The following is a 130,339-nucleotide window of genomic DNA, read 5'->3' on the forward strand; positions in this document are numbered from 1 at the left end:
GGTTAGAGATGAGAGACCATTGTTTTGGGTTGTCGTTGAGTACTATAATTCCTTCAGAATCAGGATTGTTGGTAGAATTGGAATTAGTAGTAATTTTGGTGATTCGGAATTTGAATTGAGTTCGCGAGATGTGTCTTATATACGTGGTTGATGTTGCTTGCATCATTTTGGAACGATACGTTACGATTCACAAGGAAAACTGGATTTGAAATTTATTCATTTGAACACCATGGGTTGATGACCTGACCGTGACTTGTGAATATAGTTTTGTTCAAGTGAATGAAATTGAATTTTGTGGCCTTTGTGTGGTGAACTAGTTTTCTTAAGTTTTGGATCATAGTATGGAGATGGACTGCAGTGAATTTGAATTGTTGTGTGTTTTAAGTTTAAGTAGGCGGGACACTTAAAGTTTTGCAATGGAGTTGATTTTGGTGTAATTAATTGGGAGAGTTAGAATCAGTTCTTGTGAATGATGTTGGATGAGAGTGTGTGCCTTTGGTGATTGATTTTAGGTGATATAGTTAAACGCAATTTCGGATATTGATTTTAGTGACTTTGTTAGGTATCCATAGTGGTTCAAGTGAATTACTATGTGATATGGAGTTTGATTCGATTTCTGAATCGCTAAATGTTAGGGATTGAATTGTGGTGAGTTTTTGTTGAAGCAATTGATAGATGGAATTATCGAGATTCTATAAGAGTTGTAAGAGTAACTCTAAAGACGTGGGTTTTTCCTAGCTAACTCAGGATGTGTTTAGCTTTATAAATCCCTAATCCTATCGATGAAATTGTTTGTGTTTGGTTTGACTCAGAGGATACTAGCTAGACCTCGATGCGACTTAATTGATTGTTGGATTCTTTTTGAGTGATTGTTTTTATTGCATCATTATGAAAGATGTGTGCAGTAGAGTTGTTTATGGTTTTGAAAATAGTATTGGGTGACCAAGGTTCGATCCTTGGTGTTGTTGTTGGTTAAACAAAAAGAAAAGAAAACATGCACACCATCTTATTGATTTAATATTACAAAAAGGAAATTGGAACTACGCTATACTAAGCCTAATCAGTAGCTCCGGATGGGTTGAGGCTGAGCTCAAGAGAAACGTGAGAGCCACCGTTGTAGCCGCCTGAGCCACCGGAATAGTAGCCATAGCCGCTACCTCCCTCGGAAGTAGTCTTCAGGCCACCAAGGACGTCCTCACCGTGCATGGGGAACAGAGGAAGAGTTTCAATCTCCTGGTGATCTTCCCTTCGCTGTTCCATGAAAGTTTGTCCTCCTTTTGTGCCAAAGGAGGAAGTACTAGTATTAGTGTTGAAGGGTGAGGAGGAATACCGGTCAACACTGCAGTCGACCCGTGGCCCAAAATTGATGTCGATGGATCCACCAGCTGGTCCAAAATTGATGTCGATGGATCCACCAGCACCAGTAGGACTAGTGGACCCAAAATTAATATCAATGGATCCACCAGTACCAGTAGAACTAGTTCCCACGGGCACTTGAGCAGCCTGATTGCACCTCTTCATCTGCTTCTCTCGAGCCCTGACGTTCTGGAACCAAAAGTAAATGTTCTTGCCCTCAACCTGTCCATACTGTTGCAGCTGGAGACAGATCTCGTGAATATGCTCTGTAGTTGGGGTCTTAACTCCCTTGTCGTAGTAAAGATCCTTGAGGATTCTTATTTGATCTGGAGTAGGAATCCACCTGGTACGGCTTCGCCAGAAATCCGTGTTGGCACTACTCCCGGCTTCTTGGTTGTTTCCTCCATCCTCGATCTGTTGCTGGGTTTGTAGCTCCATTAGTTGCAGAGTTCGTGGTTCCATGGTGATGAGTTGAGAGGAAGTGTAAATTGAAGAACGAAGTTGTTGAGTGTTTGTGGGAGATTGACCTTAGAAGGATTAAGGTTGATGAAGGGGTGTTGGAGATCTGAAAGTCCAGAGGAAAGAAGAGATTGAATCTACCAGATGGAAGAGAAGATCGGGAGGAGAAGGACTGAAATTGATGAAGAAAGGATTTGAGTTTCGAGAGGAAGGCTAAAGAGTTTGAGAGAGAATGGCTGGGGAAAATTTCTTTTCTTTGGTGTGAACAGTTTTTCTCCAGAATGCACCTATTTATAGAACAAGGTGAGCAGATCTCCACCGTTGGATGGACGATCTCTGAGATTCAATCTACGCGTTGGATTAAAGTCACCCGAAAACACGGAAAAGCTGTTGGCGCGTGGAGAGCGTGTAAGGGGACCGAGCGAATCTCGAGACGCTGTGGCAGACAGCTTTCGCCGAAAGTGATATGCTTTCCGTAAATCACGGAAGAGACGTGTCGTGGCACGTGGAGTGTACCGACAGTTTGTTTTTATTCTATCGCTTATGATAGAATAAATAAAAGGAGTTGCATGGATAGTAACGAGAGCAGCTGGTGCTCTAGTGGTTGAAGAGCAAAGCTCTTGTACAAGAGGTCAGAGGTTCGAACCTTGCCTCTCGTTTATTTTTATTATGTTCGCTTATGACATAATAAGTATAACATTTGTACACATGTTCGCTTGTGCTCCAGTGGTTGGAGACAAAGGTTTCGTGCAGCAGGTTGAGGTTTCGAACCTTGCCTCCCCCGTTATTTTATTTATGTCGCTTATGACATAATAAATATAACACGTGAGCATATATTAATGAAGGCAGCTCTTGCTTCAGTGGTTGGGAGCAAAACCTTCGTGTTCGAGGTCGGGAGTTCGAACCTTACCTCTTACAAATATTTTTGGATCCCGTATATGCTTGATATACGGACGTATATACGGTATGTACGGTACACATACGTATATATGGTCTGTACGGTATGCATACGTATATACAGTTGTACGATATGCATACGTATATACGGTCTGTACGGTATGCATACATATATACGGTATACCTACGGTATGTACAATTTCATACCGTAGCCGAGCTGGAAGTCGGTGGGCCGATTGGTAGGCCCAAATGGTAAGCCCAATTGTTCGGCCGATTGGTAGGCCCAAATAGTAAGCCCAATTGTTCGGCCCGAATGGTAGGCCCAAATGTTAAACCCAAATTGGTTCGGGCCGGTTCGAAATGTGGATGGTTCGGTTCCTTCGGCCCAATTGGCCAGCCCTAATGCTTAGCCCAAGGATTGAGCAAGCCCAAGTCATCATCACTGGGTGACATATTTTATTGGTGTACTTTTGGGGATGATTTGTTTTGAGTGATGCATCTCTATTGTTGTGTAGAATAGTGCATGCTTAAGTTTTACTATAGAGATTTACCGTGATGCTAATGGAGTAGCGAAACGCTTTGTGGGAGTCTTTACTGTGCTTGTATGCCAGTACAGGGTGATGATCTATGTGAGGATCTATGAGATAATCTCTGTGAAGATCTAAGTGATGATCTATGTGATGATCCACGTGATGATTTTGTGTAATTGATGTGGAGTGATGTTGAGCAGTTATTTTGTGAATTTACATCGTGATGAAAGGATTTAGTGGCCATAGGAATGTATTTTTATACAAAGGGCTGTGGCTTTGTAGATTACTACAACTTTGGGAATGATGGAGATTCGATGGTTAGGTCAACCTTAGTCAAGAGGAATTGACTTACGCTTAAATTTCGGGACGAAATTTCTTTAAGGAGGGTGGATTGTAATACCCCGAAAAATCTAAATTAAATTCCGTGGATTTTTAGAAATGATTTCACGATAGTGGGAGCGAGTACGAGGCTTGGAGAAGTTGTGGAATTAGTTCGAACGAATAATTTTCGAAAACGAACGTTATTTAGGGGCTCGCGAAAGTTGACTTTTTATACGTTCAAAATTTGGGAAAACTTCCTTCATGAAAGTTGTAGAGCTCGTCGATACGATCGCGGGCATATGCGGAACGCAAAAATCGGAGTTCGTATGAATTAGTTATGATTTTTTGAAAAAGTTTCCAATTTAGTATAAAGCTTCCATTTTCGGAAATTTCCGAAAATAGTTTCAGAATTTACAAAAATAGAAAAAAGCTGCTGCAGCCCTCGTCCCCGCCGGAAATCGCCTCCGATTTTCGTTTGGCCATATCTTCCTCCTCCGGCCACCGATCCTCACCAAACTTCTTCCATTGGCTTCGTATGGTCCTTGCGCACACGTCTGTGGAAGCCTTGCACGACGGCGCGGCCTGTAGCGGCGGCGGCAAGCTTGGTCCGATTTGAGTTCGATTTTGAGTCAACGCCGATATCTTGAGTTTCCGGCCACCTTTCTTTGTGATTCTTGGCTTGATGAACTCGCCTTGAGTTTCTGAACCAGTCTCCAGGAGGAATCGAAGCGAGTGGTGGACGTTTTCACGCTGATCGGAGCTCACGCCGGATTCTGGAAAAATTCCGGCCACCGTGACTGAGTTTGGTAATTTTCGACCTCTTCTTGACGTTTTCTGATAGCAAGCCTTTATAGTTTTTTGTTAAGCATGATAAGATGAAGAGGAGCAGCCCGGCCCCGACACCATTGGTGGTGGTCGGCGGCGGCTCTGCCACTAACTCCGGCGGCCCTTTCCGGCCACCTCCGGGGATCAAAAATATGGTTTCTGTACATTTTCAGATTCTATATTTCAATACGATCATTTTGATATATTATACGCAATTTTTGGATATCGTATGATTAAGTTATGAATTTTACGATTTCGATCGATTTCAATCGTTCGATTTGTGATCTGTGGAGATCGTACCGTCCGATGGATTTGTAGTTTTGATATGATGATCGTATGACTGTCCCAGTGACTTTGTGTGGTCATGGGCGAAGATCCGACCGTTGGATCTTCGTATATTTGTAAAAAGATGATTCGGAATGCGATTTGTGAGAATCCGACCGTCGGATTTTCGTATAAATTTGTGAAGATGTTAGTAAGGACGATTCAGGAAGATCCGACCGTTGGATTTTCGTGATGATTTTTGGAGGGTGATCCTAAGGGCGATCCGTGAGGATCCGACCGTTGGATCATCATTTAATTTCGATCCGACCGTTGGATTGTCGTTTGAATATGTTTTTGAGTTATTGGCTAAGTTAAGGTCATGTGTGATTAGGTGATTGACGGTCTCCCTTGGGTGAGCGATTTCGGTGTGTATTGTGTTGAATTGAAGACGCAGCGGGAATATCGAGGTGAGTAAAATCGCACATGGTTCATTTACGAACCGAAATTCAGTGATTGAATTCTATAGTGATTTTGTGGAAACTGTTTTAAGAAAATCAATATTTGTTTTAAATTATATGGACTTGATCGACTACGGTCCATAGGTAAGTAAAATGTATTTAAACTATAAAAATGAATTTCCTGATTTTAATGCATGTGAACTATAGTTGGTATTAGTGGTCATTCTTGTGTGGGTGACTACGTATATATATATTTACGTGGAATATATATTGGATGTGTGGTATTTGGTGAAGTGTGGAATTGATGCGATTGATTTACAATTCGAGCATTACTCTCTAGAAGATATAATTTATCTTATAGGTTGAGTTGAGTGTGATAAAGAGTAATTGAGTAAAGTGCTATAGTTGAGTCGTTGAGATGAGTTAAATGAGGAGTCGAGTGATTTGAGGCAAATATTTTCGTAAGGGTGAACCTTGGCCAAGGTGACACTCTACGATTCAGTTAGAGCTCTAGTCTGTCTGCCATCATACTGAATGGGGTGATTAATATATTTAATTATAAGCCTGTAAGTATGATATACGTACTGAATGGGGTGATTAATATATTTAATCATAAGCCTGTAAGTATGATATACGTACTGAATGGGGTGATTAATATATTTAATCATAAGCCTGTAAGTATGATATACTGAATGGGGTGATTAATATAATTAATCATAAGCCTGTAAGTATAATATACTGCATGGGATGATTTATATAAATAAATCATAAGCCTGTGAGTATATATTGAGTAAACAGTTGTTTGTTTTTGCGTAGTCATGTTGAGATGTGAGTATAATATACGGTATGGGATGATTAATATATTTAATCATAAGCCTGTAAGTATGATATACTGAATGGGGTGATTAATATAATTAATCATAAGCCTGTAAGTATAATATACTGCATGGGATGATTTATATAAATAAATCATAAGCCTGTGAGTATATATTGAGTAAACAGTTGTTTGTTTTTGAGTAGTCATGATGAGACGTGTGTTGATTGATGCTTGAAGTGACGTTGTGCACTTCAATTATTATGCTAAGAGATACTGAAATTGAATTGTTACTTTAAAATCGTGCAATTCCTTGTTTACTCATACGGGCTGTCAAAAGCTTACCGGGTTTGTGTTGTTGCAATCCCGGTACACTATTCAAATTGTGTAGCGGGTAATCCTACAGGTCAGGAGAATCAGGACGGTGATCGTGCGGGTTAGAGAATTTGTTTTAGTTTTACAGCAATTGTAATTGTGAGGTGAGTTATGCTCATTTGAGCCTTACAATATAATTTGGTGAGAGTGTGCTGTAATAAACAAATTTGAGATTTGGTTTATGTAATATCGAGCGATGTGAGGTGTGGTTGTTTTGAGAAAAAAATTCAGGTTGTATTTATGTGAGTTGTATTAATTCATGTTTCGGATTTGAATTTGTTATTCAAAATTCGGGGCGTGACAGTTTGGTATCAGAGCGTAAGGTACATATTTGGTGATAATCAGTACTCCCCGAGTGATGGCCCGTCTGCAGCGGATCCCCATCATATACTCTTCGGTACTGGTATAATCATTGGGTATGTCTTAGTATGGGGTCTAGACAGTGTGTAAGTCCGTAGGACGGTAGAATTGTCTTGTAGGTTCGTTTTAGAATAAGTTTTGCTTCCGAGAGTTGCAATCTTCGAGGAATGGAAACCTCCGGATTTAACTCTGATGAGTCGGTGAGGATTGTTTATGGAAATGAGTTTCTTTTGTACGTAGAAGTGAAGGCATGATGTTGACCTATGCATGTACCCAGGTTGGATACGAGTATAAATTGATAGAGATTTTTCCTTCTTAAGTTGGATATACAGATGTTTTTGGATGGGATGTACGTATCAAGGATTAAATATCTTGTTTTGTAATGAGATGTCCTTGTGGAGTTTGTTAGTAGGGTTGAGGTTAGGGAAGAAATTATTGTGGTTACTTCTTCCTTGTGCTTGTAAGTTGTTAAGCAGGGTTTAAGGTGCGAGACAAGAATTTTATTTTGTGCTCGATGGTTAGAGATGAGAGACCATTGTTTTGGGTTGTCGTTGAGTACTATAATTCCTTCAGAATCAGGATTGTTGGTAGAATTGGAATTAGTAGTAATTTTGGTGATTCGGAATTTGAATTGAGTTCGCGAGATGTGTCTTATATACGTGGTTGATGTTGCTTGCATCATTTTGGAACGATACGTTACGATTCACAAGGAAAACTGGATTTGAAATTTATTCATTTGAACACCATGGGTTGATGACCTGACCGTGACTTGTGAATATAGTTTTGTTCAAGTGAATGAAATTGAATTTTGTGGCCTTTGTGTGGTGAACTAGTTTTCTTAAGTTTTGGATCATAGTATGGAGATGGACTGCAGTGAATTTGAATTGTTGTGTGTTTTAAGTTTAAGTAGGCGGGACACTTAAAGTTTTGCAATGGAGTTGATTTTGGTGTAATTAATTGGGAGAGTTAGAATCAGTTCTTGTGAATGATGTTGGATGAGAGTGTGTGCCTTTGGTGATTGATTTTAGGTGATATAGTTAAACGCAATTTCGGATATTGATTTTAGTGACTTTGTTAGGTATCCATAGTGGTTCAAGTGAATTACTATGTGATATGGAGTTTGATTCGATTTCTGAATCGCTAAATGTTAGGGATTGAATTGTGGTGAGTTTTTGTTGAAGCAATTGATAGATGGAATTATCGAGATTCTATAAGAGTTGTAAGAGTAACTCTAAAGACGTGGGTTTTTCCTAGCTAACTCAGGATGTGTTTAGCTTTATAAATCCCTAATCCTATCGATGAAATTGTTTGTGTTTGGTTTGACTCAGAGGATACTAGCTAGACCTCGATGCGACTTAATTGATTGTTGGATTCTTTTTGAGTGATTGTTTTTATTGCATCATTATGAAAGATGTGTGCAGTAGAGTTGTTTATGGTTTTGAAAATAGTATTGGGTGACCAAGGTTCGATCCTTGGTGTTGTTGTTGGTTAAACAAAAAGAAAAGAAAACATGCACACCATCTTATTGATTTAATATTACAAAAAGGAAATTGGAACTACGCTATACTAAGCCTAATCAGTAGCTCCGGATGGGTTGAGGCTGAGCTCAAGAGAAACGTGAGAGCCACCGTTGTAGCCGCCTGAGCCACCGGAATAGTAGCCATAGCCGCTACCTCCCTCGGAAGTAGTCTTCAGGCCACCAAGGACGTCCTCACCGTGCATGGGGAACAGAGGAAGAGTTTCAATCTCCTGGTGATCTTCCCTTCGCTGTTCCATGAAAGTTTGTCCTCCTTTTGTGCCAAAGGAGGAAGTACTAGTATTAGTGTTGAAGGGTGAGGAGGAATACCGGTCAACACTGCAGTCGACCCGTGGCCCAAAATTGATGTCGATGGATCCACCAGCTGGTCCAAAATTGATGTCGATGGATCCACCAGCACCAGTAGGACTAGTGGACCCAAAATTAATATCAATGGATCCACCAGTACCAGTAGAACTAGTTCCCACGGGCACTTGAGCAGCCTGATTGCACCTCTTCATCTGCTTCTCTCGAGCCCTGACGTTCTGGAACCAAAAGTAAATGTTCTTGCCCTCAACCTGTCCATACTGTTGCAGCTGGAGACAGATCTCGTGAATATGCTCTGTAGTTGGGGTCTTAACTCCCTTGTCGTAGTAAAGATCCTTGAGGATTCTTATTTGATCTGGAGTAGGAATCCACCTGGTACGGCTTCGCCAGAAATCCGTGTTGGCACTACTCCCGGCTTCTTGGTTGTTTCCTCCATCCTCGATCTGTTGCTGGGTTTGTAGCTCCATTAGTTGCAGAGTTCGTGGTTCCATGGTGATGAGTTGAGAGGAAGTGTAAATTGAAGAACGAAGTTGTTGAGTGTTTGTGGGAGATTGACCTTAGAAGGATTAAGGTTGATGAAGGGGTGTTGGAGATCTGAAAGTCCAGAGGAAAGAAGAGATTGAATCTACCAGATGGAAGAGAAGATCGGGAGGAGAAGGACTGAAATTGATGAAGAAAGGATTTGAGTTTCGAGAGGAAGGCTAAAGAGTTTGAGAGAGAATGGCTGGGGAAAATTTCTTTTCTTTGGTGTGAACAGTTTTTCTCCAGAATGCACCTATTTATAGAACAAGGTGAGCAGATCTCCACCGTTGGATGGACGATCTCTGAGATTCAATCTACGCGTTGGATTAAAGTCACCCGAAAACACGGAAAAGCTGTTGGCGCGTGGAGAGCGTGTAAGGGGACCGAGCGAATCTCGAGACGCTGTGGCAGACAGCTTTCGCCGAAAGTGATATGCTTTCCGTAAATCACGGAAGAGACGTGTCGTGGCACGTGGAGTGTACCGACAGTTTGTTTTTATTCTATCGCTTATGATAGAATAAATAAAAGGAGTTGCATGGATAGTAACGAGAGCAGCTGGTGCTCTAGTGGTTGAAGAGCAAAGCTCTTGTACAAGAGGTCAGAGGTTCGAACCTTGCCTCTCGTTTATTTTTATTATGTTCGCTTATGACATAATAAGTATAACATTTGTACACATGTTCGCTTGTGCTCCAGTGGTTGGAGACAAAGGTTTCGTGCAGCAGGTTGAGGTTTCGAACCTTGCCTCCCCCGTTATTTTATTTATGTCGCTTATGACATAATAAATATAACACGTGAGCATATATTAATGAAGGCAGCTCTTGCTTCAGTGGTTGGGAGCAAAACCTTCGTGTTCGAGGTCGGGAGTTCGAACCTTACCTCTTACAAATATTTTTGGATCCCGTATATGCTTGATATACGGACGTATATACGGTATGTACGGTACACATACGTATATATGGTCTGTACGGTATGCATACGTATATACAGTTGTACGATATGCATACGTATATACGGTCTGTACGGTATGCATACATATATACGGTATACCTACGGTATGTACAATTTCATACCGTAGCCGAGCTGGAAGTCGGTGGGCCGATTGGTAGGCCCAAATGGTAAGCCCAATTGTTCGGCCGATTGGTAGGCCCAAATAGTAAGCCCAATTGTTCGGCCCGAATGGTAGGCCCAAATGTTAAACCCAAATTGGTTCGGGCCGGTTCGAAATGTGGATGGTTCGGTTCCTTCGGCCCAATTGGCCAGCCCTAATGCTTAGCCCAAGGATTGAGCAAGCCCAAGTCATCATCACTGGGTGACATATTTTATTGGTGTACTTTTGGGGATGATTTGTTTTGAGTGATGCATCTCTATTGTTGTGTAGAATAGTGCATGCTTAAGTTTTACTATAGAGATTTACCGTGATGCTAATGGAGTAGCGAAACGCTTTGTGGGAGTCTTTACTGTGCTTGTATGCCAGTACAGGGTGATGATCTATGTGAGGATCTATGAGATAATCTCTGTGAAGATCTAAGTGATGATCTATGTGATGATCCACGTGATGATTTTGTGTAATTGATGTGGAGTGATGTTGAGCAGTTATTTTGTGAATTTACATCGTGATGAAAGGATTTAGTGGCCATAGGAATGTATTTTTATACAAAGGGCTGTGGCTTTGTAGATTACTACAACTTTGGGAATGATGGAGATTCGATGGTTAGGTCAACCTTAGTCAAGAGGAATTGACTTACGCTTAAATTTCGGGACGAAATTTCTTTAAGGAGGGTGGATTGTAATACCCCGAAAAATCTAAATTAAATTCCGTGGATTTTTAGAAATGATTTCACGATAGTGGGAGCGAGTACGAGGCTTGGAGAAGTTGTGGAATTAGTTCGAACGAATAATTTTCGAAAACGAACGTTATTTAGGGGCTCGCGAAAGTTGACTTTTTATACGTTCAAAATTTGGGAAAACTTCCTTCATGAAAGTTGTAGAGCTCGTCGATACGATCGCGGGCATATGCGGAACGCAAAAATCGGAGTTCGTATGAATTAGTTATGATTTTTTGAAAAAGTTTCCAATTTAGTATAAAGCTTCCATTTTCGGAAATTTCCGAAAATAGTTTCAGAATTTACAAAAATAGAAAAAAGCTGCTGCAGCCCTCGTCCCCGCCGGAAATCGCCTCCGATTTTCGTTTGGCCATATCTTCCTCCTCCGGCCACCGATCCTCACCAAACTTCTTCCATTGGCTTCGTATGGTCCTTGCGCACACGTCTGTGGAAGCCTTGCACGACGGCGCGGCCTGTAGCGGCGGCGGCAAGCTTGGTCCGATTTGAGTTCGATTTTGAGTCAACGCCGATATCTTGAGTTTCCGGCCACCTTTCTTTGTGATTCTTGGCTTGATGAACTCGCCTTGAGTTTCTGAACCAGTCTCCAGGAGGAATCGAAGCGAGTGGTGGACGTTTTCACGCTGATCGGAGCTCACGCCGGATTCTGGAAAAATTCCGGCCACCGTGACTGAGTTTGGTAATTTTCGACCTCTTCTTGACGTTTTCTGATAGCAAGCCTTTATAGTTTTTTGTTAAGCATGATAAGATGAAGAGGAGCAGCCCGGCCCCGACACCATTGGTGGTGGTCGGCGGCGGCTCTGCCACTAACTCCGGCGGCCCTTTCCGGCCACCTCCGGGGATCAAAAATATGGTTTCTGTACATTTTCAGATTCTATATTTCAATACGATCATTTTGATATATTATACGCAATTTTTGGATATCGTATGATTAAGTTATGAATTTTACGATTTCGATCGATTTCAATCGTTCGATTTGTGATCTGTGGAGATCGTACCGTCCGATGGATTTGTAGTTTTGATATGATGATCGTATGACTGTCCCAGTGACTTTGTGTGGTCATGGGCGAAGATCCGACCGTTGGATCTTCGTATATTTGTAAAAAGATGATTCGGAATGCGATTTGTGAGAATCCGACCGTCGGATTTTCGTATAAATTTGTGAAGATGTTAGTAAGGACGATTCAGGAAGATCCGACCGTTGGATTTTCGTGATGATTTTTGGAGGGTGATCCTAAGGGCGATCCGTGAGGATCCGACCGTTGGATCATCATTTAATTTCGATCCGACCGTTGGATTGTCGTTTGAATATGTTTTTGAGTTATTGGCTAAGTTAAGGTCATGTGTGATTAGGTGATTGACGGTCTCCCTTGGGTGAGCGATTTCGGTGTGTATTGTGTTGAATTGAAGACGCAGCGGGAATATCGAGGTGAGTAAAATCGCACATGGTTCATTTACGAACCGAAATTCAGTGATTGAATTCTATAGTGATTTTGTGGAAACTGTTTTAAGAAAATCAATATTTGTTTTAAATTATATGGACTTGATCGACTACGGTCCATAGGTAAGTAAAATGTATTTAAACTATAAAAATGAATTTCCTGATTTTAATGCATGTGAACTATAGTTGGTATTAGTGGTCATTCTTGTGTGGGTGACTACGTATATATATATTTACGTGGAATATATATTGGATGTGTGGTATTTGGTGAAGTGTGGAATTGATGCGATTGATTTACAATTCGAGCATTACTCTCTAGAAGATATAATTTATCTTATAGGTTGAGTTGAGTGTGATAAAGAGTAATTGAGTAAAGTGCTATAGTTGAGTCGTTGAGATGAGTTAAATGAGGAGTCGAGTGATTTGAGGCAAATATTTTCGTAAGGGTGAACCTTGGCCAAGGTGACACTCTACGATTCAGTTAGAGCTCTAGTCTGTCTGCCATCATACTGAATGGGGTGATTAATATATTTAATTATAAGCCTGTAAGTATGATATACGTACTGAATGGGGTGATTAATATATTTAATCATAAGCCTGTAAGTATGATATACGTACTGAATGGGGTGATTAATATATTTAATCATAAGCCTGTAAGTATGATATACTGAATGGGGTGATTAATATAATTAATCATAAGCCTGTAAGTATAATATACTGCATGGGATGATTTATATAAATAAATCATAAGCCTGTGAGTATATATTGAGTAAACAGTTGTTTGTTTTTGCGTAGTCATGTTGAGACGTGAGTATAATATACGGTATGGGATGATTAATATATTTAATCATAAGCCTGTAAGTATGATATACTGAATGGGGTGATTAATATAATTAATCATAAGCCTGTAAGTATAATATACTGCATGGGATGATTTATATAAATAAATCATAAGCCTGTGAGTATATATTGAGTAAACAGTTGTTTGTTTTTGAGTAGTCATGATGAGACGTGTGTTGATTGATGCTTGAAGTGACGTTGTGCACTTCAATTATTATGCTAAGAGATACTGAAATTGAATTGTTACTTTAAAATCGTGCAATTCCTTGTTTACTCATACGGGCTGTCAAAAGCTTACCGGGTTTGTGTTGTTGCAATCCCGGTACACTATTCAAATTGTGTAGCGGGTAATCCTACAGGTCAGGAGAATCAGGACGGTGATCGTGCGGGTTAGAGAATTTGTTTTAGTTTTACAGCAATTGTAATTGTGAGGTGAGTTATGCTCATTTGAGCCTTACAATATAATTTGGTGAGAGTGTGCTGTAATAAACAAATTTGAGATTTGGTTTATGTAATATCGAGCGATGTGAGGTGTGGTTGTTTTGAGAAAAAAATTCAGGTTGTATTTATGTGAGTTGTATTAATTCATGTTTCGGATTTGAATTTGTTATTCAAAATTCGGGGCGTGACAGTTTGGTATCAGAGCGTAAGGTACATATTTGGTGATAATCAGTACTCCCCGAGTGATGGCCCGTCTGCAGCGGATCCCCATCATATACTCTTCGGTACTGGTATAATCATTGGGTATGTCTTAGTATGGGGTCTAGACAGTGTGTAAGTCCGTAGGACGGTAGAATTGTCTTGTAGGTTCGTTTTAGAATAAGTTTTGCTTCCGAGAGTTGCAATCTTCGAGGAATGGAAACCTCCGGATTTAACTCTGATGAGTCGGTGAGGATTGTTTATGGAAATGAGTTTCTTTTGTACGTAGAAGTGAAGGCATGATGTTGACCTATGCATGTACCCAGGTTGGATACGAGTATAAATTGATAGAGATTTTTCCTTCTTAAGTTGGATATACAGATGTTTTTGGATGGGATGTACGTATCAAGGATTAAATATCTTGTTTTGTAATGAGATGTCCTTGTGGAGTTTGTTAGTAGGGTTGAGGTTAGGGAAGAAATTATTGTGGTTACTTCTTCCTTGTGCTTGTAAGTTGTTAAGCAGGGTTTAAGGTGCGAGACAAGAATTTTATTTTGTGCTCGATGGTTAGAGATGAGAGACCATTGTTTTGGGTTGTCGTTGAGTACTATAATTCCTTCAGAATCAGGATTGTTGGTAGAATTGGAATTAGTAGTAGTTTTGGTCATAGTCTGCTTTGTGTTGTTGTTTTCTGATCTTGGTTTGTTATACATGTTATTTTTTAAATAATTGTTGGAATTGCTGTAAAATTAGAACACAAAATAATATCGTAATATTGTAGAAAATAACAATAATATAATAGAGATAAGAAATAAAAGAAAAGTAATTAATATGTAGATTTTTATATGGGAGAAACTTATTCAGTCGAGGCGTGCAAATGCACTGTTTTGAGAAATCATCTCCTACTGCACGGGGTTGAATGATGAACTTCTCTTAAGATACAACAACTCTTCGAGCTCCATCGTGTAGGTAAAAAGCCTTATTGAATCTTAATCACCTGTACACTTTAAATGGTGTGCGGTGTACACGTAAAATTTATAGGTTGTATAAGTATTTACTAGAGGCATTTGGCTAGAGTAATAGTATTTGGTGGATTGCACTATATTGCATACATATTGTCCAATAATCTAAAATTAATTACGGCTTCTCCTTTACATGGTACAAAATTAAATTGGACAATATTACATACAAAAATGATGAATTTTTCATTCTATCGTGCAACCTCTACTGCTATACGTCCATGTCAACAGTTAATGAAATTTTTTAACTGCGAGATACAAATTAATTGTTAACGGTACGTAGCAAACTTGGGGTATCGAAACGACAAAACTTAATAGTTAGGTGTAAATTGAAAATGACCGCATAGGTTCAACGATCTTTTGTACTTTTTTTTTAAAGATAAAAAAATCTTTTGTAATTGAAAAAAAAAAGAAGGAAAAAAAAAAAAAAAGCCCCAAACCAATCCCAACTAGGAAAGAGAGCAAACCTAATCCTAATTCCTCTAGGTATTACGAGAGAGCATACCCGCGCTTTGCTGCGGGATTTAGCAGATTGTTGAAGAAAGTAATTGCTTGTGTAGACAATATTATTGCTGATTTTATAATATTACATAGCAGAACATTTATGTAAACCAAGCAGCACAGAACTGAATAGCAATGGTACCCCCTCTTTGTTGCAGGACAGTTTACAATAATGACTGATATGAATTAAAAGGGCTTGATTGTGATAAAATAAGAGTTTCCTGCCTATAAAATTGTTTTGAGTTTACAAAGCAAAGAAGATCAGTCATATATAATGCAGTGATATTGGCATTTTGTTTTTTGTTGATTACTCCTGCCTATAAAATTGTTGAGTTTACAAAGCACTACCAATCCGTCTACATTTTCATATTCAAAACTGTACAACCCGATATAGGTGTTTGGTAATTGATCACTATACGTGGAACCTTGGACAGACTGAGCAAGATGATGTTAATACGTGTACAAAGCAATGGCAGCCTGAGATTGTGGGTGAAAAGCAAGGGCAAAAACGTCATTTCGACACTCAATGAACAGGTGTGAACAGTTAGTTTGTCTTTCGCGAGCCTATATATACGCGTCCAAGTTCTTCTTATTCTGGTGGGTTTCCCACGTAGAGATATATCCCCACTTGTCAACGGATTCGGCTTCTCTACTATAATTGCCTTTTGCTATGATCTGCTATAATTTGCTATTAGGCTGCCACATCAGCATCAGCCAATCCAATGGCTAATAATAAAGAGTTAACAAAATCACATTGGTGGACTTGAAGCACCATATCGTGTCCTCTTCTCCTTCTTCCCTTCCCTCTCCCCTTCTCTGTAACTAGAGACAGAGAGAGATGGATCTGCCATTGCTTTGTGAAAGTTGGTAGCTTATGAAATGACAACGAAATAGGTTGGAACAAAACCCAGAAAACAAAAGAATGAAAACAAACAAATTTGTAGTTTATATATTGATTTCGTTTTTGATTTTGCATTTTCTTTTCCGATCTTCCAAATAGAAATGGAAAATCCCAATCAGATGAGAGAGAGAGACAGTGGATCAGGTCAGAGAGAGGGAGGGAGAGAGAGAGAGAGAGAGAGAGAGAGAGAGAGAGATCAAATCCAAAACTCCACAAAAGGAGTAGAACAATACTGAAGATCCTATCTTTTCCTCACTGCACAAAATTCCCAGATTGAAGAAGTCTCAGTTATGGATTTGAAACCCATAAAGAAAGTTGATCGATCAGGCCTCTCTTTCTTCATAATCTTCTTCTCCAAAATGCTATCTCTTCCACCTCTCCACCCATTCCCTCCAAAACTCATTCTTACTCGTTGTAGACTCGCTCTCTCTTCTTCAACCCCCAAAGCCTCAACCTTTACACCCAAAGCCCCACCTTTCCCCAACCCTAATTCACCGTTGTTCCCTCAAAATCAATTACTAACGACGCTCTGCCTCGTCGTTTCGTTCTTCTCCGACCCACATGAGCTCTACGAGCAACACTCCCAAGACTCTCCTCCACCTCTGCACCTCCATCATCTCCTCCGATCCTCCTCTGGTTTCAATTAGTTATGGTAAAGATAATATGAGGATGCCTGGAATTTTTTATTCTCCAGTTTCAGGCACAGAAAAAATGGAGGGTGATAGGTGATAGAATTTGGTGTATGTGAGGCATAACTAGACTCATGTGAACACTAATGTTTAACCCTTAGATTGAGTTGTGATGATGTGGCAGCACCTTATGCGAATTATAGCAGATCATAGCAACTAGAATTATAGCAGAGAATCCGGATCCCTTGTCAACCCCCATAATCCAAACCCCTCAAAAAGCTTTCTTCTTTTCTGGTCCGGTCCCAAAAAAGTCTAACGATTACTCTCCGCTACTTTTTTTCTTTTATTAAACAAAAATAATAACTGTATTAAAAAGATAAAAGCAAAGAAAAAGGAAAAACTTTTTCTCTCCCCAAGCCTATATATTAAAGAAGTCTATACTCTATATCTACACCACGCCGGGGGGGTTGGGGGGATTTTGTTTTGAATTAAAAAAAAAAATTCAGTATTTTGTGAAAGAAAAAAGAAAAAAAGTTTATTGTGTAAATTCAAATTCAAATTAAATATCTAAGTTCTAATTTAAATATTTGATCAAAAAAAAAAAAAAAAAGTTCTAATTTAAATTTGAATTTTAGTGTTTTTTAATGGGTCGGTGCCCAAGTAATATTACCGTTATCGGGATTCCAATCAAGAGAAGGATAGACGGAATCCTTATATAATCCCCCTTGTATATATTCGTGCTCCACTTTCCATTCTTTGTTATCAATCTCTGCTCTTAGGAAAATTTCCCAATTACATTTCGTTCTTTGTTATCAATATTCTTTGTTACCGTTTGTTCGTTACTTTCGATTCTATGGCGGCGGCGATCCAGAAAACAGAGTCGATGGTGGCCTCCTCGTCTTCATACCTAACGCTGCCGTTAGGTATGAAGATCTCATTCATCCCCACCGATTCACAACTCATCAGGTTTATTCTTCACGATTCTGCCCCGAATTTTATTATTACTGATTGTGATCTATTTGGCCAGGAAGAGCCCTGGGAAATCTGGGACAGATATCTAGGGTTTCTAAACCAATACAACCCAGATGAACTCTACTTCTTCATGCCTTCACTGAAGAAATTGAGCCGGTCTAATGGTGGTTCAAGGATCAGCCGAACAATTGGCGGTGGTAGTTGGACTCAGAAGGAGCCAATCAAGTTTGTGTGCGACGAGGGCAGATCAATTGGGGTGAAGAGAAAGCTTAGATATCACAACCAAGGGTCAGATCAACATTTGCAGTGGTGTTTGGATGAGTATACTAGTGTTGAGGTTGCTAATTCATGTGCAATTTTCCGGCTCCGGAAAAACGAGCGACAATACAAATCACTGTGTGGTATTTGTGTGGAAGACTTCTTTCAGCCTCTACCATTAGGTATGAAGGTTTTATTCCGCCCCACGGACTCACAATTGATTAGGTACTTTCTTGGTTTTGATATTGCCCCAGATTTTATTGTTTATGATTGTGATTTGTTTGGACAGGAAGAGCCTTGGGAAATTTGGGACAGGTATTCATCGGTTAAAAACCACCCAGATCTCCTCTACTTTTTCACATCGTCACTGGGCTCCAAGGGGAGGGTTTGTAATTTTGGTCGAAGAGTTGGGTCTGGTACATGGAACCAAAAGGAGGCTGCCAAATTGGTGTATGATGATGAAGGCGAAAGAAAGCCGATTGGGAGAAAGAGGAAACTCAGATATGTTAACCAAGGCTCTGTGCATCATGGGGAGTGGTATTTGGAAGAGTACACAAGCCTTGTTGATGAGGGGGCAATTTTGCTTCTTCGAAAAAACGAGCGGTACAAAGCACCGGCTTCATCAATGTCGTCAGGAATTCCAAGTGAAAAGAAGAGGAAACACAGAGAAATTGATCGATTGGAGGAGAAGAAGCCTAGAAAGAAAAAAGAAGCTTACAGACAACTAGTAATGCATGACTCGGATTTACTTGATAGGCAAAGCCAAACTGCTACCAGTCCCACAGTGCCTATTCAACAACAAGAACCTGACAGTGGTGGTGATGATAATTTCGTGTTCTTCAAGGATATTGATATTGAAACATGGGAGTTTCCTTCTCTGGATGATTTTGTCATGGCTTGTCCTCCTCCACTTACAGAATGTGATCAAGAAGCATTAGCAACCATTGAGTTTCCTTCTCTGGATGAATTTGTCATGGATTGCGATCAAGAAGCATTAGCAGCCCTTGAGTTTCCTTCTCCAGATGACTTGGCTTCTCCTTCTCCTCCTCTTGAGGACTGTGATCAAGAAGTAATAGCAGCAGCCAACATTGATGATAATCATAATCTCACGGGATCCTGTAATGATGATGATATTGCAACATGGAGTTTTCCTATTGTGGACTATTCATTGACTTCTCTTCTTCAAGGAAAATGTGATGATCAAGCATTAGCATTAGTCAACAGCGATGATGATCTACATTTCATGAAAGAGGATACTGGAGCATGGTGTCCTGCTTTTTTGGATGATTTCTGGATGAAAGAGGATACTGGAGCATGGTGTCCTGCTTTTTTGGATGATTTCTGGATGGCTCTTCTTGTGGACTGTGATGAACAAGCATAGCATCGCTAGACGAAGTCATCATTCTCACAACTGTTACTACCATCTAGTAGTCTATATATAGTTGAACAAGTCTGCTAATCTAATCTTCAGTGGTTGTTTTCTAATATTGTTCCGTTATACATGGTAAAGTTTGTAATTGAGTTTTGATGATAACAGAAATGTATATTTAGTTGCCACTATTGTTTACTGAATGCATGTTTCTTGAAATTGTTATAAATTTGTATGGCATTATTATATTACTCATCAGAATCAATTTGTCTCTTTTGTTTGCTCAAATAAACCTCTCCCTCAGTAGTACTTGATCTGTGATTTGCTGCATCATCGTTTCTCCTAGTGGCAAATAAACAGAAGTGTGCTCTGATCATATAACTCGTAGTGACTGATTATAGGCATTCAGTTAGAGCTAATATCCTCATTCCATTATTCAAGCTCTTCCCACTTGGGTTTGCTTAGGCTGATTACAGTCATTGCCTTTGTGGTCTTACTTTGGAAAACTATTTTGATCTCATGCATTTCGTCTTTATATATTTACCAAGTAAGACCACAAAGGCAATAAGATGAAACAGTGGAAACTGGTGCTAGTTAAAAAAGAAATCACATTTTAGAGTTTATAGGAATATATACAGAACAGCTCATCAATTAATATATATAGATCCTCAAGCACATGATGATGACCGTAAACAACACCAAAGTGGGGACTTAAAGTTTCGTTCTCATGAGCAGAGGGTTCTTGTCTGGCATCGATACCCTCTAAAGTCTTTGTCATTTTCTTTTCACCCGAAAAATCTTGTGTACCTAGACATGCCTTGTAGTCAAACTGAACAACTTTGGGAAGGAACAAAGGTATAATCATCAGTTTGCATTTTACCTTTTACATATCTGTTTTAAACTCTCATATTTCTTACTCCTTAACCATTAAGCCTTGGTTGTCTTGGCAGCCTCTGAAAAACTTGATATTCATCAATCTAAGTTACTCTCGATACCTTAGGAGGTCTAAGTTACTCTCGATACCTTAGGAAGATCTCCGACTTCACTGAGGCAACAAAACTCAAGGAACTACATCTTGCTGGTTGTATTTGTTTAAGGACAAGCAAAATTGACAGAGAGAGAGAGGGAATAGAGATTCAAGTGTGTTTCATTTCATTCAATAGGAGGTATTTATAGGGATACATTTGAAGTAAATAATGATACAACTTGATGGCATCTTCATTTGTAGCCTTCCATTGTGGCATCTCCATTTGCAGCTCCACATTGTGGTTTGTGATGATGATTGCCACACTTGTTCCCCATTGGCATAAAGCTTGACTCACAAGTCACTATACCTATGCTATTCACTCAAATACTTATCTTATACATGACATAGACATTTTATATAATGAACAATACAACATGTTTCATATATACTACAACACTCCCCCTTGGATATTTCATGTCGATAGTATTTGTCTAAGCCGTGCGCTTCGAAATTGCCTCGTTAAAAACCTTGCCAAGTAATAAAACCCTGTGGGAAAAAACAACCTTGGTCGAAGGAGAAAAAGAGTGCAACGCGCATTAAGTGTGGAGTATGTTTCTAGATACTCCCCCTGATTTATTCTCCCCCTGAAGATCATGGGAGTTCGGATAACCTTCTTAATCCGATGCTCTTCACATGCTTCTCGAAAGGGCTTTTTGGTAGCGACTTAGTAAATAAGTCCGCTACATTATCCTCTGATCGGATTTGATTTACTTCAATGTTTAGAAGTGTTTGCTGTTGCTGATTGTAGAAGAATTTCGGTGATATATGTTTAGTATTGTCACCCTTGATGAAACCTAATTTCATTTGCTCAATACAAGCTGCATTATCTTCATAAATGCATGTAGGTTTATCTGTGGTAAACTTCAAACCACAAGTTCCTCGAATGTGTCTATTTATAGACCTTAGCCATATGCATTCACGCACAGCTTCATGTAGAGCAATAATCTCTGCATGATTTGAGGAAGTAGCGACAAGGGTCTGTTTTGTAGATCTCCAAGATATCGCCGTGCTTCCCATGGTAAAGACATAACCTGTTTGGGAGCGACCTTTATGGGGGTCAGAGAGATACCCCGCATCAGCAAATCCCATCAAAACATTATTTTTATTTTGATGGAGGGGAGGAGGAGAACGTCGGTCACCATTGATGGTGTCGCCGGCGTCTACATTACGGAAGGTGGCTTTTTGCCTCATGGGGTCTGATCTCATGCTTCCGTCTTTTCTTTTCTCTTTGTAGGGATAAAACAAGCCCATATCAATCGTACCCTTTAAGTATCGAAAGATTGTCTTTATGCCAATCCAATGGCGGCGTGTTGGCGCAGAACTATGTCGAGCTAACAAGTTCACTGCGAATGAGATATCCGGTCTTGTGCATTGAGCTAAATACAATAATGCGCCTATCGCACTTAGATAGGGTACTTCAGCCTCTAATAATTCTTCGTCCTCATCCCTTGGACGAAACGGATCTTTTGTGGGCTCAAGACTTCGGCCGATCATGGGAGTACTTACAGGCTTTGCTTTATCTTCATTAAAGCGCCTTAGTAATTTTTGAGTATATGCTGACTGATGGATCATAATCCCATCACTACGGTGCTCGAGTTCTATTCCGAGGCAAAACCGTGTTTTCCCAAGATCTTTCATCTCAAACTCGGATTCCAAATATTTAGCAGTTTCTTTTAACTCATCTAGAGTTCCAATTAGGTTCATGTCATCGACATAAACTGCTACAATTGCAAATCCGGAACTTGTTCTTTTAATGAACACGCAAGGGCATATTTCATTGTTAACATATCCCTTTCCAATCAAGTAGTCACTTAGACGGTTATACCACATCCGTCCGGATTGTTTCAATCCATATAGTGAGCGTCTTAATTTTATTGAAAACGCGCTCCGTGGTTTAGAACCACTTGATTTTGGTAATTGAAGTCCATCAGGAACCTTCATATATATCTCTGAATCTAGATCCCCATAGAGATATGCTGTAACCACATCCATAAGCTGCATGTCAAGTTTTTCGGAAACTACCAAACTGATAAGGTAGCGGAACGTTATAACGTCCATTACGGGTATGTCTCCTCGTAGTCGATTCCAGGGCGTTGTGAGAAACCTTGTGCCACAAGGCGGGCTTTATATCTCATCACCTCATTTTTCTCATTACGCTTTCTAACAAAGACCCATTTATGGCCAACAGGCTTTATATTTGGTGGTGTCAGCATTATAGACCCAAATACCTGTCTCTTTGTTAGTGAATCCAATTCAGTCTGGATCGCATTTTTCCATTTAGGCCAATCCGCTCTTCGTTGACATTCTTCAACAGAGCGAGGCTCGATATCATCATATTCTATGATTCCTTTTGCAACATGATATGCAAACGCATCATCAATTGCCATAGAATTTCTATCCATCATCTCATGTACACTATTGTAATTTATGGAGATTTCTCTATTCTCTGGAGTTGGTTCTGACATTGGAGCGTCCCCCAATGATGTCTCTTGGACATAACCATAATCCGGAGTATTCTCGTGAGATGGATTATTCATATCTATGATTAATGGATTATTTTGTGCCAAACTCGCTTTCTTTCTTGGGCGAGAATCCATCGAACCTATAGGTCTCCCGCGCTTCCTGGCAGGAGCCATGGGCCTAGCCAATGTGTCACCCATAGAGGGAACGTTGGCGCCATTCTCATGTATTTTTGAGATGGCATTATGTCTTTTAGGGACATCAATCCTTGCAGGTATATTTGCAGCAGGTATGTGTGATCTCGTCACTTTAGCGATATCAGAAAACGCATCAGGCATCGATTCTGCTACGTTCTGAAGATCGAGAATTCTCTGCACTTCTTTTTCAGATTGTGCGGTTCGGGGATCAAGATGGGACAAAGTGGGGACAAACCACGACAATTCCTGTCCTTTTTGATGAACATTAGTGTTCATGTCTCCCCCTAAAGGCGGGAAGACTGTCTCATCAAAGTGACAATCCGCAAATCTAGCGGTAAATAGATCACCTGTCAAGGGTTCTATGTAGCGGATTATGGTTGGAGAGTCATAGCCAACATAAAGGCCTAATCGTCTTTGAGGACCCATTTTAGTGCGCTGTGGTGGCGCAATTGGCACATAGACTGCACACCCAAATATGCGTAAATGTGAGATATTAGGCTCATACCCAGTTACCATCTGGGACGCAGAAAAAGGTTGGGTGGCAGTGGGCCTTAGACGAATAAGCACAGCTGCGTGTAATATTGCATAGCCCCAAGCAGAAATAGGGAGATTGGTGCGCATAACCAATGCCCTAGCAATCATTTGAAGTCTTTTAATGGCAGCTTCTGCGAGACCATTTTGGGTATGTACATGAGGGACAGGATGTTCAACCTCGATCCCAATGGACATGCAATAATCATCAAAAGTTTTTGATGTAAATTCCCCAGCATTGTCAAGACGAATTGACTTAATAGGATGATCAGGGTGGTGAGCCCTTAACTTAATGATTTGTGCTAGGAGTTTAGCAAATGCAGCATTTCTTGTGGATAAGAGCATGACATGTGACCAACGTGTCGATGCATCAACCAACACCATAAAATATCTAAATGGTCCGCAAGTTGGATGTATAGGTCCACAGATATCACCTTGTATTCTTTGCAAGAATGGTATATTTTCTTTAATGTCTTTTGCATAGGATGGTCTCGATCCTACTTTTGCTAAAGAGCAAGCTTTGCAAAACGAATGATATGCTTCAGAAGTAATTCTTTGAACCTTTCTTTGGTTTGTACTTCCTTTTGTTTTAAAGAATGGATGTCCGTGTGAAGTTTTTAATATACGGAGCATCATATCTCGACCTGGGTGTCCCAAACGGTCGTGCCAAAGTTTGTATGTGTCGGAATCCCATAAATTTTCATTCATGACATGGTTGGATTCAATGACTCTAATAGTGGTTGCGTACAATCCACTAGAGCGACACATGAGTTTCTCTAATACTCGTGTATTTCCGTAGTTATTAGAGGTGATGTAAAGGAACTCTTGTCCATTCTCACAATGTGTTTTCACATGAAAATCATTGGCTCTTATATCTTTAAAACTTAATAGGGTTCTTCCAGCCCTTGGAGCATATAAAGCTTTGGCGACATTAATATTTGTGCCATTCGGCAATAGAAATTGAGCTGGTCCACGACCATGAATCAATTGAGATGGTCCTGCCATCGTGGTCACTGAAGATTGACTAGGAGTCATCCATAAGAATAATTGCCTATGTCGTAATATAGTATGTGTGGTGCCACTATCAAGAAGGCATTCCAATTCTCCCGAAGACATACTGAAAAAATAAAGTTCGGAATATTAACACATGTCAATGACATTGATAATGCGATACTTTATTAATAGGGAAAATAGTCAATGATTACATCAAAGTTTCCAAAGTTTATTCCAATATAAAATTAAACTTTATACAAATTGTAATTGCTCAATCCGTTTGGTAATTCCAATAAAATATGACCAGGTAAGTAAAGAGATGTTGGTGGAGCGAGGCTCGCTTAAATACCCCGATCTCAATTACTTGCCTAGACATCATACTTCATTGGGTACGCCACATGAGAAAGAGTCAATTCAATTGTTATTTGACTAAGGCACATTTGCTGTTTTATTGGAAAATAGAAAAGACTATTTTAATCAAAGTCTGCGGCATCCTCGTGCTTTTCATTTTCAGCTTTGAAGTCTTTTATGGTGAGAATAACATCTTCACCATCTTCTTCTTCAGCAAGGTGAGCTTCTTGCTCCCTCATTTCCCTGTACTCCTTGTAGCGTGCAGCTAGTTGAGTACTTGCTTGGCATTGCTTAAACCAATGCTCGATTGATCCACACCTATGACACACGTCATTGTGGTTGACTTTCTTTATTTGAGGTGCACGTTGTGGATATTCCCTAGGCGGGTTGTTGCTGCTACTACCACGGCGTATTATGCGACCTCCACGGCCCACAGTGTTACGGCCCATGGTGTTGTTATATTCTCTTTTCCCACGTGTGGAATTGCCACCACGTGTGCCCGCTCCAAAGTTGCGGTTTCCTTCCTTATTGGGGCGGTTGTATGGACCCATTCGTCCGTCATGTCCCCTGTTATTAGGGTATACATGCCCCTTATTAGTAGGGTACCGCTCCTTGCGCCCTTTCTTGGGTGCATTATAATTTGCCTCATGAACGCTTTTGGTTCCTACGGGCCTTGAATTATAATTCTTCACAAGGATATTGTCGTGCTTCTCAGACACCGACAAAATATTGATAAGCTCATTGAACTTCGTAAGTCGTCCAGCATTAAATTCAGTGCGATATTGCTTTGATAGTATAATTGCTGCGACGGGGAAGGTGGAGAGAGTCTTCTCAATTACCTCTTCTTCTGTGAGAGGTTTTCCACAGAACTTCAGCATGGCTTTTAGCCGAAGAGCTTCTGAATTGTATTCAGCAACAGACTTGAAGTCGGAGAAGCGTATATTGTTCCATTGAACCTTCAAGTCAGGGAGGAGGGAATCTTGGATATTATCAAAGCGTTCTTCTAGCGCTACCCATAGGTCCCTTGCATCTTTGATGGACATATACTCTAATCTGAGTGCTCTGTCCATATGGCGTCGCATCAAGATAATTGCTTGTGCATGCTTTATGGGTGTTCGTTGGAACACAAGGCCTGCGTTTGGTGCCTGGATTATGGGCAATATCCCTTTTGATGTGAGATGGTTCTCAACGTCAGTTTTCCAACTATGGTAATCCGAACCAGTTGAGTCAAGGATTTGAAATTCGAGTCTAGGTTCATTCGACATCCTTGAAATATAAGAAGAAAAAGATGTATTAGTTTCGGAGTTTAAAACTTCCACGAAAAACTAAAACAATAAGATTTCCGAGCTATGCTACCAAGAAATCAATTTCCAAGAATATTTGGATTAGATCGAAACAATGATGTTTAATAGGGTCATAAGTCGATGCTTGCGGACGCTCTTAGTCCGAATATTATGAACACTCTTAGTTCATTGACTACGAACGCTCTTAGTTCGTTTAGCGTGAATTTCTATAATTCCGCTTTTTAATTGTAAGTTCCCAAAAAGAAAAAAGGAGGAGAAAAATAAAGAAAAACTCAAAAGCGGGAACTTTTAGTAAAGAATACATTGAAATAGTGTTGTCGGAAATGACCGAAAAAGTTGCCCAAAAGTTGCCGGAAAAGTCACCGGAAAATGGCCGGAAAAGTCACCGGAAAAGTTGTAGAAAAGTCGCCGGAAAAGTTGTTGAAAAGTCGCCGGAAAAGTGTCCGGAGAGTGGCCGGAAAGTTGCCGGAGAAGTGGCCGGAAAGTGGCCGGAGAGTTGCCGGAAAGTTACTCGACAGATCTGTCGACAGCTGCTCGGCAGATGGCTCGGCAGCTGCTGCGCAGGTCCTCGGCGGGTGCTCGGCAGCTGCTGCGCAGGTCCTCGGCAGGTGCTCGGCAGCTGCTGCGCAGGGGCTTCGGCAGGTGCTGTCGGCAGGTGCTGCGCAGGGGTCTCGGCAGGTCTCGGCAGCTGCTCGGCAGCACTTCGGCAGGGGCTCGGCAGCACTTCGGCAGGTCTCGGCAGCACTTCGGCAGGGGCTCGGCAGGACTCGGCAGCTGCTCGGCAGCACTTCGGCAGGGGCTCGGCAGGTCTCGGCAGCACTTCGGCAGGGGCTCGGCAGGACTCGGCAGTTCTCGGCAGCTGCTCGGCAGGGGCTCGGCAGGACTCGGCAGGTCTCGGCAGCTGCTCGGCAGCACTTCGGCAGGTCTCGACAGCGGTCTGGCAGCGGTTCAATTTTTCCGGTGGCCGGTTCAGGCGGTTTCCGGCCGGTTCTGGAGGTTCTAAAACCGGTTCTGGGCTTCTTGGATCAAGGGCTAGGGTTTGGAGGTTTTTTGTTGGTTTGGAAAAATGACTTCGATCGGATTTTGAACTCCTCTACTCTTTTCAATTTCGATTCTAATTCTAGAGCAATTTCGTGCTGATAACGTGTTTAAGGACAAGCAAAATTGACAGAGAGAGAGAGGGAATAGAGATTCAAGTGTGTTTCATTTCATTCAATAGGAGGTATTTATAGGGATACATTTGAAGTAAATAATGATACAACTTGATGGCATCTTCATTTGTAGCCTTCCATTGTGGCATCTCCATTTGCAGCTCCACATTGTGGTTTGTGATGATGATTGCCACACTTGTTCCCCATTGGCATAAAGCTTGACTCACAAGTCACTATACCTATGCTATTCACTCAAATACTTATCTTATACATGACATAGACATTTTATATAATGAACAATACAATATGTTTCATATATACTACAACAGTATTAGTTTAGTGGAGGTTCACCCATCCATTTCAGCTCTTAAAGGCCTTGTTTACTGGAATCTAAAAGGGTGCAAAGAACTTAAGATGCTTCCACGAAGCATTCACATGAAATCTCTTAAACTTCTTGATCTTTCTGGCTGCCCAAATATTGAGAATTTTCCAGAAACTTCAGAAGTTATGAAGGAGCTATCATGGCTTTATTTGGATGGGACTGCAATTAAAGAACTGCCCTCATCAATTAACAATCTCTTCTCAGAGGTTGTGGAGTACTCAAAAGTCTTCCAACCAGTATTCATATGAAATCTCTTGAGTTCCTCGATCTTTCTGACTGCTCGAATCTTAAGAAGTTTCCAGAGATTGCCAAAGATATGAAGGAGCTATCACAACTTTATTTGGATGGGACTACAATTAGAGAACTGCCCTCATCAATTGAACGGCTTCAGGGGCTGCAATTATTAAGTATGAGAAACTGCACAAGCCTTGTCTTTCTTGCTGACAGTATCTGTAATTTGGCATGCCTTGAAGAGCTGTCTCTGACTGGGTGCTCAAAACTTTCTAATATTCCCCAGCACTTGGTGAATTTAGAATCCTTGCGCAACCTTGAAGTAGAGGGAAGTGGTATTAAACCCCTCAGTTTCACTTTCTTTAAACATCTTAAAACTTGTTATCCGAGCATGCCCTGGCCCAGAATTCATGACAACCATGGCTCCTTTTTTGTGGACCTAGGCGCAACGAGAAGTAAGAGAAAGAGAGACAAACAGACGGAGGTCAGAGTCTCAGGATAAGAAGAGTGGTCAGACTCAGGGCAAGGGAGAGACACATGCCAGCAACTATGGCCTGTGTGGGAAAGACTGAGAGAGAAACAAAACGAGAAAGAGATGATGGAGGAGGTGGAGGGGTGCTCGGAAGGGCTTATATGCTTCTGCTTCTCATTGGCTGGGTGCACTATGTCATTGAGAATGAAACAAAGAAAAAGAGAAAGGAAGCCGGGAGTGGTGTCATCGGATTCACAGTGTCGGGATTGTCAGTCACAGGAATTAGTAGACTTTTCGGGTGCAGGGAGACTTCTCACTCTCTCTAGGTGTAGAGATGTCCCATATTCTGGTATGCGGCCTATTTGACACATAACAGAATGTCCCAATAACCAGCTGGTTAAGTAGACTTACCAGGCCTTTTCGCAATTATCTCGTGCCACCTGCATGATAATTGATGACCAGCCAGTGCCAGACCTGTTCAAAGTAATAGGCAGTAACCAAGAATCAGAGAGATGGAACACATACAAACATTGTTTGGGGCAGCAAACAGAGCTTTGGCATATCTTACCAGTCTCGGTGTAAGGCTTCTCTCATGTATCTGCAGTTAGCTTTATTCACTATTCAAAGCACCAATTTGAGCTCATTAACAAGGACAACTTACATATACAATATCTAAAATTGGTTAGTAGTAGTTGGTTTGACTGCATTTCTAACTCATTTTTCATTGTTACATTGGACCTGCATCCCTTGATGAAGAACTTACCGTATAGGTTAATGTTTCAATTATTGTTTGGGGGGTTGCATATTCTTTTTGTTGATAACAGTTCTATTTTTCTTTGCTGATGCTACTTTGTGCCATCTGTTGGTATAATTACTAAGAACTAAAAGTATATTACTCATGTATACGTGACGGGGTTTGCAAAACAAGATCTTTATATCTTGAGAGGTGATGGTGCATATCTTGAATTCTGTTTTAAAAGACAGGACAGAAGCAGTGCCAGATACAACACTTGGAGGGGCTACACAACATGGTAGATGGACAAAGTCAGCCTCATATGGAGGAATTAAATTTGATCAACATCAGGTAATCAATTTGTTAACCTTTGTTGTACCAAGGTTTCTCTGGAGGAGACCACAAATCATTGATTTGTAGCTTTTTAAGTGCTTTTACATAATATTATTATTATTATATCAGAGAGAAGATTTATCAGTGGGAACTTCCAACAATCTGAAGAGTCGGATTGCTATGGGCATGTGAATGAAATGCAAAGAACGAAACAGGAAGTACCAGTGAGAGGTTGAGGAAATTTAAATTTCTCATTCCTATTCTCAGGGTAGTATACCTACAATGCTTAATTAAGCGGCTGGAATGTAAGCTGTTGCTGTAGTTTTTAACATGCTGAGTTTAATATTCCGATTCTTCATTGTTGGAACATTTCTTCATGAAGATGAAGTATCATATTATGAGATATCTGTATGACGATAAGGGAACCTCCTATATCCTTTTAAGCACTGTAAGATTTATTTTTATTCCTGTAGCTTCTTTCATTGCATTTTTTCGTACACTCTTGCTAAAGAGGGAAATTGTTTAAGGATAATCAAAATTGACAGAGAGAGAGAGAGAGTTTCGATTCAGAGAGAATGAGAATTCATGTGTATTATTCTTCTCACAAAGGAATGTATTTATAGGAATACATAGCTAGTGTGAAAGCTCTATGAGAAACTCAATTTGGTAACAATCTTCTCTTGTTGATTGAGGGCTGCAGCTCCACATACTTGCATTCAATGATGAAATCTGTCATGCTTGTTGCCTCTTGGTATAAAGCATGTCACACAAGTCTTCATACACTCAAGTACCTATGTTTATACACTCAAGTACCTATCTATACACTCAAGTACTTATTACATGATATAGACATTTATACTATGACTCATACATACTACAACATGAGTCATATATACTACAACACTCCCCCTTGGATATTTCATGTCAATAGTATTGTCTATGCCGTGCGCTTCGAAGTTGCCTCGTTAAAAACCTTGTCAAGTAATAAAACCCTGTGGGAAAAACAACCTTGGTCGAAGGAGAAAAAGAGCACAACGCGCGTTGAGTGTGGAGTATGCAATATCATAGCTTCAGAGATAAGTGGAGTCTTCTTATCAGCATCATAAGTAGGTAGTATATATGTCTACGAGAGGGATGCATTTAGAGTTGCTGCAACAAAACCTTGCCCGGAAAACCCAGTGGGAAAAAACCGTGGTCGAAGGGAAAAGATGAGCAAAAGCATATATGTTGAATCAAAACATCTTCAGGATGTAGTATAAGTGGGGCGACCATGCTAAAGATGTGCCTCGTTAAAACCTTGCCAGGTAACAAAACCCAGTGGGACAAAATAACCCTGGACGAAGGACAAAAAGAGTACACGATGGTCAAGTGGGTATACTTCTGGATACTCCCCCTGATTTCAACATCTCCTTTGTGTCTCCCAAACGTGGTGTTTCTCTCGTTGCCTCATTAAAAACCTTTGCCGAGTAGTAAAAAACCCTGTGGGATAAAAATAACCTCGGTCGAAAGGGAAAAAGAGCACAACACACTCTTCACGTTTCGAGACCATATATGTAGACATCTCCCCCTCTGATTGATCTTTGAGGAGAGTCTTTTATTGCTGATTTTATGCTTGATGTTGTCGCTTTTGATGCAGCCTTGCTTCATTTGTTTCAAAATAAGCAGCATTATCTTAAATGCTTGTAGGCTCATCTGTGGTAGACTTCAAACTACAACTGTTCGAACATGCGTAACTATGGATCCAGTCCATATACATTCACGAACTACTTCGTGAAGAGCAATACTCTCTGCATTGTTCGAAGATATAGTGACTAAGGTCTATTCTGTAAACCTTCAAGATATCGCGGTCTTACCCATGGTGAACACTTTACCAGTCTGGGAAGGCCTTTGTATGGGTCAACAGATACCCAATATCAGCAAAACCTTCCAAAAACACTTATGTCATTTTGGGGTAGGGATAGAAAACGCAGGCCAGCGTTTGGTGGCGTTTCTGGTGTGTGATGGGTCTGATTCCATCATCTCTTTGTAGGGATAGAATAAGCCCATATCGATCGTACATCTCAAGTATCGAAAGATATCTTTTACACCAATCCAATGGCGTCGCGTTGGCGCAGAGCTATACCTTTTAGCTAACAAGTTTATGTCAAAACGAGATGTCCAGTCTTGTGCATTGAGCTAAGTACAATAATGCGCTTATTCGCACTTCTGCCTCTTGCACATCTTTGTCTGATCATCCTTCAGACAAAAGATGATCCTTTTTAGGATCAAGACTACGAACGATCATGGGGTGCTTGAAGGCTTGACCTTTTGTTAAAATGACTAAGCATCTATCAACACGGTGCTCAAGTTCCAAACTGAGGCATAATCGTGTTCCCCCAAAATCCTTCATCTCAAACTCGGATTTCAAGTGTTCAGCGGTTTCCCTTAACTCTTTAAGGGCTTCTAATGAAGATCATGTCCAACATGAAAACCGCGATAGAATCCGAAACTTGTTATGGAAACGCGCGGGCATATCCCTTCCCAATCAAGTAGTCACTTTTAGCGAGCGTTTCAACTCTATTGCAAACGCGCTCCGTGGTCTAGAGCCACTTGATTTGGGTAACTAAAGTTTCACTATGAACTTTCATGTATATTCCATATCTAGATCCCCATAGAGATACATAGTGACCACATTTATAAGCTGCATGTTCAGTTATTTGGAAACTACCAAACTGACAGGGTAGTGGAGTGCAATGACATCCATTACGAGAGAATATGTCTTATCGTAGTCAATTCCAGGGCGTTTTGTGAGAAGCTTTGCGCCATAAGGCGAGATTGCCATCTCTTTTTCTCAACACGCTTTCTAACGAAGACCCATTAGTCAATAGGTTTTTATGTAAGAAGGTGTTGGCATCACTGGCTCAACGACCTTCCTCTTCGTTAGAGAATCTTACTTAACCTGGATCGCATCTTTCCATTTAGGCCAAATTTCTCTACGTTGGTATTCATGCTTCAACGGAGCGTGGTTCGATATCATCGATCTCAACAAACTCATGTGCATCAAAATGCGCAAATACATCATCAATTATGATGGAGTTTCTATTCCACGTCTTATGTACACTAGTGTGATTTTCATAGAGCTCTATATTCTCGGAAATAGGTTCTGACGTTGAGGCGTCCCCCAACGATAACCATAATCCGGAAGATACTCATAAGACGGATGTTGAGTGTCGATGATCCAAGGATTGTGCCAAAGTATCCTTCGAATCCACAGGCTTCCCAAGCATCTTAGCTGGGGCCATGGCCTGTAACACCAGAGTGCCACTTTCTATGGTGTTGGCGCCTTGCCTACCTCTGTGTAGGGTGGTGCTATGTCCTCTTATTGGGACGTCCTTCCTTGCAGGCATTTTTGCAGCAAATGTGTGTGATCTCATCACTTTTAATAGGGATCGAGATGAGACATAGTGGGGACAGACCACGACAATTCCTGTCGTTCCTGCTGAACATTCGAGTTCTTATCTCCCCCTAACGATGGGAAGACTGTCTCATCAAAGTGACATCCGTAAATCAAACGGAAAGGAGATCGCCTTGCAAGGGCATTAAGTGGCGAACGATTGTTGGAGTCTCAAATCCAACTAAGTTGCTCACTTATTGGTAAGGACCTACCATAGGCGCTGTGGCAGCGCAATTGGCACATAAATGGCTCACTCGAATGTGTGTAAGTACAAAATATTTGTACCCAGTCACTAGCTGTAACGCAGATATACATTGAGTGGCGGTAGGTCATAGAGAAATTAGCATAGTTGTATGCGATATTGCATCTCCCCAAGCGGATATAAGAAGATTGGTGCGTATCACCAATATCTGAACTACCATCGTAGTTATGTCCGCGAGACCTTTTGGGCGTGTATATGGGAATGTGATGTCTAACATCAGTCCCTTTGCAATAACCATCGAAAGTCTTCGATGTAAACTCTCTAGCATAGTCAAATCTATTTGACTGAATGATGAATCTGGGGGGTGAGCCCATTGTCATATGATTTGTGCTAGGAGTATAGCATACGTAGCTTTTATAGATGGACAATGGCACAACACGTGATTAGTGTGTTTGCGTGTCAACTAACATCATGAGATATTCAAACGTCCGCAAGTTGGTTGAATAGGTCCATAAATATCACCTTGGATTAATTGTAAGAATGGTATATTTTCTTTAGTGTCCTTTGCATAGGATGGTCTCGATCCTATCTTTGCTAAAGAGCAAGCTTTGCAAAACGAAGTAACTCTTTGGACCAATCTTTGGTTCATACTTCTTTTCGTTTTGAGGAATGGATGTCCGTGAAGTCTTTAATATATGGAACATCATATCACGACCTGGATATCCCAAACGGTCTTGCCAAAGCCTATATGTGTCAGAATCCCATAAGTCATCTCTTATGACATGGTTTGATTCAATGACTCGAATAGTGGTTGCATGCAACCCACTAGAGCGACACATAAGTTTCTCTAATACTCGTTTATGTCCGTAGTCATTAGAGGCGATGCAAAGGAACTCTTGTCCATTCTTACAATGTGTTTTCACATGAAAATCATTGGCTCTTATATCTTTCAAGTAATAAAGTTCGGAAATTAACACATGTCCATGATATTGAATAATAATGCGACACTTTATTAATAGCCAATGATTACATCAAAGTTTCCAAAATCTATTCCAAAATAAAATCAAACTTATACAAATTGTAATTGCCAATCCGTTTGGTAATTCCAATGAAATATGACCAGGGAAGTAGAGAGATGTTGGTGGAGCGAGGCTCGCTTAAATACCCCGATCTCAATTACTTTCCTAGACATCATACTTCATTGGGTACGCCACATGAGAAAGAGTCAATACAATTGTCATTTGTTGACTAAGGCACATTTGCCGTTTTATTGGAAAATAGAAAAGGACTATTCTAATCAAAGTCTGCGGCATCCTCGTGCTCTTTACAACTTTGAAGTCCTCAGTGGTGAGAGTGATATCTTCACCATCTTCATCTTCAGCAAGATTGATATCTTCATCTTCAGCAAGATTGATTTCTTGCTCTCTCAATTGCCTATACTCCTTGTAGCTTGCAGCTAGTTGGGTACTTGCATGGCATTGCTTGAACCAATGCTTCAATTGATCCATATGGTATCACATCAAGATAATTACTTGAGCAGCATGCTTTGTGGGTGTTCGTTGGAACACAAGGCCCTGGTTAGGTGCCTGTATTATGGGCAATATCCCTCTCGTAGTGAGATGGTTCTCAACGTTGGTTACCCAGCCATGGTATTCCGAGCCTGTTGAGTCAAGCATTGGAAAATCGAGTCTAGGTTCATTCGACATCCTGAACAATAGGAAGATAAGATATATTAGTTTCGGAGTTTAAACTTCCACGAAAACTAAAATAATAAGATTTCTGAGCTATGCTACCAAGAAATCAATTTCCAAGAATATTTGGATTTAGATGAAAACAATGATGTTTGCGGATGCTCTTAGTCCGATTATTATGAACACTCTTAGTTCATTGATTTACGAACACTCTTAGTTCGTTTAGAGTGAATCCCCACGATTCCACTTTTAGTCCATAAATTGATGTTTTCCGGACGCTCTTAGTCCGATTATTATGAACACTCTTAGTTCATTGATTTACGAACACTCTTAGTTCGTTTAGAGTGAATCCCACAATTCCTGCTTTTTGATTACAAGTCCCTGAAAAGAAGAGAAAAAGGAATACAAACTCAAAACAGGAACTTTAATCTTTAAAACTTACTTGTTGAAATTCGGAGCAAATTTGCTTCTGAACAGATCGCACTTCAAATGTTATACAGGTCTCAAAACTGCTCCAACAGGGCTGAAATTTTGAGATAAGATATAAGAGACAGAGATTAACAACTTTGATGAAGAAATGATTTTGATTAGATGTCCTGAAAAGGACGTTTATCGGCGTGCAAGCAGGTTGATCTGCACAGGAACGATCATACTGAATAGCTCCCACTTTGAATGGTGTACATGTCTTAAAACGACTTCAACAGGGCTGAAATTTTGAAGTCAGATAGAAAAGACATATATGAAGAACTTTGATGAAGAAAGTATTTTGATTAAAGGTTCTGAACAAGATGTTTCAGGGTGTGCAAACAGGCTGATCTGCACAGGAACGAGCGTGCTGAACAGCTCCCACTTCGAATGGTGTACAGGTCTCAAAACTACTCCAACAGGGCTACAATTTGGAGGTCAGATAGAAGAGACATAGACGAACAACTTTGATGAAGGAAGGATTTTGATCTGAGGTCCCTATCAAGATGTTTCGGGGCGTGCAAACAGGCTGATCTGCACAGGAAAATCACTTAAAAGTGTTTGGCAGGTGACTCGGCAGCTGCTGCGCAGCTTCTCGGCAGCTGCTGCGCAGCTTCTCGGCATCTGCTGCGCAGGGTCTCGACAGCTGCTGCGCAGCTGCTCGGCAGCACTTGGCAGCGGTCTGGTTCTGTTCAAAAATTCCGGCGGCCGGTTCAGGCCTTTTCCGGCCGGTTCCGGCGATTCTGAGGCCGGTTCTGGGCTTCTGGGATCAATGGCGTTGATATGAGCTAGGTTTTGGAGGTTTTTTGTAGGTTTGGAAAAATGACTTCAATTGATGATGAACTCTACTCTTGTCAATTTTCGATTCTAATTCTAGAGCAACTTCGTGCTGATAACGTGTTTAAGGATAATCAAAATTGACAGAGAGAGAGAGAGAGTTTCGATTCAGAGAGAATGAGAATTCATGTGTATTATTCTTCTCACAAAGGAATGTATTTATAGGAATACATAGCTAGTGTGAAAGCTCTATGAGAAACTCAATTTGGTAACAATCTTCTCTTGTTGATTGAGGGCTGCAGCTCCACATACTTGCATTCAATGATGAAATCTGTCATGCTTGTTGCCTCTTGGTATAAAGCATGTCACACAAGTCTTCATACACTCAAGTACCTATGTTTATACACTCAAGTACCTATCTATACACTCAAGTACTTATTACATGATATAGACATTTATACTATGACTCATACATACTACAACATGAGTCATATATACTACAACAGAAATTTGTTTTTAACAAATGAAAGAAAATGCCTGTAGACCTGTAGTTTGTGGATGCATCGTGTTTCAAAAGAATTAACGGAAAGACCAGCTATATTTATACCACGCCTGGCAAATTTTGAACTCACTTGAATGACATGTATTACATGGATTCATAGAAAGTAATATGACCTCTTATCTCCCGCTTGCAGTCACAATTTCACAGCAACAAATTTACAGCAGTAAGACTTAAGTTCCATTGATGCAGGTATATTTTAAGTGGGCTCGTTGATCTTGAGTTTGTATGTTCTTTAGTATTAGAAATTTATTTAGGCTGCTTTTTAATTGTTTCCACAGAAGCTTTAGCATTGTTCTGACAACTGTTTATGATAAAATGGCTTTCATTTACACGTTTATACCTGATTGTAGTTATTACAAGGAATGTAATGGGGCTGTTAGAGTCTTAAGGGAATAAAATATAATAGAATTTTTAACTTTTCAGCCCCTAAAGTAGAGATTATTTAGAGAAAGTATTGCAGTTGCTTATATAAAGACATACAAAGAGATACATCATATATATGAGATGGAAGTGGATTTTCATAGCATTTCATAGTTAAAGGGAATATCAAATATCTCTTATCCTAACAACCAGATAAGGGCCACAACCAGCAGGTAGCCTAAGTTCAAGATCAATGAGAAAAATTACCACTCGAGTTAAATGAACCACCCAACCAAACATCAGTGCCTAAACATTTGGTTGTCTAAAGGGCATTGTAAATGACTAACAATAGAAATAAAGCCATTGCAGAAGATCATAGACAATATATGACTCTGAGTCTCTGAGGATCTTTGCATATGTATCATTTATAAAACTTGGCCATATTCTTGCAATAGTGTTGTGACTCATCATAACAGCTATAAACCACACTGGCCTTTAACATACCTCAATTAAAGCAAGACTGGTTGAACCTATGTAATAAACAAAGAATAGTACATAGAGTACATACCATAAGAAATAAGGTTATGAACCTTATCCAGTCCCATCTCTTATTTTTTTTTCTTCAAATTTTGCTTCAAATTCCTAAAACAGTCATGTGAGTTAATACATGGGATACAGGTTAGGTCACTTGGCTGAGCAATCTGGTTTTACAATATCTAAATTAAATAGCAAAGGGACCAAACGAGAATGCATTGCAAAACATATTGTCTTTTATGTCATCCCAGATCTATAACACTGGTTCATCTCTCCAACAGAACTGTCTCAAAAGAAGCCATTGATCCGACTCTTGGGGAAGCTTGAAATGGTATCCAGTTCTATAAGGTTGGGTTGAAGTCGATTGGTTTCAAGGTTCATACAGATTGAACTCAATTTCAAACAGAAGAGAACTGCTACGTAAACAATAGGAAAAATGGTTTGTCTTCAACCTCTAGGATGCTTCCCCGGTTTATTCTCTTCTTTTTGTAGATCTTATGGTCTGTGTCTCTTGCTTCTTGTTTTTCACATTTGAGTTGTTCTGATTGTGGAAACTGGATATGAAAAAATGGTTTTGTTTTGTAGTTATATATTAGGGGTTGGTCATTTTCTGTGGAACTATCTTGATGCACCGGTGTGAATGACTGTTGGAGAAGTGAAACACTAATTAACAGCTAGTTGTTTCGTTTCCTCCTTTGTATTCTTTTGGATTTAGCTATTCAGGGTCATTGATTTAGAAGGGAATTTACCATCAGTTAGAACTATTGACCCTTTGTACAGCCTAGTAATTAAGACTTGAAACAGCAATTATCTGCACATATTTGAGTTTGAACTTAATAAAAGATGTCTATTTACGGGGAAGACTGGATATAAGTTTTACCATCTGACGATTTCTTTCTTAGAAGGATTGATGGTGGTTTGGAACCCCTATTATAAATGTCACCAACAGCCAAGCAAGTTATATCTTTCTAGAACACTAGAAGGGGCTAATTGCTAGCTCTAACATTTTAGAGATTTCCATGCTTCTACAAATTAAAGTTCTCTAAGTTCTACATAACCCAGAATCGATAGTCACAAAAGGTAGTGTCACTAGCTATATATACAAGCTGTTCTTGCCTTCTAATTGGCATGAAAATGATACCTGAACCCTCAAAGTAGGTGACCATAATAGAAAACTAGCTGCTTCTTGGTGTTCATGACATAGACCAAGATATACACCATTAGACGTGAATCGTAGCTTAAAACTCTTCAGAGATATGGTCGAGAAGGATCATAGTTAGAGAAAGCTAGTTATTGCAGATACCAGTAGGATCTGCATTCTTAACTATCCATGGGTGTTCCATGATCTTCTGAAGAGAGAGCCTCTTTGAGATGTCCTTCACGAGAAGCTGCACAGAGTTAAATTGAAGGTAATGGAAACTAATACCAACAACTACTGGAATTCCACTGACAGACCTTTCATCAAGAACATACTCATGGGCAAACTTACCTTGGTAATGAGGTCTTTGGCTTCAGCAGAAACTTGAGGTGTTGCAGGGAAGCTCAGGTCAACCTTCACTATCCTGCATCAAATTCAAGCTCGTCATCCCACATATGGTTCAGATCATGTTAATGAAAACAGATAGACGGAATTCTTATCACGTACCTTTGAAATGTATCTTTTTGACTTTCAGCCTCAAAGGGAGGAACGCCAAAGAGAAACTCATAGCAAAGAATGCCCAAAGTCCAGTTATCGACTGCGTAGTCATGAGCCTTATTCTCCACCAGTTCTGGGGCTAAGTAATCCAGAGTTCCACACATGGTGCGTCTCTTATTCTTTGACTGCACAGACCATCCAAAGTCTGCAATTTTCAATCGACCCTGCAAAAACACGTTTGTAATCAATTAACTAAACATAGTTCCACGAAAGGTTCTTAACTATTTCAATAATAAATGCATAAGAAAGTGCAGGCCCAGAAACCAAATATTTATTGAAAAACACAATTGGTATCTTTCTGATCTCAATCATCCTGAAAATGTAAGCAGATAGCGTTTTACAAAATCAGCGCAATTTGAAATCAAGCTACACATCCGAATCAAGTTTTACCCAAAAGCAAAATCGTTGATCTGTTTCCTCTTTTCCCATAGGACTAAAATCAGCATTATAAGTAGTTTCAACCAAACAATCAAACTTCAGGCATACAAACGAAATATAACTATAGCTTATACTATCTCTAATTAGGAGATGTTAACAGCAATGGATAAATTTCAGCATATTAATTAAGAGCAAACTGTTCTAACTTCTAAGATCAACCATAACCCAGAATCCAGAGCTCAAACAAATCAACAGCATAGTTCAATTGGACCAATCTTATACATACCTCATGATCAAGCAACAAGTTTTCAGGCTTAATGTCCCTATGAATCACATCCTTTTCATGACAATAGGCCAAAGCTTGCGCTAAGCTCAAGATATACTAAAAAAAAAAAAAAATCTTATCAATTTCCCAAACACAGAAAACACAATCAAAAACAGGGTTTAGGGTTTAGAGGGTTTACAGTCGCGGCTCGTTTCTCAGTGAAGTAGGTACAATCCCTCAAAAGCCCATAAAGCTCACCGCCATGAGCGTACTCAAGAATCAACACGATGCGCTCATCGTCGTGGAACCAACCATAGAGACGAAGAATGTTGGGGTGCCTCAGACTCGTCTGAATCTCCATCTCTCTCTTCAGCTGGTGGTGAATGTTGTACTTCTTTATCTGCTTCTTGAACAACACCTTCAATGCCACGACGTATTGGCTCTGCAAAACAATTTCCCCCCAAACCAAATTATTCAAGACCCTAACTTTTTTTCCCCCAAATTGAATTGGGCCACCTACCTTGACTTCTCGGGCGACGTAGACCCGCCCGAATTTGCCTTTGCCCAGCGGTTTTCCTATCTCGAAGTCCGTCAGGGACCAATCTCCCCTCTTTCGGGTTTCTTGGGGTTTCTGGGTTTCCGGTTCGGTCTCCGCCATGATGATCAGAAATGGGTTTTTTCTGGGTTTTTGAATTTTGCAAAACCGCGCAAACTGAAATGTGAAAAACCCTTACCGTTGTTTAAATACACATCTGGAATTACCGGAGCATTTTTACTGGTTGGTTAAAGTTTTGCTTTTTACCTCATTGATTTTACCATTCTGCAGGGAATTACTTTTGAAGTTTTGCGGAAGAATCTTTCTGGCTATGGTCATTTTCCCATATCAATCTTTTCAAAGGGTCACCTCATCCTTGGTAATAGTAATAGTAATTACGTTCAAAATGCTTTTTACCTCATCAGGTTTGGTACCAGCTCTCACTGGTTCATTGATGCTCAAAGAAGTGAAGAACTAGAACTGGAGCAGTGGAGCTTTTTGGTTCCTAACTAGGAAACGACCATTCCGTTAGAAAGAGTAAACTCTACATCAAAGCAGAGGCGCAAAGGCCCTAACAATTCAAAACCCTAATCATAAACTGAAAAACTACTAATCATCCACAAATTTTCTCGGGTTTTGCTTCTCCAGAAACACGATAGAGGTACAGGGTTAGCACTGAAGCACGGATCATCTTTCATAATCCTGTACCCAAACTCTTATCTTCCACTGATAATTCAGATTAGAAACACCATATACAGCTTGTACAATAATCATCATCCATCGTTTACTGTTACAATTACACCTCAAATCTCATATCTTTTACAAAGAATGCTCCGAGCAGTATGGTTTGAGGTGTGATATTTACACAACCAAGTTGAGCTTTTCCTTTGTTTTTTTTTTTTTTAATTTTTAAAAAATTTTCCCCTCCCCCTCACTCTGCCTCCTGTGTTTAGCTGCATCATTTTTCTACTCTCTGGCCAAATAAACACAGGATTACTTTGATCATATAAATTATAGAGAATGCCATGATAGGCATTCAGTTAGACCCAAATTCCTCGTTCCATTGTTCAAGCTCTTCCCACTTGCTTTTGCTTAAACTTGGCCTGATTACAGTCATTGCCTTCTGAAAATCTTCAAATCTTAGTGGTCTTACCTGGTAAACAAATATAAACAGAATCAAATACATGAGATCAAAATAGCTTTTTTTTTTTGTAGCATTTCACAGTTGAGGCAAACATCAAAAGTAAACCTTCTCCTCATAACCAGATAAATGCTACCTTAGCCTAAGATTGATATCAATGAGAAATATTAGCTGCAACTGTCTTTGGTAGTTTACAGGCATGGAAACAAAATGTATCTTATGAGCCATTTAATTGGTGAAGGAAAAAAAAAAGAGTGGTTGATAGTTGATACCAACTTTGCTTTTATATCTAGTTATCTACGAAAGCTTTGACCAAGAATTAATTAGGTATAATACCTGATTTGCATTGATGGTGAGAATGTTTTCACCAAGTTCCCTAATTGGCATCATTGCTGCTTCTTCACACAATGCTTGTAGATCACTTCCTGAATAACCTGTATACAGAACACAAGCTTAATTGAATCAGAAGGATGTCCTGTAAAAAAAATTCCAGTATGTTAATTACGGCTCAATTCCATCACAAAGATGGCAGAAGCTGTAAACCACCAACCACCATGCGAGTGGAACTAATATTGGTAGCACTAAGTGTCAAAAGTGCTATCAGAAAAGAAGTTCAGAATGATAACAGGGAAAACTGATATTACCTTCAGTGTCTCTTGCAAGTCGTTCAAGGTCTCCACCTAATATAAGCAATAAGAAGTAAATTATTCTGACTGGTAAGAACACTAACTATACCACATCACTTCTTTTGGTCATTATTTGGTGACATGGAGTAAGATCTACAAAGAAGAAAGTTCCAAAACATTGTCCATATACATGAGAAACACTTTATTGTAACAAGAGACATACTCTATTGTAACAAGAGATGCCAAGTTAAAACAAAAAATTTGTAGACTAATTAACATAGTAAGCTAAAGTATCGTTTACACCTAACCGGATATATTGGATCATTGATCTTAAATAAAAGTATTAGCTACAAGATAAGAGCATAGTCTTACTTGGTAAGGAAAATGCTTGGCCTTTGAGTTTGTGACTTAGGAGAAGTCTCCTAGCAGTTAGATCTGGTAAAGGTATGTATACTCTCTTCACCTGTTTTACTTTACGGTGAGTTTAACCAGAAAAAAAGCAATAGAAAGTATACAGATTGGACATAACAATAGCTGAAAACAGGATAATGATACTTCAGAATGTGGCGATCAACTTCCCATCTTTGCTTAAAATCTTTCGGAATACAAAACTTGTGCGTATTTTTCTTTTTGAGAAGAGCACTTAGATGCATGACCACTACTCAAGTAGCAGAAGAACCAAATAAGGTTGTCACTGTTAACTAGAAAGCCTAAACAATTTCCTTGAACCCAACCCCTACCACAAATACGCTTCCAACGCAGGAAAAGCATCAATGTGCACTCCCAGACCAACACAAAATTTTAACATTAATGCTTCAGAAGATAGTCTTAGCAAAGCGAAAGAGAGAAGAAAACAAAACTAACCAATCTCCTAAGAACTGCGTCATCTAGTTCTTGAGGCTTATTAGTAGCACCTGCAAGAACATAAAAACAGTATTAGAGAGGTATACTACAATCTACTCAGGTTTAGGTATGATCAGAATGAAAATATTAAAATGAAAAACAGAATCGGGAAAATATAACAGCCCTTGAAACTCATCTAAGAAAATAGGTCAGAACTTCATTTGTGGTCTCCCTTTATCCCTTGACTTATGTAATTCAACTAACTACAGGAGATGAACAAAATTTGTTTCTAAGGTTTACAATCCAAGTGAACTTATTTTCCTTGATAAAAGTCCCTCGCAAACTCCAATGATTAGAAATAAGAAGGGCATTGTCTAACATGTTGGCATTGTTGAAGCTAGCCAGGCAACACTGACCATCAATTCCTGACATGGCATCACTAGATATTAAAATACACAGGCTTTGGTTGAAGTGAGATACAAAGCTTACCAATCACAATTACTAGATCATTAGGATTAGATGTCACTCCATCAAACTGAATTAGAAACTCTGACTTCAACCTTCTGCTTGCATCATTTTCGTTTGCCTGTCTTGTTGACATGATACTATCAATCTGTCAACAAACAAACAAACAAAAGACACCATTAGATTGCTGTTTTTATGTTTAAAAGTAGAAACATGCGAATCACACCTTCCATTTTTTCCTTTACTACGGGCATCATCTAATATTAATATCCCACTTCTCTAAAGCTGGCAGCCAATTTTTAAGATCGTAAAACTTTGGTGTAACCAAATGCATTAAAAACACCAAGAAAACCATAAATCCTAAATCCAAATAAGAGCAGGGGTTCAATTAAGAAAAAGATGATGAAGATGAAAAAGGTTGAAATAGTGCTGATGATCACAGAAGCATTTGTTACAGCCGGAACAGAGATGCAGGTTGAATGTAGGCTGACAGAAGTTTTATGTTTACTCATTTCAAAGAGACTGTAGACTATGACTGTTATTTTTACACAAATAATTTAGTTATAAACAACGAAAGATGCTTGAATACCTAATTACAGCTATGCATCAGCCAGATGACTATTAGTAAATGATAATCAATACAACAAATAAAACTCTGCTACAGGGCTAAAATCGATATATGAGATACCAGTGACATATACGTCTATATAAAAAGATCATACACAAACATTAATGCTAACAAATAATCAAAATTTAATTACTCCTAAACAACTATAAAGTTCAGAAGTACATGCAAGCACTAGCATACTAGATAGCAGAACCAATAAGATGAAACAGGGGAAGCTAGTGCCTGTCAAAAATGAATCCAAAACTAGGTTTCTAGGAACATAGCGCACCTCATCCATGAAAATTACAGATGGCTGTCTGGATATAGCAACCATGAAAAGTGTCCGCACAAGCTTTTCAGCCTCTCCCACCTATTTCAAAGAAAGCAAAACTTATTAGAATTGCTACAAGAACCATAGCAGAAAGAAGAGAAGAAGAACGCGCAGCGAAATTATGCAACAATAGGACAGAGACACACCCATTTTGATGTCAGTGAAGATGCAGATACATTAAAAAAGGTTGCCTCTGATTCTGAAGCAACTGCCTTAGCAAGCATGGTTTTCCCATTACCAGGTGGACCAAACAGAAGCAGACCTGAAAAAGAAAGCCAAATTTATTTACAAAACAAGTTCTTAGGCTGTTTCACTATTATCAGTATGGATGTGACAATCTTAAACATTACCTCGAGCTGGCCTTCGAAGGCCAGTGAACAAATCTCTTCTCTTAGTTGGTAAAATAACCATCTCCATCAAAGTTTTCTTCACCTTCTCAAGACCAGCTGCAGAGAAACTGAAATGAGCAATTTTGTAATCTTAACGAACACACAATAAAGAAGTATAAAAATAGACAAGAAATGAAGGTATGCTATAATCTTCTCACCAACATCTTCCCATTTAACTGAAGGACTTCTATCCACTATGGCACTATTTATCATTTCAACCAATTTTTCATCATAACCTGCACCAGAATCTTGCACAGGTTTTGATCTTACAATATTATTGGTCTGACTCCTCGTTGATGGCATGCTTGTACTGGGATGCAGAGTCTTGGGTATCACATGATTTCGTGAATTCAATGTTGTTGATGTAGCTGCAGCAGTTCGTGCAGGAGTTACAGTCTGGAAACATTAAATGTCATTAGAAATGCACAGGTTATAGTATATCTTGAATCTTATCGAATACTCAATTCTTTCCGTGCACTTGTGAATACACATTAGATGCTTCAGATAATACTATTATGCATTAGTGTAACCAAAGTAATGGTTCAAATAAACAGAAATAAGGATATAAAGAATTCTTCAGCTAGAGCAGATATACCTTGCTTATGGACGTACCACCTGAAATGAGGACAGGAAACAGAAAAGAAAAGAAATATAAGTCAAAAGTACTTCATAGATACTTTGAAGACAATCCTCAGTTAAGTTGAATGAGAAGGAAAAATGACCTGGACGTCTACTTAAGACTTGTAACCTGTCAGAAACTTGACCCTGCCATTTTGATATCTTTTGACGATACGATTTCACCTTCTCTCGCTCACTGCCACAAAGAATACAATTTTATTAAGATCAAAAAGGAAGAGCATCTCAGCATCAATAATCGTGATTGAATGGCAGTAAGAATGCTTTAGATTGTTCCTCTCTTTATTATTAATATTTCTAGTAGTTTCTTTAGGGAGTAGACAACCATCCTTCATGAGGGGAAAATGTGCAAACTTACAGAAGTCATGTTATAGCTTCTTTTGACAAATTGAGCATGAGGTAAATGTAGTTTCCAAGTCTTATCAAGTTCTCCATTGCACATTAGAAATTCCATTAACAACATTTTGAGGAAAAAGGATTACTTCTTCCACCTCATTCAAAATCTTACCAGTTACCACTCCCATCATTTTAATTAGCTCATTATGGCAACTGCCCACAAGGCCAACAATTTCAAAAAATCACAACACCTATTCGTAATGTCTCAGGGAGTAAACAAAAGCCAGCCATTACCAATAGTATTCCATCAAACCACTACCGAAACACAATGCTGATGTCTCTTTCGCTTCACAACATACAAAAAAATAAAGCTCATTTTGCAGCAACATTAACCCAATCACACACACAATGTTTTCAACTTAAGATTTAGTTTGTAACAACATAAATGATCAACCTTTATACTTGTACATACTTCAAAATCTCAAGACTACCCACACAATTTGTTTCAAGATCAACATAGCAACTTCAACAGTAGGCAACTGAATCAAAACTTGAGGGTAAAATCGAGAACCTGGCGCTGATAAAGGAAGGCACTGGAGTGGAGCTAGCTTCGGCTAGAATTCTCTGGGCGCTATTATAGTGTGCAACGGCGTCTTCAACCAAGCCCCATTCTTCAGCCCTAACAGCCTTGGCGATCTCTTCTTTCGCCAAATCAAAGTAGCCCTTGAGCTTGTACACCACGCGCTCGTTGGTGACCGAGGCAGCTCCGGGCCCAGCTACGCCGTCCATGGCGGAGGAATTGGAAGCGGTAGGGTTTGGGTATGAGGAAGAGGAGGAGGAGGATTCGGAGAAGACGGAGCCTAAAGAGTCGATGAGGCCTTTGAGGAAACTCATATCTGAGAAGAAGAGCGATGATTAGTATTTGCGATGAGAGAGAAAGAGAGAGGGTTTTAGAGAGAGAGAGAGAGTGTTAGGGTTCGTACCATTGGCGGCGGAAACGTGCCGAGAAAGTCATTGGGTTGCGCTTTTCAGACGCCGGTGAAGAGAAGAAACTGAGCAATCAATAATTCAATTTTTAAATGGACCAAGTATTTATGTATGACTAGACATTATATATCGAAGAGGAAAATTCAGCTTTACCAATGTTTATTAATACAAAATATATGAAAAATAAAGAGAAAAATTTCTAGACCTAAACGAAGTAGAGCCCATTTTCATTGATGATTGCCCCAATATTTGAGTATAAGAATCTACCTAAGAGTGCAATTTTTGGTGTTATATTTACTTATATTTACTATTAAAGAGAAAATGCATTGGCCGGTGAGTTGTGGCATGTTGATTATTTTAATTATTCAATAACTTGAGGTCATAATTTAAAATATCTCACTAGCATCATGAGTGCATTTTGTTTGACTTGTTTTGTGTTTTTCTAAAGCCTTATCATTTCTTTTCAAAAAAAAAAAAAGTCTTATCATTTGTGGTCGTTTGTTGCTCCATTTACGACCATTGATTTTTTTTTTTAGGGATATTTACGATCATTGATGAGTGATGTTGGATTTTAATCACGTGCGTTCATTACTTAGGAGGTGGAGTTGACTCAAGACCTCAAGTATATAAACTTCATTCGCGGCTTCAGAGCCATCATCTGGTTGGTATGTTGACGTTTCCTTCAACTATTGATCTGGCCCTTTTAGTTGGATATTATGAGGTATCCGTGCTCACATGACCATCTTTCTAGTCTCGTGCTGTAACGGAGATTATGTAACTCCATTACGAAGTTCAAGCACTGAGCTCTATCCATCACAAGTCGTGCTCCTTTAACTGAGCTAACATTGGCCAACGTTTCTTCTTTCTCATGCATTTGTAAATTCTGTAAATCAACAATGATGTTGCATCAACAAATAAACAGATGCATCTCACAAGTTTTATCATTCACTATATGTAACCAACAAACAAAACAAAACAAATACTTTGATTCGGTTCACAAGTTCATATTTAAACAAGAAGATGGAGCTAGATGGTGAGAAAATCTACCTCATGGCTACAGTGCAGGTTGAGCTAGATGGAATTAATATCAAACTCAAACAGGGAGTTGGAGCTAGATGGAGACTTGCAGAGCATCCCCATGTTCGTCATGAGATAATTTGCTCCGCAGTGAGGCCAACATAAACAAAATTATTAACAAGTCCATTCCATTCCATGTTATCATCTGCAACAAATTTGCAATAAGGAAACGCCAACTGAATAGAGAGGCGAGGGAGACCATCTGAAGAGCACTTTTATTTTTCACTCGGTTAATTTTTTTTGGTTGTATTGAAGACGAAATCTGGGGTGAAAAGGAAAGAGTTCTTCATGCGCGGCTGGTGGTGTATATGCCTGCAGTATTATTCTGGTCATTGGCACTATTGTAGTTCAGTTTGTCTATTTTGGTGAACCAAAAGATTGACTACCATTTTGTTTTTATTTTTGTTTTCATTCTTGTGTTTTTTCGGTTTTGTTTCCAAACAGTCTAGGATAAGTTCTTCTTCCAAAGTCTGTACCTCCAAACAAGTCCAAAGTTTAGGAAAAAATTTGGTCAAACCCCATAATTTGTGAAAATGATAAATTAAGGGTCGCAGAGTCAACAATGATTACTAAACTTTTGTTTTATCTGCGGAGTTATAATGCGAGTACGTTTCGGCCTTGTGTTGGTTGATTTAATATTTTAATGTAATTGGTCACCGTGATCAAGAATACTAGTACTTGAGACCAAAAGAAAGAGAGAGAGAGAGAGAGAGAGAGAGAGAGAGAGAGAGAGAGAGAGAGAGAGAGAGAGAGAGAGAGAGAGAGAGAGAGAGAGAGAGAGAGAGAGAACCATTCATCTTTGATGGGAAGGATTTTTGCTTCATATGAAAATAATCTATGAGGTGGTCAGGTGGTCCTTGGAAGTGCAAGCATAGGGAAGGTGCCATCTATGTGAAGGGTTCACATGGTCCTATAGGTTACAATTCTTGTTTCATCAGCCAATTTGAAGCGGAAGAAGCAAAGAAGAGCCATTGCTACTATCTTAATCTGCCTGTAAGCAAAGTCCTTCCCTAGACAGGTCCGAGGCCCTGCCTGCGAGTAGCACAAGTAAAGCTATTAGTGAGTGTAGAGATGATTAACATATGTAATAATTAGTAAATTAAGAACAGAATATATGTTACTAACATGAAATGCGACGAATTTGAAAGGTGATTCGGGCTTGAAAACTCCATTATCGAGCCATCTTTCAGGTAGGAAATCCTCAGCATGCATCTTCTCCTCAAATGTAAGGCATTCTCCCCATGGCATAGGCCATGTAAGCTATTTTGTCTCCTTTTTTCACTCTAAAGCCATCAGGAAGAATGTCATCTATCTCTGCAAACCTCCCATTCTTGGAGTAAAAATCAAGATAAAAGACATGAAAATTAGTACATCCTTAGAATTTGATTTAAGCAATACAATTAGGACAGGAAAAAAGACATTATTGAGAAAGTTGAGTTTTAGATACCACAGGAACTGCAGGGTAGAGCCTCAAGGTCTCTGTTAGTGTGGCATGAAGATACTGCATCTTTTCAAGAGTTGCATCAGTTATGTTCGTCACAAATTCATCAATGTCAGTGTTGTGTTTCATACAGACAACATCCTTCACTTCTTGTGAAACTTTTTCCTGTATTAGAGGGTTCTTGCTGAGCATGTAGAAGAACCATGACAGTGTATTTGCACTTGTATCTTTGCCAGCTATCATAAAATTCAGAATTATATCACCTAGATATTTGTCATTCATTTGCTCTTGATCCTTCTCACTTTCCATAAACCTTGATAGTATGTCCTCCTTGTCACTTGCACCATCTTTCTTGCCAGCTAGAAGTTCCCTCTTTCTCCTGATAAGTTGGTGCACAAAATCATGGGTGACTTTGACATACTGTTTAAGAATGGCCTCAGAACCAGTATTGAGAAATCTTTTCAACTTCCAGAATGGATCAGAGCAGCTGATTCATCAAAAGCCTTCATAAATGCAATCCCTTCTTTGCTGACCCCTCCAAACATTCAGGTCTGTTCCAAACCCAACTTTGAATATGGAATCCAGGGTACATCTCATAAGCAAATCCTACAAGTTGGATCATAGTAACCTATTAAGTTGTTAGTTTCATTACATAATGTACATAGGTTTAATTTGAGAGTGAAAATGTACTCACCTGCATATCAAAGACCCTTTTGGAATCCAAAAACTCAAAAACAACTCTAACAAGTTTGGCAGCATTTCCTCTAAATACAGAACAGCTGAAATCTCTAAGATTCCTTGTTGAGAACTCAAAGCTGGCAAGCTTCCTCTGCTGCCTCCATTTATCTCCATTAACAACAAAAATGCCCTGTCCCAAAATCTCAGACATTATACATTGGTTATAGACTTATAGTCACTTTTCGAGTAATGAGCAAAGTTGGTCTTGAGAAAATGCTCAATGTTTCGAGGGTCACATGTGTATACTGCGCTGCTGTTTAGAGCAAGAAGCCGGTGAGTTGGGCATTCTCTCGCAACTCGGCTGTGATAGTCATATAGTTTGTTGTAGTATAAGAGGTGATTAAAGATGGTGTCTTTTACAGGTGGGTAGTTTGGGTTTCTGATGGACTTGCCTGTGAAGATTCTGAGCATGAGAAAAGAGAAGAGGGAGAGGAACAGAAAGAGTAATGAAAATGTGAACCTAAAGATGATATATAGCAAACCCATCTTTGTTCAAGCTATGTGGAGGAAGAGAAAGTAATATATAGAGTGGGAGACAGAGAGAAAATGACATGAAGAGAATACAAAATTGCACTCTGGAGACAAACGGCAGAATTCACTTTTGAATTTTTGATCCGATCCTATGGCATATGCTCAAGATGCCTTGAAAGATTAGATTGATCAACAATCACGATCCTCTGATTATGGCAATTGGTTCTTGGGAGAGTGTGTCCAATCAAGTATAAAACTGCAAGAAAAGATAAACTAAATCAAAGTGCACATCGTTTTGTTTCATAGATAGAAACTAACCATGCCAGGTCTTCTTTGGAAACAATGTGAAGGGAGACATGGTCCAATAGGTTACATATTTGGTTTCATCAGCAAAATATGAAGTGGAAGAAGCAAACAATCAAGAGCCATTGACTACCTCTTCATCCGACTGTTAATAAAATTCTTCCCTAAGACACATCCGGTAACCTTAATTCCTGCAGAAAGCAAGAGTAGTGGAATTTCCATTAAGCTTTTCTCTCTCTCTGCAGTTTTGAGAGTCGACAGCGCCTCCTCCATTCCTCCACCCTCTGTGGTGTGTCTTCACCCTCTGTGGTGAATCTCCCTGAGTTTTATCTCAGATCTGAGGCTTTATGTCTCAATTTTATTATCTTTTTCTTTGCTCTAACCCAATTCATCTCCAAATGCCCAGATCTACTTTCACTTCTCTCATCCTCACACAACTCCCCCTTTCATTCTCTATCCCATCTTCTTCTTTTTCCACAATTTTGCCATCACACTTGTGCTCGACCTGGGTTTATATACCGAACTCTACACCTGAGAATAGCTGCCGAACCGATACTCCACCGATGCTTGTGGATGTTGTCGGACCAGTGGCGTTGTGTTGCTCGGTGGTCTCACTATGCCAAAAAACTTATCAGACGACAGAAGGAAACTGTTGTGGGATATGGAGAGCCACCGTTGTAGACCGAGCCGTTGTCTGATGAAAATTCAGACAACGGTGGAACACAGTTGTCTGAGAAACACACAGACAACGGGTATGTGTTAAACGTGTTGTGTGATACTCGACAGATGGCTCGGCAGGTGCCAGGCGCAGCTACGTGGCAGTTGCGGCGCTGCCTTCAGACAACAGTGCTAGTTTTGAAGCTGTTGTATGTTGAGCTTCTCAGACAACAGACTTTTATTTTGTGTGTTGTCTGACTGATATTCAAACTTCAGTTCTTTGACTATAACTGTTGTCTGATTAACTTTGGGACAACATAACAGAATTTCTTCTGTTGTCTGATTAACTTTGCGACAACAGAGTTTAATTGCTTCTGTTGTGTGAGTGTGGATTAGAAGACAGTGATTTGTTAAAAACCGATGTGTGATATGAATGATTGCAGTGTGATTTGTCCCCATTTTTGACCATTCAGACAACAGGCAGTTATCATTGTATCTATTTTGTTGTCTGATTATTTGAACATATCCCATTCCTGAATTAAATTGTGCATTTTATCCATTTACATACCAAATATAAACATTGCAAACCATCAAATATAAACATTGCAAACCACTAATCATTGAACCCAACATTTTAAACAAGAAAAGCATTCTAGTGCATGCCCATCTACTTGGGACATCAAAAAGCTGATACATATATATCTATTATTCCAAAACATGCAACACATGGTGCATGACAATGTACCAACAGAGAAGCACAAAAAAAGATGATTTCCTTAGCAAAAATGGATCAGCAACGCAAGTTCCAGTTACTTCCCTCATGCTTGCAAGTTCCAGTGGTCAAAGACTCGCCCATATAATGCCTGCAAATAAGAAAGAACAAAACTATCAGATTGACAGGGCTTATGTAAGGCATGGTAATGATCCTAATTAAAGAGACATAACCAAAACCTTCTCTATTATATCTTTAAAACACACACAACCTAGCTTTGTTATATCATATCTAAAGTGTTATAAGAAGACATTCAACCCCAGACTTAAAATTACAACCTAGCTCATACGTGTAAGGAAACTAAAGAAACAATCATCATATAAGCTTACTTGAGAAACACCATATGTGTACCAGTACGTGGTCATACGTGTTGGTGACCTGACCAAACAAAGGTGAGAAAGTTAAACAAAGTCTAAATATCTATTATGACTTAAGAACATAGGAACACGAAAATGACAAACAAAAGAGAGCAATGAACAAATACTAGTAAGAACATATAAATACATTAGTCTATAACAAAAATTATTACATTCATAGATTACCTTATATAGAACATGATCTCTTGCATCATATAACGGACTTGTGGTGCAGCTATACATTCATACAAAATAAGTATATATGCTTTAAGCTTTCTGAGAAGTGGTGTTACAATTGGAGAATTCAAAAACAGAGGTATGAAAAATGTACCATTAGGCCGGAAGATATATGCCCCAGCATTTTACCAAAACCAAAAACAAAAACAAACAGCGATGCAAGGATTAAGATCTGTTAATCAGCACAAGTCTCCCAGATCTGTTAATATCATTCATAATATGTTTAACAAAGAGCTATGGATATGAGCATCCCTATAGCAAGGATTAAGATAATATTCGCAGAAGATGCAAAACTGATGCACGACCTTTGCTTAATGCAAGGGCATGACCGCCAAAAATCAATAACATTACAGAAAATCATAAAATTTTGTAAAACTGATCATTCTATATGCTAACTTCACTAACTATGTGAATTCCTCTATTTTTGAGATAAGAGACCCCACAGACCTATGGCCATATTTATTCTTCGGCAATATGCCCCTTGATATATAAGCTTAGTACATATATAACAGGATGAGAGCGAGTAAGCAGTGATGTCCTAGGACAAAAGGTTTATGGAAAAGTTTGGACAAAAACTAACATACACCCTAACAACTTCCTGTTTTATATCTACTAGCCTTCCTGCACGCGCTTTCGCGCGTGCGGAAGTGCGGTCGTTGCATCTACTGACATGGAATAATTCCAAATGCCTGAGTTCAACAGCTTAATCTATTAAGCAGCAGACTTTCAAAAAACTAAAGAAGGTGAAAGGTTGGGTGTGAAGAGCACTCCCACCATACAATAGAAGGTGAAATACATGAAAAATAGGTACCATAAGAATTTAGCCACAGTCCACTCAAATCTGATGATTGCATAAACTATGACACCATAAACAAGTGTTTGGGCAAAAACTTAAGAGAGCTCAATTGCAACCTGCAAAAAAAGTGCATCCATTTTTCAAATAGGACATGCATTTTCCAAATAGAAAAAAAAATTAAATTAAAAAAAGAAGCAGAGAGTTATTGTAGAGAATGACAAAGATTTCCAACATATAAAAGCAGTAAATTTTTACGGATCTACTATTTAAGTTACGTTGAATTTGAATGTATCATTTTCATTTTTTTTTTCTGGTCGAAGTATGCCATACGTTTGCTGCTAGTCAGTTTTGTCTAGCTAGGTAGCTTGTCTCCTATTCCTCTTATGATGGTCCATTACTAAAATAATTTGTATTATATCTTTGTAGTGTAACTACTTTGATCTAAAGTATTTGAAAGCTGCTCTATAGCGAAAGCACAACGGGAAACGAAGTGATTGCTACTACCCAGGTCAAAGTTTAGCTCCCCATTTCCATCATTTAAAACGTTGGCTACAACAATATTGTTGTATTGTACCTAATATTCGAATTCACATCCAAGATCAATATGAACTATATATATCAAGATACTCATTGGCTACAACAATCATTTAAAACAGTATCAAGATATTCAATTCTGAAAATTGTACATGATATGCAATATAATATAATCACCTTAAATTGATACTACATTGGTCGAGTGAAATAGATCCACATGCCTAACTTCAGCAATGACCCTCATTCGACTGATGATCATACCTGTAGCGTGTTAACATAGTAAGCACTGATTGACAATCGGCAAGACCTGCAACAATTTTGAAAATCTCTCTTTCATCAGAAAAAGAACATAGCTTCTACTTACCAATCAGAAGCAAAATTTAAGCAAATGAGCCAAGCCTTTAGGATTATATATTAGAAATCTGGTAATTTATATGAGGTTGTTCTCCAAACTATATGTGCATTAGAGGAAAGCAAACGAAGTGAAACTCAATTTGACAGAAATCCTTAAGGTAGATAATAGAAGTCAAATGCCAAAACAGAAACCAATATGCAACTGATTATAACCAAATTACAACAAAATATTCAACTGATTAACTCAAACACCAATCATTCTCAGCAACCACAGTGAATTTCAAGTCTGAACCAACTCTTTAATCAATACTAACCAAAACCCAAAATCACAAATCACACAATGAACAATTTTTCATTAGAAATAGAACTACAGTACCTCACAAATGATCAAAAGAAAGCCAGTTTCCATTACCAACATCCAAACCCACATCAAGGCAGACAGAATAAGTACGTACCTCACAAATGATCAAAAGAAAGCCAGTTTCCATTACCAACATCCAAACCCACATCAAGGCAGACAGAATAAGTACCAAAATCAAAGAAAACAATCACCAAAACCCAATTGACACCTCCAATTGAAAACATCAAACTGACTGAAAAGCATCGAAGAATTCAACTATAAGCAATTAAATGCAAAAAAACGATACGTGTATGTGCCAATGGAACTACATTATCCAAACATAGAAATTTAATGCTTCAAAGCTAGAAGATGTAAACATAAACTAGAGAAAAGGGTTACAGAAACTACCTTCAAAGCATTATTATAATCAAACACTCCGAGTTTTCCATGAAGAAGCCACAAAAGCCAATCTGCTTGGTGCAACAATAGTGCAGAGTAAAGGAACCAGAGCAGATTGTATGGTTTGGAGGAGCAATGGATTTAACCATCGGTAGAGCATCAGGACAGCTCTCATTGTAGAGGAAAGGTCTCCATAACGGCTCTCTTGTGTTGCTGCATAATCAAAGTCAAATGCCAACTTTGAATTTAATCTTGATGTGGAAAATGGAACTTTACAAGTGATTCATAAGCATCAAAGCCTTAAGGTATTTACCTGTCAACAATGAGAATAGTTGTAGAAGTCCCATCAATGGAAATGAAAGCAATCAATTTACGAAGATGAGATGGAATGTCTCCGAGAAGTGAGAAGAGTGTGGCCTTCCATGAACTGGCCCAATCCATTTTTTCTTCACTCTTTCTAGACAATGGAAAGAAAATATCAGTTACTTGGGCAAGCAAAATTAGTGAAAATATTTAGAAAAGCAATTGATTCTTCTTGTTAGGTCCACAGTACTTAATTAACTCCTTCATCTTTTAGTTATCTAGTTGTATGTTGAACCAAAGTGTCCAATTTTTTAACAGCTTTTTGATTCATCTTCCACAAAATTCTGAAACCAATATCTACTGCTGGAATTTTCTCTCATGAGTAATGAAAATATCACTATGCTGCGTCAAGCGCAACCCATGTTCTAAGTCCTTTCTTCATAAGAAATTCTCATTTGACAACCTCTCAGAGATACTAGAATTGACAGAACACATATTAGGGATCCTCTTCATTTCACTATCATCTATGTTATAGTAATACACACACACATACTCCTCAATAACACAAAGATTGATTGCTACCCATCAGAACAAATTATTCCAAGCATTTTATTTCATCAATACTTGATTGAAAATAAACGAGCCAAGAACCAAAACATGGAATCCTAAAGCAAATGTAGCATACCAAAAGAAGAGGGTTTCTCTCTTTCCCTCAGCATGAATTATCCCTCGTTTATCAATAATGGCAAACCTCGCTCCAGAAGTCCCAAAGTCCAGCCCCAGATAAAGCCACTCCCCAACTTCAGGTTCACCTCCACTGCTCCCAAAAGCCATTGGCCTTGGACCTCTTAGTCTTCTCAGTTTGATCACAGCTCTCTGGTATAGTTATTTACTATAAATGCATTATCCATAATCATGGGCACAATCCTGAGAACAATAGGTTTTTATGATTATATATCAACTAAGCATTAGGCAATATCTAATGGAAGGATAAAAGCATAAATATTATTACGAGGTCTCAAAACAAGAGGCCTTACCAAAAACATGATCAGACAATTAACGCACCTCTACAATAAGATTTCAAGTAGGCAGTGGTCCATGAAATGTGCCTCGGGATCCCAAGCTGAACACCAAAAATACAACCATTGCAAGGATCCATAGCAAGAGACACAAAACCAGCATTTTGTCTTTTGCTGAAAGAAGTTTAGCAATCTGGGAAGGGATCTGGCAGGGTCATCAGACTCTGAAAGACAAAATATAAGATTAAAGTCCCCAAAGATTCACAGTCAGAAAAATCAAAGTGTTATAAACACAACAACAGTATCAACTATCTTTATATCTTCCTTCTAGACATTTTCTAAGCAACCAAAGGTGCATTGTTTATGACTGCATAAAAAGCTCTAAAATAGCCCACTTGCAACCTGAATTATCCAAAATCCTCACAGACTCGCAGTCACAAGAATCAAAGTCTATCTACACCAAACAACACAATGAGATATCTTTTGCGCTTCTTTCAGGCATTTCCTAAATAACAAAAAGCTTACATTATGAATAAATCAAAAGCTTTACAACAACAACACTTGAGCAAACATATGTAACAAAAATGGATCTAAAATCATCACAGACTTGCATTCACAGGACTCAAACGTCTGTTTAAGCCAATCAAAAGTACCAAATATCTCATATCTTTCTCTTTCAAGCATTTTCTCAATAACTAATGTTGCACATTATGAATTTATCAAAAACTTTACAACATCACCACTTACCGAAACGTAATCGAAGCAATAAATTATACGTAGGTGTATTTTTAGCAAAACATAAAGCAAAAATCAATTTCAAAATCGGACTGAGTTAAAAATAGACCAATATTTAGCACAATATACAAACCTCCAGCAATCATTGAGGCAGAAATGATGTCCTCACAACTGTGTAGCTTGAGAACTGTCAGCATTCGCAGTCTTCAACCAATGAAATAAAACCATAAATAAGCTAACGAAATCGCAAATCCTAAAACCTGGACATCCATATCTGAATTTCTATCTTCAACCAAACAATATTCGATCTACAACCTTGAATATCAAATTCGAACAATCTTACATTTAACATGCAATCGCTAAATCACCAACAAACACCGCAAATCAAAAATCATATTGGGGTTTGGATGATACATACAAAAGAAAGGGGATAAGACCTCAGCAGACTCGATGTCGACCTCTTCGAGCTTGTCGGGTTACAAGGAGAAGTAGCCGTCAACGAAAATCTGGTGGTGCCTGAGCCGGTGGTCCACCTCGACTCTCTAAACCGCTCCTTGAGCCGCTATACGGAGAGGGCGTTGGTCTTCCTCAGATCTCCGCGCTCGCAGCAGCCATCGAAATTCCTTATTCTACAGAGAGATTGAGAGAAGGATTCTTCCCCTTCTTGCAATCTTATGAGATCTTAGAGAGAGAGAGAGAGAGAGAGAGCTTGCCAGCGGTTAATGAGGGAGAGGGCGGGAGTGAGCAGAGGAGAGGTAGGCTGTAGTGGCCGTGAAAAGAGAGCGGAAGAGAAGGAGGAGATGGCTAGGGTTACGGGAAAGAGCTCGACAGAAAATGGGTCGCTAGTTCTTTCGGAGATAAAGTGAGTAAGGATGAAAAATGGGCTGCCAGAGAGAGTGGGAAAACTGGCCTAAGTGTGGGAAATGAAAATATTGTTCCCCCCATTGTCTAAATTTTTAACTTAGTATTTTCCGCGTTTTTTTTTTTTAATTTTAGAATCAAATTGTGGACATCGGTCAACAGTAATAAACGATGTCAATTATATACATATAAATCGGAATCCGAGGAATCGATGTTAATGACATTTTTTTACATCGCGTGAATTCCTCACCGATGTAATTGTCGTGATGTCTAAGAGCAAAATTCTAGTAGTGATAATTCTCATTTCAAGTAATCCTTATCAGTTTCATGATGTTTCAATATACTTTAATTGAATTGAATTGCATGCTTGGTATTAGAAAAAGAAAAGAGAATTCAAATTGGAAAAGTATCCTTGAAATTTTAGTTTTATAATCTACTTAGTTTTGTCCACTCACTCTAGTGATTTCTTTTTATTAGAAACAACAATTATTTTTCCACCTCAACCGGCCACTATTTCACTATATTTAGGTGTCCCGAAGTGTACCATTCAACGATTGCGAGGAAATTCGTTTGCATCATGCACATTCTATCACGAAATAAATAGACATGGGGATTTTAATTTATTATTATGAATAGTAAATGTCATGGATTTGATTATTTCAATAGATTCATATAAAAATTTTTAGGTTACATAAGGATGATCAACTGTGACTTTATTTCCATGAGCACTTCATTTCACTCCGATACATATATGAGATGCATATGTATATCACTTCAACCACTTGATGGTGGAACTGTATTGTAAAACTAATTTACGAACAAGCTCACACAAAACATGTTCTACATTAACCTTGAAGAACCAAACATACCATTGATGTCCAAAGTAGAAGCCATTGCTGCAGCTGCAAAACAAGGATGATGGTGAGGTCGAAGTCTTCTGCTATTCACCAACTTAAGCTTCTGAATGGGCAGAACACAATGCTTGTAAAAACGATGATGATAACAGGGACCTTAACCTCTTATTTATACTAATTCAAGTCCTAGGAATCCTTCCATAAAGATTTTCCTTATGGAACAAGAATTGTATCTAAGAATCCTAATGCATCACAGTTTAGGACTTTCTTGTAGTCCAATTAATGGATTCCTAATCCAATGCTAAATACACTATCACATTAGATATCTAGATTGATTCTTTTCCAGATCCATGTTGTACTCGATTTAATGTATTTGATGGTTTCCTAGTCACTCTAGGATAACTTGTGATGAGTCCACTTTTGATCTTACATGTATAACCTGCGGTGGATAGCCAAACTTATGAGAGTCATTATCAAATATGTCAAATTAAGTAGCAGATCCCTTATGCATATTAGCTATGAGAAAGAGGTTAATTTGGAATCTTACTTCCACACTTCAATATTCCACGAGGAATATCGATACCACAGGATCTAATGACCTTAACCACCTTGTCCATGTCAACCAGCTGCTCGACCATCTTCGTCACGTGCTGGCACGCGCATGGAATGTCTAACGTTTTTATTGTCGTGCAGCACTGCAGCATCCTTGAGATGGCTCTGGCGCCAATAGAGAACCCTTCTGAACATAAACCGCACATTGTGTCATCACACCTTGCATGTCACCTTGGCAAGCCCACCCCAGAACCATATCGACTTCAAGTGGAGAATAAAATTCCTATCGACGCAAAGGCAGCGAAAACCATGAACGGAAGATTTAGCATTTCCATCTTGCATGCTCTTTGTGTTTGTGCTTTTGTTGTTGGTGGCCAATGAGTTATTGTAGGGTATATGTAAGTGTTTGAACCCAAAATTAACATTTTTTCCCGACAAGGGGGACTCGAAGAAAAGCGGACCAATATCCGTGGCCCAAGCTATATATTTTCAACAAGTTCGAAATATATCGTTTAGAGGCTAAATAAAGCCTACTTGGAGATCAAGCAATCTTGAAGCAAATCTGGATATTCATTGATTTACTATTTAATTATCAATATATTTGATAATTAATGGTGATTTGCTTGGTTGTCAAGACTGTGCAAGATGGGAAGATAAATATGCAGGTTGCATATATGGCTGAGATTAAGCGAGCCATGCAAGGTAATTATCAAGGCCCCACATATATCTCAATCAAGGTCGCGAACGCGAACAAATTGGGTTGATCAATTAAGGAAGGAAACAATTATCCTTCACTGGCCTTCACCACCAATAGTCAAGGCCGAGAAATTTTTCTGTGCTACAGTAGAACCATGTGGCAATCTCATGTGGTATGACGTCCCTATAACAATATGACAGCTGGTTTCCAATGAATATAATACAAACTCAATTATGTCTATTTTTTGGGTCTTCGTTCTATGGCCTCTGAGCTCTGAAGCATGTTCATCTTCTTGCATATTCATCAATTATGCTTCCTGCGAGTGGAACAATTCCTAGGATAATAAGTCTAATTTTGTTGTATCTTTGAGTAACTTTTCAAAAGATCCATCAATTCTGAAATTGGAAGTTGCCAAGCATTCCCTCCAATGCAGCTGCCGGAGGAGTCGCCGTGAAATCGGCCGCCTCCATTTTCCTTTCCTTGCTCATAGCTCCATTGGTCGTCATCTGGAGATCGAGCTCGTCCTCCAAAGCCTCCAGTAAGTAATTGAATCTCACAAATTCAATTTGGGTTCTTGGAAATTGAAATTTATAATCCTATTGATTGATTAAATTCATGAATTTTGGAATCAAGAAGTGAAACTTATTAATGAAAACCCAACCAATCGCAGTTGAAGTTGGACAAAGCTTCTCAAATTTATCTTTATTAATTTCTCCTATCATGGATGAATCTGGAATTCTGGATAGACACCTTCAGGTTTCGCATCCTTGATCAAGGTTTCATGTCTACCAACCTTATTCAAGACATGTTGTTTATTTGGATGATCGATTGGAAGTAGGATAATATTTTTGGCCCAACGAATTGGGATAATTAGACTTTCAATTGTATTAAGGAAGAGTCGCATGGAGCCATGGAGGAAGAGCCTATGGCTATGAAGAAGGAAGAAAACCCAGAAATGTCTTCTCTTAGTGGGATATATTCCAAATTATTTTAAGAAGAAGACAGGTGTCAAAATAGGATAGGGACGTCACACCATGTCAGGTTGCCACGTGGTTCTACTGGAGCACTGAAAAATTTCTCGTCAAGGCCGCCAATTCAATTAAGGAATATGGCATGCACGTGCAAATATGGAAGCATGCAATAATGCTTGGTTGTGGTCAACAAGGAATATATATATATATATATATATATAAAGGATTTTTCTCAGATAAGGATGTCCTTAGTTTTTCTTATGGAACGGATTTACTGTTTTCACCCACTTTTCGATCACATTTTCACATCTTAACCGTTCAGTTTTTAGGTCCTAATGTATGGATCACCTCTGCAAAATTTCAGCCAATTTGGTGATCGTTAAGGCTTCCAAAACTGCAATTTGCACGAACGAACCGAATCTGTCGAACCGGAACCGTTCGTTTACATTGTTGTAATTTGCAGTTTTGGATGCCTTAATGATCACCAATTTGGCTGAAATTTTGCAGAGGTGATCTATACATTAGGACCTAAAAATTGAACGGTTAAGATGTGAAAATTTGATCGGAAAGTGGGTGAAAACTGGAAATTCGTACCTAAGAAAAACTAAGGACATCCTTAGTGTAGCCGGACTGTATATATAAATATATATATAACATGTATATATAGTAGCTAATGCATGGGCCAATGAAGGGAGGAATAGTAGATGTGGGCCATGCCAGCAATGAATAGTGCCCATGCAATTGAGGATTGCTAGACGTGGGGGAGATAGTAAGCATGTAATCATCCTTGATTACAATTAAACAAGGGATATATATATATATATATATATATATATATATATATATATATATATATATATATATATATATATGAAGGACGTGAATGCCCAGAAGTTGTTTTCCAGAAGGTAATTAACCTTGCCTAGAAGATTGCTACGACAGAGTTAATCTATTATTGTTTACGATAGTCAGCAAAACTATTAAGAGTTTTGATTTGATTCGAAGGCCAATAACTGTGGCCTAAAATATAGTATTGCATTCCTATTTGGAAAGTGAATTTGCAGCATCCTATATATATAGGCTAAACACGATATAGAAAACAATAACTCTTCAATCAATCAATCTCTCAGATTATCAAAGTCTCTCCGGAGCAAACCTACCTTCAACCTAGTTGAAACCAGCGAAGCAAGGGTAACGCACTCGTAACCCAACGAAGCTAAAGTCACGCTTTAGCAAAACCTGTGTTTTCTCCTCCTTCTCGGTGATTGCTCTGCTTACTCTATATCACTAAGTATCGACTCGGTGACGCAAGAGATCACACCACAAGCCCTTATCCGTAAGCCAAGAAGCCCTTTTCCGAAAGGCAGAGAAAAGAACCTTGTGACGAGGTTGGTGCTCTCCTCGTCCACAACGTTTGATCAAGAAGTCAGGTTAAGGGACGCCCCGACGACTGCACCCCACGGTGCTAGCACTCTTGCGCACTCAAAAGAGACTATTTGCACGCCAGACTGGTTTTAGAGCCAAACATTTTGGCACGCCCAGTTGGACCTGCACCAGAGTCTTTTTGTATTCACCATCATTGGAATGCCAGGGGAATATTTTTACCAAAGGAACTTCCTAAAGTGAAAAGATGGCCAATAGAGTCGCTAGTGACTTTGCTGCTGCAGATGATGATGTGATAACAGATGGCTTTGTGCCCATTCCAATCCCAAAGAATGCGAGCATAGAGGAGAAACTTGCTATTTTTCAGCAGAACAATGCTTCGTACTATGCGAAGTTGAAAAAGGACCTTGCGGAAGATCGAAAGAAGATTGATGACCTTGTCAATGCAGTCTGAAAGCTTAAGCAAGGGTCACGGCAAACACATGGGCGTTTGGGAAGTATGACCCAACAAACCCAAAAAAACCACGAGCAGCTTGTGAATGTCGTTACGACCCAGCACAAGCAGACCTCATCGAAGTTCGCAACCTTGCGCAAAGAAGGTTCCAGCTGGGCTACTCAAGTAAGTTCACATCAAGGTGAATTGGAAAGTCAAGAACTTGCACGCGAAGATGTTGTTTCTGAGACTGACTTGCCTATAGGTGGCGATCAACCTAAGGGTCTCACTGGTGAATCATAGCCTTACATAGAGGCTGTATATGGAGAAGATGATCAACAAGAATGTTCTTCTGACAATGAAATTGTATTTGAATAGATAGCTGATTTCTCCATCGATCAAGCCAAATACGTGGCTACTGATCAGATGCATGGGGGGCAAGATGCAGCCCATGTTGATTCCCTAGATCACCAGAAGCAAATGCATAATCAATTTAATTATGATTTTGCTACTGGACGTCATCATGATCATGCAAAGGGTCAGGAGCATGATCCACTTAATTATCAATTAAGGCATGGCCCACCTCACTATCATCAATTTAGCCTTGGCCATGCTACTGGACGTCATGGTAAAGGTGGTCACAATCATCACCAACTTAATTATCAATTAAGTTGTGGTCTTGGAAAGACAACCTATGGCTTTATTTATCAATTCAGCTTGAATTTATTCATCAGTGCTTCAAGGCCAAGCGGTAGCTTTGATATACGTGGAGGACACATCTACAACCCACATTGTAAGAATGGCCAGAACATACAGGTCTTGAAAAAAGGGTTTCAGGTTAAAGCTCAGCCAAATGAGAAGCTGGTGTTATTCTCGTTTAACAATTGCAGAGCTTGTAGAAAGGTACTGCGAGGAGGGCCTTGGAATTTGATGTGAGCCTCGATGATCATGCAAGAGTACGATGGAATGACTATGTTAGACATGACTCCCTTGATCTCTCTATGTTACTAGGAAACAATTTCTAACATCCCTCCAACCTTCGAAGTGAAAAAGACCATTATCAATATTTCCTCTATTGTAGGTAAGTATATTGAAATTGTGGCGACCTGAGTGGGTATACCACAGTGCCTTAATATTAAACCAATAGGAGCTCGATATGTTGTAGACGTATCGTAGACCTTCCAACTTAATACTACAAGGCCTTTTGAAATCGAGTTTTAGAAAATAAGAGACAAATAAAACTTTTATGAAAGGATTTTCGATCAACAACCCAATATTCAAATTAACAAGTCTGGAAATACTTCAAAATAAAGTAGGCAAGGGCACTATGACGCCTTAGGGCTTACATCATAACGAAAATAAAAGAAGGTCAACAGCAACAATAAAACAAAGGGTGAGACGCGCTTCCAAGTAGGCGGACCTCACAGAATTCAACTAAGTTCAACATTGGAAAAAAAGCGAGTAAATTGATAGAGTACCAAAAGGGAAGAACTTCAAACAACAGGGACAGCAACACACGGACTCGACCAACAACCCACTTCTAATCCAGATCGTCCGAGTGACCTCGTTGTAACCTGAAATGTAGGGGTGAGCATTTCGTCCTCTCTAGCCCAATAAGGGCCGACCCAACCTTAGTTAGGTTTGAAAAACTAATAAGTAGAACATAGCTACTAGAATATAGATTGCGCACATTTGTAAAATCGAGTAAAACAAATGCAAACAAAAACAATCATTGTTGTCTTTGTCAGAAAATCATATGCAGCATGCTTCACACAACTTGGAGCTCCGAGATACTTACCTACCGGCTAATCTAAAATAATCGATGATCGACCGGTTCGTCATCCTTCAAGAACCGTCAACTGCTCTGTAGTCCTTGTGACTACAAGTAGCGAAAGTGTCCATTTCTTGGCCTTGAGTGTCCTATGATTGGTTCACCGTCGGTACTCACCTTTCCTCGACACTCATAGGAGCATAGCCCCTTCTGAAGGTTCACAGTTATCGACACCGTGGGATGCTTAGGAATCAACGCATCTAGGTCCCATTCACTTTCAGGTCACAAGTACAAACATACAGTGGGTACAGTATCTCAACATACAAGTCTAGCCTCAGTCTTGTAGGTAGTGTCACTTTGCAGTGGCAAGTCTCTCCAAGTTAAGACTTGCTGGGTCTCTGGCAAACTCTTCTTAAGTTCAGACACGTGGAACACGTCGTGGATATGCTCTAGTTCTTGTGGCAAATCTACTCAATAGGCCATGTTCCCAATTCTTTGGACTATCGGAAAAGGTCTGATGTATCGGGGTGCCAACTTTCCTTTGACCCAGAACTAACTGACTCCCTTCTGAGGTTTCACCTTGATATAAACAAAGTCCCCTACTCCAAACTCTAGGGGTCTCCTACGCATGTCTGCATATGATTTCTGTCTACTATGGGATACTTTTAGTTTCTCTTTCCACTTGAATCTTTTTCAATGGTTTCCTGAACTAAGTCAGGTCCTAGTAAAGCCCGTTCTTGAGCGTCAGCCCAACACGTAAGCGACCTGCATGGCCGTCCGTAAAGTGCTTCGAACGGTGCCATGCCTATGCTACGGTGATACCTCAATTTATTTTTTGTAACTTCTTTGTTAAATCAAATGCAAAATCAAGCTCAAAAATTGATGTGATTTGTAGTCAGAGGGCCATCAACCATCTATAACCCAATCTTCTTCTTCTATAGAATAAAAAAAAAAAATCTTCCATTTAATTTCAATTCTACCATCGACCGTAGAAACAAATAAAGTTTGGATGTTTCCCAACTTCTAAAGAAACAAAGAAAAATGGGAAGAGAGAGAGAGATGTAGAGATAGAAGAAGAAGAGAATTAACAAAGTAAAATAAAAAATAATTGAAAAACAGTTTTTTTTGTGTAAAATATTATTATAACTCCATAAAACACCGCACCACATGTAATTAATTTTAACAAAAAATTAAATCGAAGTATCAAGTTGATTTGTTTTTAAAAATGTAGGTAATATTTTGATCACTTTTGAAAGTTGGGTATTATTTTATCTGGTGCAAGAAAATTGACCCTAGTGGTGATAAAAACTGAAAAAGACTCTGATGACATATTTCTCTTCTTATTTGTGGTCCAAAAGAAAATTATCAACTTGATGTTTATCTGCTCCAAAAAAAAAATTAAAAAAATCTTGATGTTTATATAGGGCTATTGGTGTACCAACTCTTGGATGGTAACGTCATTGAGTCAATGTTCTCCTAGAAGGAGCTTAATAATATCAAATTTGTCTTCCATGACTTTGAAAGCATTGGCAGAACTATCGTAGAAATGTCTCAATTATCTAGTGTAAGCTAAATTCTGTGTGGCCTAGGTGCAATGGTACTTTCATTAGCAGAGCTATCCTTGTGAAACAGAAAATAATTGACATTGTTCTTCTGGGAAACATATTTGGGTAGGGATGCAACTGGGTAGTCTTACTTTCTTTTTCTTTTTCATCTTCAGTTTGCTTCTGCCACAGTACGGCGCTGAAGTATATAAAATAACTCATTCACATCCATTAGCAGAGAAACAAACTCTAGTCTCTTCTAGCCTAATATTTGAATTGGGCTTCTTCAGTCCTAATAGTTCTGCTAACAAGTATTTGGGATTTTGGCACAAAAGTATATTTCCCCGTAAGTATGTATGGGTGGCTAACAGAGATAATCCTCTTGCAGATACAGACACCTTGGCTACCTTGAGAATTAGCATCAATGAGCATCAAGCTCAAAAATTGATGTGATTTGTAGTCAGAGGGCCATCAACCATCTATAACCCAATCTTCTTCTTCTATAGAATAAAAAAAAAAAATCTTCCATTTAATTTCAATTCTACCATCGACCGTAGAAACAAATAAAGTTTGGATGTTTCCCAACTTCTAAAGAAACAAAGAAAAATGGGAAGAGAGAGAGAGATGTAGAGATAGAAGAAGAAGAGAATTAACAAAGTAAAATAAAAAATAATTGAAAAACAGTTTTTTTTGTGTAAAATATTATTATAACTCCATAAAACACCGCACCACATGTAATTAATTTTAACAAAAAATTAAATCGAAGTATCAAGTTGATTTGTTTTTAAAAATGTAGGTAATATTTTGATCACTTTTGAAAGTTGGGTATTATTTTATCTGGTGCAAGAAAATTGACCCTAGTGGTGATAAAAACTGAAAAAGACCCTGATGGCATATTTCTCTTCTTATTTGTGGTCCAAAAGAAAATTATCAACTTGATGTTTATCTGCTCCAAAAAAAAAATTAAAAAAATCTTGATGTTTATATAGGGCTATTGGTGTACCAACTCTTGGATGGTAACGTCATTGAGTCAATGTTCTCCTAGAAGGAGCTTAATAATATCAAATTTGTCTTCCATGACTTTGAAAGCATTGGCAGAACTATCGTAGAAATGTCTCAATTATCTAGTGTAAGCTAAATTCTGTGTGGCCTAGGTGCAATGGTACTTTCATTAGCAGAGCTATCCTTGTGAAACAGAAAATAATTGACATTGTTCTTCTGGGAAACATATTTGGGTAGGGATGCAACTGGGTAGTCTTACTTTCTTTTTCTTTTTCATCTTCAGTTTGCTTCTGCCACAGTACGGCGCTGAAGTATATAAAATAACTCATTCACATCCATTAGCAGAGAAACAAACTCTAGTCTCTTCTGGCCTAATATTTGAATTGGGCTTCTTCAGTCCTAATAGTTCTGCTAACAAGTATTTGGGATTGTGGCACAAAAGTATATTTCCCCGTAAGTATGTATGGGTGGCTAACAGAGATAATCCTCTTGCAGATACAGACACCTTGGCTACCTTGAGAATTAGCATCAATGGGAATCTGGAGCTCGTAGATGGGAAACAGAGTTCTGTCTGGTCAACCAATATATCTAATTGTTCATCTGCAGTTCTCTTAGATAATGGAAACTTTGTCGTCAAAGATGTCATGGGAGCTGATATGTGGGAGAGTTTCAATAATCCTACTGACTCACTTCTGCCAAGCATGTTGATGGGATATGATAGTGGTTCTGGAAAACAGAATTTCTTGACATCTTGGAAAAGTGAGAATGATCCATCACCAGGGATATTCTTGGTTGGACTTTCAGCAGAGGTGCCACCACAAGTGTTCATTTGGATTAATGGATCTACTCCCCACTGGAGAAATGGGCCATGGGATACATCAAGGTTTATTGGTGTACCCACAAGGAAATCTCAGTATATTAATCCATTTACTCTTGTTGATAATGTGACACAGGGAACAAGGTATTTTTCTTACGGTTTTAACAAAATAGGTGACAAAGTTCTTGCATATTTCGACATATCTTCCGAAGGAAAACTGAGCTTTTTGTTTTCAGAAAGTGGCAAGAACTGGCGTCTTAACTGGGAGTCATGGACAAACCCATGCGATAATTATGGCGCCTGTGGACCTTTTGGGGTTTGCATAGCTTCTGACTCTCCAATCTGTAAGTGTTTGAAAGGGTTTATACCAAAGTCAAATGAAGAGTGGAGCAAAAGAAACTGGACTGGAGGTTGTGTGAGACGAACAGATTTGTCTTGTGAGACACACACAAATGAATCAGTCTCATCATCAAACAGAAAAGATGGGTTTTTAAAGTTGGAGAGATCGAAAGTACCCGATTTTCATCAATATTTGACTTCTTTGGCTCTAAACAGTTTTGAGGACTGCAAGATAAAGTGCCTGAGTAATTGTTCTTGCCTAGCTTATGCTTATGTTGATATCCTAGGGTGTTTGGTCTGGTACAAAGAACTTATTGATATTCAGCAGTTTCCATCTCTTGGAGAAGATCTTTATATCCGCCTAGCAGACTCAGAACTAGGTAAATGATGATAGCTATTGCATAACTCTTACAACACTATTTTTTGTTTGTATTGTATGTTGATTTTTTTTTCCTTCCCTTCAGGTGAAGGAAAACCAGTAAAGTTAATTGCCAGCGTTACAGCTATTGGATTTATGATGATCATCTTGGTGGCTATAGTCTTCAGTTTGCACCGGTGGCATGCTAATCAAAAGCGTAAGAGAATTAGATGATTTACATTAGAAGAATTTTATATTTATTTTCTATTATTCAAATGTTGCTTCTTGTTTTGTTCCGACTCAGTGTTTAATAGTTTTACCTGCAAATCAGGACATGTCAAATTAACAACAAGGCGTTTGGAATCAGCTAATTTGATTGAAATTTATAGAGACGATCTTCAAGAATATATGGAAAAACATAATCTGTCGGAGCTAAAGATATATGATTTTGATAGCATATTAATAGCCACAGAAAACTTCAGCATCAGAAACAAACTCGGGCAAGGAGGCTTTGGCCCAGTTTATAAGGTACTTTCTTTTCTAAGGATAACATATATAGCACTTTGACAAGTACAAGATACAGACATTAATGGAATTATTGATCTGTGGATCTCGTGTAGGGGATGCTACCAGAAGGGAAGGAAATAGCTGTGAAGAGACTATCTAGTAGCTCAGGACAAGGTGTTGAAGAGTTCAAGAATGAGATGCTATTGATCTCCATTCTTCAACACAAAAATCTTGTTAGGATCATGGGTTATTGTGTTAAAGAGAATGAGAAGTTACTTATTTACGAATTCATGCCTAACAAAAGCTTGGATACTTTCCTATACGGTTAGTTTCACTAGTGTTTTATGTCCATCTGCTGTAATTTACTCATCATTATCTTCTTCTTTCAATATAGTCTTTGATATCTGACCTTTTTGTAAAATTTTCTTGAAAATTTCTTATATATAGTTAATGAATGAAGTCACATGAACCAAATTACGTAGTTATAAATCATCATTGAGTTTGACTGAGCAAGATATTCGACCCTGCAAGTTTAATGCTTATCGTACTGTCTAACATTCTCTGGTGTTTGTTCAATTGAGATCGCCGTTATGCATTCACTACTTTTTATACAACCATGTCTCTATTTTTTAGGAATCTACAGCTGGAATTCTAGTTTTAACCAAATTTTATGGCTAGAAGTCTCGTATCACCAATGTTTTCATTGTAATGTTTATGGAAAATATGAATGGCAATACTGATTAGCGTTTGCACTCTAACTGGGTGCACTGTATATTTGATTAGATTTAAGGAAGAGAGCAGTGCTTGATTGGACTACACGCTTTAATATTATTCAAGGTGTTGCTAAAGGTCTTCTTTACCTCCATCATGATTCCTATGTGAAGGTGATTCATAGAGATCTAAAAGTCAGTAACATCCTCTTGGATGAGAGAATGAATCCAAAAATTTCAGATTTTGGATTAGCACGCATAGTTGAAGGAACACAGTGTCTAGAAAATACTCAGAAGCTTGTGGGAACACGGTAAATATCATTTTCTCAGTTACGTATTTGCATGGTATTTTTAATTAAGCCAGAAGCTAGAAGAAGCAATTTTATCAGATGCATACTAATGTGTTTGTTGTGCAGTGGCTATATATCTCCGGAGTATGCTATGAGTGGGATATTTTCTGAAAAATCTGATATCTACAGCTTTGGGGTCTTGGTATTGGAGATTGTTAGCAGCAAGAAGAACAATAGCTTCTATTTATATGACCAACAACTTGGCTTCCTTGCCTATGTAAGTTCATACTATAAATCATAATATAAAATAGTTGATTTTATGTGCAGTAGTCTAGCTCATTTATTTACCTTGAAGTCCTAAACCATTAAGCTAAATACCGCAATCTTTACAAGTCTTCATGACAACTAATGTGAATATTTTCAGGCTTGGAACTTGTGGAATGAAGGCAAGGCATTGGAGTTAGTAGATGAAGTTTTGGGTGATTCATACTCCTCATCAGAAGTTATGACTTGCATGCATGTTGGGCTTCTTTGTGTACAGGACAATGCTACAGATAGACCAACAATGGCGGATGTAACTTTAATGCTAAACAGTGAGAAAGATGGTCCACATCCAAAGAAACCTGTATTCACTATCCAAAACTCCGTTAATCAACCATCCGATGAAAATATTAATTCCTCCAAAAATGAAGCCAGCATTACAATGATCGAAGGACGTTAAGCGACAGCAAATTATTACATCACAGTGCAATAATTAACTTTTGGTCCTTCTCATGGGTTGTTATACATATTGAAGGTTTTCTTTTTGTTGTAGATAACAATCCTTTCTCTTTGGGTAGGTAGTGTATAAAGGTTATTTTCATTGAGAAGGTGCATGATAGACTCAACTTGGGAGATAAAAGGGAAAGACAAGAATGTTAAGGAAATTGCATATTCATTGATTGCCACAAACTGAGAACAGAAACATAATATAAATGATACAAAACCAGATTGTATTCTGGTACAGTAAGTCTAGTTGGCTCTATCTAATACAATCAAATGTGCCAACAAAATATATAGATGGGCCATGAATAGTAAGGGCTGAGTCTATCAAGACCCTCCCTCTTGAGAGGTGGCCTATCCTCAGGCACAGAAGTCTGGAAAACGAGCTTTGATGGTATGTGCATCTTCCCAAGTTGCATCTACAATGGGGAGACCCTTCCATTGAATGAGCCATTGAGTTACATTCCGGTGCTTCTTTTTGACAACTCCCATGTCCAGAACATGCTCGGGCTGCCAAAGTAGTTCCCCATTGTCATTAAATTTTGGTAGATGTTGTAAGTAGGGTGCTGTAAACACGAAAATCTGAAAGCAAACAAAATGCAGACACGTGTACCAAAATAATAATTTTATTAATTTAAGTGCGGGTTACAATCTTTGGTAATCCTCTGATTCTATCTCCGACGATGAATTTCGCTCAAGGGCTTGACGCTTGATCTTGAGTGGTACGATGATCACGAGAGTTGACACGTGACGAACGTTTTTGACTTGAGGTTGGTGAGGAACCGGCTATTTGGCAGCTTGAGGGTTCTTCACACGAGCTTGGGAGGCTTCAGAAATTTTGAAAGTATTTTCTTCTCTCTTTTGGCTGAAGTCCCTCTCTTGATTTGAGAGGGGGTATTTATAGTATCGGCGTCTCGATGACATAGCATTAATCACATTCCGTAATTGTGTAATTAAATCAATCAGTTTTAATTGATTGATTTAATTATATTTTATTTAAGGAATATGTCAATCAATTTCGATTTGATTTAATGCCCGATTTCAATCAGAATTAAACAATTTAATCTGATCGATATTTGTATTTAATACTTGATTCCAATCAGAATCAAACAACTTAATCTGATCGATATTTGTATTTAGTACTTGATTTTCGTCGAGATCAATCAGTTGAATACGATTGATTCGCTTTAAATGCTTAACTCGAGCAACAATCAATCAGCGATAATTTGAAGCTTCCACAATTGATGCTTCCACGTCATTCAATCAATGGATCACTCGTGTTTTGACACGTGTCATCCTCGAAGCTCACATAATTTTGGTGACATATGAGCCACGTGTGCCTTTTGTAGGACCCATGTGTCGACTAAGCTTGTTTAGTCAAAATTTCAAAGATTGACTGATTTATTTAATGAATTTTATTTTCATTAAATTTCTTGTGTCTACAAATGCCCCCACTTCAAGGTGCGCCGTAAACATCTGGTTGTCACGTGTTTGAGGTGTGACTTGAAGTTGTTTTTTTTTTTTATGGCACATTTCGTGTGCTTTGTAATCAGCTTACTTGGATGAATTAGCTAGCCAGTTTTTTTTTTTTTTTTTTTTTTTGACTTGAGACTTTTGATAACCATGCATGGCCGTAAACATGTGGTTGTCACGTGCTTGAGGTGTGACTTGAAGTTGTTTTTTTTTTTTTTTTTTTTGACTTGAGACTTTTGATAACCATGCATGGCCATTTTCCATGAGTTCCAAATAAAGGGGTAATCTGCGAATGGATTTCTTCTTTTCATTCATATAGCTTCCATATGTGGCTTTGAAATTTCCCGTTTTGCAGCCCCACTCTCTTTTTTTTTTTTTTTTTTTTTTTTTTGAATTGGTAGGTAGTGAATTAGAGATGAAAGCCTCTGTTTTTGTCCTCAATTGATGCATGGCTGACGTTCCCATAATTGATATAAGTAATTACGACCTACCAAACTCATTTGGTCTTCTATAGGTAAGAAATCTTCAATGGCTTGATAATTTCTTAAAACGAAATAGAAAAGTAAATAGATAAAACTTCCATCTCACGTTATAAATGCACAATAAGGTTTTGCCCTAATCACCATTCTCTTCCCTAGCCACCAGCACTTTTTTTTATAATTTTGTTTTTTTTTTTTTTGCTGCGCAATATGAAGACCTAGCCATGAATGAAGCAAGCTTGTAGAACTCCAAAGCTGTAGAGATTCCCTTGGAATCTTGATTAAATTTCGTAGAAATTCTCCCAAAATCTTGATTTAATTTTGTAGAGATTCCCTCGCAATTAGAATTTAATTTTGTAAATATGGCAAGGACCCCAAATGGGCATGTGACAAACCCCATGATATAAGAGTATTTTTTTTGTTTAAATATTTACGGAATAAATCCTTAACTTTTCTGAATAAAATATTTATTCACAAAATTTCTGCACTCAAAATATTATTGCCATATATAGCAGAAAATTTAGGATTTCTGCCATATTTTCCTGGTCTCAACTAGGAAATTAATGAAGTGAGAAACCCTAGCCTTTTAACATAAAAGGACGGCCTCCCTTGTATTCTGAACACAAACGACTTGGCTGCTTTCCTTTGCGTTTTGTCCTTGGTTTTGCAGAAGACCATCAAGTAATCAAGGGTAATTTGCCTTCACTCATTCCTTTGATCCTTTCAGAGATAATCAATATAGCCTTTGCTTATTATTTTTTTTTTCTTTCTCTGACAGGTACCTGCTGCTACAGTTTTGCTTTTTCCTCTGGAACCTTGAGACGACGCGAGCAAGCAATCTGTTGGTAGCTGGTAGAGGCAGGGGTATGTCTGTTTGTCTGAGGCTAATTAATCCTTCTTTTATTAGTGTTCTTTATATACGTGCCGTGCTTTGACCTTCATTTAATCATTCATGCCTCCATCTTCCATCTTCCGACATGATAAGGACATACATACACGTGCAGACTCAATTACCCAACGCATGATTTTTTTTTTGGTCAGTCTGAGTGCAAAACAAGAATTGATTTATCATGTTACCCCCACATTATTCTTTTCGCATGATGCTGCGGCCTTTTTTTTTTTTTTTTTTTTTTTTTTCGGCACCGTTCATGCATATATATTGCCAGAATCATAATATCATGATTCCACGTTTCCTTCTAATCATCACATGCCATGACATAATTGTCTTCTATATATATATATATATATATATATTTTATACCGCACAGTATATGTGTACCCTTGATAATTGATTTAAATATTTTTTCCTTTGTTCAGAATTGAGGTGACAATTAGAGAATCCCCAGCTCTGATTTCTTTATTTGCTTTAGGGGTCATCATGGGCCGGGCTAGGGCCGGCCCTACCCTAAATTTTAGGGCTTAGGGTCGGGCCGGGCCGGGCTTTGACCAAGTCAACAAAACTTAGGGCCGGGCCGGGCCGGGCCAGGGCTTCAATATGTAAACCCTTACCCGCCCTTAAGGCCCATTTTGCAAGGGTCGAAAGGGCCGGGCCGGGCCGGCCCTTCCAAATAGGGTCGGGCCGGGCCTTTCTCTGTTTTAACACTTTTTAACTCAAACTCTCAAAATGAAATCTAAACAAGAAATAACATCAAATTTGAATAACTGAAATCACTGAATGTCTTCAATATTGTAGTCTGAAATCATCAATTACAATATGACTGAAGACAAAATCTCCATATGATGATTACAATATTACATAAACTAAAGTTACTAAATGAACAGCCTACTGATCAGTCCAAGAAAAAAAATAGTAGGAAAGGTGTGTCATTCTTGAAGACTTTCGTAGTCAAGGTCCAAAAATCCTCTCTTCCCATGAGTCTGTTAAAACACAACACAAAAAAATGTTAAAAACAATACATTAAACCATCTATAAACCATCTACAGCAGACCATCATTACTTATTCCCACAATATTTCAGTTCATGATAGCACATTATTCTGAGTTTCTGACAGCAAATGAACACCACAAGTCCACAACCATACAATGCAGCAAACAACCACACAATGCAGCAAGAAATTTCAGTTGCATGCAAGAACAAAAAGGCATAGTTATAAGAACCGTAATGTGCAGTTCAAAACAATACACCAACCTTTACTCAATATTTGTGATTAACTCGTTCGCAGCTGAGTTTGATTGAGCACGTTCAAGGGCAAGCATCCATTCCGGTCTTGCTAACTGTGCATTTCGTATCTCTTCAGCTCGCTGCTCATCTTGCTCCCTGTCTTGCTGTCTTGCTTCTGCCAGCCTCCAATCTTTTACACAAATCAAGGCTTCAATTGTGTTTGGGCTCAAACTTGCTCTCTTCTCCGATACGACTCTCCCCCCCGCACTAAAAGCTGATTCTGATGCTACCGTTGAAGCTGGAACGGACAGTAGGTCACGAGCTATCACAGATAGGACAGGATACACTTCTTCATGAGATCTCCACCAACCTAAAAGGTTAAATTCCTGTCCATCAGCAATTTCTAGTGGAGGCATATCAATATAATATTGTAAATCAGAATTTGATGAAGAGCTGGAAGTAGAACTTGCTGTCTTAGCCTTTTTTAAGACCTCCTCAGCAAAGTCCTCATCTTCATCAATAGGTAAAACCAGAAAATCAGAAGAAGATGCAGGTAATTGAGAGGTTACACTAGAGGTTGGAACCGAAGGCACTATATTTTCCTTGTACAGATCATGTAATTCAACTAATTGATGCTTTAGAGAAGATATAGTAGTTTTGATTTCCCAATCCTCAACATTCATACTTTTCATCCATTGACCAATTGCAAAAAACTTATACCTAGGATCCATAGCAGCAGCAAGACAAAATACAGTAGGAAATCTTTTCCAATACTTAGCAAATTTTGCCTTCATGGCAGTCAAAGCAGCAGCAATTACAGCATATCGAGAATATTTATTAAAAGCTGCATTAACACTTACTAAGCAAGGAATAACACGACATGATGTCGGATAATACACACCACACAAGTTTTTTGTTGAAGAATCAAAAATTTTTAAAAAACGACACACAATTGTAGCTATTAACCAATCTTCATCAGTGGGAGGTACTAAAGTGGAATGACGAGTAGATTGGTTTAGCTTTTGAACATATCGATTCAAAACTAACTTATACCTTTCAGCTAATTGCAACAGATCATATGTGGAATTCCACCTATGAGGAACATCATTATCGATATTCCTCTTTGGCATATTCAAGTCACTACAACAATTAACCCATAACTCATGCCTCTTAATAGATGAATTCATGCTACGAACAATATTTGTGATTTTTTCAATTGATGGAGATAACAAAGTCAAACCATCTTGAACAATTAAATTTAAAATATGAGCACTACATCGCACATGAAATGTCTTCTTAAAGGCAGAATTCAGCATAAGAAACTCAGGGAGTAATTCAGCGACAACATCATTATTGGTGGCATTATCTAAAGATATTGAAAAAATTTTACTATGAATGCGCCAACAAATCAGCTCCTCATTTATGTGATTAGCAAGTGATTCACCAGTGTGTGGGTACTCTATCATTTTAAAAGTAATAATTCTCTTATTCAAATTCCAATTTTTATCAATAAAATGGGCAGTAAGACACATATATCCCATCTTTTGACGCGACGACCAGCAATCAGAAGTCAAACAAATTTTTCCTTGAAAACTTTCAAACAATTTCAGCAACTCTTTTTTTCCTTCAACAAAAAACTTCATGACATCCCTTTTGCAAGTAGAAGCTGACGTTCCCACAAATTGAGGACAAAATGCTCTTTGTATCAGTCCCTTAAAATCATGTTTGTCTACAAATGTAAAAGGTTGTTCAGCCCTAATGACATAGTCTACAACTTCCTTTCTAGCAACATCCTTGTCATAAGACCAATTAAACACATTCCCACTAGAATCTGATCCTAATTGCATTTGAGTCCTAATATCAACTGATTGACTACTAATATGACCCTCCCAATGCCTACGTAAATGGCTAGTGCCATAACTTCCTCCACGTACCAACAATTGAGAGCAAATACTACATTTAGCATATTTGACAGCAAGATTACCCTCAGTGACTTCAACCTTTTCATAGAAGTTCCAAACAGTTTCTTTTTTATCTATTTGCTTTCTAGGTATAGGAGGTTTTTCAGAAGTTTGTTGATTAGGTAAAGAAGGTTGTGAATTTGTTGGGTCTGTGGAAGCAACATTCATTGGACTAGTTACTGATTCAGCCATTTCCTCCATCACACTCGGGAGAATTCTTAAGTTAACAAAACGACACTAAGTGGAACAACAATACAACTAGACGTCTAGACTCACACACAATACAGCAACAAGTGCACTGAACTATAGAAAGGTTTAGAGTTTACTGGAAGCTTTTATAACAAATTGAAGAGACACTCGAAAGCTTGAACAGAATACACAAAGCCCTCCCCCTCCTCCTTGCAAGTCTGCTAGTGCTCCATCACTGTAAAACACACACACACAAAAAACTTGATAAGGATACTGAATACTAAATTGTAATGAAGAGAAAAATAGGTTAGTTGAAAATACTGATATCTTACCAGTAGTTCAGAGCTGGATACTAAATTGATGTTTATGTTTGGAATATGAAAATAGGTTGACGTTTATGTTTATTTATAGAGATCAGACAAGAAAAAGAGGATTGCAACGGCCATATTCTGTCTAACGGTAACTTAATATATTTTTTTTTTTAGAATAACGGTAACTTAATTTTTTGGGGGTGTGTGAACAACGGTCAAAAAAATCTCTATATAGACTAACCCACTGTCCCACTGCATACAAATTGGCTAGTAATTCATTTTTCAAACACCAAATATAAAGAAATTTGCACGGAACAGAAACTCACCATATTAGTCTTATTCCGTTGCCGGCATCTGAGAGCTAAACCCAACCACAGAGTCTTCTTCTTAAAATATGGGAGTCTTCTTCTTCCGTCTCTCTCTCTCTCTCTCAACCCAAACAGAAAACCAGAAAACACCAACAAGTAGGTCATCACTCATCAAATTTGAACCGTAACTAGAAAAATTCGCTATAAAACCAAAGGAAATGTTAAATTGAGTAGCTAATTGGCGTACCTAGACAAACAATCGGTGAATCGGGTTATTTCACTACCCACAGTTGTGAAACTCGAAAGCTTCAGTCTTTATTCTCCAATCTCCATCATCATGCTACCCAGAAGCAAAAGCTTCAGTCTTTATTGGTAAAGGCGTCGGGGAAGGGCGGCGACTGGGTCTTGGGATCTGCGGAGGGTGGCGACGGATCTGTGAACTGCAGGCGGGTTGAACTGCAGCGATGGGTTGACTGCAGGCGGAGGAGGAATGGTATACTGATCGGAGAAGGAGGACGGGTCTTGAGATCGGCGAAAGAGGATTGGTCTCGGGGTCTGCGACGGATTGGACTGCAGGCGGAGGAGGAGGGGCTTTACGGATCGGAGAAGGAGGATGGGTTGCCAGATCTGTGAAGGGCGGCGACGGGGTCTCGGGGTCGGCGAACGACGGCGACGGATCGGACTGCACCGCCGCCTACCTCTCTCTCTCTCTCTCTCTCTCTCTCAAATGGATAAGAATGATATCGCATGAATGGGAAGTCAGAAGCCTTTAGGTCTTTAGGTCGACTGGTCGAGACCGTCGAGTCACTCTAGTAGTCTAGTCAATGACCTAGTTGACGACACTTTGGGCTTTGGGTTCAGTCTAGGCAAAACGGGCCTCATAAATTAATTGGGTTTGGCCATTTAGGACAGAAGACAAAATATTACCCATTCTCTAAAATATCAGATTTTATTTCCTATCTATGTAAATATGTAATATAGAAAATAAATATAAATAAAATATAAATTTTAGGGTTGGGCCGGGCCGGGCTTTTAGGGCCGGGCCGGGCTTGGCCCTTACGGGCTCAATCGGGCCGGGCCGTAGGGTAGGGCCGGGCTTCATTTACATAACCCATACCCTACCCTATTTAAAAACGGGTTGGGCCGGCCCGCCCTAATGCAAGGGCCGGGTCGGGCTTTGGCCCTACGGGCCGGGCGGGCTTAGGGTAGGTTTAGGGCCGAAGGGCCAAATGGTGAGGCCTAATTTGCTTGCTGCTGCTAATTTATTGCCTTGGACTCTGCGAGTTATTAAAGCATAGAGGAACTGAGGTACGTTTCTCGGCCAATTCTTAGGTGCGGGTAGCCGCACCACGTGTACGGTGCGGCTGCCCAATCAAAGCTCAGGAATTTTTATCTTTGTTCTGAAATTGTCCCTGATTTTTAAATGTGAAATACCAAAAATACCCCCCTGCTAGGGGAATGATTGGCCTGCCGCACCATTGGCTGCCCCACGCAAGAATCACTCACGTTTCTCTGTCCCCTTCTGATAATAATGTTTTTATATATTTTCATAATCTACCTTAATCGATCCTTGTTCAATTGCATGTTCTGACAATATATAAATATATGCCCCCATGTGCAGACCCAAAGCATGATTGCATGATTCATGCTTACCTTCTGACATATGTATATATATATAATTGATTACATGCACGTGTAAGTGTACAACCCATAGCATGAGTTTTTTTTTTTTGTTCTTTATTTATTTATTTATTTTTTTTATCACAACAAAAGCATGACTGATAGATTTTTTTGTCTGGTTCCAAAACATGATTTTCTTTCTTCCTTGATCATGCTTTGTGCCGCAACCACCCTTTTTTTTTTTTTTTACCTTACATGCGTTCTGAAAGTGATTTGAAATATATATTTTCCTCTTTCTTTTTCAGGACTTAGGTGGTAATTGAAGAACGCGGACGTCTTAAACGCTTGGATTCCTCAACATTTGTGCGTGGTAGGGTCCACTGAAAGCGGTTAGGCTTCGCGTGTTTGGCGGCTCACGGAGAGAAGAACGCGGACGTCCTAAACGCTTGGATTCCTCCACATTTGTGCGTGGTAGGGTCCACCAAAAGCGGTTAGGCTTCGCGTGTTTGGCGGCTCATGGAGAGAAGAACGCGGACGCCCTAAACGCTTGGATTCCTCCACATTTGTGCGTGGTAGGGTCCACCAAAAGCGGTTAGGCTTCGCGTACATCGTCAGGCACTCGCTATCGCGCTTCCCGTCCTTTTGTGGCCATGGCTTTCTTCAAGTGCTTCAAGAAATGGACAGTCACCATCCTCGAGGATCCGGAGGACGCTCAAAGTGATGGAACTACTCTGCAGGTGTATCCATCGTTGACTGGGCCTCAAGCAATCGATGTCCCTCCTTATGACCCTTCAGCTCACATCCTCCAGTGGACTTATGTAGCACCTCGCCAGCTTGCTATGTTTCGACAACCAAGATCTGGTAGAGACCAACAAAACTCGCATGTACGGTTGCTTAAGTCTTCGCATCATGATCAGAACACTCCCCAGACCCCATTCACACTTCTCAACGATCGCATATGCAATAGCTCAGTGCAGTGGAGCAATGCATTTCGAACAAATGGCGGGTTTTCTTACACAAAGTTCTACTGGGAATGGGTAGAAGATATTTTAAGCAGGAATGGCAAGGTTACTCGGGAGGCCGGTCTCCATCGAGCGATATTTGCCTCACTATTCAGCTATGATCGTGTTGCACCTGTCATACGGGCTTTCTGCCCGTACTGGTGCCCTGCGACGAATACCCTCCACACATCTAGAGGAGAAATGTCCATCTCCCTCTGGGATTTGGACCAACTCGGAGGTTTGCCCATTGCTGGACGGTTTTATGATGAGGTGGTTCCAACTATTGAAGAGCTTTCTGCAACGAGCAAAGGGAGTCAACAAAGCTGCCGCTATTTGTTTCTCGCCTACCATAAGCTTTGCAAGGTAGGTCAAGGGCAGAAAGTGAAGATAACCTCATGGATACGATACTGGTATAGAGGAGCTTTGCGCTATAAGAGGCCTCCGAACAAAAGCCAAAGGAACAAAAGAGATCCACCCCTGAATGCGTTTAATCCATCTGGCAAGATCCACGAGATCCGACACCGAACTTCTGCAGATCGCGCAGCATTTGATGACTTAGGCATGGAGGGTGAAGATATAGAGTCCACCTATTTGGCTGCCTTTTTTGCTTGTTGGTTGTGCCTGTTTGTTTTTCCCAGAGACGACACTGGTTTGATCCGTCCGGGAGTATTCAAAGTTGCCAGCAAAATGTCACAGGGTGTACAGTTTTGCCTAGCGGTACCAGTACTGGCCAGCATCTATCAAGGTTTGAACGAGATTTCTGTTTCCAGTGATCCAGGTAACTGCTCGGCTGCCCTTCCTTTTCATTATGTTTATGCATGGCTAGCAGAGTACTTTGGCACCCACTTTCAGTCTCCACTTCCCAACGACCTAAGGCCCCGTATGGTTCGCTTCTCCGGAGAATTTTCAGCTAAGAATATTGGAGACTCACAAACTCTTTCTTTGTTCAACGCGTGTGACAATGTGAGGATGGGTGCATTTGCCAGGGTATTTCCGGAGAGCAGGGTGATTATCAACCGCGATAACATCTCCAATTTAGACCTCATATATCTCATCAGCCTTCGATCTGGGTATCTTTCTTTCAGACATGATAACCGACGAGTCATTCAGCCATACAGTCCACATCGGTTCAGTCGACAATTTGGTTATGTCCAAGACATTCCTGGCAGTCTTAAGAATGACATTCGCACCAGCGTATTGGCTTTGATTTATAAGCATTGGGACTCTTGCACTAGGATGAACACCAAGTGTGTGGTAACGTTGCCGATCCAGAGTGATATCACGAAGTATATGGTTACCCGAGACTATGTCGATTGGTGGTCTAAAGTGTACCGTTCTACACCAGTGAAGGCAACGAGGGTAGCGCCTACTAGTGGACCACTGCACAAGACTCTAAAAGCACACGTAATCATCGTCTGGCTGACACAGAGTCAGAAATTGCGAAGGTCACTTCAATTCGTCAAGCGGACTTTGATCATCGCCAATCTACACTCAAGTCTTTGGAGAAACTAAAGGAGGAACAACGAAAATTGGAGCAAACAATGACTTTACTAGACGAGAGACTTCTACTACAGGAGAAGAAGCTTGTCGACCTAGAAAAAGAGAAGACTCAAATCCAAGAGACCCCCGAGGTGACTACCGCAGAGCTTGAGATGACAAAATCATTGCGAGATATTTTTGAGAGCCACCGCAATAGCTTCAAGGGTTTAACTTGGGTGTGAAGAGCTGTTCTCCACTTTGTAGTCTATGATGATTTGTTTTCACTTTCCTTTATTACTTGTAATAAGTCAAACTTTGACAGTCATAACTTATTATGAAAATAAAGTACTTTTCTATTTATTACTTTATGAATGGTAAACAAACCCTTTATTTTTATTTTATGTGACTGAACTTGAGATTGTTATTCCCAAGCTGCCTACGTATCCTCCAAATGAAGGAATCAAGTCATCACGTAGTTCAAGGGTTTATGGATGGAGTGAATTTTTTTTGTTGGTCCTTTTTTGCTTGAGCCGCCCTTTCGGGTTTTCAACTCAACGGACTCTTTTTTTTGTTTTTTTTGTGCCATGTGCAGTTTAGGCTCGTGCTGGCTAGGAGCGTCTTCTTACTTTCTTCAAGCATAGTACCTTTTCAGGAACTTTCCATTTATGGGGCCAATTCTCAGGCCATCTTCAGCCACAATTTTGTAGGCTCCATTGGTGTAGACTTCACTGACGATATAAGGTCCATCCCACTTTGACTTGAACTTAGGACCAGTCTTGTGTGTCATGATGATAGGTCTGCGCACGGCAAGCACTAGGTCACCAACTTGAAAGGATCGAGGTCGAACCCCTTTGTTGAAAGCTCGTGACATTCGAGCTTGATAGCATTCCAAGTGTTGTTGCGCATCAAGTCTCTTTTCATCTAAGGCTTTCAACTCTTGAAGGCGCAACTTGGCATTCTCTTCATCAGTCAGTCCATCTTGCAAAGCAATCCTCAGAGATGGAATTTGTTTCTCCAAGGGTAAGACAGCTTCAACACCATATACAAGAGAGTAAGGCGTAGCTTTCGTGGGAGTTCGATATGTCGTTCTGTAGGCCCAGAGCGCCTCGCCCATTCTTTCATACCAGTCCCTTTTTGTTTTGCTGACTGCTTTCTTCAAAATATTACACAAAGTCTTGTTGAATGCCTCAGCCAACCCATTAGCCGGAGCGTTGTACATAGAAGAAAAGTGTATCTTGAAGTGATATTTCTCACAGAGTTTCTCCATGGCACTATTGGAAAAGTACTTGGCATTGTCTGTGATGATGTAGCGCGGAACACCATATCGTTGAATGATATTCCCTTTGATGAAGTCTACAACATTTTCTTTCTTTATTTCCTTAAGCGGCACCGCCTCTGCCCACTTTGAAAAGGAATCCGTAGCTGCTAGAATGTATGAGTGACCAGCGGAGGATTTTGGAGTCATGGGCCCTACAGCATCAAGTCCCCACACATCAAAGGGGTAAGAGGCAATGGTTGGATGCAATGGCTCTGGTGGTTGATGGATGAAGTTTGCATGAAACTGGGAAGCTTGACACCTTTGTGCATACTCCATGCAATCTTTAACCATGGTGGGCCAATAGTAACCCATCCTCTTTACTTGAAAATGAAGCTTAGGACCTAACTGGTGAGCTCCGCACACTCCTGAATGAGCTTCCTCCATAGCCTTAGCAGCTTCCTCTTTCCCCAGACATCTAAGAAGCAATCCATCGAATGATCGTCGATAAAGAGTCTCCTTGTAGTAGAAGAAGCGTGATACTCTTCGTCTTATGTCCGAGCGTTGCTTTGGGTCATCAGAAAGCTTATTTCGCTTGAGGTAATCAATCAACGGGTACCTCCAGTCATCAACATCGATCAAGTAAACAAAGACAACATTGGAGTCTTCATGCCAAAGCTCAGAGATTGTCGGTACGACCCACCGTTGGCAGACTGGAAGGTGTATGACTTCATCCTCGGACAATGCCAAAGCCGCTGCTAAGTTGGCCAAAGCGTCTGCCACTTGATTTTCTTTTCTTGGCACATGCATTAGTGTGACAGCATCAAAACCCTTTAAGAGTTGCGTGGCAAGCTGAAAATAAGGAACTAAATCCTCTTTCTTCACTTCATAGATAGTTAGTAATTGATCAACTACTAACTTCGAGTCTCCATACACCTCTAGATTTGAGATTTTCATTTCAGCTGCGGTTTGTAGTCCCATAATTAGCACTTGGTACTCGGCAACATTATTGGAACATAGTTTACTAAGAGTAAAGGCATAAGGCAATATCTGCTTTTGCGGAGAAATGAAGACCACACCAGCTCCTGCCCCATCTGCCCTAGAAGACCCATCAAAGAACATTTGCCAAGCAGGGAGAACTTCTGTGTTAAAGACCTCTTCATCTGGCAAGTCATCTGAAATCTCCCAATCCGCGGGGATAGGATGGTCTGCTAGGAAATCAGCTAATGCTTGTCCTTTAACCGCTTTGGCCGGTATGTAGATGATCTCATACTGATTGAGGAGTAGTGCCCATTTTGCCATTCTCCCTGTCAAGACTAGTTGCGACATAACAAACTTGACTGGGTCAGCTCGTGCCACTAGATGCACTGTGTACGCTTGCATGTAATGTCTTAACTTTTGGATGGCGAAGACGAGAGCGAGACAGATTTTCTCTATCGGTGGATAGTTCAATTCTGGTCTTGTGAAAGTTCGACTCAAGTAATACAACGCTTTCTCCTTCCTTTCTTCATTTTCTTGGGCTAGGAGTGCTCCGAGTGATCGCTCTTGAGCAGCAATGTAGAGGATGAGCGGCTTCCCAAGGACGGGTGCACCCAACACTGGAGGGCTTGCCAAGTACTTCTTTATGCTTTCAAAGGCGTTATGGCAAGCTTTATCCCATACGAAAGGCACATCCTTCTTCAGAAGTCGACTAAAAGGCTGACAACGGCCTGCGAGGTTCGATATGAACCGTCTAATAAAAGCGAGTCGTCCTTGGAGACTTTTTAACTCGCGTAGATTTCTTGGCTCAGGCATGTCTTGAATGGCCTTAATCTTTGACTGATCCACTTCAATGCCACGATGTTTCACAATGAATCCAAGAAACTTGCCTGAACTGACGCCAAAAGCACATTTGAGAGGATTCATCTTAAGTTGGTACTTGCGGAGTCTTTCGAACACCCTTCTTAGGTCTTGTAAGTGATCTGTCCTCCTTTTTGACTTGACCACTAAATCATCGACATAACATTCCACGTACTTGTGAAGCATGTCTCCGAAGATTTTCTGCATAGCATGTTGATATGTTGCACCAGCATTTTTCAACCCGAATGGCATGACTTTGTAGCAATAAATGCCTTTAGGAGTGCGGAAGGCAGTAAGCTCCTCATCTTCTAAGGCCATCCTTATCTGATTGTATCCAGATGACCCATCCATGAAGGATAAAGCTTCATGACCTGTTGTTGCATCCACCATGAGTTCAATGATGGGCAAAGGGAAGTCATCCTTTGGACATGCGTCATTTAAGTCGCGGAAGTCCACACATACACGGAGTTGTCCGTTCTTCTTCTTGACAGGAACAATGTTTGCAATCCATTTAGGATATTGAACCTCCCTAATGAAGCCTGCAGCAATCAACTTATCAACTTCTGCTTCAATCTGAGGAAGGAGTTCTGTCCGAAAGCGTCGTTGTGTTTGCTTGATTGGTCGGGCCTCAGGTTTAACTGCGAGACGATGAACCGCTACCTTTGGGTCAAGGCCAGGCATTTCTTTGTACGTCCATGCAAAGACGTCTTTATATTCAAGCAGCAGATCATGGTATTCCCTTTCTTCTTCGGGACTTAGCGAAGCGCTCACGAATACAGGTCTTGGATCTTCCTCAGTTCCCAAATTGAGCTCTTTAAGCTCGTCGACAGTAGCTTGCCCCCCGTCTTCAAGTTCTGGAGGAGCTTCATCTACACTACACCAAAAAGTTAATCAGACGACAGTTCCTGAACTGTCGTCTGAGTGAAAAATGTGCTGTCGTCTAGTAGCCTGTGGTCTGATTGACTTCGCTCAGACGACAGTTCAAAACTATTGTCTGTGTTACATTCAGACGACATATATAAGCTCATAACTGTCGTCTGAAAATTACCAGACTATTTTAATTTGGATAAACTATTGTCTGTTAGACATTCAGACAACAGTTCATTTATTTGATGTTGAGAAACATTATATTACCTCAACACTTTTAAGAGAACGATGTTGTGTATAATGAATCTTAGACGACACTGTTAGGATACCTTTGTTGTCTGAAATGAATCTCAGACGACATTGTTGGGATACCTCTGTTGTCTGAAATGAATCTCAGACGACAATGCCTCATTTTTCTCAGTTGTACCAGATGCATTAACCATAACAGTGCCAAAATGGAATATGTCATCTAACTCAATACTCAGACGACATATTTTATTGTTTTGAGTTGCATTTTATGAATCTCATTCAACAGTTTATTGTTATATCTGATGAGTGAAATGAATCTCAAACGACATTGATTTTGTTATATCTGTTGTGTGAATAAAGTTCAGACAACATGAGTTTTGTTATATCTGTTGTGTGAATAAAGTTCAGACAACATGGGTTTTGTTATATCTGTTGTATGAATGGAGTTCAAACAACGTGAGTTTTGTTATATCTGTTGTTTGAATGCATGTTCAGACAACATGACTTATTTGCTGCTTTAAATGTGTTGTCTGAGTGAATCTCAGACAATAGACAATTGACCTATATTTGATGTCTAAATTGGCTTTCACAATTGGTTGCAAATATGAAGTTCCATGTCCAAAACACATATATCCAAAATACCACATTTTCATAGATTACTGCCATCTGTTTCATACATTGTCATGTCCAACTTTGGAACCAAAGTGCAAATTCATATTCGGATCAACCACAATCGAAACCAAAAGCAACCTTAATATAGCAAGTCTATCATATATCAAGGTTACCAAAATAAGTTCCTAAACCCAAGTACTAACTAGCTAGATGCGATACTGCTTACATATATGTTTTAACAACAAATTTTGCCCACTCTGTTCTGATTGCATCAATATGGTGCTGCGTATATGCTGCCTTCCCTCTTCTCTTCCACTGAAACAAATTGGTTTGCACTTAGTATTCAGAAAACTATCCAACAAACTTTCAAGTTAAAAGAGTGTCTTCTCAAGCTGAAGAAAAGCTCCTTTTCCTACTCATGTCCTTGAATCAGCAAAGCTAGGCGCATTGCAAAAGCCACTACATATTGTTTAGGGAAATCAGATAGAGAAAAAAAAAAATGCCAAAGAACCAACTATCTACTCACCAAAACATAAACTCTAACACTGAAAAATTTCAAACAGCAAAACTGAGAAGTATCAAATCTACACAGAAAACAGAAATCCATACCAAAATACCTTTCTAGGCCAGCTACACATATTTACCTCCTTATGATCATAAATAGAAGCACCAAACTTATTATTAAGGCTAAAAGGTTTCAGAATGTATACCACATCAACTGGAGACCCAGTAGATACTGCAAAGAAACCAGCACCCAGACCAGTTAGGAGATGACTGAAAATATATTCAGCCAAACCTGGAATTTTTAAAACTATCTGCATAAGTATGAAGAAAACAGGGCCAACGTAGACAAACTATCTCCCACCAAAACCATCTCAACTTGAGGAGGTTTAAAGGAGATCCTCACCCAGATCGATAAAAAATAGGAAACAGGTGCAGAACTACTTGTGGCCTTCCCTGATGAGGTTTTACGTCATAATGAACAATATTTTAAACGTAATAAAATACTCGACATAACATAGAATTCAAGGTTGGAAATTTTGAGTCTTGCTAAGTGTAATACAAATCAATTAGTTTGAGTCAAATATTCTAATTAAAAGATGATATCACAGATGGTTGATGATTAGTTTCAAGTTGGATTCTATGGTTTAAAAGCTGATCGAGTTGATAAGTTGTAAAATCAATTAAGAATTAGGTATGAGAGAGAGAGAAAAATAAAGTATGTTTTTGGAAAATAACATTTATTTAGATTAATAAGTAAAATGATATATCCAGAAGTAAGAACAATAATGATGACACCCAAGATTTCTCCGTCAGGAAGGGATCCCTATCTGTGAAAGGATAACACTCTGAAAGAACATAACGTTAACATGAGTATAAATTTGATAACACAAGAACTCAAACAGAACGTTATGGGAAGATTAAGTATATAAACATGTCCATATTTATTTTGCTGAATAATAGCGATTGGTCTCAAATTAGAGAACTCATCCTATCTCAAGAAACCAGCAACTTTAACATGTCAAGTTGAATCAAACACATGACTAACAAAACTACACAAGCAAAATATATGATTTCATACCAAGAGTATTTGGTGCTGTTGGTGCCAGATGCCTCCACCTGTGACTTTAGTTTCCTGTGACTTTCCTGAGAAACAAATGTCCAAGTGAAAACTTTACTGCAAAGAAGAAAAAACACAAAAGAAAGGAGAGAGGTAATAATGTTGTACTTGATTTAAGTGGCAGCTCAATCTGGGGTGGTAAGCCAGCCTCGAGAACATCTAGTACTAAGAATTCACCTGCACCGGTCTCTTTTCCGTGCAAGCCAACAATATTCCCTATCAGCACGTCAATGTAAAATGAGCATGCTTGAAACTTAGTGAATTGGTATTATAATGTCAAGCAAATTTACTCTTCCAGATCAAAATGGACAGTTCAATTAATGTCACAAACATGCGATCAAATATATAATGCTTCCTCGAGGACCCGACATACAGATTTAATCTTAATGTCCAAAAGAAAGCAATTGTAACTACTAGTGAGTTAAACAACCACGGGCAAAAACAAGATTCAACACTGAAAAAAATACAAAATGGGAGTTTCTTTCTCTCTTTAGTCCAGAAGTGACGACACATACCTGTTACATATACAGATGGTGAAAGCACGGTCCCAGCAAGCTTAACTCTTCCACTTTCATCCTCCAAAACCAAATAATCATCAGCGTGCACGAAATTATGAGGCTTGACAAGTGGTACCGCAGATCTCTGTTAAATAAAACATAATAGTATACAAGAATCAAAATGAAGTACTCGATAACCAAACAGTAGGAAAATAGAGAATGGACGAGTACACTCTTAATGGCTACTTGAGTTTTAACTATTAAGAAACAAGAGGAATTCCAGACTTACAAACATGAACAATTGCAGCAACAATCCAATTTCAAAATTCAAAGTAGCAACCATCCAATTTCAAAATTCAAAGTATCAATTGATTTCAGAAACCCAATAAATAAGAAACAGCAATATCCGAATTTGAATCAAGTATCATACCTGCCCACAGTAATTTCTGGAATTTACATCAGCTCCATAAGTCCACAAGGCATATATACATCACATAACTCACAAATACAAGCAGCAAACTACAAGGCATGAGTCCAATTATCCCATCATGATCTTCAATTTTCAATTCCAGGTCCCAATTTATGCATCAAACCACACAAAGTTACAATCTTTCTAACTACCCACATCTCAGAATTAACTCAAACAGAGACTGGAATGCTCAAAATCAAATAAACAAACTCACAACTACAAGTATAGGACAACACCAAGTATCATACCTGCCCACATTAATTTCTGGAGTTTACATCAGCTCCATTCTCCAAAAGCAATGAAATAATGTGAATCAAAGCCAGAAAAGAACCAAAATCAGAAAAACCAAACGATCATCAATTTCAAATGGGAAGCAAACCCAGAAAAAGAAAAAAAACAAAACCCAAAACGACCTCGTTGTGCCCTTTAGCTGCAGCAAAATGGAGAGGAGAGTTAAGCCCACCACTTCTGCACTTAATCGTATCGTCGTCTCCAGAAGCAATAAACAGAACTGCATGCAATTAGGTTTTCAACAACAATCAAAATCGCGAAACCCAATTGGAAATTTCAGAAATTGGATACTTAAAGCGATGAAATTGGACCTTGATTTGCGCCTTTGACAGCTTTCTCGAACTCCAGTTGCTCCTATTTCACACTAGAGTCTTCTCTCTGCTTTAATCGTTGCCTGAGTGGGTCTGCAATTAGTTTGCCGATCTCTTCCTTCTTCGTTTCGATCTCCTTACTTCTACAAATTATATGCTGAGCTTGTTGTATCAGAGCTTCAAGTAAGAAAAAGCCGCTGAGAGTGAGAGCGAGGTTGAGAGCGAGGGTCGATGAGGTTGAGAGGGTGAGGGGGATTGAGCGCGATACTGAGTCAGCGGGAGGGTGAGCGCGATATTGAGTCAGAGGGAGGCCGAGAGCAATTTGGGAGGGAGAGTGACCTAAAATTTTAGCTAAGGGATGTTTCCTTCACAAAGGCTTTGAGTGTTTTGAGTGGGGAAAAAATAAATATAAATTAGTTTTTTTTCTTTTTTCAGACAACACATATTCTTGTTAGTGTTGTCTGAAATCTCTCAAATATACCAAAGGTTCATGTGTTGGATGAGTAGAGGTTAGACGACAGGTTTAAAAAATCTGTCGTCTGACTAACTCAGACGACAGCAAAAATTCATGTGTCGTCTGATGGCTGTCGTCTGATTAAGTTATTCTAGTAGTGCTACTTCATCCTCGGAATGATCATGGTCATCTTCTTCAAAAGCCTCTGCTTCTGCTACCGTGATATGATAGGCAGACTGAACAATCTCATCTTCGCCATTGCCATCAACAATACTCATTCCAACTTGGCCAGTGAGTACGATGGTGTGCTCCTTCACTTTGAGTTGTTCACTTGAGCTCACCTCTAACACAGAGCGTCGCTTCATGCGTGACAGGATGAGACTTCGAATCTCTTTGTCGTTTCCTTGGTCGTCGATCCTCTTTCTCTTTTGGTTTTGTTGCTCTTTGGGTGCTTGTATCCTCTCAAGTGCCGACTTTCGAGGAACTAACTCAGATTTCTTCTTTCCTTCATCGGAAGATGACAACCTATTGAACACAGAAGCTCGAGTGGTCGTTTGGGTGATGCGATTGAAAACTGAGATTCGGCTTGTTGATGTGTCAACACGCTCAAATACAGAAACTCGAGGCGCCAATTCATCAACTTGTTCGGGCACCGCAACTTGAGAATTAGGATGAATGCGATCAAATGCCGAAACACGAGAGGCCGATTCAGATTCTTGAGTCTATTCTTCTATTACCTCGACACTAATGTGTTGCGTGCTTGCCTTTGCAACTTTTCTTCTTCCTGAAATTTTAATTGGCTTGCCTGGCACAAAACCAAGACCTGCTTTAGCAGGGTCAGCTGTGCATCCTTGCTCTCTCAACCTCCTTTGAGATTCATTAAGCTCATGTACCTTTTTACCAGGGATGACTTGGCCACCTTCCCTGCTTGACGAACCAAAGTCATATCCAGCCTTTGCTAGCAGCTTGTAAGCGTTAGGGTCAAATCCTTCCTTTGTCCTTTTGTCAGGAAGGGTACTATGTTCTGTTTTGCCTTGAATTGGTTTGACAAATCCCCTTAGCGGTTGCTTGCTAGGTGTTGCGTTGCTCAACTTCGTCAACGGTATGGTTGATGTTTCTTTTAACAATTCTACGTCCTTCTCATCTAGCTTTCGCGGACGTTCTTGCTCATTTGCCTCCACAAAAGGAGATTCCCCTTCTTTTCGCCTAGACCTTGGCACGTAACGAAGGACTGGAGCAGAGGAATTGACTTTGTTCTTTGAAGCTGCCACATTTGTTTTCAACGAAACTTTATGTGGTTCCTCATTGCGACTTCTTGCAGTGCTGGATTCCACTTCCTTATTACGCACTTCTGGAGTCTTCCCTGTAGAGGGTACTCCAACTGGGAGAACTTCCTTTATTGTTTCATCATCCATGTAGAACTTTGAATCCGCAAAGTAAGATTGAGCTTCAGTGAATGGTTTAGTATCACCTGCTATTGTTTTTACTCCGCCATCATAGAACTTGAAGCATTGATGAAGAGTGGAGGGGACGACACCGTTTTCGTGAATCCACGGTCGTCCTAACAATAAATTGTAGGAGGTCTTCGCATCGATCACGTGGAACAAAGTGTTCGACTTCATTTCTCCAATTGTCATGTCTACTCGAATCATGCCTATGGCTCTTTGCCCCCCTTGGTTGAAGCCTTGAATCATGAGACGACTTCGAGACAACTCTTCCACATTGATGCCAAGTTGCTTCATGGTTGACCTAGGCATAATGTTTACAGCGGACCCTCCGTCTACAAGCATGCGTTTTAGCTTCTGATCTCGCACGTACCCTGTCACGAAGAGAGGTCTATTGTGTGGCTTAGAGCCTAACTGAAGGTCTTCATCCGTAAAGTGGATGGCGTCACAATCTGCAACACATGTGATGCATTCCTTTGGCTTCACCTTGTTAATTTCTGTGGAGTACTTGCCTATGTCGATCAGCACCTGTACCAAAGCACATCTTGCAGATTTTGGCAATTGTAGTAGATCAGAAATGCTGAAGTTCAATGGTAGGTCTTCTAGCTGCTTCAACACCTCGTTCTCTTCTGACGTTTGGCTCGTATTGACCATGCTTGACTCTGCCTTGACAGAATCCTTCGAACCAATTTCATAGCTTGTTGTCATGTGGGCAGCTCTCACCTTTTCTTGTTCGTCGCCTCTCTTGGGAAAGACTCTTGTTGGTGAAACCACACTATGGGGTTTTTGAACGGAAGGGCTGCCCCTTCCTTTGACAAATCTCGTCCCACCTTTCTCGAGATGCTGACGACTTTCTTGTGATTGCTTGCATTTTGCTTGAGTGATAGGTAAATTTGGCGATGGGCTCTTGTGTGCCTTCCTTCGAGTGACAAGTATCCATCCCTCGTCATCAACAACTGAGTCAACCTTTGGGGTAGCAACAGGTGCGAGGCTCGCTTTCTGGATTGGCTTCACTTTCTCTAACTTTGAACTCATGCATGGCTTCCTCGAGAGCTGATATGGTGCTTTCATTGGAAGAGAAGGCAACGGGGCAGGCTCGAATGAACCAAACACGATGGTAGTGCAGTTTACCTCAGCAACATCGTCGACATCCAGCTCAATCCTTCCTTGCTTGGCGAGATTCATTATTAAATCTTTCAGAACAAAGCATTTCTCCACTGGGTGACTGACGAGCCGGTGGTACTTGCAATATTTCAGATCCATAACACGATGCATTTCCTCGGGCCGCTTGCATTCTGGGAGTTCTATCATCTTCTTCTCAAGTAAATCTTCCAACATGCCTGCCACGTCAGAATCTGGGAAGGGATATGTCTTTTGTTGCCATTCCTTCAACGAACGCTTTGTTCTGTCGTAGGAGCGAGTTGGCTCTGCTTTCTTAACCTCCTTATCTCGTGTAGAGATTTTGATTGGGGCAATGTTGACGGCCATCGATTCTTTTGTAGATTTCCTCGGTGCCTTGTCAAACTTGCTTCCGAAGACCTTGTCTTTCCTTTGGTCAACAATCGACTCTTTCTTCCCTTTGTGGCTAGCTATACTCAACTCCATGTCGTGTGCTCGCGTAGCCAGCTCTTCAAACGTACGAGGCTTGATTCCCTGTAAAATATATAGCAAATCAAAGTGCATACCTTGGATGCACATTTCCACTGCAGATACTTCTGACAGTCGATCTTTGCAATCGAGACTCAACGAACGCCACCTATTGATGTAATCAACTGCGCGTTCATCCTTCCATTGCTTGGCGCTAGTAAGTTCCATCATGCTCACTGTGCGTCTTGTGCTATAGAAACGATTCAGGAACTCACGCTCCATCTGATCCCAACTATCGATTGACTCAGGTTCCAGATCCGTGTACCATTCAAAGGCATTGCCTTTTAACGAACGTACAAACTGCTTAACGAGATGATCTCCCTCCGTTCCAGCATTGTTGCAAGTCTCGACGAAATGAGCAATATGTTGTTTTGGATTGCCCTTCCCCTCGAATTGCTGAAACTTGGGCGGCTGGTACCCATAGGGCATCCTCAGGCTATCCACCCTTTTTGTGTATGGCTTGGAATATGTGAGGGAATCACGAGAGGTACCTCCATATTGAGCTCTAATGGAGTTGTTGATCATGTCTTGCAGCTGCTGGACGGACAAAGAACCAAGTTGGCCATCACTGTCCTTGTCATTTGCCTTTGAAGTTTCTTCTTGTTTGTCTTTGTCATTCTTGAACGGAATCCTAGCAGAATCCTCTTCATTTTGCTTCTCAAGCCTGCTCCAAAGTTGAGCAATCTGCATATCTTTTTCTTCGACGGTATTGGTGAGCTTTTGAACCGCCTCCATCAGATTAGCTACCTGCTCTTCGAGCGTGGTTGCCCCAGTCATCATGACTTGCATTGCTGAGAGGTGAGACGCACTGTCTGACGGCATCCCAGAAGTGTCCTTTTCTTCAGCATTAGGACTTCCATGGTATGATCCGGTGCTTGAGTGATCATCTGAGACAGGAGAGAACGACCGTTCCCTTGGTTTTATGTTTGGAGCTTGTCTCTCTTCACTTCGAGGGACATGCTTCCCCACCCCTAGACTTTCTAGGGTGATGATTGGTTGGCGAGGCTTAGATGGCAAAGCCACAAATGTTGTAGGCTGAATCTTTGCCATGCTTCGAGTGACATGACCAGATGAGCTGCTGCTCGATTTCGAGGTCGTTGTCTTGGATTTGTTCTTCGGGATGACTTGAATGTTCTTGGAAGCCATTGCTCGAACGGATTTGTTTGGAATCGTCTTACGGAGAAGGAGATGAGAGGCAAAGAGGTCCCACTGGGCGTGCCAATTTGTAAACACGAAAATCTGAAAGCAAACAAAATGCAGACACGTGTACCAAAATAATAATTTTATTAATTTAAGTGCGGGTTACAATCTTTGGTAATCCTCTGATTCTATCTCCGACGATGAATTTCGCTCAAGGGCTTGACGCTTGATCTTGAGTGGTACGATGATCACGAGAGTTGACACGTGACGAACGTTTTTGACTTGAGGTTGGTGAGGAACCGGCTATTTGGCAGCTTGAGGGTTCTTCACATGAGCTTGGGAGGCTTCATAAATTTTGAAAGTATTTTCTTCTCTCTTTTGGCTGAAGTCCCTCTCTTGATTTGAGAGGAGGTATTTATAGTATCGGCGTCTCGATGACATAGCATTAATCACATTCCGTAATTGTGTAATTAAATCAATCAGTTTTAATTGATTGATTTAATTATATTTTATTTAAGGAATATGTCAATCAATATTTAATGCCCGATTTCAATCAGAATTAAACAATTTAATCTGATCGATATTTGTATTTAATACTTGATTCCAATTAGAATCAAACAACTTAATCTTATCGATATTTGTATTTAGTACTTGATTTTCGTCGAGATCAATCAGTTGAATACGATTGATTCGCTTTAAATGCTTAACTCGAGCAACAATCAATCAACGATAATTTGAAGCTTCCACAATTGATGCTTCCACGTCATTTAATCAATGGATCACTCGTGTTTTGACACGTGTCATCCTCGAAGCTCACATAATTTTGGTGACATATGAGCCACGTGTGCCTTTTGTAGGACCCATGTGCCGACTAAGCTTGTTTAGTCAAAATTTCAAAGATTGACTGATTTATTTAATGAATTTTATTTTCATTAAATTTCTTGTGTCTACAGGTGCCATCACCAATCCGCTTCTTAAGGAGTAATACATTGACAATAGGGTGAAGGTGGCAAGTAGTAAGAAGGATCAAATGATAAGCAACTTGACCAACTCTAGCTTGGATTTCAAAGGGACCATAGTAGCATGGTGAAAGTTTGTGAGAAGGATGCTTTATCAGGGAACGTTGTCGATAACGATGCAACTTTAGAAAAACCCAACCTTTCACGTTAAACTCGCATTCAGTGCAGTGGCTATCCGAATGCTGCTTCATACGGTTTTAAGCCTAAGACGTGTAGTTTGAGCAATTGAAAAGCTCATCACGACTCTTGATAGTACAGTCCACAGCATTGACTGATGCAGAGCCTGGGACATATGTGGACACCAAAGGTAGAGGCTTGCCATAGACTTCCTGTAAGGGGGTAATTTTAATGGTTGAGTGGTAGGTGGAATTGTACCACCACTCGGCCCAATGCAACAATTGACTCCACGAGTTAGGCCTATCGGTTGCAAAGCATCGGAGATAATGCTCAAGAGAGCTGTTCTCCACTTCTGTCTGTCCATCCGTTTGTGGATGATAGGCAGAGGTTTTACACAAAATAGTGCCCTGTAATTTGAAAAAAGCTTCCCAAAAATGGCTAATGAAGATAGGATCACGGTCACTTACAATAGATTTGGGCATGCCATGAAGTTGAAACACTTCCTTCATGAATACATCGGCAATTTGAGTGGCAGTATATGGGTGGGATACTAGAATAAAATGAGAATACTTGGATAAGCGATCCACAACCACGAAAACAGCATTATAGCCTTGAGAGAGAGGAAACCCATCTACAAAGTCCGTTGAGATGTCAAGCCATATATGGTCCGGAATGGGAAGAGGTTGAAGTAGTCTTGGAGGATTGATAGTCTCATACGTTTGCCTTTAACATTGATCACAGGCGGCAATGAAGGACTTAATTTGTTTGCTCATACTCGGCCATGCAAAATTGAGAGAGAGGCGATGGTAAGTGGGCAAATAACAGGAATGCCCAGCTTAGAGGGACGAGTGAAACTCATACAATAGCTTTGTGCGCCAATCTGATGAAGAAGGAACAAAGAACTTGCCTTTGTACACCAATTGATTGTTGTGCCAAGCAAAACCCTTTCTGTTGGAAATACCCTGATTCAATTGAGAGATGATGGATTGAGCCTCCAAGTCTTGAAGACAGGCTTGTCGAATATGTGTTACCCTATCAAACACCGGTGCTGAGATGGTTTGAACTGAGCAGACCTCATGGCGTCTAGAGAGTAAATCAAGTACCTTATTCAAATGCCCAGGTATGTACTCGATGGAATAATTGTACCCCATTAGTTTCACAAGCCACATATGTTGAGAGGGAGTGGAAATTCGCTGATCCAAGAGATGTTTCAGCATTTGGTGATCAGTGATGATGTTAAATCGATGGCCCAAAAGGTAAGGACCCCATTTGTCGATGGCATGCATGACAGCGAGCATCTCCTTGTCGTACACCGATAATAATTGATTGCGAGGGGAGAAGGGCTTACTCAAGAACGCGATCGGATGTTTACGCTAAGACAAAACAACACCAATACCCAAGCCATAGGCATCCATCTTGACTGTGAAAGGAATAGAGAAGTCCAGTAAGGCCAACACCGGTGCAGTCATTAGAGCCTTTTTCAGCTCTGCAAATGCAATCTCGGCTGTCGGCGTCTATTTGAAGCTATCAATTTTGAGCAACTCGATGAGAGGCTTGGCTGTGGTGCCATATCAGTGAATGAATCGGCGGTAATAGCCTATTATACCTAAGAAGCCGGGTAAGCCCTCAAGAGTTTTGGGTTTGGGCCAATCTTGAATTGCTTGGATCTTGGTTGGGTCAACAACCACACATTGAGAGGAAATCACATGGCCCAAATAATGTACTTGGGCTGTAGCAAAGTAACATTTGGACAATTTGACCTGTAATTGATTGGCCCGCAGCAAGGATAGAACTTCTTCAAGGTGGGCAACATGAGATTCCAATTCATGGCTATAGACCAAAATGTCGTCAAAAAATACCAAACACACTTACGGAGGAGGGGCTTGAAGACTTGATTCATTAAAGCTTGGAACATTGAAGAAGCATTGGTGAGGCCTAAAGGCATCACTACAAACTCAAAATGTCCTTTATAGGTGCGGAATACTGTTTAGGGGATATCATCTTCGGCCATTCTTACTTGATGGTACCTAGACCTTAGGTCGAGTTTAGAGAAATAAGCTGCATCATGTAACTCGTCCAATAACTCATGGACAACCAGAATGGGGAAACAGTCCTTGATCGTGGCTGCATTTAGAGCAAGTTCACCCGTTGGGTCACCAGGGCACCAGGGCAGGAAACTATTCACTGCCACTGGATCTTTGCTTCCACCCGTTGGGTCAGGGTCACCAGTCAGTTACTGTTCATCGAATATTTTATTAATTTTTTTAGTGTAAATGAGAAATGTATGATGTAAATAAATAGTATTGATGAACATTTTAGAAATACAACCAAATAAAATTTTATGAGTGGACAAATTATATGTCCGCCCACACTTTTATCACATACAATTATTTAAAATACCTGTTACATTGTTATAGTATGATAATTTTTTTTTCCTTACCTGTTACATTGTTATAGTGTAATAATTTTTTGGGCTAAATACTAGTTAGTACCCTGTGGTTTAGATCCAAAATCAATTCAGTCCCTGGACTTCTAATTTCATCAAAAACACCCCTGCACTTTCAATTTTGATCTAATAGGTCCAATTCGTTAATATTCTTTCAAATAGTTGGATTATTTGTTGAAAAACTATTTATTTTTAATAGTATGACTCACTCCTAAATTGACAATGCAGACCACCTTGACACCACATCATAAAATATAGGCCATATATGATCCACATTAACAAGTTAAATAACTCAATTGTCGGAAAACTAACAAATTGGACCTATTAGATCAAAATTGAAAGTGCAGGGGTGTTTTTGATGAAATTAGAAGTTCAGGGACTGAATTGATTTTGGACCTAAACCACAGGGTAGTAATTTGTATTTAGCCCTAATTTTTTTTTTTCATTGCGCCAAATGGTGTATATGTCCTTAATTACAAACCATCTGATCCTTCATATAATTAGAACCAATGGTCCAGATATGTGGACTGTTGCATTTAAATTTTCAAAGCACCCAATGGCTCGTTGCCACGTCACATATCCACTGCCACTAGCCAACAGTTTCTGGCCTTCCAGGCGCGAGCTGCCGCATTTCCTCTACAGGACAAGAAACTAGGGCTCAACCCATCTGCAGGCGCGTCTGTCCCCCTCTCTTCTGTTTGTGCCACGTGGAGGCCTGGGTCATGGGCTCAGTCACCATGTTGCCCGAGCTCTTGTCCTGGGTCAATTACTATTGCCTTGCCCCAAGCCCGGTGGAAGCAACATTTTGGATTTTTTCCTGACCTGGGTCATGATATGACGTGGTGCCCGGGCAAAAGGAGGCCCAGTGAACTTGCCCTTAGAGATTGATAGTCGACAAAAAATCTCCATATGCCTTCTTTCTTCTTCACTAAGAGAACTAATGAAGAAAACGAACTAGAGCTAGGACAGATTAGCCCATTTAGATAACATTTCCGACACTTGCTTCTCGAGCTCGGCCTTTTGGGAGTGGGGGTAATGGTATGGTCCAACATTGATTGGGCTTGTATTCGGGATGAGGTTGATGCGATGATCAGTAGGCCGAGATGGTGGTAAGCCCACGGTTTCTTGGAAGGATTATAGCAGTGTTTGGATGGGGATTGGGTGAGGGCCTATTTGAGTTGGGCTAGTTAGGGTTGGTGTTTAGGCCATAGAATCCCACTGTTTGGAAGGAAGAATGGCAAAAACATCATGGGATTGGGTTGGTTGTGTCTTATGGGTTATGCCCTTCAGCACATAAAAGAGCCCATCAGTGAAGAAACCCATTATCTTCTCTTGAAACTGCCAAGCTATCAATCCCAGCGTGTTGAGCCATTGCGCTCCCAAAACTAGATCGCATCCCGTCACTGGCAAAAGAAGGAAGGAACTTGTGAAAGAGTAATCTTGGATAGTCACTCTGACATTATGAACCATGCTCCAAGGGAAGAGCTGTTCGCCTGAAGCTGAGTGGAACTGAATTCCGGGGCACTAGAGATTTTCAAGTTGAGGCGATTAGCAATATCCGGATGAAGAAAATTGTTCGCTGAGCCACAATCGATGAAAACATTGATGTCGGTCTGTTCAATCAACCCTTTAAATCTCATCATCTCGCCGATAACAGTGTGGGTGATGGCATGAAAGGGGTATGACTCCTCTGTGTCGGGGTGAGGTTCCTCCAATGTAGGGGCGCAATCATGAAAGTCTAGATTGTCAGAGATCTCCTTATTGGGTGTGGTGTAAGGTACTTCGAGAATGGCTAGGAACGGCCTTTTTAAAGAGTGGGTGGGGGAGTACTGTTCATCACAATTGAAACACAATCCATTGGCTTGTCTTTCACGTTGTTTCGCTGTGGATAACACGCGAGAGGTACGATTAAATAAAAGTTTGGTTTGGTGTTGAGTCTGTGTAGGGGCTGTTTGTGGAGGGTTAAGTGTGGAAGTAGTGGTGTGGGGATGATAAGGGATTAAGGGAGGTAGGTATGGTGAACCACTGTGTGATCCAAAAGAGAGGGACCACTGGTATGGTCGAGACACCCTGTTTGTACCAAAATCAGTGGCAAGTTGGGTTTCAGACCATATTGCCTCATAGCAACATGCTAGTCGCTGAGCTTCTGTCAAAGTAGTTGGGTTGATTGCCATGACATCGTGCCGGAGGGCCAGTTTGAGGCCGCCCAGAAATATAGGAAGGAAGTGGTCATTAGTCCATTCCTGAGCGCGGCAGGACAACTTTTTGAAAGTTGTAATGAAGTTATCTACAGTGGAGGTTTGTTATAGATGAGATAGAGACGCCTTGAAGTCGTGATTCGAGCCGGCACCGAAATAGGCAAGGAAGGCTTGTACAAATTGCTCCCAAGTGATGCATGGATTTTGTTGTTCAAACGAATTCATGCATATACAGGTGTCGACCCCGAAGTTAAGGCTGTAATCAAGACCCATTCTAATGGAGGAATCCTTTGGGTACCCAAATATCTCTCTACCAGAGCAATCCTACCTATTGCATCTTCGCTGATAAAGGGAATTAAATCGATCTTAGGTGGCCTGAAGAATTGAGGTTCATGGTAAGGGTTGTGAATTTGATATCTACGGAATGTATTGGTGGTGGAAAAAGGGGTATGGAATTCTGGTAAGGTCGCGCATGTTTGAGCTGTGGTTGTGGTGGAGTTTGGATGCAATCTGTGCTTGGGGAAAGAAGTGATGATAGAATAATGTGGGGGTACATATGGGTACAGTAGTGGTGTGTGTGTAGAAGAGCCTTGAATTATAGAGAAGTGGGACGTGAGGGAAGGAAAAAGAGTACCTTCGATGGCTGGTAGTGGTATACACCCAAAAATGATAGAGGCAGATTGGCCAGTGTATGAGGTGGTAGTGGAAGTGTAAATGATGAGGCTGAAAATGGTATTAAAGGGGCTGCTGAGTGGATTGGTTGGTGTTGTCTGGTGAAACCTTGCACCATAGTGTTTTGTAAAGTTGTAATTTGCGCTGTGATATGAGTTTGGAAAGATGTGTGGTTGTGATTCATGGCATCCATGGATTGATGAAACTCATCTTGGAGAAGAGCTAAGGAATGATGAAATTCGACTCTTTGTAAGGGTTCAGAGTCCTCCAAGGGTGGATAAGATGTAATGACTTGGATTTTTCTTGTATGTTACGTGAAATTAATAAATGTCCTAGTTAGTACAAATTATGGGTTCGTTGCCTTGTTCTTTTAATCATTTGAGAAATATATATTATTTCGAACAATTATTCACTCAAAATGCTTCGATTCAAGGGTTGACTTTTGTACATTATGATTTCATGAAAGCTTCCGTACGAAAGTCGTAGAGCGCATCGATACGAGTTCATGCATATGCGAAACGCGAAAATCGGAGTTCGTATGAAGAAGTTATGACTTTCGGAAAAAAACAATTCCATTTTGGGATAAACAGAAAAATTTGGGGAATTTTTCAGAAAACCCTAATTTTCCAAAAAGGGAAAACCCATATCCCTTTTTCTCTCTCTTCCTCCCGACACCAGAATATCGCCGCTCACCTTCTTCAGGCGATTTCTTCGTCGTCCGGCCACCGTTGGCCACGCCACTTGTCTTGCTAGCTTCGCCTCTTCCTCCTTCACTTTCCTGTGGCAGCATCTCTGCCTATCTCAACCCGTAGATGCTGCAGCAAGTAATTCCCGATCCTAGCTACAATGGGAGGTCAATGTCGATTTCTCCCTCCTCCCGCCACCGCAGGTCGAGCGACCGGCCATTCTAGAACCCCCTAAAGACGGTGATCATGCTCGCCAAGTAGTTTGAACAGATTTGAAGCGTGGAGAGAGAATTGAAGCAAATCGGAAAATTGGGGAAAAAAACTCCGATCTACTTTCTGTTTAGCTATTTTCTGGCTTTTCTGCTTTGATTTAGACTTGGTGCTAGTTGTGAAAGTTGTTGGGCTTGTTGAGAGGAAGATTTTGGCATAAGCCTCGCCACCCAAATTGGATGTTGATGACGGCGCCGCCACCATCTGTGGCAGAGCTTTGTGGCGACTTCCGGCCATTCCATGGACAGTTTCTATTGCTGATTTCGATCTACTCGTATCGACGAGTATTTCGATATACAATACGTAATTTTTAGAGATTGTATGATTTTGTTACGATTTTTACGGTTTCGATCGTCTCGGTTTTTGATCCGTGAGGATTAGGCCTTCCAATGGACTTGTGGTTTTGTTGAATTGATCCTAGATGTGTCCCGAAGACCTTGGGGGGTCTCGGATGAAGTTTTGTCTCGATTGACGAAATCTTCGGTTTTGGGTTCAAAGGCTCGGTTTGAACCGTAACCACTTTTGTTTTAAATCGTGTACTGAGTTAAGGCGTTGTTTTACTTAGGTGATTGACGGAGGGTGTTCAGTACTCTATCTCGGCTGTGAAAGAAGACGCAGCGGAATTTAGAGGTGAGTAAATCTCACATGGTTCAATTACGAACCAAATTACATTATCGTACGTTTGTTCACCAAATTGTGAAATTGTTTCTGGAAATAAATAATTGTTTTAAAATCATATGGACTTAATCAGCTACGTTCCATGGGTAAGTAAAATGATATTTTAAAATTATAAAAATGAATTTCTCAATTTTTGTGATTGTGGACTATAGTTGGTATTAGTGGCATTCTTAAGTGGATGACTACGTATATAAATATTTATGTGAAATATACTTGAATGGTGTGGCATTGTGATATGCGTATTAACTGTGATTTTATTCAGATTATTAATTCGAGCATTTACTCTATTTGGGAATGCAATATATCATGTGATTGATTGATGTGATTGTGTTGAACAGTGAGTTGAGTACAACGTTTTTAGTCATGTGGACTTTTTATGTGTTTCGGTCTGAGAACCTTTTGTCACATTGGTGATGAGACAAGGAAATCAGGAATCACGCATTTGGTCGGGTGAGTGGTTACAATCAATTAGAGCTCTAGTCTGTCTGCCAATGTACTGTTTGGGGGATAACTTTGTGTTATCATTCTCATGAGTACATATTTATAAAAGAGAGTTTTAGATGTTTCTTTCTTTTATTGTCCGTGAGGGACTTTGGTTTTTATTGATTGTGGATTTGATTTCGGATTGCTTTAATTTATTCTTGAGTTGAGAAATTATCAAGCATGCGGGTTTGAGTCATTTTATTTGAGTTTACTCATACGAGCTTAAAAAGCTTACCTTGTTTGTTGTTGCAACCCGGTGCACTATTCCATGGTGTAGGGGTTATTCCTGCAAGTCAGGACCACCAGGGCTGAGATCGAGGAGTGTAGTGCAGCAGTATTAGGTTCATAACCTATTTTTGTTATCGTACTGCTGTTTGTAGTCGGCTCCTAGGCAGCTCTTACATTGTATTTTGTCACATCGAGTTTTGTAAACACTTGGCGATGCAATATTTGACTCTAGTGATTGAGTCTGTATTAACATTTGGGAAAATTCTACAATGTGTTAACGTATGACATGCATACAATTGCCTTAAAAGTTGTAAAATGAGTCCTCAAAATAGTAATATTAGTCCTCAAAATGGTAACATGAGTCCTTAAAGTGGTAAATTTTCTTAGTTACCACATGAGTCCTCAAAATAGTAATATTAGTCCTCAAAGTGGTAACATGAGTCCTTAAAGTGGTAAATTTTCTTAATTTACCATATGAGTCCTCAAAATAGTAATATTAGTCCTCAAAGTAGTAATATTAGTCCTCAAAGTGGTAAAAATAGTTGATGTATGAGAAATGTTAACATACCATAGCTTTACCCTAACATTTGTGGCTTCAGTTTATTTTGTTGCTAGGTTTAATTGAAAATTTTTCTAAGCATTTGGGGAATTGTTGAGTTATCGCATTTCGGATTTGAATTTTCTTTATTCAAAATTTGGGGCGTGACATAGGAGGAAGAGGCAAGGTTTTTGAATGGTGGAGGAGGGGGTGGTGGTTGGACAAAGGCAGTGGAGATTAGGGTGGAGGAGGGAGCAGAAGCATGTGCGGTCCGAGCCATGCTCTGATACCAGTTGATAGACTCAACTTGGGAGATAAAAGGGAAAGACAAGAATGTTAAGGAAATTGCAGATATATTCATTGATTGCCACAAATTGAGAACAGAAACAGAATATAAATGATAGAAAACCAGATTGTATTCTGGTACAGTAAGGCCAGCTGACTCTCTCTAATACAATTGAATGTGCCAACAAAATAGATGGGCCATGAACAGTAAGGGCTGAGTATATCAGTGCACCCTTCATTGATGCTTTTCACTTTGTATGAACAATTTTGTATACAAAAATCAACTCTGTAACTTGTGATACCATTTTTCTAGTCTTATACATTGTCAAGTCATTTTCGACAACTTTATTTTTTAGGATCAAAATATCTGCAGAATCTCGGATATATCTCCACATATATTCTTTTTTTTTTTTTTAGGAACCGATATATCATGGAGGAAAAATATCTTATCTTCCATTGCTTTTGCGAAATTTCTCCTATATGTTAAATATTTCTGACATATTAAACATTGGACTAATTTCAGTTATCCCTCTGAAGTTTGGGTCCAACATCATGCTACTCCCTATGGTTTAATTTAATCAGTAACATCCCTGAACTTTCTAATTTTATCAGCTCTGTCCAATTTCACTCAATCCATTTAAATTAGATGTTAACTCTGAAGATGGGGCCCACTTTAAATGCTTAAATAGTTATTTCACCCTAAAAAAAATCCCACGATGAATGGTCATCTCTCTCTCTCTCTCCTCTCTTTTTCTTCTTCTTCAAACCGTCGTGCTCAGAAACTCTTCCTCAAAACACATTTATGCTTTTTTCTAATTTCTCAACAAAAAAATGTGGAACATAATTGAAATTCAAAAACGCACCATCTCTTGCGAGTTGCTAGAGAGGATTGGCGTCGGTGAGTTTGCATTGGGTGACGACGATTTTCAGGAGCTCATCGTTCTGGCTGTGGAAGAGCTCCATCTGCAAGTCAAAGAACTTATGGAAGGACTTGACGAAATTCCCAATCTCTAGCTCAGAGAGATCCTCCATTACCGACGACCATGAAGCTTGATTTTACGAAATGGAATGTAGAGCATGAATAATGTGAAAGTAGGTGATTTAATTACTGCGCTTGGAGATAGAAACGGACGATAAAGGATTTGATGGAGTCCGCTTGGTTCCCTTTTATTCCATTGATGTTTGTCTTTTTTTTTTTTGCCTCGAAAGTTTTGATCAATTCAAGTCATACATTAAACATTGAGGTAGTCTGAGTTTGTACATTTTTTTTAAATGATAAAGAAGCACCTAGTTTCTGTCCTTTGTTGTTTGACTTGAATTCAATACAAACTTGTAACAATTTGAGTGTTTGACAATAACACTCAAATATATATATATATATATATATATATATATATATATATATATATATATATATATATATATATGCCATCTTTCAAAACACCTGAACATAAGTTCTTTGTCATTTAGTTACCATATAAAGCAAAGCTGGAGAATGCTTTGACATGTTTAACAATCATGCTTTTAATGCTGAAGTCTCTATCCTTTATGTTAGAACAAAGGATAATAAGCAATAGATCAATCCTCAAAAATAATTATAACCGGATATAAAAATAGACGGAGTGAGTGAAATTAGATACGGTTGTTAAAACTAAAAAGTCCACAAACACTAACATGATGTTGGACCTAAACCTCATAGAGTAAACTGAAATTAATCCTTTAATATTTGTGATATATGATAAAATAAAGATTGTTTTAGAGAAACTGAAATTGAGAGGAATTTGCTGCGTATTCTCATTGATAATAGGGGTCTCTTTATATAGAGGATTACAAGGCATAGAGTCTCAATCATACAAGGAAAGTAAATCTTACATTGAATAGGAATCTAGATCCTTCTAATGTAACCCTATTACCACTAGGTCAAGTAACCTAGAGTTTGGGCCAAACACAAATTAGGGTTTTACTTGAACACTCCCCCTTGTGTTGCCCAAACGCGGTGCTTCTCTCGTTGCCTCGTTAAAAACCTTGCCGAGTAACAAAAACCCAGTGGGACAAAAATAACTTCGGTCGAAGGGGAAAAAGAGCACAACACACCCTTCACGCTTCGAGATGATACATGTAGACATCTCCCCCTGATGTCTGCATCTCCCCCTGATGACTACGGTCATGGGAGTTCGGATAACTTCCGCAAACGATGCTACCAACATGTTTCTCGAAAGTGGAATTTAGGCAATGACTTAGAGAGCAAGTCTGCCACACTTTTCTCATATTGAACCTAGTTCACTTTGATATTGAGGAGAGTCTGTTGTTGCTGATAATGCTTGGCATTGTCGCTTTTGATGTAGCCTTGCTTCATTTGTTCAAAACAAGCAGCATTATCCTAAATGCTCGTACGCTCATCTGTGGTAGACTTCAAACCACAATTGTTCGAACATGCATGATTATGAATCCAATTCATATACATTCACGAACCACTTCATGAAGAGCAATGATCTCTGCATTGTTCGAAGATATAGCGACTAGAATCTATTTCTGTAGACCTCCAAGATATCACGGTCTTTACCCATGGTGAACACTTAACCAGTTTGGGAAGACTTTTGTGTGGGTCAGAGAGATACCCAACATCAGCAAAACCTTCCAAAACACATGTTGTTTTGGGATGGGGATAGTGGACGCAGGCCAGTGTTGGCAGTGTTCCTGGTGTGTGATGGGTCTGAATCCATCATCTCTCTGTAGGGATAGAACAAGCCCATATCAATCATTCATCTCAAGTATCGAAAGATATCATTTACACCAACCTAATGGCGTCACGTTGGCGTAAAGTTATATCTAGCTAACAAGTTCATTGCAAATGAGATGTCCGGTCTTATGCATTTAGCTAAATACAATAATTCACTTATTGTACTCAAGTAAGGCATACCTGCCTCTAGCACATCTTCGTCATCATCCTTTGGACGAAGAGGATCATTTTCAGGATCAAGACTACGAACGATCATGAGGGTGCTTGAAGGTTTGACCTTGTCAAAATGCCTAAGCATCTATCAACACGGTGCTCAAGTTCCAAACCGAGGCATAATCGTATTCTCCCAAAATCCTTCATCTCAAACTCGGATTTTAAGTGTTCAGCGGTTTTCCTTAACTCTTTAAGGGCTTCCAATGAAGATCATGTCCAACATGAACCGCGATAGAATCCAAAACTTGTTATGGAAACGCGCGGGCATATCTCTTCCAATCAAGTAGTCACTTTAGTGAGCGTTTTAACCTTATTGCAAACGCGCTCCGTGGTTTAGAGCCACTATTTGTCAGTTTCTCCAGAGACAATGCAAGCTCCATTGCTACATCAAAATGAGGACAAAATTAAAGTTAAAAAAATAGCGATAAACATATTATGTTATACTAAACTCTTGAAGATAATCAATGCCAGTAAATTATGTGGCAAACCAAGTCTATAATCCATGCACACATTTAGTTGACATGTTCTATAATTCTATTGCTAAGCAGGTATCCAACTTTTTCTTCAAACCCATATAAATCAGATATGAGAACATTGAAAGATCCCATGCATTGCTGAAACATCACAAGTACATAATGTGAGCCCAATATAACTCACCATATAGAGCATCTCCTTTCTCAGCACGATCGAACTCTAAGAGAGGCATCAGTATTGATTTCAATTTCACCCTTCCACCATGCTTATTCTGAGAGTTGCCAAAACTTAAAATTCAATTCAACAAATGAGAAATTGAACTTGAAGCTTACAGAGCATCAAAAACATATAGATTACTAGATAAATACCTGGAATTCCATCAATTTCTCAACATGCTCCCTCTCCTCCTCACTTGATTCCTCGAAAAATTTGATGCAACAAAACAATCAACATTGGAACTCATGGTAAACGAAAATGCTAAAAACAGTTAAGAGAGTTTCAAAGAATTTTTACTTGGCAAGACCCTTGAGTGCGACATTATCCCTGTCGAAGTAGGCATACATGGCATGGTACACATAGGATACGTTGTACTCCACACTAACATTCCACCAAAAAAACAAATCAAATTGTCAGCGAACAGAGCACAAACACAAATTTCAAATTTCCTATAGATGCCGAATTTCATTACATTTAAACTTGTTAATGAAAAACCGAACAAGGCCCTAATTGCATTGCATGACTGCATCCATACTCCAATACACACATGAATATTCAATCAAAATTATAGTGAAATGATTCACAGATAATGAAAAACCTGACAATATATGTTTGATATTTGGTTCAAGTGCAAATAACATAAATCGATATCAACCAACAGACTATGAGCAAAACCAAAACTTCAATACCACATTCAATAAATCCAACACATCTAACAAATCCAAACTATCAATCAACAAATCTTTCATATCCAGGAATAAATCACAATACTAAATCACGAAGCATATAAACCACTCAATGTGTCTTTAATTACACTAGGCTACCAAAGCAGGAAAATTCTACAATGTGTTAACGTATGACATACATACAATTGCCTTAAAAGTTGTAAAATGAGTCCTAAAAATAGTAATATTAGTCCTCAAAGTGGTAACATGAGTCCTTAAAGTGGTAAATTTTCTTAGTTTACCATATGAGTCCTCAAAATAGTAATATTAGTCCTCAAAGTGGTAACATGAGTCCTTAAAGTGGTAAAAATAGTTGATGTATGAGAAATGTTAACATACCATAGCTTTACCCACCAAAACAAAGAAATAAAAGACATGCTAAAAGTTTGTAGTGATCAAGCAAAAGCTTGTAGTGATCAAAACAGAAGGTCAAAAGAAGTTGCTTTCTTGATTGAGATCGTCGAAACTAACAGAATTAATTGTTCTTTGTAATAAATGCCTTTTCTAAATGAAGCAGCTCAGGAAATAGATGAGATAAGATTGGCATCTTGACTGTTCCATTGTGATAATATATCATGAAGAATTGCAAACAAGGAAATCAAATGCCAGTGCATTGTTAGACATTTGGTATCCTACAATCTTAACAACAAGAATGAGACTTGATAATTCTATTTGGTAGACCAACCTCACAGTGCCATCTACATTTGTTACTAAGAGCAAGCAAATATGCAGGGGAAGACTTCCAACTTTTGCGAACAAAATTGAGCACCACTTTGTACTACAACAAACAAAAGACTACAAAACCAACATAGTTCATATTGATAATTATATCCCCTACACTCATCAAAAGTAAAACCAAGTGTGCTAATAAGCGCCTTGTTGCAAATGACAATCGACACAGACGACACCATCTACAAACTCAAAGCCCCAATGGTTCCCATCTGGAACTTCTTCTGGCTCTCTCCCATTTTCCCAAACTCTTCCTCTAGCTCTATTCCCCCTCCAAGAACCTTTATATCGATCTAGCATTTCGACAAACCACAATAACATTTAAATTATGTCGAAACTTCCGGAGCAATGCGCCAAATTAAGCATTGAATTCATACCTCATTGTCATCAATGTCTCAAAAATTTGATTAATTTATACGCAATGCACCAGCTCAACTGCAAACAAAACAAAACCAAAACATATAACAATTCAAAGCCAATGCAGCAGCCATTTCACGATTCCAGAAACCCTAGATCTACCATTTGGTGGAAAACACCAAATTGTGAAGCAAAAGAGAGGAAGATAGAGGCTTACCGTACAAAGCTGCAATGCGGAAGCTGAAAAACAATAGACAATGGTGAAAGTGACTCTTTGGTTACACTTACTTCTGGTGAAAGTGAAAGCTATCAAGCAAAAGTTTCACGGTATGCATAATCAAGAACATAATAAGAAAATCAAGGACCAACCGGAGCTGTAGAGGCCACAGCCGACGAAGAAAATCAACCAAATAACAAGACGAATATAAATACCGCATTAGGGAATGAGATCCGGTGGCTCGGTTCCGGTAGAGCCCGCGCTTCACCACCATTGCCAATCGATACCTGGAATCCAATCAGCTTCAATAGAAAGAGAAAAAAAAAAAAGGGGATTCATTCCCTATTGGCTAGAGCGATGTGGTGGTCAGAGAATCAGAAACCATCGGCAAAGTAAAACATGAGTGAACCCAGGTGGAGGAGATGTGGGGATTTGGTTCAGTATATCGGGGAAGAAATTGGAGTGAACCAGATGGAAGACTGAGAGAAAGCTCTCACGAGAGAGAGAGAGATACGAGTTGCGGGCCCACCGAGAGGTCTCCGGCGTCGTTGAGGAGGGTTTCAGTGGCGGTGCAGAGGTTGGGAGTGAGGTTTCGCTGAGTGCATGTGTCGAGAAACCCTAGATTGCAGATTGATGATATTGAACACTACCTCCATGGAAAAACCCTCCAACTGAACACTACCTTCAGAGACAGTGGGCTAGGATTGCGAAAGAGAAAGGGAAAATTAGGGTAGAAGGTCTTGGGGGACTTTTTGAGGGGAGAGGTCGATTCTCGAAGAATGTTTGGGATTTAGAGAAACTAAAGTTCTTCCAGGGCCAGATCCATGGTTGATTCAAGACAGGTTGAAGATTTAGGGCCAAAGATAAAAAATTTGGGGGAAATTTGGACAGAGAGAGAGAGAGAGAGAGGAATATTGGGAACGGAAGAACGGTAGGAGAAGAAAAAGAAGAACGAGAGATGGCAGAAGAAATGTGGAGTAAACCCTCATCAAGTCTATTGATTTCAATAAAGACTTAAGTTGTTTAGTGAGAGACTTCAAGTTTCTCCGACAACAGAAAATTAACGGACCGTTGTATGAGTATATGATTACAAAGCAAGTTGAGAGGGAAAATTTGCCGCCTGTGACTACAAGTTTCATTTCAGTGAAACTTTGCCGCGCTGTGCAATTTGTTTCCATGCTCAGACAACAAAACCATGACAATCTGTTGTACAAATTTGTGCAACTTCCACTAGGTGTACCTAGAGAATTTCTCAAAGTTCATGCAACATTTCATTACACAACAGACATAAAAAAAACTGTTGTGTGAATAATTCAAATTGAGCTCCTTCTGGGAGGGAATTATGTGCTAATTTCCCTCCATCTAGGCCTCACATTCACACAACGGAAACTTCTTAATTCAGTTGTGCAATGTCTTCCTAAAAAAAAAGTTTTCAATTTGCTTACATTCACACAACATAAACATATTTGTACCGTTGTATGATAGAGTTTGTGTTAACACACAACAGCAGATTTTAGTTCTGTTGTGTGATGAGTGTTGTGTGTTTCTATTTTTGTAGTAGTGCAAAAGAGTAAGAGAGCCATTCATCTTCGTGGGTTAGCTCAATTTCTAGAGGCTGAGATACCAATGACCACTACCCAAATGAAAAAAAAGTTATGTTCTTGGCTGGTGGAAGTTTCTTGATCCACGTAATACGGCTTCCGATCCTCAAGAATCAAATAAATACCTGAAAACAAAATGCCAGCTGAATTGAATAGAAAGAATTGATGGGACCTAAGCTAACCATTGCACATTTCTCTTGGAAGCTCTAGAGCTTACCTCTATCGCACAACCTGAAATTTCGATCAGAGCGTTCCCAAGTTCTTCCTTTCTCTCGAATCAGTCTTCTCCTTCAGTTTTGAGATTGGAAATCGCATCCTTCTTCCTCTCCCCGTCGCCCTACTCTCTCTCTCTCTCTCTCTCTCTCTCTCTATCACTCTTATGGAAATGAAACCATCTGTCTCTCTATCAGAGCGAGAAACAACGCAGCAAATAAACTAAACCAAAACACAAGACAACAAATCAATCGATGATTCTTGAATTGAAGCCAATATGCACAGTAAACATTTGGTAAGTAAAAACTGGGATATGAAAAGAGAACCTCAAAGAAGGACTAGCAGCTTCTGCATCAGTGAGTTTATCCATGGCTAAATCAAACTTTCAAGAACAGAAGTATCTGTATAGTGGGTCAGTGAAAATCTACGACTTTGAGCTCAATTGATCCCAATTACATGATAATCAGATAAAAGAAAGAGCTGGGTAGTTGATTGTTGGACCAAATTAAACCTGCAAATCGAGGAAACCCAAATCAAAAAGATTAAAACTTTGAGAGTGAAAGATGAAGCAATCCAAATTGGATGGTGTTGCAGATGAATTGGGGGAGGCAGACAACAGAGCCCTTCTGAACTAGTCCTTCGCTGTGATCTTTAATACTGCCCCCTCCGTTAGCCTCATATCCATCTCTGGAAAAATTGAAGGAAAATTGGTAACTGAAATTGAACCTGAAGACGAAGAGTTGAAAGATAAATTGGGTGGAGGACCTGTCGTTTCGCTCTTTCTTTTCCCAAACTCTGATCTTCTTGCTTGAGCGCCACCATCCTGATCTTATCGAATATCTCGGATGCATAGACCAAGAACTCGTGAGATCTATTGGAGGTTTCGAAGACCCAGCCTTCACATTCCTTGATGAGCTTCTTCTTCCTAGTACACAGAACCAGCAGATCGAAGAACCTCCTTTTTTCAGTATGAAGAACCCTAATCTCAAGTTGAGATAGTGGAGAGAGGAGAATTACACGCCTCTTCAAATTTGAAAATTGAAAATCGAAGAAAAGAGGGGTTGGGGTTTGCGACTCAAAGAACCACAGAAAGGGGAGTGAAATCAGAAAGAGGGGAAGTGTGGAAGTTTTTTTTGGCTGAAATGTATCTAGAAGAAGAAGATGGGTTTCGAAAAAAAGATGGGTTCGATTCTTTAAGAGAAGAAAACGGGTTCCGCTTTCAGAAGCTAGAAGAAGATGAGTTTTGCGGCTTTTCTCGAAGACTAGCTAAGTGAGAGATAGTGTGGTAGACAGAGCCACAGAGGCGCATTAAGTTTATTTTTTGACTTTGTATAATCAATTCAGACAACACATAAATGAAATTTTGTTGTCTGATAGTTTACACTGAAACTTCACCCTAGGGATCCAACAAGCAAATCTCCCACCTAGTGCAAATCACAAACTTATTTATCCCGCCTAGGCACATTCACACAACAAAAATAGGTCATTCTGTTGTAGGATCTTACAATCATGTACCCGTATTTCACCCAAAAATTGACCATTTTGGTGCTAAAGACTCTCATTTTGGGAACATATAATTTTCTTCTAAACTTGCACAACACAAACCAAAAATGTGTTGTATGATATTTTGCTCATACAACATATACAGCTATACTGTTGTACAAGGTGAGTCAAAATTTCGACCCAAATTTGAGCAAGGTGGGAGGGAAATTTCTTTTCATTCAGACAACAGACAAATTCTTATAAGTGTTGTACAATAATCTTGCACCAACAGATTTCTGATTTCTGACGTCCTTATACAACAAAATCTCACTAAATCTGTTGTATGAAGCATTTTCAATCAACACACAACGGCAATTTTTTTTTCGTTGTCTAAAAAGCGTAGTCTGATGCAGTTTTTGGCATAGTGTCGTGTCACCTACTTATATTGAACAAAGAAACTTAGAACAGTGGGAAAAAGAAAAAATCACTCTCAAATCTTTATTGAATCTCAACAGTTAATGAATTAAAATTATATAAGATTTTTCTCTTTAACATACAATTAAGCATTGGCGGGTAGAAATGCTGCTACTATTTCTACTTTACAGCTAATATTATAATAAGGGTACTAATTATTACAAATGGTACCTGAACTTATCCTCTATCTTATCGATGGTACCTGAACTTCAATTTTGATCACAACCAGTACCTGAATTTTTCGATTTTATTTCAAATGGTACCTATCACTAATTTCCGTTAATGTTCCGTTAAAAAACTGACATGTGCCAAACATGTGACTCATTTTTCAAGGATAAATTTGTAAAATTACTTTTTTTTTTTTTGTAATATCACTTATTTTCACTTATATTGTGGCTATAAAAAATGAGACTATCAAAAGGAAAAACTTTCAACTTCAATTAAAAATATGAATGAAAGGAAAAAAAAAATTATGAAAGTTTTGATAAGCTTTTGGTTTTAAATGTTTTATAGTTTTATTTGAAATGTTTTGTCTGTATCTATAAAACAAATTAATTTTTGTTGAGATCTTGTTTTTAAATTTTATTTTCATAAGAGGGTAGAGATACATTTTTAATTCTATTTTTAATAGAATTTTTATTTGTATTAACATATTAATTGATCAAATATCTAGTAAACAAAATTATTTAAATGGGTATTTTCGTCAAACTACTCTTGATTATAGGTCATGTGTTTTGCACATGTTAGTTTTTAACGGAACATTAACAGAAGTTAGTGATAGGTACCATTTGAAATAAAATCGAAAAATTCAGGTACTGGTTGTGATCAAAATTGAAGTTCAGGTACCATCGATAAGATAGAGGATAAGTTCAGGTACCATTTGTGATAATAACCCTTATAATAAACACAACTGAATACGGTATTAAGAATGTTACGGCTAAAACAATGAACAATGTAATCATTATTCTAACAATCTTCACAAGCTCACAAAAGATTGTTATCCTGACAAAGATGAAGCTAAGTAGCTAACTAGTTGCACTAATAGTACTGTAGTAGTCAATCTATCATCACCCTTAATCTCAACTAGGTAAGGAGACCCTAATCCATGAGGGTGCATGTCAATGAGCACTGAACTACACCTTTTAACAATCTCCAATACCTTAGTGAAGTCTTATAGAAACAAACCTGACAATCAGCACATGTCATATCGATTACAGGAAGAAATCAATTCTACTTGTTTAATGACTCTATGGAACTCTTCAAAATATCTCTATTACATGAGTATACTGTATACATTTTACTTCTGCCAACAACAGTGAATCTCATATAGTCATATTATCTAATTATCAGAAGGAATTAAATTCTCTCTTAAGTGGTGAACTTACTTAGTTCAAACATGAGTATTAACTTGCACAGCACAGATTTAGGTCGAACCCATGCTAAACGAGTGTTTTGATTATCAATTTAGTTGAAAATGCATGATCTGGATTCTGGTTGGTGTTTGGTGCATGACATTTTTGTTTTGGTTTTATTGTAAACATATATCTTATGCATGGCATGCTTGTTTACTTGAATAGGGAATACAAGAATCAAAGACAACCTAAATGTGGAGAGAAAAATAAATTAGTATAGGAATGAATTATTCTCAATACTATATTTACTAAAATTATTTAATTAAAGTAGGAATACACTTTTTTCGATTGGTATTGTTTACTACTTATTCTGAATCGAATCAACTAGTTTAAACCTTCAACTCAAAATTTAAGTTAATAGATTCATGAAATGTACATTAAGGTACTCATACATCAAGTAAAAAGGTTCGATAAATATGTAGATCTAGTTCGATATAAAGGTTAATTAATTAGAGATCAAACCAAGTTAGACTACAAATGCATAAAGTCAATTTACCTCTATATCAAATTAATTTATTTGATGTATTGATAAATTAACATACAACAGAACTTTTCTGCTATATAATAGTTGAAATTCGGTGTATTGATGGTAAACGTACTAAAACATATTGGGTGCATACGAATGATGCTTAAAATACAGTTCAATAATCAAGCAATTTTGTATAAAATTCAAGTAATCTTCAATTTTATTGGGTCGAGTTGGGAAAAATTAAACAACCCATCCCTTGGCACATGATCAGCATTTGGTCATCGTAAGTCGTAATCACTTGAACACCGCTCTCTATGTTGAAATGAAGTTTTTGACTAGAAAAAGCTTTGGCATCCTGTCAGTTGTCAAATCACAATTACTTCTTCTGCCACACTCAACCCACAGTGAACCTTTGCACTTATATAAGCAGCATGCAGGTTTATCATTTAGTACTCCAAACTGTTCATGTGGTGTTGTTATGGCATTTCAGAAGCCCACACTTAATGGTCAACATTATATACTTGGTCGTCTCATGCCCAGCCCGCTTGGGGCTTGAACTCTTTGGATCAAATTCTAAGACTTCTTTGCTCCATACATACTCGTAGTGACCTCTCAAGCTCATGGCCTCTCGAATTCATAAGGAAAGACTTCTGAAGTGGTGACCCTAAATATAAGTTTACCTCCTAGATTTTGGAGTCCATATTAGTTAGAGAAAAATTCACCAACGGTGTCTGGATACTTAGGGGATTTTCAGAATAATACCTGAACTTACAAAGTTATCACATTGATACCTGGACTCATTTTTTCGTATAAACGTCGTACCTACGACCAATTTTTGTCACGGAGCCGTTAAATCTTGCACGGGCGATGCTCGTGAGTCACTTAATAAAGACAAAAAGATCGATTTACCCTCAACAATTTTTTTGTTTTTTCATTCATTCATTCATTCTTTCTTCTTCTTTTTTGGTTTCTTCTTCCCCTGATTTGAATCATCAAGACCGCCAAGTCATCCTCACTGCCGATCGCCGATCGAACACCATCGCTGCGTCGCCATCGGAATCCACCTTCATGCACCGCAGATGTTTCTGGTTCCCCCACTTCAAATCCTACAGCGAATTGAAATTGTGCACTGAGGCTTCGCCTCTCGCTCCGAGTTCATCCCCGCCGCCGCCACCGACGACTTAGCCACCACCACTCTCGTTCTCTCCTCCGACCCCCTTGTATACACCATTGATCAGAAACTCAGGCCCTGCCAGCTGTCCACTCTCAAATCACAGCTCCAATCCCACCCCGCCATCATCTCCGTCGTTCCCGACGTGCAACACCACCTCCACACCTTCCGCACCTGCAACTTCATCGGTCTAGCCGACAACTTCGGCCTCTGGCCCAACTTCGACACCGGAAAATAAAGTTTTCAATTTCCCAAACACCAGCCCAATTCAATTTCAAAGAATCTTCACCAAATGCCGTATTGGCCGGGTTTCGATTTTCACAAAACATAATGGAAAAGATAGCCACAGATTTAAGGACAGTGTGGTCAACTTGAATGCAAGCTCTAAATCAGAGGCAATTGTAGGCCAGAGAATTCTGAGTGAAGTCGGAGGCCGACGGAGGTCCGGAAAAAGAGGATGCAGGGGGTTAGGTTGCCCATTGCTGAAGAGGACCATGAGGAAGAAAAAGGGTTTCGCCGGAGATCGAGAAAGGAAATGGGCTCGATGGCGCGGCGGTGGTGTTGGTTGAACTAATCGACTGGTGTGGTCTGGTGTTGGTTGCGGTGGTGTTGGCAAGGAGAGAAGGAGAGAATAAAAGATAGGGTTGAGAGAAGAGAGAGAATAAATAAATAATTTCTTCAAATTTTTTTTTGTTTTAATAAAAAAGTGTAATAAGACAATTTTACCCTTGAAAATCAAGTTACATGCGTGGCATGTGTCAAGATTTAACGGCTCCGTGACCGAAATTGGTCGTCGATCGTAGGTACGACGTTGATACGAAAAAATGAGTCCAGGTATCACATTGATAACTTTGTAAGTTCAGGTATCATTTTGAAAGTCCCCTAAGTGTCTGGACACCGTTGGTGAATTTTTCCCTATTAGTTAATGCGTGAAAGATAACAATTATAACGGGTGAGCTGGTTTATATTGTAATATAACATTCACCATATGAGCATATATACCTCATATGGTCTGCTTGTCCTACAGAAGATTTATATTGCTCAATGAATTACAATATTCTATTTTTGGGTTTTTACCCTATATTAGTTTAGCTAATTAACTCTATTAACAGAATAATAGACAAGATTAATACACATGTCGAAATTCTAAAAATTGTTGATTGACAGACTAATAAGTGTTTTTTTTTATTATACATTAGCCTAATAAGTTGTTACTTGTTAGGGCTGTTATAGGCACATAGTTGTTGTTAATAAACTTTCTTTTTATATAATTAATTAAGGGTTTAAGCGATATTAGTTATTCACAGGCAAATGAATTAGAGAACAAGTGCCACCTCTTCAAATCTGAAGGCAAAGAGTTTGCCACACTCTGAGAAGTCACCACATCCGTCTTCTTATTTAGTTTTTATTAATAATGAAAGAAAAATACAATATAAAAAGGGACAACACCTTACTCCAGTAATAAAATTAGAGGGAAAAAAAGAAGATAGGAAAGACTAAATTTCTATCTCGAAAAAATAGAGAGAGAGCATTACAACAAAAGCACCAACTAACTAGAAACCACATATAAGATTTATCTCTCATAGAACTAATCTATTAGGGTAAGAATGATGCCTCGACCTAGCAGAGCTCTGCTAGGGTTGGGAGAGCGCCGCCTTTGGGTTTGGCCTCTCTGTACCTCTCTCCGTCATGTATGGAGTACAACGACGTCTCTTTTGGGATCATCCAAATCAAGGCAGGGCTTTGCCGTGTCTTCTCTTTCGCAGGTTTCTCCTGCGTCATCGTGGCTAATAGGACTGGGGACCTGGTCTTTTCTGGAGCGATTGGTTTTTACGGTGCAGGACTGTGCAGTCTCGGGGGTGCCGTCAAGTTATGGTGGCTCGTCTAGGCCACGGCGTGCGCGGCTCAAAGGATCTGAGGTGCAGGCAGATTTGGTTCGAGCATGGCAGATGCGATTGAAGGGTTGGGTTTTGCACGGGTCGGGTCAAATCCTGTTCAAGTCCCTTCATGGTTGTCTTCCGGCTGACCGGCGGCTACTGGTATTGGGGTAAAGTCATCTTGCGGCTCCATCTCCGTTTTGCTCGTCTGTTTTCCAGGTTGACGACGTTGGGCTCTGTCTTTTGGTCCCTCGTTATCGGCAGGTTGAAGGCACGGTGGTTGGCGTTCTCTCTCTGCCTAGGTCGTCTGGTTGTATTGGTGTCAGGAGTTTTATGGTTCCTTGGAGCAGGTTGACCGGAGGTATGGTGGCAGGTGTGGACGGCGGTGGCGGCAAGACCAAAGCCACTATTGTGTTGGCTACAAGGGCAAACCCTAATTGGGTTTGGGCTTGGCTCTACTTTCCTGATTTGGGTTTGGGCTCTAATGGGTTGACTAAGGCTGCAGAGTGTGGGCTTCTGCTGTTCTGGATTCGAATTTGGGATCCCGGTGGATTTCTTATAAAGATTTGGGATCCAGGACGACATCTCGATCCAATTGTTATTTAATTTTGTTAGGTCGTAAAGATCATAATCTCTGAGGGTTTTTTTTATCTTGCTTCGGAGATTACTGATTTTTGTTTGGATTATAAGTGCGTGAACTGTCTAAAAGGTGGGTGTACTGGGGGTATAGTGGGTTCTTGTTCTTGTTTAGAATAGGAGTCTCAGGATACTCTGAGAAACGATTTTTTCTGTCGACCCCTTAGGGGTGTTTCGTTTTTGTACTGCTTGCTGAATCTTTATAATGGGCTGACCTCTTTCCATAAAAAAAAACTAGAAACCACATACTACGTGAACAATAAATAGTCCTTTAACATTAAACTATCAAACCAAAAGACCCAAAACAAATGAGATTTTGGTGTATTACAAAGTGCTTTTAACAAAAATATTTTTTTTATCAAAAAAAAATAAAAACTACACACTCTACAATAAAAAATGAAAGATAAAGATAAATACTACAAGCCATACGAGCTAATTATTCCCACACAAGTAACTCATAACTAATAAATTACCAATTTCAACAGAAGGTCTAAATGTAACCGCATCGTCTTCTTGATGGTACAAGATTATAAGTTGTATAATCAATGTACAAGTCCCAAGCTCTTGTAAATATTGAAGACAAGGTTTCCATTTTTGATGTGTCTGACTTTTAATAAAGGTGTTCAATACAATGAGAAATGATACATTAAGCTATAAATATATATTTTTAGCATTCTCCAATATCTTAATAATTATAGCTTTCTCCAATAATACTGTCAAACATAACATGGAAACTAAATTCTATTAATTAGAAGAAATAAGTAATTAATAACAACTACATGTAAGCTTGTTTTGATGATTATGTATATATAGCAACAAGTCTTTAAAACTAGTTTCATCACATGGGTATACGTGAAAAACGAGTCATAAATCGTGAGCAAGGATTGAGCATGAGGCTTTCGTTACAAAAGTAGGAGGTGGTTCTCTTTTAAGTGCAAGTACAACTAAAGACGCATGAGGGTTTGACATGCACAGATCAAGGCAGAACCTCATGCTATATATACAAAATTACTCGACCATTTTAATTAATAAAAATATCCATGCCATGATCTCGATCTATGGTGGCATGGGTGCTTGTTCTTGACATTTCTGCTCTGCATGATGACTCTCTATTGGCACAACTAGAAATTTCTCGCTCCCTTCATTACAAGAAAAGTGCAATGAATTAGCAAATCGTGACTTACAAAAATACATAAGCAGAGATTTGTACACATAAAGATCTGTTAGTTGTCAAGTTAAGACATGTTAATTATTTGTAAAGTTTGTATCTCAGTAGAAAGACATATAAAAATGAGGCTAGGCCTGCCCATGGATTTGTTGTGTCGTAGAGCACCTAGGCCTTCTAGCTAATTGATAAACTTATTATTGTGTTCCTTATTTTCTGCTGAGTAAACAAAAAACATAGGTTATTTGGGCAGAATTCTATGCACATGTTATAGAAATCTTGAGGCAAGAGAGTCTGGAAAAGTGAGTAGTTCATTTTGACATAAAAACAAATAAGTGGAAAGTGATCGATCAGGTAGGGTTTAAAGAAAAAGTCCAATTCTTAACACGGAAGAAGTGAATTATTACAAACCTTAATCCGCAAGAAATCAAATTTTCGCGCTGATTAGGTATTCTCTTTAGGCTTATTCCATGAATCAATTCTATTTTGCAGATGTTTAGGTCAATATTAGCATAATAGTCATGATAATTATCAGTACGTACTGATGCATATGCCTTTAGAATAGACCTGCTAATGTTGAAGGTTCATCTGCTCTGGGATTAATTAAGTAATGCACCAATTGACCCGGAACCTCATCTGTTTTCCATTTTTTATTACCCATTCAAGGTAATAATTTCTTTTCTAGACCACAATCTGGCTCTCTCTTGTTAACCATCAATCTAATATCTTGATTGGTCGGAACATACTGTTCGAGAAAATGCCAAAATTTTTAGCCTAGGGGTGCACATTTAAAAGCTTTTCATCAGGCTCAAATTTTCAATATCTATATGGTCCTTATTGACATTTTAAATTCTTATCAAATAGTTTAATAATATAAGTTAATCCCTCAGACTAGTTAGTTTTTTCCTATATATACTGCTGTCTTTGCTTCTTTATCTTACAAAGTAGAATGACTATTCTCTATATCATCCTCACCTTCATATTATTCTCAATCCTCTTTCTCCTGCTAACCTTCTTCTTTCTCATACTTAGAATTTTCACAGGCAAGTCCATCCGAAACTCAAATTACCCGCCTGTAAAGGGCACCGTCTTCGACCAGCTCTTCTACTTAAACAAACTCTATGACTACCAAACCAACGTTGCCAAAGAACACCCAACCTTCCGGCTACTGGCCCCAACACAAAGCGAAATATACACGACTGACACCCGAAACATTGAGCATGTTTTGAAAACAAACTTTACCAAGTATACGAAAGGCCAATATCACCAAGACATTGTGTCTGATATTTTGGGGCAAGGTATATTTGTTGTTGATGGAGAAAAGTGGAGGCAGCAGAGGAAGCTTGCGAGCTTAGAGTTTTCGACAAGAATTCTTAGAGACTTTAGCTGCTCTGTGTTTAGAAGAAATGCTGCCAAACTGGTCAGGGCTCTTTCTGAGTTTTCTAGTGACAATGGGGTTTTTGATATGCAAGTAAGTAATCTAAATCTGACTAACAGCTTGCTGTCATATAAATTGTTATATAATTCTTTTACCTTGGCTATTTTATGCTGTAGGAATTCTTTATGAGATCTGCCTTAGATTCCATATTCAAAGTTGGGTTTGGAACAGAACTGAATTGCTTGGAGGGCTCAAGCAAACAAGGCATTGCATTTATGAATGCATTTGATGATTCAAGTGCTCTCATCTATCGGCGCTATGCTGATCCATTATGGAAATTGAAAAGATTTCTCTGCATTGGATCCGAAGCCACACTTAAAAAGAATGCCAGAGTAATTAATGACTTTGTTTACCAACTTATCAGGAACAAAAGGAAATTGATAACAGGGGAAAACTATGTTGTAAGTGAAACTAATATATATATATATATATATATATATATATATATATATATATATATATATGCTACATTCTAATGCTCTATGTTTTGTACATGGTTTATTTAAGTTTACTTAATCAAGATTCTTGAATTTCATTTTACTTTTCAAAGAATGAAAAGGAGGATCTACTATCGAGGTTCCTAATGGAGAGCGAAAAGGAGCCAGAGGAAATGACTGATACGTATCTAAGGGATATAACTCTGAATTTTATGAGTGCTGGCAAAGATTCCAGTGGAACTACACTCTCGTGGTTCTTCTACATGCTGTGCAAAAACCCTCTCATTCAAGAAAAGGTTGCACAAGAAGTGAGGGAAGTAGTTGGTTTGAACCACAAAGCTAACATCGATGAGTTTGTGGCAAATTTAACTGATGCAGCTCTTGAAAAAATGCATTATCTTCATGCAGCACTGACAGAGACCTTGAGGCTATACCCGGCAGTTCCTGTGGTATGCTATGGTTTTGCAACGGGATACTTATTATATTATGGTTTTAGAAAACCCTGATAATTTCTATATATACTGGGAAAAAAAAAAACATTGTACTAAACTGGATAGCTCTATTTGTACTCGATTGATACTAATGTGTTTGTGATTTTCGGCTTCTCTAATTAAGGATGGGAGAGCTGCAGAGTCAGATGACATTCTTCCTGATGGATACAGAGTAAGAAAAGGTGATGGAGTGTTCTACATGTCCTATGCCATGGGCAGAATGCCTTATATATGGGGCGAAGATGCTGAGGATTTTCGACCTGAAAGATGGCTCAAAAATGGAATTTTCCAGCCTGAATCTTCTTTCAAATTCGTCTCATTTCATGTTGGTCTCATTTACTTCATTTCTCTTGCTTTATATCATATCTTAAGCTGTCTAAACGTTGACTAACAACGACTTCACTTGCCCTGTTAATTTGCAGGCTGGTCCTCGGATTTGTATAGGGAAGGACTTTGCTTACCGGCAGATGAAGATAGTATCAATGGCACTTCTGTGCTACTTTCGCTTTAAATTGGTGGATGAAACAAAAATCGCAACCTATAGAACCATGTTCACCCTGCACATGGATGGAGGTCTCCCTATGCGCGCAATTCCGAGGACAACATGATGAGTTTCTTGCATGTCAAGCAAATTAATGCTCACTTGTATATATGAACTAGACCACTGGAGCTAGTGTGAGCCCTAGGATTTATGTATCTCTTAGTTAAGTTTTTATATGATTTCAGCTGTGAGTATGACCTTTAATTATCTGTATTATTTTAATTTTATGGACAGTATAATACTTATATAAAAAAATTAAACCCTGATCGATTAACTAATAACGTCAATTAGCGTGAGTGTGACATCATCTTAAACGCCTGGGCTAATCTTCCCCCAAACCTAAAAACCCAAATACCCAAAACCACCGCAATTGAAACGCCCCAAGCTGCACCTCATCAGCTTAAGCACATCACAGTCCCGTGACTCTCTAAAACGTAACCAAACGCTCGATTTACATCCTAGAGAACCACTAGGCATTTTGTTTGAAAAACTTTTTGTATAGACACAACGGAAGCTACAAATATTTTTGAGGTGTAAATCTGAGTTACTAAAATTTATTTCATTCGTTCAGAACTTAAAATGAATGTTCACACGAGAGATACGAACTTCAAGGAATGAGAATTCCACTAAATTTGACACAAGGCTAACAATCAACAAGTCACGGAATACGAAGTTTGAGAAATAGAATTTAGAATAAAGTCCAAATGATAGTTTACCGAACTTGTTCCGCACACCCAGCTCCGTCCGTTGTTGTCCGGTCACCAGTGCACAGTACCTGCATCCACACTGTTGTAGGGGTGAGTTTTCGTCCTTGCTACTCAACAGGAACTCTGCCTCGACTAGATTTGAAACAAAATAAATATATTTTTGGGGCCCCAATATGAAAACATGCTTAAACCAAGTATTTAAAAGGAACAAAAAACTTTATAAAAAAATGCTTTCTGATTCAAAAATTCATGCAAGATACTCAAGTAGACATGCGTGCTGAATCTTACCCAATGGCCGGTTCGGTAGACTCACTATACGACCTTACCTTAATTAATTTATCAACCAGGTAAGCGTAGCAAGACCGTCTGCTACCTAGCTACACACACGGAATCAGGTCGTCATTGCGATCACTCACTATCTGACCGGTGTAGCTAACCCTTCAGAGATTTTGGGGATCGAACCCAAGGAAGTTAGTGCCCCCTTCGCTCTCAAGCCATCACATTTCTCATACGGTTCGGCTAGTATGCTTCACATTTTAACTTAACCAAACCACAAAACTTAACATGCATAACTTTAAAACAACTTAACAATATAAAATCACACATCGAGGGGAGTCCCGAATCCCCTACCTGGATTTCGATGCTTTTCCTCATGTATTCCGAGAGTCGCGAACCTTCCGCTCCTTGGGTAACTGGAGTCCTAAGTTCCGACATTTCGATAGTTAATATCTCATTGCACTAATAATTGAAATCTCGACGATTAACAAATCGTACAACCAACTTTTCCTGGTTTGACCAGGAGTTGACCAACTTTGACAATTGATTGACCAATCGAGACAAGTTTGATAATTAACCCAAATTACCGAACATTTACTTGAAATTACGATATCGACCAAATATATTAGGTGCACCCGAATTTACTATGGCCACCCAATATATTTTAATTTCTCTTCTTTACTTCCATTTCAAATTTCGTCATATATTAATTTGATGGAATTACTATAGACACCCAACATTTATAACTTGATCTTTTTCAAACCTTTCACAATCATACGCACAACTAATAACTTCCGTCGAAGCATTTATTCCCTGCCAATTTCACCCACAATATTCACAACTACTACCTGAACCAACACAAACAGAACATCAAGTTTACCACAACAGCAGTCTCGATATCGTTTAACACGCGAAAGCATATTCAAGATTCCATCAACCAAATATCCACTTCAAGATCACAACATCAGATTATCAACTCCTTCGGATTTACTCTTTACTTCAAACATAAATGCAAACACTACGATTAAGACAACTTGACAAAATATTTTCGATTTAAATTAATTTTCAGTAAAGATTAAATTACGAAAATTTCCATAATTTTGTAGAAATTCAAACCCTCGACTTTGAGCTACCCAGGTTCCGATTTACCAAAAATAGTTTTGGTTTTTCCCTTGTTTGGATGTTTCTAGCGTAATATTCTTTAGTATCTAGGATTCTATTTCCGATTTTTATTTAATCAAGTTTAATTAGGTTTCCTAGTTTTAGTCTACAATAAATTGTTCTTTATATTTTCTAATTGTATTAGGTTTATGCTATGTGCCCTATATAAGGCACCTCTTAGATTGTAATTTTCATTCAAGTTATCAATAAAAAAAACTAAATATTAGAGAAGTTTCTCTATGTTCCTTACGGCCGTGCCCGTAATTGCTAGTGGATTCTAGCTCATCTCGTATGGCTTTCGACACTTGACAGAGCCTCTTACTGTCGTGTTCACGCTCTTGCAATTTATCTCAAGGTTGCCTCTTACTATCGTGTACACGCTTCCTTCTAGGCTTGATTTTAATTTTGTGCGACTCCCACCTAAATAAATATGTGTTGTCTTTGCAATAACCACCTTTAACACTTTCATGCCATGGTCTTCCAAAAAGCACATTAGTGTCGTCCATGTCAATCACATGACAAGTAATCTCTTCTTTATAAAATTTTTCCATAGAGACAGGAACTTTACAAACATCTGTTACTTGTGCATATTCATCCTCCCCAAATGAAATCCAGTATGGATCACTCAGCTTCACTGTCAGTAATTGAAAATAATCTACAACTTTTTGTTTGCTACAAAGTTCTCTCATAGACCACTGTCAATTATTATAGAGCATACCTTGTCTTTGATGATACATGTAGTTCGGAAGTCGTCGTAATCCGGCGTTGTGAATATCTAACGTTCCATGTTTCTTCTACTTCTTCTTTTCTTCTTTTTTTAGATTGATGAGGTTGTCCTAGGGCGAATCCCTTGGCATGTTCCTCTTCAACGAAACTTTCTTTGATAGATACTCTACGACCAGCTTCGTTGAGGTTGGTGGTAGTGAACTTCTCCCTTGGATCATCGTCTGCTAAGGAGCGAGCGATACCCGCTCTGATACCAAATGATGCGGGAAGCGTGAACACGATAGCAAGGGGCTCCGTCAAGCGTCGAAAGCCATATGAGATGAGCTAGAATCCACTAGCAATTACGGACACAGCAGTAAGAAACAGAGAGAAACTTCTCTAATATTTGGTTTTTTTTATTGATAACTTGAATGAAAATTACAATCTAAGAGGTGCCTTATATATAAGGCACATAGCATAAACCTAATACAACTAGAAAACAAAAAAAAATTATTATAGACTAAAACTAGAAAACCTAATTAAATGATGTAGGACGAGAATGAGTCCGGTTTAGTCGGAAAACCATAAAAGCAAAGAAGCTGCGTAGAATCAAGAAGAGTGATTGGAAAATAGGTAACTCACGCGTATTGAGATTATTAGCCGCTGAAATAGTCAAGAAGATTTGGTTTTGGACCTTTCGGGTTACTCGTACAAAAAGTCAAGTTTTGATTGTGAATCAGATTTGGTCAACTTTTGGCCAGAATGTCCGTTTGAGACGCATGATCCCTTTCCAGAATGGGAACGATGAGATCTTCAAGACTCACTTTAGTGAGCCCTATTAGATTTAGGCCAAAATATATCGTCTTAATTATCCGATTCGGGATTTAATATTTTTAGGCTAGTTTTACATTTGTTTTATAATTATTTTATTTTAGGTTTTTAGTTTCCTTTTAAATTTGGATTCTTTAGGATTTCTTGTCAGATTATAATTTTAGGTCTTGGATGCCTATATAAGCACCATCATGTTTTGTATTAAAATCAGTTTATGATATCAAATTTAATAAAATTTAGTGATGTAGGACGAGATTTTAGCCAATTTCAACAAAAAATCTCGAAAAGAAAGAAGCGTCTTCATATTAAGAAGACTAATTTGAATACTGAAAATTGGTATTCAAATAGGCTTCAAAATGATGGAATTAATAATAAATTACTCTTTTGGATATATCGGGATTCTCGAGCACAATCTTGATTGAGATTCCAAGCGTAATATTCTTTAGTATCTAGGATTCTATTTCCGATTTTTATTTAATCAGGTTTAATTAGGTTTCCTAGTTTTACACTGCAATAAATTGTTCTTATGTTTTCTAATTGTATTAGGTTTATGCTATGTGCCCTATATAAGGTACCTCTTAGATTGTAATTTTGATTCAAGTTATCAATAAAAAAACTAAATATTAGAGAAGTTTCTCTATGTTCCTTACGGCTGTGCCCGTAATTGCTAGTGGATTCTAGCTCATCTCATATGGTTTTCGACGCTTGACGGAGCTTCTTACTATCGTGTACACGCTTCCCGCATCATCAAAACCAACTTCGCCAATTACACAAGAGGTGATCACCATGTGGGTATTACGTCTGATATATTTGGCCAGGGAATATTTGTTGTTGATGGAGAGAAATGGAAGCAGCAGAGGAAGCTTGCCAGTTTCGATTTTTCGACGAGAGTTCTGAGGGACTTCAGCCGTTCTATTTTCAGAAGCAATGGTGCTAAATTGGTCAAAGTTATTTCTGAGTACACTTTTGCAAATGGAGTTTTTGATATGTAGGCCAGTCACTTTTCTTCTTGGTCATAAAAGTACAAATTTGTGTTCGTACGTTAATATATCACTTCATCAAGTAGACTAATTCGATATAGAGGTAGACTGGCTCTATGCCTCTATGTACTGGTAGACTAGCTCAGCTTGATCTCCAACTAGTGCATGATCTTACTGATGTAGGGTCAGGCCATACTGTAACTTTGATGTACCAATACATTGATGTACTATAGAATTTTCTCTTTTTAGGATGCAAATTGGTATTCACTTTTTTTGCATATGGTACCACTGGATTTGTAGGATTTGCTTATGAGATGTACTTTGGATTCAATATTCAAAGTTGGGTTTGGAATAGAACTGAATTGCTTGGAGGGTTCAAGCAAAGATGGGATAGAATTTATGAAGGCATTTGATGAGTCAACTGCTTTGACCTATTGGCGATATGTTGATCCATTCTGGCAATTGAAAAGGTTCTCAATATTGGTGGTGAGGCAGCCCTTAAAAAGTATGTCAAAGTCATTCATGATTTTGTGCACCAACATATCAGAAGAAAGAGGGAATTGCTAGCTGTGAAGAAAGATGGTGTAAGTTTATATCTTTTGCATTGTCATTCTTGCTAGTTCTCTCTGGGTTTGAAAGTGAAAGCATATCGTTATAAGTTCTTCAATTGTTCTGTTTGAAGTTTCAATTTCTGAATACATTGATTTATGAATTAACGCGCGCGTCAACTTAAGATTGCCTGGTGGCTGTAGCTATCTTTGGTTAAATGGTTAGACGTCATGCCCCATGTGTCAATATCTATGTTTCAGTCCCATTTGTTTGTCTACATGATTTCCACAGTACAAATAAAGATTTATGTAGTCTTGAATTCTATTATGTTATGAAGAATGACAAGGAGGACATACTCTCGAGGTTTCTATTGGAGTGTGAGAAGAATCCAGAGGAGATGAATGATAAATATCTAAGCGACATAATTCTGAATTTTATGATTGCTGGGAAAGATACCAGTGCAAACACACTGTCATGGTTCTTCTACATGCTCTGCAAGCACCCTCTCATACAAGAGAAAGTTGCACAAGAAGTGAGGGATGTAATTGGTAATCAGGAAGTGGACTTTGATGCATTTGTCGAGAAAATAACTGATGCATCTCTTGAACAACTTCATTATCTTCATGCCACACTAACAGAGACCTTCAGGCTATACCCTGCAGTTCCTGTGGTATGTCTACTCAGATTTCAACTTCGATACTTTACATTTATTGAAGTTAAGGTCAATGCATCTAAATTTCATACAAGGCACTGTGAATGACTCAGATTGATGTGTTTGTGTCTTTGGCTTTAAGGATGGGTGATGCGCAGAGAAGGATGACATTCTTCCTGATGGCTTTAGACTAAAAAAGGGAGACGGAATAAACTACATGGCCTATTCCATGGGGAGAATGCCTTATATTTGGGGACAAGATGCTGAGGATTTCAGACCTGAAAGATGGCTCAACAATGGAGTTTTCCAGCCTGAATCAACTTTCAAATTTGTCACATTTCATGTCCGTATCATGATCTTTTCTTGTCACATATCTTAATCACTGAAGCGCTCACTAATAAATTCTCTTGTGCTATTTGTAGGCAGGCCCTCAGATCTATCTAGGAAAGGACTTTGCTTACAGACTGTTCATTCAAAAATCGTCTCGGCCACGTGTCACTCGGCCGAGGTCTTCTTGGCTTATACCCGTCCTTCTGGCTTGGTGAGGTGTGCGCAGGCGTGCCAACTCGCGGCCGAGAGGCCGAGCGAGGTTTTGATCTAGGTTACTGAGTTTGTGCTGACCTGACTTCTAATTAGTCAACTTTGGGCCGAGGAAGGATCAATCTCGGCCGCGGGGTTCTCTCTGCCTTGGATGCAAGGACTTTACACGATTCGGCTTTGCTAGCCGGAGTGTTCGTGCTGTGCAACTCGGTGAGTGAATGTGAAAGTGCGAGTGATTATTGATAAATCTATAGGATGCATATACTCACAAGTCACAGTAAAAACAAAATCAAAGTATAAGGTGTTACCCTGATGCCTTGATTCAATACGAGTACGGACGAAGAAACGCATGAACCCAA

The 130,339-nt window shown here is 39.3% G+C and overlaps 8 protein-coding genes, 6 long non-coding RNA genes and 2 pseudogenes across 29 annotated transcripts; 8 read left to right on the forward strand and 8 right to left on the reverse strand.

Moving 5' to 3' along the window:
- Nucleotides 1–4,188: 4,188 nt before the first annotated feature.
- On the forward strand, nucleotides 4,189–6,479 carry LOC133713806 (uncharacterized). Its single transcript, XR_009848251.1, has 3 exons — nucleotides 4,189–4,369; nucleotides 5,044–5,119; nucleotides 6,316–6,479. It is a non-coding gene; the product is annotated as an uncharacterized LOC133713806 (long non-coding RNA).
- Nucleotides 6,480–11,363: 4,884 nt separating this feature from the next.
- Nucleotides 11,364–13,654, forward strand: LOC133713749 (uncharacterized). The gene is made up of 3 exons (XR_009848232.1): nucleotides 11,364–11,544; nucleotides 12,219–12,294; nucleotides 13,491–13,654. It is a non-coding gene; the product is annotated as an uncharacterized LOC133713749 (long non-coding RNA).
- Nucleotides 13,655–17,518: 3,864 nt separating this feature from the next.
- On the forward strand, nucleotides 17,519–19,689 carry LOC133718494 (uncharacterized). 3 transcript variants are annotated; one of them, XM_062145343.1, is made up of 3 exons: nucleotides 17,519–17,801; nucleotides 17,863–18,247; nucleotides 18,355–19,689. In XM_062145343.1, exon 3 carries the CDS (start codon nucleotides 18,691–18,693, stop codon nucleotides 19,444–19,446), a length of 756 nt encoding a protein of 251 aa, XP_062001327.1. In that variant the 5' UTR covers nucleotides 17,519–17,801; nucleotides 17,863–18,247; nucleotides 18,355–18,690; the 3' UTR covers nucleotides 19,447–19,689. The 3 variants fall into 3 exon arrangements, with proteins under 3 accessions (XP_062001327.1, XP_062001328.1, XP_062001326.1); XM_062145344.1 differs by having other exon boundaries at nucleotides 17,519–17,758; XM_062145342.1 differs by having other exon boundaries at nucleotides 17,519–18,247.
- On the forward strand, nucleotides 17,689–18,395 carry LOC133716609 (uncharacterized). The gene is made up of 2 exons (XM_062143295.1): nucleotides 17,689–18,247; nucleotides 18,355–18,395. Exons 1-2 carry the CDS (start codon nucleotides 17,689–17,691, stop codon nucleotides 18,393–18,395), a joined length of 600 nt encoding a protein of 199 aa, XP_061999279.1.
- Nucleotides 19,690–28,074: 8,385 nt separating the features above from the next.
- LOC133716610 (disease resistance protein RPV1-like) lies at nucleotides 28,075–28,563 on the forward strand. Its single transcript, XM_062143296.1, has one exon. The coding sequence runs from the start codon at nucleotides 28,075–28,077 to the stop codon at nucleotides 28,561–28,563; it is 489 nt and encodes a 162-aa protein (XP_061999280.1).
- A 5,697-nt stretch (nucleotides 28,564–34,260) lies between these two features.
- On the reverse strand, nucleotides 34,261–35,475 carry LOC133713507 (uncharacterized). Its single transcript, XR_009848047.1, has 2 exons — nucleotides 35,368–35,475; nucleotides 34,261–34,941 (listed from the first exon to the last, which is right to left on the reverse strand). It is a non-coding gene; the product is annotated as an uncharacterized LOC133713507 (long non-coding RNA).
- A 3,142-nt stretch (nucleotides 35,476–38,617) lies between these two features.
- Nucleotides 38,618–40,676, reverse strand: LOC133717978 (serine/threonine-protein kinase Aurora-3-like). The gene is made up of 6 exons (XM_062144746.1): nucleotides 40,483–40,676; nucleotides 40,162–40,404; nucleotides 39,984–40,079; nucleotides 39,269–39,483; nucleotides 39,113–39,185; nucleotides 38,618–39,011 (listed from the first exon to the last, which is right to left on the reverse strand). The coding sequence occupies exons 1-6, from the start codon at nucleotides 40,618–40,620 to the stop codon at nucleotides 38,910–38,912; spliced, it is 867 nt and encodes a 288-aa protein (XP_062000730.1). The 5' UTR covers nucleotides 40,621–40,676; the 3' UTR covers nucleotides 38,618–38,909.
- A 524-nt stretch (nucleotides 40,677–41,200) lies between these two features.
- On the reverse strand, nucleotides 41,201–47,005 carry LOC133717498 (uncharacterized). Its single transcript, XM_062144216.1, has 14 exons — nucleotides 46,855–47,005; nucleotides 46,443–46,767; nucleotides 45,622–45,713; nucleotides 45,495–45,514; nucleotides 45,058–45,295; nucleotides 44,861–44,956; nucleotides 44,657–44,772; nucleotides 44,469–44,549; nucleotides 43,597–43,720; nucleotides 43,129–43,178; nucleotides 42,637–42,727; nucleotides 42,283–42,318; nucleotides 41,975–42,072; nucleotides 41,201–41,650 (listed from the first exon to the last, which is right to left on the reverse strand). Exons 2-14 carry the CDS (start codon nucleotides 46,763–46,765, stop codon nucleotides 41,534–41,536), a joined length of 1,482 nt encoding a protein of 493 aa, XP_062000200.1. The 5' UTR covers nucleotides 46,766–46,767; nucleotides 46,855–47,005; the 3' UTR covers nucleotides 41,201–41,533.
- Nucleotides 47,006–48,781: 1,776 nt separating this feature from the next.
- Nucleotides 48,782–50,600, reverse strand: LOC133713948 (cytochrome P450 704C1-like; annotated as a pseudogene).
- Nucleotides 50,601–52,140: 1,540 nt separating this feature from the next.
- LOC133718830 (uncharacterized) lies at nucleotides 52,141–58,299 on the reverse strand. Of its 11 annotated transcripts, XR_009850614.1 has the most exons (9): nucleotides 57,809–58,299; nucleotides 56,702–56,879; nucleotides 56,322–56,563; nucleotides 55,647–55,790; nucleotides 55,343–55,546; nucleotides 53,005–54,547; nucleotides 52,860–52,908; nucleotides 52,647–52,695; nucleotides 52,141–52,408 (listed from the first exon to the last, which is right to left on the reverse strand). It is a non-coding gene; the product is annotated as an uncharacterized LOC133718830 (long non-coding RNA). The 11 variants fall into 11 exon arrangements; XR_009850610.1 differs by adding an exon at nucleotides 57,524–57,594 and having other exon boundaries at nucleotides 52,647–54,547; nucleotides 57,828–58,299; XR_009850613.1 differs by having other exon boundaries at nucleotides 52,647–53,822; nucleotides 54,502–54,547.
- A 9,188-nt stretch (nucleotides 58,300–67,487) lies between these two features.
- Nucleotides 67,488–71,412, forward strand: LOC133717834 (G-type lectin S-receptor-like serine/threonine-protein kinase SD1-29). Of its 3 annotated transcripts, none has more exons than XM_062144577.1 (8): nucleotides 67,488–67,585; nucleotides 67,954–68,994; nucleotides 69,079–69,189; nucleotides 69,304–69,500; nucleotides 69,593–69,803; nucleotides 70,263–70,500; nucleotides 70,606–70,756; nucleotides 70,904–71,412. In XM_062144577.1, the coding sequence occupies exons 2-8, from the start codon at nucleotides 68,103–68,105 to the stop codon at nucleotides 71,198–71,200; spliced, it is 2,097 nt and encodes a 698-aa protein (XP_062000561.1). In that variant the 5' UTR covers nucleotides 67,488–67,585; nucleotides 67,954–68,102; the 3' UTR covers nucleotides 71,201–71,412. The 3 variants fall into 3 exon arrangements, with proteins under 3 accessions (XP_062000561.1, XP_062000560.1, XP_062000559.1); XM_062144576.1 differs by having other exon boundaries at nucleotides 67,537–67,691; XM_062144575.1 differs by lacking the exon at nucleotides 67,488–67,585 and having other exon boundaries at nucleotides 67,592–68,994.
- Nucleotides 71,413–82,815: 11,403 nt separating this feature from the next.
- LOC133716611 (uncharacterized) lies at nucleotides 82,816–86,588 on the reverse strand. The gene is made up of 2 exons (XM_062143298.1): nucleotides 86,518–86,588; nucleotides 82,816–86,152 (listed from the first exon to the last, which is right to left on the reverse strand). The coding sequence occupies exons 1-2, from the start codon at nucleotides 86,586–86,588 to the stop codon at nucleotides 82,816–82,818; spliced, it is 3,408 nt and encodes a 1,135-aa protein (XP_061999282.1).
- A 436-nt stretch (nucleotides 86,589–87,024) lies between these two features.
- On the reverse strand, nucleotides 87,025–88,628 carry LOC133713880 (uncharacterized). The gene is made up of 2 exons (XR_009848299.1): nucleotides 88,589–88,628; nucleotides 87,025–87,321 (listed from the first exon to the last, which is right to left on the reverse strand). It is a non-coding gene; the product is annotated as an uncharacterized LOC133713880 (long non-coding RNA).
- An 87-nt stretch (nucleotides 88,629–88,715) lies between these two features.
- LOC133713841 (uncharacterized) lies at nucleotides 88,716–89,901 on the reverse strand. Of its 2 annotated transcripts, XR_009848273.1 has the most exons (4): nucleotides 89,842–89,901; nucleotides 89,555–89,677; nucleotides 89,143–89,269; nucleotides 88,716–88,843 (listed from the first exon to the last, which is right to left on the reverse strand). It is a non-coding gene; the product is annotated as an uncharacterized LOC133713841 (long non-coding RNA). The 2 variants fall into 2 exon arrangements; XR_009848272.1 differs by lacking the exon at nucleotides 89,842–89,901 and having other exon boundaries at nucleotides 89,555–89,832.
- Nucleotides 89,902–121,621: 31,720 nt separating this feature from the next.
- Nucleotides 121,622–123,801, forward strand: LOC133718250 (cytochrome P450 704C1-like). Its single transcript, XM_062145073.1, has 5 exons — nucleotides 121,622–122,143; nucleotides 122,227–122,511; nucleotides 122,661–122,996; nucleotides 123,163–123,363; nucleotides 123,461–123,801. Exons 1-5 carry the CDS (start codon nucleotides 121,622–121,624, stop codon nucleotides 123,644–123,646), a joined length of 1,530 nt encoding a protein of 509 aa, XP_062001057.1. The 3' UTR covers nucleotides 123,647–123,801.
- Nucleotides 123,802–128,536: 4,735 nt separating this feature from the next.
- The window catches only part of LOC133713471 (cytochrome P450 704C1-like), a 2,742-nt pseudogene continuing 939 nt past the window's right edge, over nucleotides 128,537–130,339 (forward strand).

The sequence above is a fragment of the Rosa rugosa genome, chromosome 6 (assembly GCF_958449725.1).
Source record: "Rosa rugosa chromosome 6, drRosRugo1.1, whole genome shotgun sequence".
NCBI lineage: Eukaryota > Viridiplantae > Streptophyta > Magnoliopsida > Rosales > Rosaceae > Rosa > Rosa rugosa.

What these genes read in the sequence shown, in the direction of transcription:
- LOC133716609 (XM_062143295.1), top strand. Translation starts at nt 17,689, where the DNA reads ATGGCGGCGGCGATCCAGAAAACAGAGTCGATGGTGGCCTCCTCGTCT. An exon ending in CTTTCAGCCTCTACCATTAG is followed by an intron (nt 18,248 to 18,354) that starts GTATGAAGGTTT and finishes TTGTTTGGACAG; the next exon opens with GAAGAGCCTTGGGAAATTTG.
- LOC133718494 (XM_062145342.1), top strand. Translation starts at nt 18,691, where the DNA reads ATGTCGTCAGGAATTCCAAGTGAAAAGAAGAGGAAACACAGAGAAATT.
- LOC133716610 (XM_062143296.1), top strand. Translation starts at nt 28,075, where the DNA reads ATGAAATCTCTTGAGTTCCTCGATCTTTCTGACTGCTCGAATCTTAAG.
- LOC133717978 (XM_062144746.1), bottom strand. Translation starts at nt 40,620, where the DNA reads ATGGCGGAGACCGAACCGGAAACCCAGAAACCCCAAGAAACCCGAAAG. An exon ending in ACGTCGCCCGAGAAGTCAAG is followed by an intron (nt 40,405 to 40,482) that starts GTAGGTGGCCCA and finishes ATTGTTTTGCAG; the next exon opens with AGCCAATACGTCGTGGCATT. An exon ending in ACTTGTTGCTTGATCATGAG is followed by an intron (nt 39,484 to 39,983) that starts GTATGTATAAGA and finishes GTGTTTTTGCAG; the next exon opens with GGTCGATTGAAAATTGCAGA.
- LOC133717498 (XM_062144216.1), bottom strand. Translation starts at nt 46,765, where the DNA reads ATGAGTTTCCTCAAAGGCCTCATCGACTCTTTAGGCTCCGTCTTCTCC. An exon ending in TGATCTAGTAATTGTGATTG is followed by an intron (nt 43,179 to 43,596) that starts GTAAGCTTTGTA and finishes ATGTTCTTGCAG; the next exon opens with GTGCTACTAATAAGCCTCAA. An exon ending in ACTTGCAAGAGACACTGAAG is followed by an intron (nt 42,073 to 42,282) that starts GTAATATCAGTT and finishes TTCTGTATACAG; the next exon opens with GTTATTCAGGAAGTGATCTA.
- LOC133717834 (XM_062144575.1), top strand. Translation starts at nt 67,698, where the DNA reads ATGCAACTGGGTAGTCTTACTTTCTTTTTCTTTTTCATCTTCAGTTTG. An exon ending in CCTAGCAGACTCAGAACTAG is followed by an intron (nt 68,995 to 69,078) that starts GTAAATGATGAT and finishes CCTTCCCTTCAG; the next exon opens with GTGAAGGAAAACCAGTAAAG. An exon ending in GTGGCATGCTAATCAAAAGC is followed by an intron (nt 69,190 to 69,303) that starts GTAAGAGAATTA and finishes CCTGCAAATCAG; the next exon opens with GACATGTCAAATTAACAACA.
- LOC133716611 (XM_062143298.1), bottom strand. Translation starts at nt 86,588, where the DNA reads ATGGTTAATGCATCTGGTACAACTGAGAAAAATGAGGCATTGTCGTCT. An exon ending in ATTCATTTCAGACAACAGAG is followed by an intron (nt 86,153 to 86,517) that starts GTATCCCAACAA and finishes TTTTTGGTGTAG; the next exon opens with TGTAGATGAAGCTCCTCCAG.
- LOC133718250 (XM_062145073.1), top strand. Translation starts at nt 121,622, where the DNA reads ATGACTATTCTCTATATCATCCTCACCTTCATATTATTCTCAATCCTC. An exon ending in TAACAGGGGAAAACTATGTT is followed by an intron (nt 122,512 to 122,660) that starts GTAAGTGAAACT and finishes TACTTTTCAAAG; the next exon opens with AATGAAAAGGAGGATCTACT. An exon ending in TATACCCGGCAGTTCCTGTG is followed by an intron (nt 122,997 to 123,162) that starts GTATGCTATGGT and finishes TCTCTAATTAAG; the next exon opens with GATGGGAGAGCTGCAGAGTC.